Here is a 144,179-nt window from a genome sequence, read left to right as displayed (position 1 = left end):
TGATAGATTTACTTTACGCTTATTCAGATTTTTCCCTTTTGAATCGTACAGTGACTAAATGAGTAAGCCAAAAATGACGAGGCGATAACCAGTGTAGTGGCCTCTCTATTCTATGTAACAACAGCTATATCTTACCTGTCCAATCCCTCTACCCTACCCCCTGCAGTAGAGTAAATCAAGTTTCCTTTCCTTGCTTTCTGCCTAGCAAATACATTTGTTGGAAATATGTGGTGGTGGGTGAGGCCACAGCGTAAGGTGGGAGAAAGCACATGAGTTGATTTCAGGTTTGGAGTATGGGATACACAGTGACAAATGTGCCAAATAACAATCTATATAGCCCATTCCTTTACCTGTAGCACAGTCCATCCTTTTTTTTTATTGTCCTCATTTGCCTTAAACCCTCTGAAAAAAGAAAAACTCCAACCGCCTTTTCGTATCCTGCCTGAATAAGTTCAGGGATCTTATTATTTTTAATGGCGCCAACCAGGACACGTTTGACAGACGGAAGGAGAATCAGGGGGAAGAGGTGTTTACTCCACCTAGGTCTTTGCAAACCTGACGGACCATAATGATAAAACCTTTGAGACCCTTTTCGATGGTCCAAGGAGCATTGAATGTATAATCATAGGACCCGGGAAAAAAAAACCAGCCTCCCACTTCCACTGTCTCAATAGATCCCAAAATGCAAGCTTGTTCTTATTACAAGATCTAGCCATGTCCACCTTAGACACTTCATACAATGAGGTCAGCCATTCTGATGGGTTGGCGCAGCTGAGTCTACCCAGTACTTGCATATTTGTCTTCTGGCCATAAGAATTGCATAGAAAAGTAGAGATCTTGGAGGGCCCAAGATATTGTCATTAAGGCCGAAGATGATTAAGTGTAGACTAATGGTCAAGAGATTTTATGACATTATCTCAGAAGGGTCGTATGGAGGGACAGTCTTTAAACATATGTACATCAGATGCTTCTGGCAGACCACATTTGTTGCAAGCTTTCCCAGGCTGAAATCTCGCTAACTTGAGCGGGGAAAGATACGCTCTATGGGCCGTAAAGAGATGGTTACGCCTCAGCCAAGCAGGTTTAACTATTCTGTGCAGAATGTTAAATGAGTCCATCCAAATCAGATCACATTGTACATTCATCTGCTCTCCCCACAATTCATCGGCAAGTTTAAAATCGCCATCTGCTTCCTCCTCAATAGCCCAGTACCACACTGAGACCTCCTTTCTGCCTCCCGGTCTTGCCACTAACTGTTGTTCCAGGTTCCTGTCCTTCCCCAAAAATACATCCTGCCTAGCTTGTGACTGAGCCCAGACGTTCATCTGAATATACTTAAACTTAGAGAGACCGGGCCCCACTTTCTCCCGAAGATCTTCCCAGGAAAGTAAAGAAGCCCCTTCCATCAGGTCTCCCCACGTTAAAATCCCAGAGTCTCTCACCGGTGTAGTCAGGCTATCCTGAAAGCATGCAGGTGTACCTGGGGAGTCCCACAATGGTGCAAGTTTTGAAAAGTAACCAAGCCCCACTTTTCTTCTTATTACTGACCAGCTTCTAGCTATCGACTGAAGGACTTTTAATTTAACTTTTTTAAAGAATTTTTGGTCTCCAAACTTGAACATAAAACCTACTTCCGACAGGCCTGCTCCCCTTAACATGGCATGAAACATCTCTCCAGCAGCTGTGCTGGTGGACATTTTCAGCAGCATTCTTGAATGTGATAACTGGAATGCCCAAGAGTAGTATTGCAAATCGGGCATCGCCAGTCCACCTTTCTCCCTCTTCCGCCTAAGCTTTTTCCATGCCAGCCTGGTAGCTCTATATTTCCAAATAAAGGAGTTTAATTCTCTTTGGCATTTCTCCATTTGCTTCGTATCAAACGCTAATGGGATGAAATTAAAAAGGAGTGTTAGCTTAGGCAGGATTGACATTTTTTCTAGATTAATCCTCCCCAGGATGGATAAGGGGAGGTGCGCCCATTACTTCAACTGCTTTTGACACTCAATTTTTTCAATTTCAATAAACTTTATTCGGTTCATTAAAAATGGATCTATGACATAATATCGACAGACAGAATATCTACATACAAAAATATCGACACAAAAATATCGACATCAAAAATATCGGAGTTATATCTTCATAAAGGTAAGTACAAAAATATCAAACAAAGTAATATCGTAGTACAAAAATATAGAATTTAAAAATATCGTTTTTTTTAAATGTATTAATAATAATGTAAAAATTATTTAAAAATACATATAATTTTACAAATATTAAATAAAAACATTAAAACATATTAAAAAAACTTATAACTAATACATATACATTTAAAATTAATAAAAAACTCTACATATAAATTAATATATATACGTACTCCACATATTGCAACAGTAGGAAAAGCGTTGGATAGCGTAAGCGTAAAAATTACTATTCCCACTCCAGAGGGTGCAACAATAGGGAAAGTGTTGGATAGCATAGGGGTTTAAATTACTATTCCCACTCCAGAGGGTGCAACAGTAGGAAAAGCGTTGGAAAGCGTAGGGGTAAAAATTACTATTCCCACTCCAGAGGGTGCAACAGTAGGGAAAGCGTTGGATAGCGTAGGAGTAAAAATTACTATTCCCACTCCAGAGGGTGCAACAGTAGGAAAAGTGTTGGGTAGCGTAGGGGTTTAAATCAGTATTCCCACTGCAGAGGGTGCAACAGTAGGGAAAGCGTTGGGTAGCGTAGGGGTAAAAATTACTATTCCCACTCCAGAGGGTGCAACAGTAGGGAAAGCGTTGGTTGGCGTAGGGGTAAAAATTACTATTCCCACTCCAGAGGGTGCAACAGTAGGGAAAGCGTTGGATAGCGTAGGGGTAAAAATTACTATTCCCACTCCAGAGGGTGCAACAGTAGGGAAAGCGTTGGATAGCATAGGGGTAAAAATTACTATTCCCACTCCAGAGAGTGCAACAGTAGGGAAAGCGTTGGATTGCGTAGGGGTAAAAATTACTATTCCCACTCCAGAGGTGCAACAGTAGGGAAAGCGTTGGATAGCGTAGGGGTAAAAATTACTATTCCCACTCCAGAGGGTGCAACAGTAGGGAAAGCGTTGGATAGCATAGGGGTAAAAATTACTATTCCCACTTCAGAGAGTGCGACAGTAGGGAAAGCGTTGGATTGCGTAGAGGTAAAAATTACTATTCCCACTCCAGAGTGTGCAGCAGTAGGGAAAGCATTGGATAGCGTAGGGGTAAAAATTACTATTCCCACTCCAGAGGGTGCAACAGTAGGGAAAGCGTTGGATAGCGTAGGGGTAAACATTACTATTCCCACTCCAGAGGGTGCAACAGTAGGAAAAGCGTTGGATAGCGTAGGGGTGAAAATTACTATTCCCACTCCAAAGGGTGCAACAGTAGGGAAAGCGTTGGATAGCGTAGGGGTAAAAATTACTATTCTCACTCCAAAGGGTGCAACAGTAGGGAAAGCGTTGGATAGCGTAGGGGTAAAAATTACTATTCCCACTCCAGAGAGTGCAACAGTAGGGAAAGCGTTGGATAGCGTAGGGGTTTAAATTACTATTCCCACTCCAGAGGGTGCAACAGTAGGGAAAGCGTTGGATAGTGTAGGGGTTTAAATTACTATTCCCACTCCAGAGAGTGCAACAGTAGGGAAAGCGTTGGATAGCATAGGGGTTTAAATTACTATTCCCACTCTAGAGGTTGCAACAGTAGGGAAAGCGTTGGATATCGTAGGGGTTTAAATTACTATTCCCACTCCAGAGGGTGCAACAGTAGGGAAAGCGTTGGATAACATGGGGGTAAAAATTACTTCCCACACTAATCCCCCTTTAACACACAACACACTACACATACAAAAAAACCACAATTAATATAAATTTCAATTAATCAATTAATAACAATTAATATTACTAAATTGATGTAATTATAAATGAACTAATTAACACATATTAAGTACTAATTAATTAACAATAAATACCAATAAATAAATACAATCTCTTTAATTAATTACATTTAATTATATCACACCCTATCTCCCTATAAACACACAACCCACTACACATAAATAAATCACATCATTTAATCACCTAATAATTATTAATTACCAATTAATTATTAATTAACAATAACAAAAAATTGAATATATTAGCACATTAACTCTAATTAATTTAATTAAATAATTAATAATATTTAATTACCAATTCATTATTAATGAACAATAACAACAAATTAAATATATTAACACATTAACTCTAATTAATTTAATTTACTAATTATTATTATTTAATTACCAATTAATTAATTAACAATAACAAAAAATTAAATATATTAGCACTTAATTAATTTAATTAACTAATTAATAATATTTAATTACCAATTAATTATTAATTAACAATAACACAAAATTAAATATATTAAAACATTAACTCTAATTAATGTAATTAACTATTTAATATTAATTAATTACCAATTAATTATTAATTAAAAATATTTACAAAATTATATTAATTAATTCCCCTATAAACCCACAACCCGCTCTGATACTAAAACGCAAAATGTAAACAAAATTACTAATTTTCAAACATACATTACAAAACATATTTAACAAACATATAAACAACATAATAAAATACATAACACTAAAAATTTTTCGATATTAGTAAATTTCGATATTAGTAACATACATACCTTAAAAAACGATATTCTCTCTGTCGATATTTTGCACATCGATATTCTATACCATCGAAATTAAAACATTGATATTATTGTATATCGATATTTTAATTTCGATATTTTGTCTCACTACCATTAAAAATGACCATAAAAGCAAGTACACATTAACCATCAATAAAAATTCATTACAGTACAATTAGTGGTCAGAAAATCCACCGGTTAAAAAGAGATACAGTTAAAACATCATGCTTTGCCTTGCTTCAACAGATTTAAGAAGAAAAGTTGCAGTGAAAAAACAAACATCCAGCTCTTGCATTGAACTAATTAGCCTCATAGCAGCATCAGTAGTGAAAGTACATTATTTTAAAAATAATGGTTTTAAAAAAGCTATACGGAGATTCTTGTACAAATCACAGATCGGGAGAAAGTACAAGGTGCTTTGTTTGGTGCGGCCATCACACGGACAGGGGGAAACTGGGTAATCTTTTATACGTGGGAAAGCTACCAAGTGATGGGCAAGCTCGAATCTCAGCCTGGTGAGAACATATCTGTGGGAGGTTCTGGTTACCTGGCTCTCATAAGTTTGGAAACCTTCCGTATCTGAATAACGAAAGTAGAATTGGCAAGTTGATAAGTGTTAAATGGTGTTAGTTTTCCTTCTATTTCTATAAGACAGGAACAAGTTCTTAATTTCTAGTTTCGTCAATTCTAATGTAACAGTAGGATCATCCATGATATTAAAATTAAAAATGTCATTAAAACTTTGTACAATATATTTCAGCCAGGGAATCTTAGACCAGTTATCCAGTCGGAGACAGTCTTGAATAATTATTCTGTTAAAAGCTGTCTCCTCCTTACACCACATTAATCTCCAGGTCAGTAGTGGCCTAAGCGCTATTAGATCTGCCCGGTAGCTAATGCCAACTTCCCTGTAGATAAGTTCTGTTGATGCCGAGGGCGGTAAACTAAGTAAATTTTTTAGAAACATGTTTTCCCCGGTTTGTAGTTTATTATTACAACAGTGACCCCAAACCCCCGCACCGTATAGTGCAATGGAGGTACTTCTGGATAAATATATATGTAACATATCCCTAATTCGGCGGTCACCCAGCTTTGCTGCAAATCTAAAAACACCATGGGCACTTTTGGCCATTTTTGTCTGGACGTTCAACATTTCTTGTGACCATGTACCGTTCCCAGCAAACGTTATCCCTAAATAACAGAATTTATCCACAGTCTCGATTTTCTGTCCTTCTATAAAAAAAGGTTTAGGTTTTTTCCTGATTAGGCCACATACCATAGCATAAGTTTTACTCTTATTAATCACCATTTTCCTCCCTGTCATAAAATCAACAAATACATCAAGAAGACGCTGGAGGCCGAGTGGGGTTCTAGATAAAATCACGGCATCATCCGCATATAGCAGCACCGGTACATCTATGCCATCCGCCTGTGGTGCATCTGATTTAACTCGCTTAAGAACTGTGTCGACCTCGTTTATAAAAAGTGTAAATAATAAAGGGGCTAGGACACAGCCCTGTCGGATGCCACATCTTACCTTGAATTTGGGGGTACATTCTCCTCCATGACCAAACCGAACAGATGTTAACAGTCTTTCATAGAGCCTTGCCAAAAAGAAGATTATAGGCTTTGGGGCACCAAGACCTAGAAGGGTTGGCCATAGGATGGAATGGTCCACCAAATCGAAGGCACTACTGAGGTCAGCAAAGCACAGATAAAGTGACCCTCGCTTGGCCCAAGTATATTTTCCAATTAATAGGTCTAAATTAATGCATTGTTCGGGGGTACCTCGCCCTTTTCTAAAACCGTATTGCGATTCTGCTAAAACACGGTTATCCTCTGCCCATTCTTCTAATCTTACCAGCAAAATCCTACTCATTATTTTAATGGAGGAATCTAATAACGATATCGGGCGGTAATTTTTCGGGTCCGATTTCGCCCCCTTTTTATAAATTGGAATGATGGTTGATTCGTCCCATGTAGCGGGGGTTCCTTCCATAATAGCAGTATTGAATACAATATTCAGGAGAGGGCCCCATAGAGCGGGTAATGCTTTATATACGTCAATAGGAACCCCATCCGGGCCCGGGGCCTTTCCTCCCTTGCTGCTTTTGATACCTTGTTCCACTTCCTCCAAAGTTATATTTAGAGGTACTATTTGCCAGGTATCTAAATTGTTAGGATTGTTGCCAGTATCTGTTTTAAAAATACTCGAAAAGTGGGCAACCCATGTCTCACTATTCACATTTCATGACAGTTCAGGCATTACTTCATCTTTTAAAAAGGGGGAATTCACTGTGGTCCAGAATAATTGGCAGTCGGAAGTATCCGTGGCCTGGTTACGTTTATTCCAGTCCTCCTGTTGCAGTTCTCTCTTCCTCTGTTTAAGGAAATCTTTATAATCAAATCTTAGCTTCCTCACAAGCATCGTGTCCCTGGGCTTACTTGCCAATGCTTGTTTTAACAGGGTAGGTGAATGTGTACAGGCATGATTAAACCAGCCCTTGTTCGATATAAATTCCTTATTGTATGCTATGGTCAGAATAGAGTCATTATTGTTATTAATTTTGCAGAAATTCTTTAAAATCAATGCAGGAGAGCTATTAACATCCAGATTCTCAATTATCTCTGCATAGCTACCAGTAACTATATTTTCCATCGTTCTACCCGGGTTCACCTGTTTCCATTTGATTCTTACCGCATTAGGTCTACATGGTGCAATATGGTCAATTATTGCTGATGTTTTGACGGGCATGATTTCCCAGATGTCTACTTTAATTATAATACAGTTATGGTCACTAAGCAGGGATTCTTCTATCCACGGGGTGGTACACTTGGAAATATTGCTGGCTGATACCAAAACGTGGTCGATAGTGGTATTAGCATTTCTTCCCGTAAAAGTGGGGACAATATTCCCCAATCCGTCCCTCGCACACTGTATAATATCCAAATCGGGGTTAGCCATGAAAGTATTAAGGGTTTCACCATATGAATTATGGGGAAAGTGAGTACCATCATCTCCTGAATCATTTCTAACCCCACATACCCTAGTATTAGAAAGCGAGCAGGTGGCAATATTAAAATCCCCCACCCAAAATATATCAAACATAGCATCCTTGCCCACACTAAGCTTGGCAATTACATTTTCCAGTTCCAGGACAAATTTGGACCGAGAGTTGTCAAACAGATTGTTATAAAAACTGATTAGGAGAACATCACGATCATGTTTTTGATGCAACCAGAGTACCTGGGAGTGACAACCAATATTAATATGCCTTTTTACTGCCATACTCAAGGTTATTGACATTAAAATTAAAAGCCCCCCCCCTTGGCTCTTCCGGCCACTGGGCTAAGAGCCGGCAAGTCATATGAAACAAACCCTTTGAAACTAACAGATCCTATACACCAAGTCTCCTGTAGACAAATGATATGATGGGAATTAAGAAAATCCGACCATCCTAACATTTTTCTCTTTTGGACAGTCCAGCAATATTCCAGGTGGCTATTGAAACTCCTCTTTCTAGGTGAACTACTCCTATATCTATGAATTGGCCAATAGGATCGTCACGGGTCAGATTTTGCTCTTGGCCCGTCTGACTTACATCTGCTATATACACAATCCCACTAGCACTTGTATGTCCCACGGTGTCCTGATCCGCAGAATAGTTCTTTCCAGGATTCTCTCTACCCCTACTATCTGGTCTTTCCATTTTATGGCTATCCGGATTCAGTCAATCATTCTCCTCCAAGTTACTAAGGGATTGAAAACGATTATAAACAGGTAAATTAAAATTAAAATACGGCTGGGAGGATATTGTTCTATTAATTCTTTGGGATTCCTGATTTGGCCCTCTAGACACTCCTTGCCTAAGGTGGTTATAAAAGAAGGCAAGTGGTAGTAAGGAAATACCATGTTCATTAACTGGCACGGATATCACTCTATCCAGAGATATTCTTGCAAAATGCTGGTTTTTAAAATTAATGATGACACAGTCTCCCTTTATAGACTTTTTTTTAAAGGGGTCTATCCAATTGACTCTTCTCGTAGTGAGAATCTGATCTGCGTATTTCATTGGAAAACAGCAATTATGATTAAGCCAATGTATCGATTTATTCTTAAGTGAGGCATGTGACTCTGTATGTGTCAGGCTAAGTGGGGGGACATAATACTACTACATAGGGGGCACAATCGGGGGCAAATTAACAGCACTACAGCGCCCACCCGCTGTTACCCCTTTCTCTGCCCCGGTAGTGTCCTCAGGCATGTCTTTCATACTACCGGTATCACGGTTGGCGGGATCATGGGTCTGGGTACCCCCAACTAGGTGCTTGGTAGTAACACAGGGTACAGCATTGTCTCCCGTGGTTGTAACCTTAGTCGTATGGTCAATAGGAAGTCCCATGGTCTAGCTATTCCTGATTCACTTCCAGAACGAGGGCAATCACTACAATTATTAGTGGTTACTTTGGTTACTTTGAGTAACTCGTTCTGGATAGTCAAATCTCCCCTCATCCTAGTCACTTCTTCATAGATGATATCTATTTTGTCATATACGGGTTTAAGATATGCTTCGATCTTTCCTGTCAGCACATTAATAATCTGGGTTACCAAAGTATTGTTTTTGGACCCCATGCTGGCTGTTTGTTCACCTAGGGAAACAGTAGGGATAGGTTTCCTAGCTTTTCTTATCGCCCCCTGATTAGGCTGTGATTTCCTACATCCCGTCTTTTTCTCGGTGTTGGCACATCAGTAGTAGCCATCGAATTATGGGTATCTTTGGGCTCTGGTGTCTTGGTTTCTGGTTCAATGTCTACACGTTCTACAGTATCAGTATTATCTACGCAAATTACGTCACTAGACTCCACAGGGGGTCCGGTCAAACTAACTGGGTTGGGCAAACTGCTAGCGCCTAAGGAGATTCGGCACTCTGCCCTGTCAATTTCGACATTGATGGCGCTAACCGCCTTCACCAGAAACGATTCTATGGTTGGGCCCACGGATACGGGGTTATTTTTAGTACCTTTACGCCTTGACATATTTGAAGTAGCATGTAAGATACTTATATCAGTGACAATGGGGCAGACTCAAATTGCAACATATATCATAGAAATTAGGATATGAGCCTACACAACAAATCCTATAAACTCATATGCTCTCCCATTTGTAAGGTATAGATAAAAAGCAAGGAATTAGCATTTAACATTAAAATGAACCTATATATCTAGCACTCGTGACCAACGATCAAAGACTTATTGAAAGAGCAAGCCTGCTAAATTTCTGGAATTTTAAAAAGACTAAAACAAACGGCAGTTACAAACAGTTGCGGCTAGCAAACATATTCACATCAGTCCATGGGGAGAGTCCATTTACTTACTAAGTTTTCAGGATGTCCAGTGTTAATGATTTTGGGGCACGACTGCCAAATGGGGTGGCCCAGCCCAGCCTCATTCTGCCTCAGACGGCCCGCCCTTTGCCCGGGCTTAGCCCGCGCGCGTCCCGTGGTGCGGGAGTTCTGGCGGTCTTTTGTGTGCCACCGAGCGCGAAATGGGCGTTTGCGGCGTCCGGCCGCAAGGACTCCTGGGGGATGTAGTCTCCCCCCTCGGCGGCCGCGCACTGAGATCACGAGGGGCAGCGGCAGCGGGGGAGACCAGCGTCGATCATCCCCACATTCCCACAGCAACACCAGCGAGGGCCCACAGCAACAAGTAGCCCAGGTAAAGTTGTCCGGCCGCACTGTTCAGAGCACCCGCTCTGCCGAAGTTCTGGTGGTCTTTTGTGCGCCACCGGGCGCACAATGGGCGTTTACGGCGTCCGGCCGCAAGGACTCCTGGGGGATGTAGTCTCCCCCCTCGGCGGCCGCGCACTGAGATCACGAGGGGCAGCGGCAGCGGGGGAGACCAGCGTCGAGCATCCCCACGTTCCCACAGCAACACCAGCGAGGGCCCACAGCAACAAGTAGTCCAGGTAAAGTTGTCCGGCCGCACTGTTCAGAGCACCCGCTCTGCCAAAGTTCTGGCGGTCTTTTGTGCGCCACCGGGCGCGAAATGGGCGTTTGCGGCGTCCGGCCGCAAGGACTCCTGGGGGATGTAGTCTCCCCCCTCGGCGGCCGCGAACTGGGATCACGAAGGGCAGCGGCAGCGGGGGAGACCAGTGTCGAGCATCCCCACGTCCCCACAGAAACACCAGCGAGGGCCCACAGCAACAAGAAGCCCAGGTAAAGTTGTCCGCCCGCACTGTTCAGAGCATTAAAGACTCGGTCAAGATTGTATTCAGGGATTTTTCCGACTTCCTGTGTTTTTCTAATCCCTAAGTAACGCATGGTAGAGGCGGTGTGGAATTGTGTGTTATCTATATTCCATGTCATTACTTCGGTCTTATTGGCATCTATTTCATAGCCCGATATTTTGCACAAACTCTTCTGCACGTGTGATGACAGTAGAGAAGGCTGAGTCAAGGTCGAAGGTCGGCTGTTAATATGAGGATGTCATCTGCGTACAGGGCCACCCTCCTCTCCTACTCTCCAAATTTAAAAGAGACAATATTATGGTCTTCGCCAAGTATCTGTGCGATTGGTTCTATATACAGGTTAAAAAGGAGAGGGGAGAGCGGGCAGCCCTGTCGCATGCCCCTAGTGATCCTGAATGGCTCTGTCAGTGACCCATTGACGAGTAGTCTAGCTGTCGGGCCTTATACAGCAGTTCTATACCGCGGCAGAATCCTCTTCCTAGATTAAACTTCTTCATTACCTCGGACAGGTATGCCCAATTAACCCTGTCAAAGGCTTTAGTTGCATCCAGGGTTAGGACAGCCAATGGGAGAGTAAAAGTAGACGCAATATCTATTGCGCCTACCAGATCGTAAGTAAGGTCCGCTAATTGGCGCCCTTCAAAAAATGCCCTTTTGATCTAAATGAATGATGCTATCAGCAACTCCCCCCAGCCTATTTGACAGGATGGCCGCGAAGAGTTTATAATCGTTGTTGAGGAGTGAAATTGGGTGGTAGGAACCACAGTCGGTCGGAGCTTTAGCGGGTTTTAATATCAATACGACTGTGGCTTCACCCCATGAACTAGGGGAGTCTTCTCCCTTCAAGAGTATGTTGTTAAAAAGTTTTACCAAATCTGGGATGATAATCTCTTTAAGTGAGCGATATAACTACCCTGGAAGACCGTCTGGACCGGCCGCCTTCCCTCTTTTAGAATTGTGAATAACCTGTCTGACTTCCTCTTCTGTGATTTCCTGTTCCAAACCGAGTTTTTGCTCAGCCGTGATACTGGGTAAGGAAATCTTATCCAGCCATACTTTCCTCTTTTCAGAATCTTCAATAATATCTTCATTATATACGGCTTGGAAAAAATCGCGGAAAGCCTTCCCTATGTCTGGATTGGATGACCGGGGTAGTAGCTCGCCTTCTACCATGATCTGTTTTATATGATTTCGCACCTGGTCTGATTTCACTTTCCAGGCAAGTAACTTACCAGCGCTTTCGCCAAATTCAAAGTGAGAAATTTTACTTACTTCCCATCTGCGAGCGATTCTCTCCTGGAGAGTAGACTCCAGTTGTTTATTAAGGGAGTCCAATTTATCCAGGTCTACCGTCGGGTCTATTCCTGATTGAATGCTTAGTTTATGCTGTATTTTATTCATGGCTTCTTCTAAACCCATGATACCATTCCCAAATGTCCTTTTTCTATAAGAAGCTCTGTTAGTGATACAGCCTCTCCAATAAGCTTTCAAGGTGTCCCAGACAACAGAAATATTGGATGAATTTAGGTTCACCTCAAAAAAATGTTTAGTCTCAAGTAAGAGGAAGTTTATCTCCTCCTCCTCTAATAAGATAGTACGATCAAAAGACCAAGATCTACTCTGTTGTTGCTGTGTAAAAGTTAGACTAAAGGATATTGCAGAGTGGTCTGAAAGGTGGGATGGCAGGTATACAATATCTTTGACCAAGTCCTTGAGGGTATAACTGAACAAGGCATAATCAATTCTAGATTTGTGATTGTATTTCAGATTGTTAAACGACACCCCCAGTTGATCCCCTGCACGTTCCCTCCATATATCAGAGAGACGGATCTGCTTCATAATAGTCAGAAGCAAAAGCCGGGATTTAGAAGGAACTGCAGCTCTGGAATTCGGAGATTTATCTAGCTTAGGATTTAAAACGATGTTAAAATCTCCTACCCAAATTACGGGATCAGGGTAGTCAATGAGATGACCGCAAATGATGTCTAAGCAGGAGGGGTCGTCCTGGTTGGGACCATAATATCCCACCAAAGACAAGAGCGTATCCCCTAATTAAATCTTTAATATAAGCCATCTACCACTATGATCCTACCTACATTCCAATATTTGCACCTTGGCTTGTTTTTTAAATAAAAACATCACCCCTCTAATATTCGCCGATTGATCCGTACAGACAAAGGCATCAACCCATTTCTGATTTTTTAACAATTCTATTGTCTCCAATTTGAGAAGGTGGGTTGGCAACGACCTGCGCCGGAGAGTCTCTTAAGTATTGAAGTATTCTACTCTTCGTACGCAGGCCATGATGTCTCTTCCTTCACTACAACGAATGCCATCTCACAACCACTGCTTAGTTCTAAGCCTTTCTTGTCCCCAGCGAAGAGCTGAGCTCCCTGACTTTTGTCACCACAAAACTTTAGGGAAACGCAGTACTGATAGGGTATCAGCAAATTAGAATTTTTTGCCCTTAAACCCCCTGTGCCCCCCCGCCACCCTTTGGGAAACCCATCCCTTATTGCTTTGGCCTGGTGAATGGCCAGGTTTACGTCCTACTGCTACTCCCCCCCTTCCCTGCCCCCTAAATTGTGCAAACTTGTGCTAAATCAATACTAAATCTGTGATAGATCTAAACATAAAATTCCATTCCATCCCCAGCTTATCATTTTTTTTTCCAAACATTTTCCCCTCCTCATCCTTACCCTTTCTCTTTTTATTTATTTTAATTTTTAACCCCCTATTTTATTATGAAAGTATGTTTTTTTCTTATTTTCTTAACATTTTTTCATTACACTGAAAGTTTAATGATTTTTTTAATTATTTTTTTTTAAACTTATTTACAGTTCCACTAACCTTGCAATAATATCAGCACCATGCATACACAGGCAAACATGTTAAATGCACGAGAATGAACACAAAGAGTCAGGGGAGGAACAAGGCCCGAGACAAACGCAAATATCACTGCTCTAGATCAGGTTCATTCTTTCTCCCGGGATGCACTGCTTTTAGATTCCAATAATTTGTCCGCCTCATATGGGGATCAAATGTTATACATTTTAATGTTATACATAATCTTGAGAAAAGCAGGGAATCTCATTTGCACTGTGGCACTCAGTGACCTGAACTTATCTATTCTTTGGCCTAATTCCCACTGACGTTCTAAAGTCACTTTAGATAGATCCGAGCGAACCTCAAATGAAAAATCCGGACCCTTTAAAGATTTAGCCTTGAGGGCCAGATTCAAAATCTTCTCTTTCACCGCGCAGGTAAGGAAATTGATGAGGATCTTCCGAGGTTTGGCCCTACTGGGATTTAATCGAAACGGGTCTCTGTGGATCCTCTGAATATCTTTTTCCAAAAACCCCACCGACTCCTCGAGATCCAGAGAATCCTTGAGCAGTGCAACTATGTAGGTCTAAATGCCGCTCCCTTCCTTACCCTCCGGGATCTTCAAGAGGCGTAGGTTGTTTCTACGTGAATTATTTTCAAGTGTCTACAATCTCTCGAGCAAGGCGTCTCCATCTCTGCGCAGAGCTTGGATTTTCACCTCTGCAGACCATAGATTAGCCTTAAGGTCCTCAACTGAACCCTCCAAGGATTCAGTCCTTGTATTCAGTAAATCCACTATTTTCTCCAAAACATTGCATGCTGCTCTAATTTCAGACTGATTATCTGCAGACACTGCAAAACCTTGTTTAATATTATTTTTCAGAGAAACAAACAGAGCCTCTATCGAACTTCCAGCTAACCCTCTGCCCCACCTCTTCCAAAACCCTCCCATGAGCCAGGCCCTGAGGGTGGTGCGGTGACTAGAACGAGTGGTGTAGAATTTTCAGGGCTGATAATATTGCTTGTAGGCCCTAAGAATAGTACTAGGGGTGGCGTAAGAGGTTCAGGCATGATAGGTTCAGGCGTAATAGGGATGATAGGGATGTTGCTGGAGTTAGCCATAGTGCAAAGAATAGCAGGGGAACCATTAGACTCCATGGAGACTGATTTTTTAGCAGAGGTGGAAGTACTATGCATCCCAATGGACGTCTCTTGATTTATAATATTCAAAATCTGGTGTTGGACTCTGAAAAAGGAGCGTAGGGAGGAAGTGACCCTAACAGAGTTGTTTTTCGAGAGCACTTTAATGGGATCTTTACTCCTGACTTCCCTAATACTCCTCCCCTTCACTTGATAGTTCTGGAAGGCAGTGTCATGCCCTGCAAGAGTCTCTTCCTGCTGTTGGAGCCCTTTTATTACTACATCCGTTGTATCTTTGGAGGTACCCTGATCTACTTTTTCCTCCACCAAACAGCCTGCGAGAAGAGCTAATCACTTATCTTGGGTGCTCTTAGCTGGTTTCTCATTCCTCTTACACCCTCTCTTACTCGTAGTATTCGTGATGGAATTTAATTTAATGGGGTCAGCCTCTGTTACCTGTTCTGGGACAGTTATATGAGGTCCCTCCTGCAAACCGCGTCTCAACTCCAGGGCAGCTCCGGCCCAGCGGGGCAGGAGTGAAGGGCACGGGAGGCATAGAGATTGCTCCGCAGCTCCAGGACACATCCAACTAGCCTCTGATACACCGTTGGGAAAAGGAAGATAAAAAGGTTTCTTTTCCAATCTTTTAGCACATCTCAGGCAATTCTTAGCAGAGAGGAGGAGAGCGCTAGTCTAGGACGCGCGCTGCCGCTCAGCTAGCGGGTGCCATGTATCCCCATCTACCCTCGTAGCACAGTCCATCCTACTAATTTTCCCCTACATCTACTTACGGTAGACAAGATAATATTAATATCTGCATTTCATACATGAAGTGTTTGACGTGTTATCTTATTATTCATCAGCCACTTTGGAGTCAGGGTAGAATGGGAAATGCATTTGGAGAAGAGCGGGGCTATTGGAATAAAAAATATAATTGTCAACTACAGTCAACTACAGTTGCCCCAGATGTAGACAGTAGCAAACTACCCGACACGCTGGCTAGCAATGAACATGGTTTCATTATTTAAGCACAAACATAACTTGTACTCCGTATGGTGCATAATGCCGTACTCATTAATAAGTGTTAATTTATGTTTCTACTCAAAGTATATGTTTTTAGTTACTTGAAAATCATTTAGAAAAATAAATATTCAAATCACAGTTTTTTTTAATTGGGTGCTGGCATTTTGTTTTTTAATACTTTTCTGTCATACAGGCAGTACTTTTTTATACAATGCATGTGTGGGTAAAGCATGAAATTGGCCTTGTGACTCTTGTAATTATCATCACATTAAATTCCAATAGCCCTAGGGGATCAGCAATGTACTACTACTACTGTGCCTCCCAATAATTTAAAACAATTGTTTGCCGAACATTATTTACAATTTGTCGTTTTTGTTTTTCTCATTATAGCTGCCCCTGCTGGCTGGACCCCCACCCGGCAGGAGACAGCAGCTTGTTTACAGTAGCAGAGGCTGCGGTATATCTTGCAAGAGTATTCATGGCTAGACGTTGTGGACGAGGAGGAGGAGGAGGAGGAACTAAGCGCACCTCAGCCGGCCCTAGTGGAGCCATCCCCCCTCAGTCTCCAGCCTCCCAGCCATCCCATTGCCCCCACCAGCCAACTGCTGCTGCCCCCTACAACACCGACAACAGGCCATTGCTGAGCCACATCCTATAGCGGCTGGACACCATCGGGCCGGCTCACCATGATGGAGCAGAGGCTGGACCAACTTTGGACCTACATCCATTATGCCCATTTTTTAAATTCTTTGTTTTGGTGAGAGATACTTGATTTTTTCCGTGGACATTTTAGGTTTTGGGACTTAGGTCAGTTTTGTTTAGGCGGAGGGGTGGCCATGTTATTTGGGTGGAGAGGGTGGGTTTCTGTGTAGAAAAAATAAAGGTAAAATGATTTTATTTAATATAAATTTATATCGACAGCAGTGGTTCAGCTCTCAATTTCAAGATCAATTATATGCACATAATAAGTCTTCAGTCCATAGTACACAATTCGGGATGATAAATCATTGTCATCTCAATAAACAAATGTGAAAATTGTTTCTTCTTCCCAAAACTCTTTATTCATCATCTTTTTCTTTAAAAAAAACAGCAAACTTGCAGTAGCCAACGCGTTTCGCCCACCAGGGACTTCTTCAGGGCTACAAAATATATACAATAAAGACACTTATTACAATGTATTTACAAATATTGCAATATACAATAGAACATACGCTACATAATATATTGGCCAAAACCCTAAACTTTACTTGTTCTCTTTGTTACACATTTGTTTATTGGAAAGTCTATCTAAGAGTATGTATAAATAACATATACAAACTGTACACTTATTTAAACAGGGAAAGAGATAATCACACACATGATACATCTAACAGATTAATGGAGAGACTCTAGGCTCTTAAAATATCTACAATTGCATGGTAGCTGGCTGTCTCATTCTCAAAGTAGACATACACTAACATACCTAATAATACAAGTTGTTGTCTCACATATCCTCATTATATGAATCATGAAAGTGGATGTTGTTTTTAGAAATGTTCTGTAAAATGGTTACTGCAATCATGATGATGCTAGACATTAAACACATTAAATAGCAATATGACAAAACGTGATCTCAAGAGGAAAAAAGAGTAAGTGCATCACAACTTGTGCAAGATAAATAGCGCATCATTATGGTATAATACCATGTTCATTTTGGGAAGTAATTCCCCTTTAGATTTGTAGAAGGGTCGCACCTCTGGTTTGTTGCACCACTGTGAACTTTATTTCACTTTCTTTATTCTGTGTTGACTGTTGCAGGACTTGTGTACCTTCTCCTTTGCTAGATAATATTAATTTATGCCTGAAGTAGTTTGTTTTACATTGACTTTGCAATGGAGCCTTCAGCTAGTTTTATGCAGCCTGTTTATGTGCTTGTAGAAGAGAGTGTAGCACTTAGTTATAGAGTTATACTTCTCTACCTATCTTGACCATTAGGGGTAATGTTGCCATGATGACCTATATTGTGTACAACAACCTAGATAAACAATAGTAGCAATAAGTTGCTTACTTATCAAGTTAACTAGTTCAGTTTCATCCATTCTAGTTGCCTTAACTAAATATAGATAAAGCAATAAGAGGGCAAGGCATTGCAACTTCCTAATCGAGGTCCCACTTCAAGCTCCACCCAGGTGAGCTCCAACTGTAGGATTATTCTGAATGATTAACTATCCATCATAGCCAACTAAATGGAAATATAAAGACTGAGTTAGTGGGTTATATTTGATCAAATCTTTACAAATTATTGACACCTGAGTACTACATGATGACACAATGAGAATGACTGAAAGAAGACAAAGAGGACAAAAAAGATAACACTGAATACGAGGGCAACGAGAGACCCAAAAGTAAAGATAAAAATAAAAAAACTGACAAGAATGTTGAAAAGGAGAAAGACAAAGATAAAGTGACAATGATAAGGAAGGAGAAGACAAGCGAGTGAGCAAGTGAAGTATAATGATACCGAAGATAACGTTGATGATAAATTGGAGCTAATCGCCAAAAATGCTAAAAGGCTACAAACTATCAAAAATCTGAAGGCAGCTGCCAAAACAACTGGTCAATCTGTAGATTCTCAGCAGAGGATCTCTACCATATTTAGCCCGCTGCCCAAGTAAGGGTCGAACAACACCGCTAAAAACGGGAAACTACAACAGATAATAACGGATGAACAAAGGAGGCAAAATGGCCAAATAAATGGAACCAGCGTGAGCACATACACAAGCACAGAGCAACCCATCATCAAGATAAAAACAGCTTCAGACCCGGCTCAACAGAAACAGCTCCCGGGAAAAGAAAGTGCTTGCACAGCTAGAAGTGCAACTGACCAAAGTGAGTTAATTACTCCACACTCAAGGGACACTCAAGAATTCGACCATCTCTCTTCCATGGCCCAAACCTCCTCCATCTGGAAAATGCCACAATCAAAGAACGAAGAATCCTCTGAGGAATCAGACTCGGACATTTATGAAACCAGAGTATCAATCTCTAGCGAGACAGCTGGGACAAGTGACATAAGCGACGACCAAAAACCTGACGTAACAACTTTGGAGGTGTCTGACCATACAGGCATAACGGAATTAAGCGAACCAGGACAAGACACAACTCCAAAGAAAAGGGTGGAAAAAAAGAGGATAAAGCACAGAAACCAACATATGATGAAACCACTGATCCGGGGAGCAATACGGAGCAAGTAAAAGAAAGCACTAAGCATATACGGAAAAGCTCAACCCCAAAACCAACAGGAGAACTAGAACGCAATCAGCATACCGAAGAGATTACCGAAGGGGGAGCCAAAAATCCATATGGAGATAGTGGCAGCCCGGGAATGCCTACAGAACCATCACTGAGCGAAGTACTTAACTCCTTCAAGAATTTCCACACAGATGTGAAAACGGACAGCCAGAGGAACCACGCAGCTTTACAAAAATTGCAATGCGCTATCCTAAAAGTGGGCAACACCTGCTCAGAGATCGCAGACAGAATGGTCTCGGTTGAAACACGCACAGAAAACCTCGAGTCTGACGTTACGAATCTCCAAACTCAGGGAAAGGAGCAGGCGGGTATCATTAAAGACCTAATGTTAAAAGTTGAAGACCTAGAAAATAGAGGAAGAAGAAACAACCTGCGTATTCTCCGAATCCCAGAAGGCGCAGAGGGCAACGACCCAAAGGGCTTCATATCCAACCTCTTAAAATCTGCCCTCCCCGAACTTCAATCCTGGGAAATGGACAGAGAAATTCAATGCACTCATCGCTTCCCCTTAACGCTCCCCAAACACACTCAAAAGGCAAATCAATACCCAAGGGCTATATTGGTTCATTTCCGGAACTTTCTCTTACGAGAGGCTATCTATGACATTGCCAGACCGACAAACAAAAGAGAATACAAAGGATTCACATTTTTCGCACACCCAGATTTCGCCCATGCTACGGTGGAACGTAGGTGGTGAATGAGGCAACTCTCCACTCCATTCGAGCAAATCGGAGCGACTGTGTTTTCTGCAAAACCCAGCATGCCTAAGAGTATTCTACAAGGGATCAACCAAAAACTTCACAAGCGAAATCCAGGCGGACGCCTACCTAAAAGAACTATCAGAGACAGCAAAACGAAGCACAGGAAAACAGTAACAAATATCAAAATGTAACAGAGGGAATCATAGACCAAACGGACTATATCGCTAGACATTCAAAGGACTAAAGGGCTTACTCAGAAAAGGTGGCAGGGGGTGGGATGGGGAAATGATAATGTCCTATACTTTAAAAAAAAATGTTCATAACGAAAGGCTAAACAGAAAAGTATAGGGAAAAAACAAAAAGAGCTCATTTTCACATTTTACCCACCAGCTTCACCCTATCTACTTGACTTATATCTACTCTAGGTCAGGCCACCGAGCAAGCTGGGGCGCACTGACCACTCGGACACCCACAACTGGGTGCCTCATGACCCAGGATGCCTCAATTAATGGTGGGGGCAGGGGGGTAGGGGGTCCTCAGGGAGGGCTGGGGTGGGAGGGGAGGAGAGGAGAGGGAGAGGAGGGGGGTGGAGGGGGGATGGACAATCCGGCACACAGGAAATAAAATAGCACCAATCATAAGCAGGAGTAACACTTTAACCATGATACAACAGATACAGCACAAAGGTAAGGGGAATAACAAAAAACACTCATGGCTAAATTAAAAATGTTCTCCTTTAATATCTGTGGATTAAATGATCTTCAGAAAAGACAAAATGTCGCAATAGGTCTTAGGTCAACAGGGGCTAGCATCATCTGTCTTCAAGAGACTCATGTGGAAGGGTCGCAACACCATCTATTGCAAACACTAGGGTATAAATTGATCATAGCTACAACACAAGCAACTAAGACACGTGGGGTGGCTATCTTGGAAACACACAAAGGGCTCCAGTTTACTCGATCTGCAGCCGACAATTTCGGGAGATGGGGATAGCGGAATGTAATTACGGGCCTGGAAAGAAACTAACTATCTGCTCCATTTATGGATGCGTCACAGATGACCCAGATCTGCTAGAGTATGTCACTAATGATTTAACACACTGACCACTGCCAATAATAATGTGTGGGGATTTTAATTGAAACTTACCCTCAGATAGGTCCTCGGGCCCCAACTTTAAACACCAGGGCAGGAAACCCAAGGTCTTTAGAGCATTTCAAGCGCTGTGTAACACACAGGCGCTAACCGACTGTTGGCAATATAAGTACCCCCAAAAAGCAGGGTATACGTTCTTCTCTCATCCCCATTCGAAATGTGCCAGATTAGTCTACATATTGGCTTCCCATACCATTATAACTAAGTGTCATATAGAGAAGCTACCCAGGGTCCTATCAGACCACAATCCATTAATCTTAAATATTGATATCGACAAAATCCAACAAGATCAAAATAGCTGGACATATGAAAGGGCTTTATTATTAAATGAGAAATATTGTCAACTTATGGAGAAGTGGATACCAGAATTCCTGGAAGACAGTAGAAGTGGTATGGGACACACTCAAAGCCGGAATTAGGGCAAAATTCTCTATCAGAAATAATCAAGAAGCGAAACAAAAAAAAAACAGAATTACATGGGAAACTAGCAGAAGCAGAGGAAGGGCTTATTAGAACAGTTGAAGGGGGTCTAAATACAGAAATTGCATTACAAAAGGTGGCTATTGCAAGAAATAGAATAACGGAAATATTTGCGGAAAAAGCAATCGTTAAAGCCACAATGTATAAAGTGAAGGCATACGAATTAAGTGAGCAAATTGGGCATCATCTGGCTATTTGCACTAGGCAACAAAACACTGCAAACACAATTAAAGAGATCAAAGATCAAAATAATTTTCTTAGACAAGACCCAGAAGAGATCGGATCAGAATTCCAGATATATTACCAAAATCTATATAAAGAGACCAATAAGGATCAAGGACTAATCATGGAATACTTAAATCAAGTTACTATGGCCCAACTTCCACAAATAGACCAAGATAATCTAGAGGCAATACCCCAGTGCTGATGACATCGCGATCACCACGAGTAATCCCTGTGTAGCAACCAAAACTATGGAAGAAGAAGCTATGCGCGTTGGAGAAATTTCCGGGTACAAATTAAACTATGGCCCAACTTCCACAAATAGACCAAGATAATCTAGAGGCAATACCCCAGTGGATCGAAATTTTATTATCCATAAACAGTCTAGCCCCGGGGAAAGCAGCAGGAATAGATGGTATACCCGCTGAATTTTATGTCAAATTTCACAAATCGCTCAAAGGAATTTTAACGTATCTAATGACTCAAGTATTTCTAGGGGGGAAACCACCAAAATCATGGGCACGGGCCAAATTCGTGGTCTTCCCAAAGAAAAACAAGGACCCAATTGAACTAGGATCCTATCGCCCAATTACACTAATTACTGTGACTCTAAAATCTACTCTAAATTGTTAGCCACCCGATTAGCTCCAATAATTCACAATATCATATCAGCCCGTCAACACAGATTTGTCCCTCGTAGATCCACGACGGATCATGTACAAAGGGTAATTACACTCTTTGACGTGGCAGAAGTTGCAGGAGACCCTATGGCGCTTATACTTTTGGACGCCGACAAAGCGTTTGATAGGGTCTCCTGGCAATACCTATGGACAGCCATGTCAAAGAGTGGAATCGGCGATCAATTTATAAATGCCATCCGTAGTTTATACCACAACCAGAAGCAGTGATCACTATATATGGCGGAATATCGGGCAAGATTGAGGTGACTAGAGGGACGAGGCAGGGGTGTCCGTGCTCTCCCCTACTCTTTGCGATATCTATCGACCCATTTATTCGCAAATTGGAGACCAATCAGAGCATATTACCTATGAAAACTCCAAATGGAAACACCAAAACCCTGGCATACGCTGATGACATCGCGATCACCACGAGTAATCCCTGTGTAGCAACCAAAACTATGGAAGAAGAAGCTATGCGCGTTGGAGAAATTTCCGGGTACAAATTAAACCAAGGCAAAACCCAGATAATTATTAATAAAAACACAAACTACAGAGACGAAAGGATAGTTGGGAATGCTATATATCTGGGTGTTAATATCACCTCCAACCTAGATCAACTAGTAAAAATCAATATGGATCCACTTCTGAAAACAAACTACGGAAAATCTCAGTAAATTACATAATCTACACCTCACCCTAATATACAGATATAACGTCATCAAAATGATTCTTCTACCAACGTTATTATACTTTTTTAGAACCATCTGCCTAAACTTTGACCAGCAAATCTTCAAAGAAATAGATAACATATTTTCTCGATTTATTTAGGGATATAAAAGATCGCGCAGAGCCTACAGGCATTCCCCACTCCCCAGAGATAGAGGGGGCCTCGCTGTCCCAAACCTCAAGATCTATTGGTGGGCTACACTCTTGAAATATGGTAAGGCCTTACTGACACCAAATAGACATCCGATACAAGAAGGGGTAGTTCCAATTCCACAAGAACTCATCCTTGGATCGGAAACAGGTGAACATCTATGGCGATTGACCTATGACAATCACTTTAAAAAAGTTCGCTTTAAAACACTCGCAGGCATCTACAACGCATGGAAAAGCATACGTAAACTCCTTGGAAATGGAAGGTATTCCCACTACACGAGCCTATGTCAAAATAACCACCTACCAGGGATATTCTCGGACATATGTATGAAAAGATGGGCTAATATAGGGATCACCCAATGTGGCGCCCTCTTTTCACCAACAGGCTTTAAATCATTCGAAGAATTGAAGAATGAGTATGGGCTAGAACGTAGAGATTTTTTCAAATATTTGAAAATTAGAGACTTTTAATGAAAAGGGGGGGCAATGCAGAGTTCAGTAAAATCCAGACGACCGAGGCAGTTATCCGTAATAACACAGACAAAATAGGTCTTTTTTATTTATAACAACTTAGCTTCTTCACTGCCGGACGATATGGACAAACATATCCTCAAATGGCAAAATAAATTAGACAATAATGAGGATTCAGTCCAACTGGCACACCACCTATCACAAACACTACTAATGTACCCCAAGCTACAAGCACAATATTATAAAACCTTTTTTCAACTTTATTACACACCATACCAAATAGCTAAATGGAGTACAGGTAAAGGTACCCAGTGTCCAAGATGTGCATCACATGAAGCCGACATAGTACATATATTTGCCACATGCGACACACTAGGCCTCAATAGATGCGAAATCTCTAAATTCCTCTCCGGAGTCAGGAACACAACAATAGAAATATTAAATAATATGGAAATAATGTTAGGAATTGATGGAGATCTCAGGCCAAAGGAAATACAGGGACTCATTTTTATCTCCATGGCTGTTTTCAGAATATGTCTAGCATCTAGCTGGCTCAATCCAAATCCTCCAACCCTTCAACAGTGGCGGGTAAGACTCTTAGCTACATACAGCTTAGAAATAGCTATATATAGGAGGAAGGGGGCGAAGAGGAAAAATAAGGCCTCGAAATCTGGGGTCCCCTTATACAGTGGATGCAAAACATTGAATAGTAAAGTGTAAAGTGCAATATTTAATATTCTGAAACCAATGTGACTAAGGGGCCTATTAGGATGACGGATGGACCTCGCCAAGGTAAAGGATTTCCCTGCATAGCGCTTCGCACTTTGCGCTTTTACATCGCGCTGCATTTTAAAAGACTGACCTGTTTATTATTTGTTTGCTTTTTACTTTTTCATCCCCTGTTTTTAAGCTGGGGTTATCTTTCCCTCTTACTTGCACTGTAATTGTCGAGACCACCGCTGCTGTAGCGGGTCCGGGTCCCGGGGTGGTAAAATCATCGGCCGCCATCTTGGAGTGGTGTTTTGCCATCAGAGGGGCGGGGATTACGAGCGGACTAGCGCTCTGTGGGTAGCGGATGTTAGCCTACATAAGGCGACCGGTCCTAGGCTCTCCCTCGCCAAGGTAAAGGATTTCCCTGCATAGCGCTTCGCACTTCGCGCTTTTACATCGCGCTGCATTTTAAAAGACTGACCTGTTTATTATTTGTTTGCTTTTTACTTTTTCATCCCCTGTTTTTAAGCTGGGGTTATCTTTCCCTCTTACTTGCACTGTAATTGTCGAGACCACCGCTGCTGTAGCGGGTCCGGGTCCCGGGGTGGTAAAATCATCGGCCGCCATCTTGGAGTGGTGTTTTGCCATCAGAGGGGCGGGGATTATGAGCGGACTAGCGCTCTGTGGGTAGCGGATGTTAGCCTACATAAGGCGACCGGTCCTAGGCTCTCCCTCGCCAAGGTAAAGGATTTCCCTGCATAGCGCTTCGCACTTCGCGCTTTTACATCGCGCTGCATTTTAAAAGACTGACCTGTTTATTATTTGTTTGCTTTTTACTTTTTCATCCCCTGTTTTTAAGCTGGGGTTATCTTTCCCTCTTACTTGCACTGTAATTGTCGAGACCACCGCTGCTGTAGCGGGTCCGGGTCCCGGGTTGGTAAAATCATCGGCCGCCATCTTGGAGTGGTGTTTTGCCATCAGAGGGGCGGGGATTACGAGCGGACTAGCGCTCTGTGGGTAGCGGATGTTAGCCTACATAAGGCGACCGGTCCTAGGCTCACCCTCGCCAAGGTAAAGGATTTCCCTGCATAGCGCTTCGCACTTCGCGCTTTTACATCGCGCTGCATTTTAAAAGACTGACCTGTTTATTATTTGTTTGCTTTTTACTTTTTCATCCCCTGTTTTTAAGCTGGGGTTATCTTTCCCTCTTACTTGCACTGTAATTGTCGAGACCACCGCTGCTGTAGCGGGTCCGGGTCCCGGGGTGGTAAAATCATCGGCCGCCATCTTGGAGTGGTGTTTTGCCATCAGAGGGGCGGGGATTACGAGCGGACTAGCGCTCTGTGGGTAGCGGATGTTAGCCTACATAAAGCTCCCTTGTGAGCGCAGCGGGATCGCGCAGCGGGGGCGCCTCCACAGCGCCGGAGTCACGCCAGAGTCCAGCCCGTCTGCGCCCGTCAGCGTCCCGGAGGCGGACGGAGCTGGACGGTTTCAAGGGGCCGGTCTCGTGGTTTGTATTATTACGGCCTTTGTTGTTTTCAATCTTCTAAATATGCTGACTTATTCTTCAGCTGAGCTTCTCGCTCTACGTCTCCCTCGAGGAAAATGTTCTCATATTTTCCCTGGTGGTAGGAAACTAAGGAAAGGTTGTCCGTCATGTGCGTGGCGTTTCCCGCCTGTAATTGAAACCGGGCATGACAATACACCTGTCTCTTTTCAATGTCTCCTCCTTAACACCAGGTCTGTGAACCGCCACTCCATTAATATTTGGAATTTGTTGTATAATTCCAATATCACGTGTTTGTTTTTGACCGAGACCTGGTTGGGCGACTTTTCCGCACCAGACCTGGCAAATGCTATCCCCCCGAATTATATCATCTTTAGGAGGGATAGAACATCGGGCAGAGGTGGTGGAGTTGCTCTTATTGTGGAAAAGAGTATCCCCTGCTCTACCTTTCCGGTGGAGAATATGCAGGGATGTGAAGCCCTTGGTTTCACCTTACATCTCTCCCCTCTCCAGGCCTGTACTGGGATACTTGTATACAGAACCCCTGGATCAACAGGACCTTTCTTTGACGAACTGCAAGAAGCACTTGCAGTCCCTTGTCTTAGGTCTGATCACTGCATTCTTCTTGGAGATCTTAATGTCCATATGGACAATAGCTGCGACCCCGACGCTACAAAACTTTTCAATATCACGGCTCCGTTAGGGTTATCTCCCTTTGTGAAAGGTCCAACACACAATAAAGGTCATACCTTAGACCAGGTATTTTCAACGAGACCCATTTCTGTCGGTGCCATACAGCCAGTACTCTGGTCGGACCATTTTCTAATTTCCTTCTCTCTGCCTGTCACTGCCCTTGTTCGGGAGAGAGAAGTTGGGGCCACGCGGACTTCACGCCCGTTCCATCTGCTCTCCGGGGACATGCTATCTGAGGCTCTCATCTCCTTTCCTTGCCCCCTTCTGGGAAGTCTGGAGGAGAATCTTGTTCTCCTCCATAAATGGCTTTTAGCAAGATTTGAGACTTTAATCCCCAAAAAAAGATCTAAATTAGGAGAGCGCAGGGCGTCAGCCCCATGGTTCTCCCCTCAGTTGAGGACACAACGACAGGAGTGTAAAAGGGCTGAGAGGGCCTGGAGGCGGGCTTACGACCCAATTGAGAAATTGAAATTTCGGGCAGCAATTAAAGCCTATCATCATTCTATTTGGGACGAAAAAAAGGCCTATTTTGAGCATCGCATTGATGAGGCTGATAATGTCTGCAAAGAAATTTTCAAAGTGGTCCAGGATTTTATCTCTCCTGCTGTCTGTACACTCATACGGACGCCTGGATACAACAACTTGCCACCTTTTTTGTCAGTAAGATCACAGCCATCCAGGCCTCTCTCTCTAGTGCGCAATCGGATTTGAGCCATCTAACGCTACCATGCTCTGTGGAAGGTCACGGCCCTTTCCTCTCTGTATTCCCTCCCATGGATCTTAGTACATCTTTGGAGCTTTTGTCCGGCTTGAAATCCGGCTCTCCTCTAGATCCATGCCCGGCAAAATGCTTGGGGAAAGTGGCATCCGCCATTAACATCTTGGTGAATCCCCTGCTGAATACATCCTTGTCGACAGGGGAGGTGCCTCGGGCCTGGAAGCGGGCCATGATTCTACCACTGCTCAAAAAACCCACCTTGGACCCCCTTATACATGCCAATTACAGGCCAATCTCCCTTCTCCCTGCTCTGGCTAAAGTGGCCGAGCGTTATGTGCACAGGACAATTTCCAGTTTCATCGAAGGAAACGACCTGTTGCACACCTCGCAGTCCGGCTTCCGCGCTAATTTCAGCACGGAGTCGGCTCTGCTGGAGGTCACTGATGCCATCAGGGAAGTACTCGATTTGGGGGGAAAGGCCGTGTTAGTCATGCTTGACCTGTCGGCGGCTTTCGACACCGTTCCTCATGATGTCCTCCTTGTAAGACTCTGGGAGTGTGGCCTTCGCGGAACGGTGTGGAATTGGCTAAAATCATTTCTGGCCGACCGCCGACAAACGATCTGGGCGCCTCCTTTTTTCGCTGATATGGCTCCGCTAGAGGTGGGAGTCCCGCAGGGCTCCATTCTCAGCCCTATGCTGTTTAACATCTTTATGGCCCCTCTGGCGGAAGTCGCGGAATCTTTCGGCGCCCAGATCGTGTCCTATGCCGATGACACCCAACTCCTGTTCACATGTGATAGGGGTGGGTCATTTGATGGCATAAAGATCAGGGACTGCCTGGGTGCGGTGTTTGAGTGGTTCAGATGTCATGGCTTAAAATGCAACTCTGATAAGTCAGAGTTGCTCTTTTTCGGTTGCGCACCGGAACACGACTGGAAATCTTGGTGGCCACAGGATATGTTTCCCCCTGACAAGGTTGCTGTTAAGGCCAAGAACTTGGGAGTGATAGTAGATTGTGAGTTATCTTTTGGACCTCACATCCTGTCTCTTGTTGGGAAATGCTTTGGCATTCTTTGGATGTTGAGGAAATTTCTTCCTCTACTATCCCTCAACCACAGGAAAACAGTCGTTCAGGCACTGATCGGGTCGCGACTGGATTACGCAAACGCTCTTTTTTTGGGTCTACCGAAATATCTTATGACCCGTTTGCAAGTTGTCCAGAATTCGGCAGCCCGTTCTATCTTTGGACTCCCGAGGAGAGCTGGTGCCACTGTCTTATTGAACACCCTTCATTGGCTACCTATCTCCAAGAGAATCCTTTTTAAATGCCTGACTGTGGCCTTTAAGGCCTTACATGGCATTGGCCCCAAATATATTGGGAAACGTCTTTCCCGGTATGCGCCAAGCAGGACTCTTAGGTCATCTGGTCTGTCTCTGCTCACTGTCCCTGTAATTCGCCGTGCACGACTGGGAGGTCGATCTTTTCGCTACTTGACACCCAAGGCATGGAACGAATTACCACTGTTCCTGAGATCGGCTCCCTGTCTTCTTACTTTTAGAAAGGAGTTGAAAACATGGCTTTTCAGGAAATAGTCTTTTCATTTCTGCCCTTTTCTGTTGTGTGGTTGCCTTTTATGCATGTTATTCTTTGCCAAAGCGCCGGGATGCTCCTCTGGAGTCGCCGCGCGCTATAAAAGAAATAAAGTAACATAACATAACATAACATAACCTGCGTCCGTCCGCCATCCCCGAAGTGGAGGGACCGTCCGCAGGGGCAGCGGCGTGCAATTAGGATGTGACTGCCACCCTGGCGGTCACATCCCGTATCTTTAACCTTGCGGCGGGTGCTGCTTGAAGCAGCACCCGTCGCAAGGGTAAAAATGCATGTTTTACATTTACATGCACCAATCGGCAGGCACCGCGCGGCGCCTGCTGCTTTGTGCATGTAAATGCTGGGGGGTACCATCGGTACCCCCCAGGTGCACCCCCGACACCCTGGGGGCCCGCAACGGACCCCCAAACACCAAAGACCACATGCTTTTCCACGGCAGAAAAGCCGCCGTGGAAAAGCATGTGTCAATGCACATCCTAATTTGGCTGACGGTGTCTTGCAGACACCGCCACCAAATAGCCCTCCTCACCCCGCGGATCAGCGGCGGACGGACCGCAATCCCACCGCCATCCTAATCTGGCGGCGGGTGATGTCTGTGGCCGCGGCGGTGAATCCCCATCCTCCAGGCCGGCGGTGGCTTCCGCCGGCCCGAAGGATACGGATTCACCGCCATCCTAATCGCCCCCTATATTATGAGCCAATCTCTCGCTGATATCTGACTATGTTGTAATGAGATGTACTCCGGTTTCTTTTCCTCCTTTTCTCTTTTTTTCTTCTCTTTTTCTCTCTTTCAAATAACCTGTCAAATGTGACCGGAGGGGGGGGGGGGAACAAGGGGGCGGGAGGGTATCTTTTGAAAACTTCAATAAAGAATTAAAAAAAAAAAAGAGAATGACTGATAGTGCTAAAATACAAAAAAAGCTATGCTAGTAAGTTTGGGCTAATTAGGAGCTAGTAGTATTGTCTGTGAAATCCCTGATTTATAAAAAAATTGACTCAAAGTCTGGAGTGGACCACCTTAGGTTAGGCATTTATGGTTACACAACACAAGGCCTAAATGATGATTCTGACAATTGATGTTCTTCATTCTATATCAAAAATATGGACCACTTCTCTTTCTTTGATAAGTATATGGTGCCAGTGTGGGCTATTGCTTAGAAGATCCTGCAATAAGTTGGTGTTGCTTTCACAACATTCTCCCCACCAAGTTTGTGATCCATTAATGGTGAAAATTAAGCAACACCTCAATAAATCACACAGCCTGGGGAAGAGGGTTAGGGGTTTGATGAATGGATGGGAAGGGGGATTTGGGGAAAGGTTTGACAAACACAAACACTACTAAAGGACACAATTAATCTGGGCAATGAGCATCAGCACATCATTAGCCATCAAGCTGTTGTGAAAGGAAATAAAGGAATGAGTATGACAGAGTACAGAAAAATGCATTGCAAACAGTCAGTCTGTCCTAGAGACCCAAGTTATCAGATATCTAAATGTTGTGTATTCTAGGTTGGAGAGTGAACCCTCCCACCCAGTTCTCCACATATGATTGTTAAATGTAATATGTTACTGTTTTGCAAAATTAGGTGGAACATCTGAATTCTCCTCATGAATCTCCGGGAGGGTAGCAGGAATGTTGTTGAGCTCAGCTTTCACCTTTTGTTCATGCAGGAGAGTAGAAGAAGGCCTGAGGATTGTAAAAGACAAGCTGTATTTTAGAGTCAAGGAGAAGGACAGAAGGAAGGTAAGCTTCATGGGGAGTGTATCAAGAAGTCTCAGAGGCAGAGAAAAAAACAAGAGGGGGACTCTGAGTTTCACTTTTTCCACAAGTCAAACACACACACACACAAACAGTAGCATTTCACAAACGTACCTCTCTCTTTTCTCCATAGCTGAGTACTAGCCCTCAGACTGTTGGTTTACCTTTGAAATGAAGTTGATAACATCTCGCTTTTAGCAGCTCCCACCCCTGAGTTCTTCCATCCTCCTCCTGACTCCAGAACTCGGAGTAACTCTGTCCCAGACCATTCATCCACATGATCTGAGCAAGATAGACTTATTTTCGCGCTCACTTATTTTAAAACTTCCTTGCGCTGCTGGTCATCGCCTAGAGCTTCTAGAGCTCGTTTTTAATTGTCTCACTTGTCTTGTGTCGGCTCCGTAGGCCGGGGAACTATTTACAGGCTTACCTGCACTCAGCAACTGCTTCAACCCGTTCTTGGCGGGATAGAGTAGGTTTAACGGGTCCGTCCGCCATCTTGGGTAGGGGTGAGGTCTCTGAGCACTCCGGGCGCCATATTGATTAGGTCGAGGGACGCTGGAGGCGGACTTCCGCACCCGGTGGGCTTATTAAGCCACCTGGTGCAGTCTTTGGCCAGAACTTTCGCCTACGCGCTCCAGCGCTGTTGTCTGACTATTTTCGCGCTCACTTATTTTAAAACTTCCTTGCGCTGCTGGTCATCGCCAAGAGCTTCTAGAGCTCGTTTTTAATTGTCTCACTTGTCTTGTGTCGGCTCCGTAGGCCGGGGAACTATTTACAGGCTTACCTGCACTCAGCAACTGCTTCAACCCGTTCTTGGCGGGATAGAGTAAGTTTAGCGGGTCCGTCCGCCATCTTGGGTAGGGGTGAGGTCTCTGAGCACTCCGGGCGCCATATTGATTAGGTCGAGGGACGCTGGAGGCGGACTTCCGCTCGGTCCAATACCATAAAGGCATGAGGGACCAAGCGCGCAGCGGTTACGCGCAGCGGGCGCGCCGTAGGGGCGCCGGAGGTGCGCCAGAGGTAAGCCCGTTTGCGCCCGTTCACGCTTCGGAAGCGCTACGGGCTGTATCCTCTGATCCCCCACTGTCCCATCGTTTGGTGTACTCTCGGGCTGCTTTATTGGACTTAGGACCTGCTCTGGTGCCCCCCACTCGGAGGGCTAAGGCTCTCGGCCCATTACGATCTCTGTCTTGCGGACTCCTTAATGTCAGGTCGCTCTGCAAGCATTATACCGAGATTGCCTTCCTGATCGATTCCTCAGGACTGGACATCCTGTTCTTAACGGAAACGTGGACTCGGGAGGACTGTCTGGTCGAATTAGGACTGGCCTGCCCCCTAGGCTTTAAAATTATTCACACCCCACGCCCAAAGAACAGAGGTGGTGGAATCGGTATCATCTATAGAGAGTCGCTGGGCCTCTTCCAGCTTAAAATTAGTGAGGTTTCGGGCTTCGAGCTGATGGGATTTTCCATCAAAGACCGGGAAAGAACACAGTTCGCGGGGGTGCTATGTTATCGCCCGCCGGGCTCTGCCCCCTTTCTATCAGACTTTCTTGATCTAGTATATGATCTCTCGAACTCTCACGCTAAGCTGCTGGTTCTGGGGGATTTTAATCTTTGGCAGGGTGGACCTCTGGATGGGGCGTTTTCGACACTTTGTCAAACTCTTGGCAACATTCAGTTGCAGCAACTGGTTGATGCTGCGACACATAGAGGAGGGCACATCTTGGACCTGGTATTCGCTGACGCTCAAGCAGTAGCGGTAAACGATATCTTAAGCCAGTGCTGGACAGACCACGCACTGGTGGCCTTTTCCCTTGATTTAGGGACCCACCCTGCGGAAGCTGCGGGGGTAGGAGGCTCGAAACTGGGTAGACCCTGGTCTCGTCTCTCCAAGTCATCCTCACTACCTGCACTACTATCAGCTAACTTCTGTCTGAGCAACTCGGTGGAGGAAAGTTATCTTTCCTTATGTCAGTCTATCACCGAATCGTTGGATAGGCTGGCTCCTCTTCGTCAGTCTCGAGGGAGAGTGAACCGGGCTTGCCCCTGGTATACGGAAGAGCTGCGACTGCTTAAACTGGGTTGTAGACGTGCTGAGCGGGCGTGGAGGAAGCAGTATCTGCCATCGGCAAAGGCCTCGTTTAGGGCTGCTCTGCTGGGGTACAAGGCGCAGATCAAGTTGGCCAAGGCGGCCTTTTTGGAATCCATCTTGAATAAGGCGCCTAATAAATCGCAAGCCCTGTTCAAAATCGTCAGGGACTTGTCTCATCCAGCTTGTGTGGCCAACGCGGTCGTGGCGTCGCAAACCCTGTGCGATGCGCTGGCGGGTGCATTTGAGGAGAAGACTGCCAAGATTTTAGAGGGCTTAAAAAACCCTCTGCCAGCAGCCCTCGGTCTGGGAGCTCCGGTTAGCTCGATCAGTCGACCCCGGTCAGGCGGGTCTTGTCATGACCCGGGAGCTCCGATCGGGTCACCCAGTCGACCCCAGCCGAATGATGCAGGCCTTCTACAGGCTACGCTTGGAGTGGGAGCTCCGGGTGACTCCTCCAGTCGACCCCAGGTGGATACACCTGGTCCCACTCTGGGAGCTCCGGTCGGAACACCCAGTCGACCCCACTCGAGTGACCTTGGTCTTTGCTTGGGTGCTCCGGATATTTTATCCAGTCGACCCCAACTAAGACAGTTCCCCCGTCCCTCCTATGAGGAATTCTGTAATTTGGCACAAACGGTTGCTTCGGGCTCTCCGCTTGACCCATTACCTCCCAAATTTTGGAAGGTCTTCCATGCAGAACTCTTTCCGCCGTTGCACGCCATCTGCCTCCAGTCCTTGGAGTCGGCTTGGGTTCCTGATTGCTGGAAGTTAGCAGTGGTATCTCCACTGCTCAAGAAGCCAACGTTAGACCCTGCCTGTTTGTCCAACTACAGGCCTATCTCTTTGCTCCCATTTCCTATCAAGATCATGGAAAAATGGGTGACCCGCTCGCTCTCTGGTTTTCTTGAGAACATCGGTTGGTTTGACGAGGCACAGTTTGGCTTCCGCCCCGGGCATGGGACGGAGTCAGCACTGGTTACCGTATTGGACAACCTCCGGACGCGTGTCGACAGTGGATGGGCAGCCTTTTTAGTGCTGCTCGACATGTCGGCCGCGTTCGATACGGTCTGCCATCAAACCCTCATCAGAAGACTGGAGGAGTGCGGAGTCACAGGGAGCGCAAGAGATTGGTTGGTTTCTTATCTGGGTAGCCGGCAACAGCTGGTCTCGCTTCCTCCTTTCCGCTCTGAGCCACGGAAAGTGGGACAGGGGGTTCCACAGGGCTCGGCCATCAGCCCGATACTTTTCAACCTGTATCTTCGCCCCCTAGTCCAGCTTATTAAATCTTTTGGTGTCTCGGCTTTTAATTACGCTGATGACACCCAGCTGGTCTTTTCTCTGGAAGGTAATAACGCGGTCTCACTGGAAACTTTCCATCGCTGTATGGCAGCTACAGCGGATTGGCTTCGAGCCAATTCCCTCCAATTTAATAGCTCTAAGACGGAGGTGCTCCACTGCTCCAGTGATCGAATTCCGCGGGCTCTTCCAGAGAACTTCTGGCCCACTGCTTTCCCGGAACCAGTAGCGGCGGCGGAATCAGCCCGCAACTTGGGGGTTATTTTCGGCCCGAATCTACAGCTTGATCTGCATGTAAACAAAACTATCGCTACGTGCATGATGCTGTTACCCATGTTGCGTAAAGTTCTGCCCCTTCTCCCCGCCCAGGCCAGGCCAGAGGTAGTTCGCAGTACTATTTTAAGTCGCTTAGACTACTGCAATGCGCTGCTTCTGGAGGCCCCAAAAAATCTGGTGGGGAAGCTACAACGGGTGCAGAACATGGCTGCCAAGCTGGCTCTTTCGCGGGCTAGATCTAGCTCTTCCACTCTGGCCTTAAGAGATCTGCATTGGCTTCCGGTGCATCTGCGAGTGATGTATAAGGCCGCGTGTTTGGTGTTTAAGGCCGTACACCAACAGGGCCCAATACCACTTCGCGACATGTTTGCTTGGTATGCTGCCTCGCGGCCTCTCCGCTCATCCTCAGCCAGCTTGTTGGTGGTCCCGAGGTTCCAGAGAGTCAGGATGGGTGGCCGCTCATTCAGTGTTGCGGCGGCCCGACTCTGGAACTCCCTTCCTCTCTCTCTGAGAAGCCACAAGGACTACCTACCATTTAGGAAAGCGCTGAAAACGTATTTGTTCCCGAAAATTGTCTGAGCAGTGAGTTGTGTGCCTGCTGAAGTTCAAAGCGCCAGGATGCCCTCTGGGTGATAGGTTGCGCTTTATAAGTACACAAAATAAATAAATAAATAAATAGTGCACTGCTGTTGGAGAACAAGTAGAGAAACAGCACTGAAGTATTTTGTATACATTTTCGTTTACTTAAATTGACTGTCCTGGTCTCTGAAGAATCAGAAAAAGGAGAGGACCTTGCAATTAAATCTGGCTAGGTGTGAAAGGACCAATCACCTCCAGGGAAAAAAGTTGATTGCCCATCACTCAGGACTCAAACATTGCAAATCAATAATCATCTCAAGAAATTCCTAGTATTACAGTTAAACACAACTTCCCTCACTGTCAGCCTCTACATCAATCATCACTCACAGTCACTCGATAATCTGATCACTTATTGGTTCAATGGTTACCTGTTCCAATCCAGCCACAGTGGTAGGTACATTATCTTCCCTTCAATGCAAGCAACAGATTGGAATTTGGCATGTCTTGTAAATCAAACGATTGTCTGGAAGAGCCATCCTAGATGAAGGTAAAAACAGAAAGATCATAGGAGTGGACCGTACATGTTAATTCATTTTTGCTAAGTACGTTTGTGAAGGCCAATCCCCTCTAAAGAAAAAAATATCCCCCCATCACTTAGGCCCCCAAACATTGCAAATAAATAACCCCAGGCAACTTCCCACATTACAGTTCAATTCCCTTCTTCACTGTCTGCCACCACATGCCTCATCAATCATCATCATCACTCACACAATCAGTCACTAACTGTTGCAATAGCTGTAGTTACCTCTTCCAATCCAAGCATGATTAGTTTAGGTATTAGTTATTCATCTTTGATGCAGGCAACATATTGGAATTTGTTATTGGCAGACAGTCTAGTACACAATAAACAATCTTCTGGGGCAGATATTCTAGTGCGAAGTGATGCAAAAAGGTATAGGCTGTAGGCATGCAAGGGAGGCAGGCATTGTACCCAATAATATGAAGGAATTGTGGAGGCTTCTTCAATGCACACTGGTCCAACTGCAATCCGTCAATACATGTGACTAAAAGAATGGTGGGGAAGCGTAAATCTGACACAAAAATAATAAGAGATTTTCCCTGTCAATTGAAACCAATACGATACAGAGGTTATATCCAGTGCTTCTGTTGCTGTTGTTCTGGTTGATGGTGTTATTGGTTGCTGTGAGACCAGACTGCTCTCGCTGGAAGTTGAAGGCAGTACCCCAGAACTGCAGGATGGGACTGAATCAGTCAATCAATCAGGGGCTTATAGAGTGTGCTACTCACCCGTTAGGGTCTCAAGGTGCTAAAGGGGGGGCACCTCTGGATCAGTTGAAGAGCCTGGTCTTGAGGTCCTTCCTGAATGTTTGCAGGGTCGGGAACGTCTGATGTTCACAGGGAGCTTGTTCCAGGTCTTTGCTGCAATATAGGAGAAGGCTCTCCCGCCTGTTTTGTTTCTGCAGATGCAGGGGACTTTTGCCAGGGTGAGGTTGACGGAGCGGAGGTTCTTCTTGGGTACGTGGAAGAATAATCTCTTGTTGAGGTATTTGGGTCTAATGTCGTTGAGGAATTTTTAGGCGTGGGTGAGGAGTTTGAAAGTGACCCTCTTCTCGATGGGGAGTATGTGGAGGTCTTTTCGGTTTTGGGGCATGTGTTTGTGATGTGGTGCCCCAAGGACGAGTCTGGCCGTGGCGTTCTGGATGGTTTGGAGTTTGTATAGAAGATTTCTGTTGATTCTGGCATATAGGGCGTTGCCGTTGTCCCGCCTACTGGTTATGAGAGTGTGGGTGACAGTCCTCCTGTAGTCAGGGGGATCCGTTTGAACTTCTTACGGAGAATGCGCAAGGAGTTGAAACTAGTGGACACAATGTCGTTGATCTGGTCGTTGTTCTTGGGCACGTGGAAGGATAATCTCTTGTTGAGGTATTTGGGTCCAATGTTGTTGAGGGATTTGTAGGCATGGGTGAGGAGTTTTGAAGTGACCATCTTCTCGATGGGGAGCCAGTGGAGGTCTTGTAGGTTTTGGGTCATGTGTTTGTGATGCGGTGCCCCGAGGACGAGTCTGGCCGCGGCGTTCTGGATGGTTTGGAGTTCGTATAGAAGAGTTCTGTCGATTCTGGCATATAGAGCGTTTCCATAGGCCAGCCTACTGGTTATGAGAGCGTGGGTGATGGTCCTCCTGTAGTCAGGGGGATCCATTTGAAGGTCTTATGGAGGATGTGCAGGTAGTTGAAACTAGTGGACATGACGGCGTTGATCTGGCGGTTCATGGAGAAGGAGGAGTCGAGGATGATGCAGAGGTTACGTGCGGGCCACCAGGTGTTGTCCCAGGAGGAGGTGCAGGCTCCGGGGATGAGGACCTCGGTCTTCTCTGAGTTGAGCTTCAAGCAGCTATCTATCATCCAGGCTGCCACATTCTTCAATCCATCCTGGAAGCAGAGTCTGGTGCCATTGGGGTTCTTTGCGAGTGAGAGGATGAGCTGGGTGTCATATGCGTAGGATACAATGCTGAGCCCATGCCGTCTGAGAATGGAGGCGAGAGCGGCCATGTAGATGTTGAAGAGCGTGCTGAGTCATGATCCTTGGGGTACTCCGCAGTTGATGTCTGTGGGTTGGTAGAGGAAGGGCAGGAGTCTGAACTCAAAGTTCCAGTCATTCTTCTTCCAAGTCTTTGGCTTGTTCTACTATCCACCTCTTGTATTTTAAAACATCCCCTTCAGAAAAAGTAAAGAAAGTGGGCAGAATGTACTCTTTGAATGCGATGATATCATGTGGCAAACTTATATTACAAGCCAAGCAAAGGATTAAGGTCTCAACCAAGGCAGGCTCTTCTGTGTTTTCATTCACACCTGCTGGGCGAAGCTTTAAGGAACCTTCTTTATCTGGTCCTGTAGGAAAGGCAACAACAGGATAGCATGGCCCATCGTACTGCCCTCCTTGCTAACGTCCTGTGTGAAAACCTCAAAAAAGGAGTAGCGGGGCATGGCCAAGATGGCATCGAGGTAGGACGTGTTTGTCTCGGCTCCTGCCCGCCATCCGCCACTAACAGCATCTAAGAGCATTCCTGAGAGCTGGGGAGCGCTGAACTCGGCTGCGGAGGCTCACGCCGACCCCCTCTGTGACTGGTGGCTGGCTGTGGTTCCTGGTGGACGGGGAACTGCAGACGGGCCTAACGGGCCGGCCGACAGCATGGCAGAGGCCTACCATCAGCGGCGATCTGCCGCGGAGATCCTGTGTGGCGACTGCCGAGGCCGGCTTCCGATATCGCGGCCTCTGCCGGAAGAGCCCGCTGCAGCACTGGAGGATCAGAGGCCCGGGTCGGGGGACCTCGAGAGTGAGTAGAGAGGGGCGGAGGGACCCCCGCGGCCCTGAGGCAGCCGCGGCACCCGGAGTGCACCGGGAGACCCAGGAGGCGGCGCTGGACCTGTGGTAAAGTTGGAGGTGGGGGTGAGGCTTTTTTTCCAGACTGCCGCCGCCGGAGGAGCGATGACTGCTGCATCCTACCTGGGCCCGAGTCCGGCTATAGCGTCTGTGGGAGACATTGGGGGATGAGTGAGCTGCCCTATGCAATAAACCGGGTGAGACTGTTCCTGGGCCCGGCCTGGAGGTGCCATTTGTAGCACCCCGGTGCGGTGGGAGACGCTGGGATTAGCGTGACCCTTATGTGTGGGTAACGAAGCGGAGACAGGACATCCAGGCACCGTCTGGCTGTGACCCCAGCGCCCATCGCTCCGCGGGCACCGAACCGGGGGCAGCACATAGAACGCTCAACCTCACAGGATAATTGAGAGACAAGACGGGCATTTACCCCTGGAACGCAAGCCACCGAGTGCCCCGGGAGCGGCTGGGAGTTGTCGAGGGCGCCTAGATGCGCGACTGGATGCGGGTGGTTGCCCTCCATGGCAAAGGCCTACAGGCATGGACAGGTGGATGGTGACGCGGAACTGAGCTTGGGCTTGGTGGGACATTGGACTGGCCGCGGTGAGACTCCGGAGGTAGCTCGTGCCTGTGTGAGAGCCCTGAGAGAATGCAGCTGCAGGTTTTGAACCCTCTCACAGCAGGTTGTGGTAGTGGAAAACTCACCTCACCCCCGATCTTAGGGCGGGTGTCCTGGGCTGGTTCGGCCGCTCCCTGAGATCCCTCAGGACTATGTCCTCGGCCAGGACGAGGAAGCAGAAACCCTTGCAGGACATATTTGGGAAGGTCCAGTCTGTACCGGATTCCGCTGCGGCATCTCCCTTGATGGCGTCCACGCAGCCCCAATCGGACGCTGGAGCTGAGCCTATCACTAAGGCATTCCTGGAGTCACTCTTTAACACCCTTAAAGCTGACATACAAACAGTGAGGACGGACCTGATGGCTGAGATGCGGGAAATCCGCAGAGATGTAGCCGACATTGGGGAGTGTGTAGCAACAATAGAGGCTAAACACAACACTACCACAACGGAAGTAACCATGCGCCAACAGGAGGTCATATGCTCCAGGATCAGCAACTGGATCTTCAAACATATCTGAAGGATCTCGAGAACAGATCACGTTGTCATAACATCCGAATCCACAGAGTAAAGCTAGCCGAGGACACCATAGATCTCTTCGCCTTCACACAAGGCCTGTTCCACCATATCTTGGCGGCTGCACAGGACGCTGAAATAGTGTTGGACAGAGCACACAGGGTTGGCCCCCTACGAGCACCCAATGCCCCCCCGGCGGATATACTGGTGTGCGTACAAGACTTCAAAACTAAAGAAGCCATCCTGGCCAAAGCGAGAACCCTTCACCCTATCTCCTATCAAGGCCATTCTCCTGTATTGTACCAAGGCCTTGTCTAGGTCACCCTGCAACGCCGTAGGCAGTTTCGACCGGTGACGGACCATCTTCGGCAGCGCAACATCTCTTACTCCTGGGGACACCCATTCTGCCTCATCTTACGCTTAGATGGCAAGCTCCACCAGATGCACTCCCTCACAGAATCATGTCGGCTGTTGGGCCTGGCAATGCCTGAGAATGAGGACAGTGACCACTGCAGTAACAGCCCGGGACCCGAGATCGCTCCCTCGGGCTGGCAGCATCAAGGAAGGACAAGACGAGTCTGAAAGCCCAATAAAGCAGAAGTCATGAAGGGACAGCAGGAGGCCCTTGCCTCCGCAGCTGACGCCATGACCGGAGCACAGACCACCAACGAGTGAAGCTTGGAACATCATACGCCTTTGCTGTAACTCTCTGAACTCTGGTGGACGGCAGGAGGAGCCGAACCCCCACTCCATCACATTATGAGCCCAATTTGACGACCACCCGGCCCTTTCGGGTTGGCGAACTCTATCCCAGACAATGGGTTTTCTCTTTACCTTTGACTTCTCTGTTCCTGTTTGAGACACTGTTATTGGTGCAAATTTATTTTTTTGTTGGGTTTGGGTCCCCTCGTCCACCTCCCCTGGGTGCCTCTGATGCTCTACTACTATTCGGACCTCTGACTACTCTTCCCTTTTCCTCGCACTGCTGGATCAGACAATGCACAACACAACCAACACCTAATATCGCATGCAACACTGACCCCAGGTTTTTTATGGTGCACACTTCTCTCAAAGTTCTTATCCTTAACGTGCGTGGCCTGAATAACCCAATTAAATGCAGGGCCATACTACACTACATTGAGCATTCCGGGGCTGACATATGTTTACTCCAGGAGACGAATCTCCTTTCCAAAGATCACCATAGGTTGAGGGCTAAGGCATTTCCCATGCAACTGTTTTCCTCCAATGCTACAAAATCTGCAGGGGTGGCCATTCTGGTTTCCCAGACCTTCTCGGGGAGGGTTCTTCAGAAGCAAGCAGAGATAAGGGGTCACCTGCTGACATACCAATTTTCGCTAGGTAACATGACCTTTGTAGTGGGATCTGTCTATGCACCTAACGAAGGGCAAACAAAATTTCTTCTCACAGCTATACGGGAAATGACCGCTACAGTCGATAAGCACTTACTCCTTGGAGGGGACCTTAATGTAGTCTTTGATAATGAAATAGATCGCTCCTGCCAGAGGACAAACCAGGCCGGAATGTTCCCGCCCTCGAGCCGAGCACTACCCTGTGAGTTGGGACTATCCGCCCTCTGGCGCCACTCCCACCCCTGCACTCACAGCTATACCTTTTATTCAGGGGCACACAAAACCTATGCACGCCTCGACTATCTCCTGGGCTCCTCCTCTCTCCAGACATATGTGTCTAAGGTGGACATCCTGATGGCATCTCTGTCGGATCACTACCCGGTTTTGGTTAACTTTCAGGTTCCACACATACCTCGCCCTCTCAGACGTTGGCGTTTGCGCGACATGCTGCTTCAGCTACCTCAGGTTCTTGCCCAAATTCAGAAAGCTATCACGGACTTTCACTCACTTAAGGCTAACCCTGACACCTCAATAGCTAGACAGTGGGTAACCTTGAAGGCCGTGCTTCGGGGGGAATTCATTGCGATCTCCTCTGCCCTAAATCGGGATAGGGAACATAAGAGGACCGAACTCATCCAGAGGGTTTCAGGACTTGAGCAACTTCATCAGAGGACGGGGGCTTCCAGGGCATGGCGCCAACTTTGCACAGAAAGGAAACACCTTGCAACCCTAGATCAAGACAAAGCAGAATACGCATCACTCAGGTTGCAACACTTTTATTACATGGGCGGAGACAGGTGGAGCCGCCTCCTGGCCAACAAACTCTGTGAGACTAGGCAGCGACAAGGAGTTCAGGCCATACGCACCCCTGAAGGCAAGTCGGTAACAGATGACGCTACTATAGCCAAAGCCTTTAGAGATTTCTATGCAGATCTCTACACTGGGGACCCATTCAAACTTCAATACAGCGCAGAGTACATAGCTGAGTCAGGCATGCCCTCCCTCTCCCCAGCGCAGGCGGACTATCTAGACAGGGCGATACAGGTGGAGGAGGTCATATCAGCAATATCCCGCCTTAAAGTGGGTAAATCCCCTGACCCGATGGCTACACGGCAGCCTTCTTCGATGTCTTTTGCAGTCAGTTGGCCCCCACTCTGACGCGATTGTTTAACACTTTCGAGCTCACTGGGGCCATACCAGGGGAGATGCTGGAGGCAACAGTAGTCGTGATCCCGAAACCCGGAAAGGATGTGACGGCCTGTAGTGCATATAGACCCATTTCATTGCTCAATATAGATATTAAACTATACACTAGCATCTTAGCGACCCGCTTAGCGCCCTACATGATGCAATTGGTCGAACCTGACCAGGTTGGTTTCATTTCCCAACGTCAGACTAGCAATAATACTAAGCGCATACTACATCTCATAGAGAAAGGGTCCCGCACCCAGGGCGAATATGTGCTCCTGGCTATAGATGCCCAAAAGGCCTTTGATAGGGTGCACTGGCCCTACTTGGAGATGGTACTGATTGCGGCTGGCTTTGGAGAAAAACTCCGCACTCGCATTCTGAACTGCTACTGATCGCCAATGGTGAGAATCCGCGTCAACGGCCACACGTCCTCCCGGTTTGCGATTGGGAGGGGCACTAGACAGGGCTGCTCCCTGTCCCCCCTCACTTTTGCACTCTACATGGAAGCCCTTGTGCTCAAAATTCGCCACCACCCCCTAATAACAGGGATCAAATTTGGAGGGGATACCCACACCATTAGCCTATATGCTGATGATGTCTTATTGTCCTTATCGGACCCGATCACGTCTGTGCGGGCCCTCTTCGCTGAGCTACACAAGTTTGCCCAAGGGTCAGGCATTAAAATCAATCTGGATAAATCGGTGGCTCTTAGCCTCTCCCTCTCCCCAAATACCCTAGCCTTCCTCCAAGAAGAGCATCTGATGGATGCTCCACTGAAGCGATTCCGCTTCTAGGCATCCAGCTTGCTCCCACCTTTCAGGCCACCACCGATATCAACTACTCAACCCTACGCACGCGGATCAAAAAGGAGTTGCTTCGATGGAAACATTGCACAATATCTTGGTTGGGTAGGATAGCAGCTCTTAAAATGACCATACTCCGCCAAATTCTGTACATATTCCAGACACTTCCGCTGCGACCGCCACTGGGCTGGATTCAGCAGACGCAGACTGAGCTCTCGCGTTTCATATGGCACGGCCGCAAGCCACGTTTCCGCCACCAGGTCGCAATTCTCCCTCCGGGAAAAGGGGGGGGGGTGAGAGTACCTGACCTTCAGTTATACTTTCATGCTGCCCAACTCAGGTACCTGGTAGAATGGCAGCGGCTGGAATCAGAAAAGCACTGGCTGTTCCAGAACCAAGCAGTTGCAGGCAGATCACTGCAAGGGGTCCCCTTTCTCCACAAATCTCACTGACCAGCTAACTTGTACGCGTCATACATCACGAACACCATCATGGACTCCTGGGACGGCACCAGCACTCACACACAACTCACCACATTCCCATTGCCTCGCATGCCTTTGTTTGATAACTCGGAGTTTCATCCAGGTACAGAGGCCCAAGCCTTTCAAGCTTGGCGTTCCTCCCCTTGCAGGGCTCTTGGACATCTCTTTGACTTGGAGGGTATTATGCCATTTCCACAGCTCAGGGAATACTATGACCTCCCCAAGGTGGAGCGTCTGCCGTACCTTCAGGTCCGACACTGGGCACGGTAAAGAGTCATAATATCGAGTCTTTTATTTTGACTGGACAGAATATCGAGTAAAAAATATAGAATGGACATAATATCGACTAGACATAATATAGACAACAAAAATATCGACTAGAGAAAATTAATATCGAATAGAATGGACATAATATCGAATCAAAAATATGGAATGGACATAATATCGACTAGACATAATATAGCCAACAAAAATATTGAATTTAAGGTAAGTTAATAATAATTTTTATTTTTTGTGTAATATAAGTCTGTAGCGGGTTGTGGGTTTATAGGGGAATAGGGTGGGAAGTAATTTAATTATAATTAATTAAATATGTTAATTTATTTATTGATATTTATTTAGAATTAATTGTTAATTAATTATTAATTGGTAATTAATTAAAATATAATTGGTAATTAATTATAATTGATTAATTGATAAATATTTTAATTTCAGTAATTTATTTTCTGTAGCGGGTTGTGGGTTTATAGGGGAATAGGGTGGGAAGTAATTTAATTATAATTAATTAAATATGTTAATTTATTTATTGATATTTATTTAGAATTAATTGTTAAGTAATTATTAATTGGTAATTAATGAAAATATATTTGGTAATTAATTATAATTGATTAATTGATAAATATTTTAATTTAAGAAATTTATTTTCTGTAGCGGGTTGTGGGTTTATAGGGGAATAGGGTGGGAAGTAATTTAATTATAATTAATTAAATATGTCATTTAAATTATTGGTATTTATTTTGAATTAATTGTTAATTAATTTTTAATAGGTAATTAATTAAAATATAATTGGTAATTAAAATAAATTTATTAATTTTGAAATTGTTAAATAATTTATTGTTAATAGGTAATTAATTAGTATGAGTAGGCAATTTTTATAATTAAATAATTTTATTTTGTATTTATAAATAAATATTTAATATTTTTTATACACAAGTAAAATATTTTATTTATTTGTAATTGGTATTACTATTTATGTTATTTATATCTATTTGTGAAGTATTTACTTTCCCTATTATTGCACTCTCTGAAGTTGGAATAGTAATTTTAACCCCTACGCTATACAACACTTTCCCTACTGTTGCACCCACTGGAGTGGGTATGCAACGTTTACAACGCAACTTTTACTATGCACTACCATTACAACGAAACTTTTACAACGCAAAAACTTTTACAACACATACATTTACAAAGCATGTTTTTACAACGCAGATACCATTACAACGTAAGTATTGCTAAGTATATAATTATTTTTAAAATGTTATATGTTTGGGTTTTTGGGTAAAGGGGTATTTTTAGGGTTCAGGGTCAGTTTTCAGTTTTTGGGTAAAGGGGTATTTTTAGGGTTCAGGGTCAGTTTTCAGTTTTTGGGTAAAGGTATTTTTAGAGTTCATGGCAGTTTTCAGTTTTTGAATAAAGGGGTATTTTTAGGGTTCAGGGTCAGTTTTCAGTTTCTGGGGTAAAGGGGTATTTTTAGGGTTCAGGGTCAGTTTTCAGTTTTTGGGTAAAGGGGTATTTTTAGGGTTCTGGGTCAGTTTTCAGTTTTTGGGTAAAGGGGTATATTTAGGGTTCAGGGTCAGTTTTCAGTTTTTGGGTAAAGGCGTATTTTTAGGGTTCAGGGTCAGTTTTCAGTTTCTGGGGTAAAGGGGTATATTTAGGGTTCAGGGTCAGTTTTCAGTTTTTGGGTAAAGGGGTATTTTTAGGGTTCAGGGTCAGTTTTCAGTTTCTGGGGTAAAGGGGTATTTTTAGGGCTCAGGGTCAGTTTTCAGTTTTTGGGTAAAGGGGTATTTGTAGGGTTCAGGGTCAGTTTTCAGTTTTCGGGTAAAGGGGTATTTTTAGGGTTCAGGGTCAGTTTTCAGTTTTTGGGGTAAAGGGGTATATTTAGGGTTCATGGTCAGTTTTCAGTTTTTGGGTAAAGGGGTATTTTTAGGGTTCAGGGTCAGTTTTCAGTTTCTGGGGTAAAGGGGTATTTTTAGGGTTCAGGGTCAGTTTTCAGTTTTTGGGTAAAGGGGTATTTTTTGGGTTCAGGGTCAGTTTTCAGTTTTTGGGTAAAGGGGTATTTTTAGGGTTCAGGGTCAGTTTAGGGTTTTTGGGGTACAGGGGTACTTTGTAAAAATAAAGTAAAATTACATTTAAATTACATTAATTAAATACAATTAAATAAAATTAAATTATATTATAATATTTTAAATTAATTTATATTAAAAATAATATTATATACTTACAAATTCTTATGTTGTAATGGTATGCGTTGTAAAGGTATATGCGTTGTAAAATCTTGCGTTGTAAATGTATGAGTTGTAAAAGTTTTTGTGTTGTAAAAGTTTTGATGTAATGGTAGGTGTTGTAAAAGTATGCGTTGTAACGTCATACATCCCTGGAGTGGGAATAGTAATTTTAACCCCTACGCTATCCAGCGCTTTCCCTACTGTTGCACCCACTGGAGTGGGAATAGTAAATTTTACCTCTACGCTATCCAACACTTTTGCTAATGTTGAACTCACTATAGTTGTTACAATAAATTTTAACCATTTTCTATGCTACGCTAAAAATGTTATATATGTTTATTTAATAATATGTTTTTATATATATATATATATATATATATATATATATATATATATATATATATATATATGTATTATTTTTGGTGATATCATTTTTTTAATTATAGAAATTATTTATTAAAATTAAAATTTTAAAATAATTATATATATTACTATATTAGTTTTAACTTAATTTTAAGACATTTAAAAAAATCGATATTTTGACAGTCTATATTTTTGTAAGTCGATATTTTGGAGTCGATATTTTGGTACTTACCTGTTTGTAGATAGGGAGTCGAAATTTTGTCACTCGATATTTTTCACTCGATATTTGTGTATCTCGATATTTGTGACGTCGATATTATGTCAGTGATCCACTGGGCACTACACCCTCATGTTAGGCCACAAGCACAACGGTTGCTTTCGCCATATGAAAAGTGGCTGATTACCCGCACCTCTGACAAGAAGCTCATATCTGACATCTACCAGATGCTCCTCAGTCCCACTACATACTCCTTCAATGCAGGCCGCACCCGATGGGAGAGGTATCTAGGACGAACTCTTAGTCACAAGGAGTGGGAGGGCATCTACCACAGGGCAAGGCACTCTGCGTATTATATGGGCCTCACGGAGACCTTCACCAAGATAGTTACCTATTGGTACTATACGCCGGAGCTCATACACCGCTTTGACCCTCGCCACGGCGATTTATGCTGGAGGGGCTGTGGGGAGAGTGGCACGCTGGAACACATCCTCTGGAGTTGCATCCATATACAGCCATATTGGTCCCAGGTCCTGGATGACATAGATCTTCACTTAGATACTCAACTCCCTCGGTTTCCCTCCTACATGCTTTTAGGACTACCCAACCCACTTATGTACCCACTCAAGTCCCGCAGGGGACGTCTGATAGCGATTGCCATAGGAGCAGCTTTGCAGAACATCCTGATTGACTGGCGCACCTCTCAAATTCCCACGCTGTCTGGCTGGCTTCAACGGTTGTGGGTGGTGCTGGGAATGGAGAAACTGACACTCACATTGGCAGGGAGGGGGTCGGAATTCCCCAAGCTGTGGAGGCCCTTCTTAACTCTACTGGTTTCCGAGTTTCAGGAGATGACGTGCCCCAGGTACCTTCGTCTATTGCGTCTGCCAAACACACAGATCCCAAATGATGACGCTACGAAGACTCGCAAAAACTCCACTAAAGCAATGTGATGCACTCTCTTTCCTTTTTACCCTACCATTTTTTGTTTCCTGGTGGATGAAGGTTGGGTGGGGGGAGGGGAGACGGGTGGAGGGTTGTTTGGGACATCTTGTTTGTATTCCTTTCATTGAATGCTTTTGACCCGCTCCATGCTTATTGCCTCTGGTAATGACATTCATTGCGACCTAGTGGTCCCTTTTGCATTTGGACACGGGAGCCGAGAGTCTTGTTCTTTTTATGTCTAAACTCAATAAAAAGATTTAAACCCCCCAAAAAAAGGAGTAGCATCAGTGTCAGACATTAAACTAGACTCCATTTATCCTCATCCATGGTCACAGCTTTCCATGGTCACAGCTTTCCAATTTTCATCCCCTCCTCTTTCAATGACATAGTCATTGATCTGTTTGTCTTGCTCATACAGATATTGCACCACATAAAAAGTTGAGTTCCAATGTGTTGGCACCTCCTGTATCACAGCTTTAACTGGTGCTCTATTATTATGCTGAATAATCCGCAACTGCTTCCGGGCTTCAAAAAAATGGCTGAAATGAGTGCAGATTATTCTGCAGGTGGTCAGTATGTTGCTGACTATATCTTCTTTTTTGTGGAAGCCTTTCACCACCAGGTGGATGCAATGAGCATAACACAGGACCCTGAAATATCCTCCATCTGACATGGCCTTGACTATTTTACTGTCATTGTCCGTGGCAACAACTCCAATTCTGAGATATCTGGGTCTCAGCAATTCACATACCTTGCTGTTAAATTCCTCCAAGATGTTTACAGCTGTATGTGATTTCTCAATGGCGAACATGGCCACTGTTGCAAGAAGCTGAATGATCTTAAAACTTCCTTCAGGGCCAAGACCTGAAGATATCTTCTGCTTTACCCCCGCAAGAGAGATCCAGTTTGCAGTCACCTGACAAATGAATCCGAATCAGAGTGGCGTCCTGAACCTATAAGTGAGGATATGGGCCTGTAAATGCACATCTAGCTCACTGAAACCTCTAACAACATGTCTTACCTTTAACAACATAGAGGCATGTCCTATAGCGTTGCTGCAGCCTACCTTAGGAATGAGTTAGATGTAGCAGATGAACAAGTTAAGGCTTGGCAAGGGGTTTTGAATGCCAAGTTGGCCTAGCGGTAAAACCTCATGTACAAGCTCAAGCATACCAGGCCTCAGACATGTTTTAAGGAGTACTTCTCAGGATGAGTTACTTAGTAGTGTTAGTTGTTTAGTAGATATAGGAAAGAAATTGCCAGTCCCTATACAGGAGTGTTTTTCCAGATCTAAATTTGTTGGTATAGCAGTGCCTCTGTTTTTGACTCTACTGGTCTGTAAATATGCATGTAAGAGACAGCATGGATTGCTTTCTGGGTATGTTAGTTACTTCTGGTTTATTTAAGTGAGTTCAACCATTTGCAGCTTACAGGAAACAGGAGTGGTGGGGCGGGGGGCTTTGAAAAAAAATAAAAGTAAATAAAAAAAACTGTTACCTTTAAAACAGCTGCAGTCTCTCTGTTGCGTTGCCACTCTTCTTGAGGTGCAAACCAGGAAGCACCCAGGCTCCCCATAGGCAATCACAATGCTTTGATGCAGTTTTGTGATAGAGCCCCTATAGCCAATCACCACACTGCAATGCAGGGCTGTGATTGGCTTCCCATAGGCAACCACAATGCCAGCCTCTGTGTGCAACCCTCTCCATTAGTCTAGATTCATAGGAGTTGAGTTTGTTTGTGGAAATTAACATTTAAATGCTTCTGACACTATCTCGGGGTGATTAGTGGCCCTGTTTTTTTTATGTAGTCTTTTATGATGTCAATCAGAGTGACAGACTGTATGTGTAAGTGAGGATATGGGCCTGTAAGTGCATATGTAGCTCACAGGAATGTGTAACTACATGTGTTTGCTTCTAAGCACATAGACGCATGCCCTATGGCTTAGCTGCAGCCTACCTTAGGGATCAGTTATATGTAGTAGAGGAGTAGGTTCTGGCTTGGCGAGGAGTTTCAAATACCAAGTTGTCCTAGCAATAAAACTGCACGCACAATGTCAAGTGTACCAGCCCTGGCACATTTTTTAACCCCTTGGCCACTGCGGTAATTCCGCCGCGGCGCTAAGGGGGAGGGGGGGCGCGCGGTGCCGCCATGTTCGTGACGGAACCACTCCGTCACGAGCCGCGGTGGCGCTGTGCTTGTGACGGAATGGTTCCGTCATGGCCCCGCCCGCCTACTAGAACCCTCAGCGCAGTCGCGAAATCAGCACCGCGCCTGCGCGGCGGCCGGGCCGTGACGGAACCATTCCGTCACCAGCACAGCCCCACCGTGGCTCGTGACGGAATGGTTCCTTCACAAGCATGGAAGGGGTTAAATACTACATATCTAGTTGTATATTTACTTCTCTATGTTATACAATCACATGTACAATGTGGCTGCTGCTGTCTGAATTAAAAACCCTACCATAGCTATAGCACTAAACCAGAGCTTTACATTTACATTTAATATAACAATTGTGGATACAGTAAACATTTTTAAATGTAGCACATACAAATGTTCACTTAACCACAAAGAAAGTTTTTAGTCAAGTAATTCTCATGACATGACTCAGTACTTAACTGTATTTGCTAGTCTCTGATTCTTTGTCCGAACACCTTTATGTGAAACTCTTTAGATGTAATTTGCATTAAGTTTCTAAATGGTTGACTAGTTCCATAAGCACTTCACTTCATATTAAATAACTTACTTCATGCCCTTTTAAACTGTCATAGTATATGTAACTAATATTCAACGTTTAATACATTTAACTGACACTTATAATTTACTATTTTTAAATAGATATACATTATTAAAAACCCTGATATTGACATACCTGTAATTTCACTTCGTTGATCATCAAATGTTAACACATTTATACTTTAAGTTTGTTCTCATGGAAAATGATAAGTACCACTCTCTGTAAGAAAAAACTATTAATAGCAAATTTCCCCCCTCTTGTCCAGTGATATTGATATAGGTAGCAAATAAACGTTTTCCTACATATCCTACTTTTCCTATACCCCTTTTCATTGGCTATTTTTGTAACCCTTTATTTGTCCCCTTTTAAGAAGCCCAATCTGGTAGTACATGTGGGTGTATTCAAGACCCCGTCTTAGCCCCCAGAGCGGGCTTAGTGTAACTTCGCAATGGGATTGTGACTCCATACGGGAGTTTGTTAAAGCATTTACAGGTTAGAAATATGTTTTGTCGACTACATTCCAAATGTAATCACAGTACTAAATTAGAAAATGGATATGTTATAATATATGCTATCTCTCAACTCCTATGCTTTACTAACTCATACTACAGTATATTTGGAATCCTTCCCCCACATTGCTTTGAACCAATTGCTATATCAATCTCCTTTAAAACACTCAATTGTAACTAGTAAGTCAAAAGTTCACACACTTTCTAACCAGACCATACCAGCTTCAAGTTGAACTGTAGCAGCCGTGGTTGACTGCTTGGAAAAGTAAGCATATACACACTAGTGTATCTTGTGTACGATTTATCCACTAACAATCACAGATCTACGTACTTTACTAATTATAGAACTACCTAATTTTAGGTTTCAAAATATTTACACCACCCAATCAAATACATACTTTTCTAAAATTAGGTCCACACCTCCATTTTAATTGCATTTCATTACATCAACTGTCACATTTAGCTGCAGTCTTCTTCTGTGTGCTTCAGCTCCTTCCTACAAAATGGTTAGAGTGTGGATTCTGGGTCGCAACCATGTCTTCTGTGCCACAGAGTCTACTAGAAAGAGTGACATTGACAGAGCTTTGGATTACATAATGTATACATTACATGGATTGGCCAGAAGGGTTAAAGTGGCACCAATTGCTGCGTTTAGTTGAAAGCATTGTGGATTCTCAACCCCCTGACCTCATGTTTGTGCATTGTGACATACTAGAGTGGGTTTGGAAATAGCTATGAAGGAGAACTTTGGCCAATTAATGGCACTTTTCCGTCACACTGTTTGGTGTACTTTAACGTTTGCCAAAGACAGAAATGGAAATGGTCAGACAAATTCTGTTCACAAATAGGCAAAGCCCGTAAACATATTAATACAACTGTTTCTGCATTTCTTACAGAACACAACATGGGCTCCATCTACAACAACAACTTGCATTTTGACATGCGTGCAATCTATGTAAGTGATAGAGTTCACTTCACAGTTGAAGGCAACAGGGTGTTTCTCATAAACCCAAAACACTGCATCCGGTCTTATATATAGAAGTCATATACTCACAATGAACACAAAGCTGAGCCTCCCTACTGGGTCCACAAACCCAATGTGTGAATTAAATGCATGATAACGCATTTGAAATGTATAACTCTGATTTTGCATCTATACATATTATGAAAACTTTGCAAAATGCTTTAACACTATCCAAGTATTGTGCAAATGGGTGCATGAGTGCCTGAGTGGGTCTGAGATAGACTAAAAGCCTCTGAGTGGGTCTGTGAGTGGGTGCATGAGAATATGAGTGGTACTGCGAATGTGTGTGTGAGTGTCCAAGTGGCTGAAGTACTGGGTCCATGACTCTCTAAGTGACACATGAGGGGGTATATGACTCTGAGTGGGTGAGTGAGTGCTTCCATGAGTGACTCAGTAGATTTGTTAGTGGATGTATGAGTCTCAGAGTAGTTCTCATAATGGATGCATGAGTGTCTCAGTGGATCAGTGACTGGCTGCATGAGTGTCAGACTTGAACCCTGAGTAGCTATATGAGTGTATGAGTGGGTCCGAGTGTGGGTGCATTAGTGTCTAGTTGGGTGTCTGAATGGGTGCATCAGTGTCTGGGTAGATATGTGAGTGGGTGCACAAGACTTTCAGTGGGTCTGTGAGTAGTAGCTTGAGTCTCTGCGTGGGTCTGTCAGTAGATGCCTGAGTCTCTGAGTGGGTGCGTAATTCTCTGAATAAATCTATGAGTGGGTATGTCAGTTTTTGAGTGGGTCTATTGGTATGTGCATGAGTGTCTGAGTGGGTCTGTGAGTGAGTCCATGCGTCTCTCACTGGGTCTGTGACTGGGTGCATGAGCTTCTGAGTGGTTCTTTCAGTGGATGCATGAGACTCTGAGCAGATCTATGAGTGGGTGCTTAACTCTCTCAGTGGGTCTGTGATTGCATGCATGAATATCTACATGGGTCTGTGAGTGGGTGCATGAGTTTCTCATTGGGTATGTGAGTGGGTTTGTTAGTCTCTCAGTGGGTCTGTCAGTGGATGCATGAGTCTCTGATTGCATCTGTGAGTGGGTGCTTGAGTCTCTGAGTAGGTCTATAAGTGGATGCGTAAGTCTCTCAGTGGGTCTGTGAGTGTGTGCATGAGTATCTGAGTAGGTATGTGAATGGGTGCATGAGTCTTTGAGGAGGTATATGATTGGGTGCATATGTCTCTGAGTAGGTCTGTGTGTCTGTATATGAATGTCTGAATGGGTCTTTGAGTGGGTGCATGAGTTTCTGAGTGTGTCTGTGTAGGAAGGTGGCTCTCTAAATAGTGTATTGAAAAATGAAGTATACTGTGCAGAGAGTCCAGTAGTCCCCAATGGATTTACAGAGGCAAGAGTATATACTACTAACACTATATTTGTGGTATGTGGGCCAGCAGTTAGGCTTATCAGGGGTAATGCTAAGCATTTGCTGTACTGCAAGAAGCCAAAAAAATGAGACACACACTCAAGAATAAATATGAGACCAATTTCCAAAAACAATATCGATTTTTATATAATTTACAGACCAAGAACTTATTCTACAGTAAGTGTTTTTAAAATTATGAGTTTGTAGAGTTTGCAAAATCAATTAAAATGTGTGCGCATCTATGCACCTTTGAAATAAATGGGGAAAAAGACAAAATACGTATAAAATTGTACAGTCGACTTTCAAGGTTCAACTCCCGGATTTCAGTATTTAGCATGGCCATATTCAGTGTTCCACCAGCAGATTCTTGGGAGCAATCCAGATTCTACCGGGAGCAGGATGATGAGTGTGTTGGTAGCTGATGCACTACAGGAGAGGGGGCCACTTGAAAACACACTGCGCAAATGGACTTACAGGTACGTCGGAGGGGACCCATCTGAGAGAGAAGACTGCAAGGGCCTCAGGACCATTGGACCACAGCTGGATCATCATTACAGGGGCTGCTCGGGTGTGTGCTGAGCAGATAGTTCTGTTGGGCTGCGTTTATCAAGAGACCCTTGCAGTCAGGGGCAGGCAACTTGGTGAGTGAATTTTGGGACAGCGGGCCACTCACAACATTGGTCTCAGGGACTCAAAATCCCTTGATGGGTGCTTGCTTTCTAGGCAGTTGGAGTCCATATGGGGATGCTTCTTCGCGGTGGAGGTCGCAGGAGGTACCCCGGGTATTGGTGCCGCACTACTCTGGTAGACCTGGTGTCCTTCAACTTGGTAGGGAGACATATCAGACCATTCGGAGCTGGTGTACCACTTTTGGTCCAGGTGCTGCATTGAAGACGCTGAGGTACAGCAAGTCAGCAAGTCAAGAGTGTGCAGTAAGGTGCCTGCTGTTAGAGGGGAGCAAAGCCTCTGTACCAAGGGCAGTTCTTTGGCAGTTTTTCAAAGACTGGAGGTGCTGCAGGGTTCTTGGAGTTCTCACAGTGGCAAGGTGAGACAGCACACTACAATTGCAGAGACTTCAGGCAGCAGGCAAGGTTTGGTGCTAATGTCTCTGCAGCAGGCCTCACTTCTCGGGCAGCAGCTCTTCTAGGTCTGTTTCTTCTTCATGTCCATTAAATACAAAATTCAATGTACAGGGATGCCACCTAAATATTAAATTTAGGTGTGCTAATGGGGGAGACAGGCAGTAGCCAATGGCCTACAACCCTTTCTGGTGTCTATACCCCCTAAGTAAACACTTCCTGTGGAATGGGGCAATACCCACATCTTGAGATGGTGGATTTTTTAAAGTAGTGTCTACATTGCCTGCTACATCTTGGTGGGGCTGGCTGAATGTTGACCTTTCTACTCATCTAACAAATTTTCCTGCATGTCCTCCCGCAAAATGTGTAGCAAGAGAGGGAGTGGGCATCCCCCACTATCAGGGGAAGCCTGGGTTGCACTTCGAAGATGAAACCGCCTTAGAAGCTTTCCGCACTGGAAGATCAGTATGGCCTGGAGAAGCTGTGAAGCACTTCCACCGAAACCATCCTTTGTTTCGGATCCCTATGAGCACAGGCTCTCGCCCCATTACAACATGTCTGGTGGTAGGAGGCCTTCTATGACTAGTCTAAGACCACATCAGTGCTTAGCAGGTTTTAAGAGGACCCTCTAAAGGGTCTGTTTTTTGCATTTAATAATGAATCCAACACTGGCATAATTGAGGATTTATTCAGACAAGATATTTTGTACTAAACATCTTCGGGCACAGTGAAGCCTTGGTGGAGCTAGGAAACGTGTAATGGCAAATAACCAGCCCATGTACTCTTTATTGCTTCCCAGTGGACTTACAGCATCCAAAAAATGACTCAGATTTTGCAGGTTCATATCATGCAGATATGTCCACACATGAGTCATAGTGCACCCTGCTTTAAGGCTGTAAGGCCTGCTGTAGGTGTTATTTACCTATACCTCATTCAGTTTATTGGGGCATAGCACACAGGATTGTGTGCCATGTTGACTCTTCAATTTTCTCTGCACCAAGACAAGCAGCATGCAATGGCAGTTTGAATAGTATTTTTTTTAATAAACAGTCTTTAATAGCAAATTTATAAATACATTCCCAGCCCCCTGGATCTTGCCCCCACCCCTATTCCGAGCAGATTAAATCATCAACATATGGTGTGGTTACAGATACAGTTTGGATAGTCTTGATGGGTGGTCTCTGGGGTAGCATAATTGGTGCGGCAGTCCCAGATGACCCTCCTCAGTCCCAACGCCCTAGGTACCCTGGGTACCAGTAACTAGAGGCTTATAGGGGTTGCTGAAGTTGTACCAGTCCTGGTACAATTTTGGCAAAGAGATCTGGAACTGGGAACATGGTTAGCTGGGGCCTACTGCACTTTTGTAAATCACATCATGCATCGGGAACAAGGTGGGGGCTAACCATGTAAAAAGAGGCACTTTTCTTCGTGACTCCCCCCCAAATGAAAGAAGATTCGACTAACCTTTACTTTGAGAGTCTTCATCATCTGATTGGAAGAACATGGAAAGGCCAACTACATTGGCATGGTCAGTCCCAGGTCTATATTCCACTGTAATGTCCATTGCCTGTAGGGATATGCACCACCTTAACTGTTTGGGGGTTCTCATTTCATCTGCAAGAGTGAGTCATCAGAGAGGTATTTGGTCAGTTTGGACAAGGAAGTGAGAGCCAAACAGGTATGGTTTCAGTTTCTTCGGGGACCAATCCACAGCAAAGGCATCTCTTTCAATGGCACTCCAATGCTGTTTTCTGGGGAGAAACGTCCTGCTAATAAAAAAGCAACTGGTTGATCATGGCCATCATCATTGGTTTGGGATAGGACCACTACTCCCACATGTTCAGAGGCATCTGTCTGCCTTATGAACTGGTTGATATAATCTGGAGCTTTTAGAATGGGTGCTGAGCACATTACTTCCTTCACGGAGTCAAAAGCCTTTTGACAGCTCACTGTCCAGTTAACCTTTTTGGTAATTGTCTATGAGGTGCGTTCTGTGAGGGGGCCACAACAGACCCATATCCCTGCACAAACCTCTGGTAGTGCCAATTCAAGCAAATAACACCCTGATTTGAGTCTGGGTGGTTGGAGATTTCTAATCCAGAATCGTCTGGATTTTGGGTGGTAGGGGCTGAACCTGGCTTCCACCCACTAGGTAGCCTAATTTGCCTTGCCCTAGTTTCCTTAGCTGGTACTTTCTTGCCTTGATAGTGAGGCCTACAATCTTCAGAATCTTCAGTACCTTCCCAATGTCGATCAGGTGATCCTGTCAGGTGGAGCTAAAGAGAGCAATATCATCTAGTTATGCTGCACCAAAGGATTCCAATCCAGCCAGGGCTTTATTTACCACCAACCTCTGGAAGGTGGTAGAGGTATTCTTCAAACCAAATGACATCACAGTAAACTGGAAGTACCCATCCAGGGTTGAGAATGCTGACTTATCTTTTGCTCCAGGGTTAAATCCTATCTGCCATTATTCTTAAATGAAATCAAAAGTGCTTAGATATTTGACTGCCCCCAATCTGTCAATTAATTCCCCAGCCCTAGGAATTGGATGTGCATCCATTTTTGTGACTGCATTGAGGCCCCAATAGTTCAAACAAAACCTTGTTTCTTCTTTTCCACCCTGGGAATAAGGCATGGGGACTAAAACTACTGGGCTGGCCCATAGGCTCACTGAGGTTTCAGTGAGGGTTTGGGGAGAGGATGTGGCCTAATGGGCTAGGGCTGTCAATATCAAATCTGGGGAACCGGGTTTGAGTCTCTGCAATGATGCTCAGCATCCTGTGATCCTGGGCAAATCACATAATCTGCTTAATCTCCCCATGCCTAACAAAAATTGAATGTTTCCTTCTGTAACATTACTGGTGCTCATGTGAAGTGCTCAGGAACCGTTGGGTCAAGTTCGCTCTGTGTAAAACTGTGGTGGGGGAAATGACACCCAATTTCAGCTTCTTGCTTATTTCAGCCTTGATGCTCTCCTTGAAATGTTCAGACTGCCAGTAGATAATATTTTTGACAGTTAGGCTGTCATCAGTGTCCACATCATATGTACGTACACCAGTTAGTCAGACCAGTGATCAGGGAGAAAAGCTCAGCAAACCAATTCAGGTCTGCTGTTGGTCAGTGAGGGTGTCTGACAAGACCACTCTTTCAGCAGATCTTTAGGGTTGTGAGGAGGAGGTCAAGAAGAGGTTCACTCTCTGCTTCCTGATCCTCATTTGTTACCATGAGCATAGTCATGTCAGCCCTGTCATTATAGGGTTCAAGGTGTTTTACCCTCTTAGGGTTCCTACATGTGCCGAGATCAACCAAATAGGTCTTCTTTCAAGAATAGAGTAGGGCCCAGTCTATTTTTCCTGGAGGGTCATAGGTGCCACAGGCTCTAAAACCCACAACGTCTGCCCTGGTTGGAACGCCACCATGGCAGTATTTTTGTCATACTAGAGGTTCTGTAGCTCTTGGCAGGTCTCTTGGAACTTGTAAGCTTTTTCATGCACTCGGCAATCCTGGAATGAAGGTCAAGTACATAATCCCCAATATCCTGCTTAGGTTCTTTGAGAGGTCTCTCCCATCTTTCCTGTACAAAACAGAGTGGTCCCCTTATAGAGTCTCCAAACAGTAGTTCAAAGGGGGAAAACCCTACTTCTTTTTGTGGCACCTCTCTGTAAGCAAAAATCAGGCATGCTAGTTAAACATCTCATCTTCTGAGTTTTCAGGGAGTCCACTAATCATAACTATTAGGGTCTTGTTAAACCTGTCAACAAGCCCATTTGTTTGGGGTGGAATCGGGTAGTGAACCTATAGGTCACTCCACATGTGATTTAAATATGCATACACAAAGTTTCTACCACTGTCTGATACTACCTCCTGGGTAAGCCCTACCCTGGTAAAGATACCAATGTGGGCCTTCACCACTGCAGGGGTGGTGGTGGTCCTTAGTGGGATCGCCTCAGGATTGCTGGTGGCATGATCCACTACCGCTAGAATGACTCAGTTTCCTGATGCTGTTTGAGTGCCAAGGGGACCAGCAATGTAAATCCCAACCATCTCAAAGGGTACTCTAACCATAGGAAGTAGAATTAGGGGGAGCTTTAGCGTGCTACCTGTCTTGACACTGACTTTACAGATGGCACAGGAATAACACAAACTCAACATTCTGAGACGTTCTTGACCAGTAAAAGTGATTAACCAACCTATTCCAAATTTTGGTCTGGTCAAGATGCCCAGCTAGGGGAGTGTCATTGCCAATATTAGGAGAAACTCTCTAAACTGCTGAGGCACTATCAGTGTCCTAGTGGCACCAGGATTGAGGTCTTTGGCCTCAGTGTAAAGGAGATCTTACTCCCAATAGGTCCTGTGGGACCCACTGGCACTTCCTTTTTCCTGATGAGTGCAAAAGTTCTGGGGTGTAAGGTCCAAGCTCCTGGGGCTCATTTCCTTCTGGTGCTAACAAGTGTTCTCCCTGAGGAGAGAGAACCCGATCAGGTGTCTGAATAGAAGCTGGCTTCTCTGACTTCTTGCCCTTTCTCTTAGAAGGTTGGTTCATACTTTCAGGCTCCAAGACTTCTTTCTCATCCTGGGTTCTACACTGTGCTCTGGTTTTCACATACCCCCATTCGGGTATTCACAGCATTGCTGCATGGGTTTTCTTTTCTATCGCAGTCCATGCTAAGTACTTCAAATCATTGCCAAGCAGACACTGTACAGGGATCCACCCCTGCCTATGAGACTACAGTTGCCTCAGTGAGCACCTTGACATGGTCAGGGCTCACCAGTGATCCCATCTGGAGACTCACTATTACATGTACTACCTGTGCACTAGATGCATTATTTTTGGTTTTAAAGCTAGGGTCTCCAGTTTGGCGTCCAAGGGCCTTACAATCATGACACCAAGCCTTTTAGGAATTCTAGTTTTTACCCTGGTACCCACCCTTGGTCAGTGAAGAGTTTTTAGGACCACCCTCCTAATCAGGTTTTTGAGGGCCTGAAGATGACTCATTTTTGTTTGGTCACCATCTTTCCCTTGGGGGGGGGTTTGGCTTGTTTCTTATGGCCATCCCCACCAGTGGTAGTTTTAGATACCCTTGTTTTAACACATTGGTGAGATTTCTTCCCCATCTCTAGAGGAGAAAGTGGGCCTATGTCTTCCAGATGATGATCTAACTTCTCAATATAAAAATTGCTTACCAGATACTCTATCATGATATCATTGTGAAGCTATTCATAGTTAGGAACATTGTTACCAGATAGCCAACCACCTAGTTTGTTCACTAAAAAGTCTTCAAATTCCACCCAGGACTGATTCTGGGTTTTACTAGTATCCCTGAATTATATCCTGCATTCCTCAGTGGTGACTCCAAAGCCCTCAATCAGGGTACCGTTCATGAAGTCCGAGGACTCAGCATATTTCTCATTCTGTTTCAGGAGTCTATCTCTGCATGTATCTGAGTATAGTTTCCCACAGGAAAGAGATACAGTTCTTTCTGGATACTCTCTTGGCTATGCTTGAAAGCAGTGAACCAGTTAATGATGCCATCACCATCTGAGTACTGAGGGAAAATCCCTTTGGGGAGTTTTCAGTCAAAGGGATCTTCTCTCTCTCTAGTTACAACATTGCTGTCACCAGAGACTGGTCCCATGGCCATCTCTTTCCTTTGTCTTTCTATGTCCAGGACTTGAGCTTCTAAGTTAAATTTCCTGGCCAACTTTTCCAGCATGAGTTCCTCATGTGAGGGTTCCTGATTTGTTTCTAAGTGGAGAGACGTATCTAACTCCTCAAAAGGAATTTGATTTGTTGTCTTATAGTCTTTAGATTGAGCTCCTAGTTTGTATGGTCGCTCTCAAATTCTGTTAACGGCCCTCTAAGGTTTTCTCTGATAGCATGACAGCCAGTCTTGATACCATAAGCTTTGTAGAGGGTCCTGCACCTGGCATAGGACAGGTCCATGTAAGGGGTCAGGTCAAGCTATTGAGCCTTGTTATCGTTGTCACCTATTATTGCTTTTTTATGAAGCTTAAATAAAACATAAACATTTTCTTTCTCCTAACTACAGTAACATACTTTAAATCTTCTAACAACGTAGTTTCAAGGACTTAGCTAAGGCTCTAGCAGTTAATTTTAAAATTTACAAAAATAGACCAATCATAAAATGCAACAGGTGAAAGGCAATTGATTGGATTTAATTGTGTAGTAATTTGTTGGCAGAGTGGTATCAAATGGAAAGGTGTAGATCCCACCACTGCCACCAATGTAGGAAGCTAGCCCTCTATTTAATGTACTGAAATGAAGCACACTGGAAAAGAGTCCAGTATGTCTCCTATTGGTTTACAGAGGCAACAATAGATAATACTAACACTCTATTTATGAAAGACTGGCTGAGCTGTTAGGCTTATCAGAGGGTAGTGCTAAACATTTGTTGTACTCACAGAGGAAATACATGAGACACACTCTCAAGTATCAATCTGAGACCAATTTGCAAAAATATTAACAAAAGTATGTTTATTCACAAAAGTGTAAAAAATACGTAATAATGATAGTATAAAGCAGGAGAATCTCCTGACATGGTGTGTCAAAAAAGGTGTGATCGGGCTACCAATTTAAAAGGAAAGGTGTGACAATGTTATCACGCAAGTCAACGCATTCATATTACACAGTTCACTGAATAGCTGAAGATGTGTGACTATGTTACCCATGTCAACTTATTCCATATAACAAGTGAAGAGATATCACAACATATCAATATATATACAAGTGTAAGGAAACTATTGGTATATGTACAAGTCTAAAATGAGAAAAACACATAGTTATGTTATGAATAACATTGATAGTCCATACGGTCATTAATTCCGTGTGGCTTAAGAGAGTCCATTTGTCTTATCAATAATTCTCTCTTTGAAGAAGATGTTTGCTGTTGTCTCTGCCTTCCATCTTGTAGACTGTCTCTAGAATTAAAAATTTAAGTTGATTAATGTTATGGTGGTGTTCCTGAAAATGGACGGCAACTGTAGATTTAGGGTTCTTAATCCGGATGTTTGATTTATGTTCTTTGATTCTTGTTTTAATCTTACATTCAGTTTTCCCAGTGTAGACCTGTCTACAAGGGCGTTTTAAAAGATAAATCACGTTAGTGGTGTCACATGTTGCTGTTACTTGTAGTTTAATTTGGTATCCTTTTTGTGGGTGCGTGATGGTTAATCCTAGGATAATATTGAGGCAGTTACTACAATTGTGACATGGATGAAGTACCATAAAAATAACCTATAGGGCTATACCTACCAATAGCCCCAATCCCATTTACCAAATAATCAGTCAGTTGGCAGTGAAGAATGTTCAATCATTATTAAGCAAAATACTCTATAGAACAGCCTCTCCAACCCTCACCCATCAGGTGCGGGTAGAAGACTGCTGACTTACATTCAAACAGAAGGCTATATATTTTCAGTTCAACTCATAGAATCACTGTAAAAGGAAAAACACCAGTTGGCCCTCGAGCCCCAAGGAAGGACCATATATGGCACACATGATTAGTTCAAAGCTTTACTATTTATTACTGAGAAGGTCAGGAGGGGTGACTCCCTTTTGTCTTGGTGCCCGCGAGTGTAGGCACGGCGCCTCCAGGAATTTGATTATCGCACCCAAAGCCAGATGTGACCTTGAGTTCCCAAGACAGAGAGAAAACAGTTTACCTTCAGCTGCATTCAGTAACTTAAATGAACTGGGGCTTGACAATTACTGGAGAGTGACACATGATCACAGCTCGTGTCTGAGTCAGAAGGAAAAATGGTGCTGTATGGTTTTCGGCCTACTCTGTTAATACTAGAAACACAGAGGAAGAATAAACCTTTTCCTTACAGTTAGCACATATACGAGTTATATTATGTATATACCAAACAAAGAGGATATATAGATATATCATGTTAACATAATATATGTCCGATACTCCTCATGTAGGGGAAATTTGATTTTTATCCCTCAGAAAGGCCCTTTTAGCATGATGTTGCTAACTAAGGCAGCTCAATCTTCAAATATTCCCTCATGAATCTGCATTAAATCCTTAACCTCCTGCTGTACTAACTGGGCCCTTACTGCTGCTGGGGAGGGACCAGCCACAGAGGAAGTAAGTTAAGTTGTGTAATAAGAGCAACATGCAGGTCCACATTGTATGCAAAGGCAACAGGTGAATATGATACCGGCTACACCTGCCAGCACCATCCCAATTTTCCATCCCCAAGTAGATAACAGACCTCAGAACCAACAAGAGTGGGACCAGGTACCAGTCTCTGCATGTATTTCAGAAGGTAAATGATGTAACTTCTGAATGGCTAAATGAACAGAGGGGGTGGAGTCAGGGATATAAACACAACAGGAACTGCCGATCACACAGCATTCTCCTCCTCGATCTGCCAAGATAACATCTAAAACCATACGGTTTTGAAGCAAAATGAGTCTCGTCGCTTGTAGCTCTACAGTCAAATTAGTCAATATCCCTGCAGTGGTGTTATTTACCCTTTCAACTACTCTGGACAAACGGCGTACTTCTTTGCTGGTGATTATGGGCCCCCAAATAGGAAATACTCCTTTTACAATGTTGATAAAATGTTGTTCGGGAGTATCTGTCTGATCTATGTCAGTGGTAACTATCTCTCTTCTATTTCATATAAACAGCAAGCTCAGTTTATCTAAACGGTGACCCTTGTGATAGTTAGGAGGGGGCTATATAAACTGGGGGTATAGAAACGACATATAACACTGTCCAGCCCAACCTCGGGGAAGCCAAGTATAGGCATTTTCTCCACAGACAAGATATACATTAGGAGGGGTTAACAACGGAGGTCTGATGAAGGTATGTAACCGATAGGTGTAATTACATTGACTCTCTCCTACTGATATGTATCCTGCTCCCTGAACACAGAATGCAGAGGTGCTATTCAATAAAGGTACTGGAATGGCCCTATCATCTGTAACATTTCGTTCTAGAAAGTGGCGGAAGTATTGGGTGGAATTAAACTCAGCAAAATCCAAAATTTCATTCCTCAACCAAGTAATGTTTTCATGAGTGGTGTACATATTCATACATGAATTCGGATCTAATGATCCCTCTCCATTATTTCCATCAGGGTCAAATCCTTGGTGAACTTCAATATATGCTAAAATCATTTCATAGTCTTTTTCTGAAAATCTCTGAGTGTCTGCTGTATAATGCATATACATCATCGAAAGTAATTTAAACCATGCTTTGCAACTTCCCAAATACGACAAGGGTAAGGATATGAATAAATCGTACTTGTGCATAACAGAAGGCAGAAGGCCACAAACCCAACAATTCGTAGTATTGGTAGCGCTATGTGTTTGATGAAGCATTTCAACAAATAAATTTTTCGTATAAGTCTGACTGTGCCTTTCCGTATGCGGTGCCAAAGTGTAAAACACATGTTCCGGAGGTGGGGTAGTGGTTCCTAAAACAGTATGCATGGGATGGCAAAGTTCTAGATATATGAATACTCCTATTAATACGATTAGCAATGTCGCTATAATGACCACAAATGCAATTTCTACACGTTGAGTCCAACTAGAAAAGACAGGCATATTTACAGGAAAATACCGTGGCGCAAAAGGGCGTTCCTCTTCGGTAACAAAACGGGCAAAGATATACATGCTAGCTAAAAGTCCAAAAATAAACTCGGGCAATGCAGTCCAACCTGTCAGAGGGTACTTCTTTCCTGTGTCCGTTTAGAGCCTCACAGGCAGGCTCCTATTGTTCATCACAATCAAAACCAATCAATCTTCTCACATTGGAGTTATGTCCTGACACAACTCTTGAAGAAAACACAACCTGGGCCTGTTACACAAGAAATTCAGTCTTTCTTTCTGAACAGAGCAAGCAAATGTTCAAGGCTCTCAATGCGTTCAGTCCGGTGTCTCGCTCAGTACCCCAAAAGGGAATCTACCAGACATTCGTGGGACAGACAGGTCTGTATCCTATCACTTAAGTCTCTCCCTATCTCCTACCATCTTCACCTGGGGTACTGTGTTGTTTTCTGGGCAGCAGGTTGTATCGAGCATGGCCAGGCGCTTCCTGATCAGGGAACAAAACACAGGATGATGAATCTGTTACAGCAGGGGTACTGCAAGTCTCTCGTTCAACTACGGCGGCAACAGAATCTGGGGCAATCACTTGTGCAGATGGCAGAGCCCCTTCCGAGCCCGGTACCCCTTCTCCTTGCCCTTTTCCAATTTCCTGGGCATCCGAAAAGGGGACAAAGCGCGGGGCTTGTTCACTTTCCTGAGTCAGAACTCCTTCCTGGATTCACTGATCATAAGGAAGCGGTAGGGGTAGTTTCTTCACGTGCGATACATGAATCCAATGTGGCTTGCCGTTCACCTTCACCGCCGTCCGCGTGCCCAATAAGATCTGAAGTGGCTCAGACCAACGGGGATCCAGGCTGGATTTCCACTGATAGTTACGGACCAGAACCCACTGTCCTGGCTCCAAACGATGTCCGGGACCCTCCGGCAGGGGCTGCAAGACTGCTGAAACCTGTTGATGAATGGAACGAAGGTCTTTAGTCAAAGCATACAGATAGTCTGTCAGCATAGGATATTCAATATCACAAAATGCCCTGGGTCTCGGGATGCCCCAGACATTGGCAGGGCGCCCAAAAATTACCTCATAAGGAGACAAGCCGGAACGAGAATGTTGGTTAACCCGTATTGACATCAATGCCAATGGTAGGGCACCTGGCCACCTTAACCCAGTACTTTCTTGAATTTTTGCTAGTTCGAGTTTCAGTATTCCATTATACTTCTCGACCAACCCAGCAGACTGGGGTTGTCGAGCCGCAAGGGATTTCTGCCTAATCTGTAATCCATTGCAAATGTGACTGATAAGATCTGCATTAAAGTGCCCCCGAAATAACTCCAGATCACCCGAGGCAATCCTTAGCCTGGGAAGAATTCTTTTATCTTTGCTGTTGCCAGAGCAGTATTTTCTTTGGTCAGGTAGGCTTTCACCCATTTACTGAAAGGACATATTTCAAATTATTCATGTGCTCCAGTTGGATATAATCCATTTGGAGCACCTCAAAAGGCAAAGAAAGTGCAAAATTTCCACTCAAAACAGGTTCCCTGCACCCAGGATTATATCGTAAACAAACCATGCAATATTATACCAAATGAGCAGCGGTTCTTGGGATATTGGAATTATTTCACACAGGGTCTAATAATGCACAAATACCCTTTGCCCCGATATGTGCTGAACCATGTGCCATAGTCACTACGGCATTCACTAATGCATTGGGCAACAACCAGTGCTGTTTCTCTGTCAAGTCAATCCAGAAATCTTTCGCATCTAATTTCCCCACTTCCTTTTCCCAGCGAGCCAATTCTGCAGGGGTAGCTTCTTTCTGTATTTCCCTGACACTCTCCATAGTGTTGTCAAACATTTCTGTTTCCGTCACCCACCTAGCAGAAGTAGTCATGAACATTGAGGTCATTTTTGATTTTGCAGTTTCTTTAGCTACCTGCTAAGCAAAGGCATTACCCTCACCCACTGCATCCACCACTGTCTTATGTGCACTGCATTTAACTACTGCCACCATTTCTGGTAATGTCAACGCGATCAGTAATTGTAAAATCAAAGGGCCATGTTGTATTCGCTGTCAATGGGAAGTAAGAAAACCCCTTTCTGCCCACAGTCGGCCAAAACTATGAGCCACGCCGAAGGCGTATTAGCTGTCTGTGTAAATATTTACTCTCAATCCTTCACTTAACTCACAAGCCTCACACAACTCACAATCCTGGAGCAATGCCACTAACTCAGCTGCCTGAGGTGATTGATAGGATACTCGAGAAGCCTCAACTACAGTGTGAAGAGTAGTTATCGCATATGCAGCAGTTGTCGTGCCATCTGGTAATTTAAAACGAGAGCCATCGACATACAATTCCCATTGGGGGTCAGATGGAGGAATGTATGTGAGGTCTACCCGTCCCTTCGTCTCTTCCTCCGTCCAAAATATACAATCATGAACATCATTGTTCTTTTCGTCTGAAGGGAGGGGTAGTAACGTGGCAGGGTTTGGAGTGGCACATCGTTTAAGCATAATGTGGGGAGCAAACAAAGTCAATTCATAACCTGTAAGACGCGCACTCGTAAGGTGCTGGGTCTTCGTTTTGTTCAATAATGTATCCACAGTGTGCGGTACCATCACTGTGAGGTCAGTGTTCAGAACGAGCCCTTCCGACTGTCTAGTGGCGACTGCGACCGCAGCGACGTTATCCAACAAAGCCGAGAAATAAGCACAAGGTCTCTGCTTACCACCAAATCCTTGTGTCAACACAGAAAGCGAGCAACCGTCCACCTCGTGTACATAAACCACAAAAGGTTTCTGGTAATCAGGAGTACCAAGAACAGATGCAGAGCAAAGCGCATGTTTTAAAGAATCAAAAGCATTTTGACAATCATCGTTCCAGGGTAAAGGTTCATGCACTTCTTTAGTGGTTAAGTACAGGAGAGATTTAGTGAGAAGGGAAATGTTAGGGATCCATTGGCGACAGTAAGAAGTGATGCCGAGAAATGCACAAACATCACGTTGAGTGCGAGGCACAGACATGTGAGAAATGGTAGTCACACGCTCAGGGGTTAGTCTCCTCCCCTCTTTCGACAGTAGATGACCTAGGTAGGTCACCTTCTGTCGACAGTATTGGAATTTAGAAAGGGAGACTTTATTGCCATTAGCAGCCAAAGAGACAATAATTTAACGGTGGCTTCCTTACAACCTTCCTCAGTATCCGAGGCCACCAACAGATCGTCAACATATTGCAAAAGTACATAACCGAGGGGCAAGACCAAATCATTAAACAATGTTTTCAAAGCTTGACTATAGATACTAGGACTCTCTGTGTACCCCTGGGGAACACAACAAAATCTGAAGCTGCGACCAGATAAGGAGAAGCCGAAAATATGACGCCTATCGGGGTGGATCGGAATGCTGAAGAAAGCATTCTTCAAATCGATCACGGAAAAATCTTTTGCAGTGGGAGGAATCATAGTGAGAATAGTAGTGATGTCCTAAACCACTGGGTATTGGGGCACCACTAATTTATTAATCTCTCGCAAATCAATCACAAAACGATAAGTATCAACATGATCAGGGTCACTGCCAACCGGAGCCTTTTTCAAAATCTGCAAAATGGGGCTGTTGCATATATTAGCCGCCTCTCCTTCGCCACCCCCTTTTTGATCAAATCTTCTATAATGGAGAGCAAAGCTTTCTCACCGGCCAGAGAGATCTTTTACTGAGGTATGCGCGGTAGTCGAGCATTGTGCTTTAAGGTGATAGAAATGGGTGGAATCTTTAATAATCCTACTTCGGTGTCTCCGGTGGCCCACAGTGTCGCCGGGATACCAGCGAACTCAGGAGGGAGGGGTTTGTTTTTAGTTAAACACTGCAAAGTGTGTTTGCCTGGGGAATTGATAGTCAAATAGACACCATCAGGTGAACAATGAATTTTAGCATGTAATTTCTTTAACAAATCTAAGCCAAATAAGTTTTCACCACAGTGGGCGGTCAAGAGAAATGGAGAGTCTACCGTAACTGGACCAATCGTAAATGGAATGGGTTTGGAGATGGGGCTCACCACCGGAATTCCTGAGAATCCCACCAAAACATTATTTTGCCCCGACAGAGCAGCCCCTGGGACCAGTGAATGAGAAATAGAACTATTCATCGCACCCGTATCAACTAAGAATTTTTCAGATGTCCCCATCAAATGCGCCTTTACATAAGGACCTTGCTGATCAACGGGTACTGACACCTGGCCCCCACTCTGTCCTTGGCTGTCCTATGCATAATTATAACCTTCGGTTGCATCCATTACACAATTTTCAGTATAATACTGCCTACCTCTTGGATTATCGAAATAGTTCTTTTCTGATCTAACGTGCGCTGCCTCCTCTCATCCCATACCACATCGGCCTCTCCCTCTTACAGCCACATTCTGAGCCAGCAACAAAGGACACTGAATTCGCCAATGCCCTTTTTCCTTGCAATAGGCGCACTGGTTTATTCCTAGAGTAGCAGCAGGACCTCTTCCTCGTCCATTTCCCGCCCCCCTCGGGACGAACCCTCTACCGCCTCTGTCTACGCCTTGTCCTCGAACGACCTGTTGCATCAACACCCGTGTTTTAAGATCCTCTGCTTTCTTTTCCGTTTTATCCTTACTGTAATTCTCCCTATGTTCGTAATATTGAGCCATACTCAAGATTACCGAGGGCGTAGAAGTGGTCCAAGTACTCTCAGCGGCTTGTAGCCGCGCAGAGACTTCTGTTAACAAGTTGGTCACAAAACGATTAACAAATAATTGTATTCCACCTTCCACTGATAAATCCTGTCCAATAAAATCAATGAATACACCTTCAAATCTAGTGAAAAAGTCAGAGACACTTTCATCTTTCTTCTGTTTACATGCCGTCAATTTATCCCAATCCACCTTACGAGGCGGAATCAAGGAAAGCATGTAAGTAATAATACGGCCAGGTAAGGCCAACAGTTCGGGTTTTGGTTTATCACCAGGCTTTCGTTCCTTATCCCAATCTTTTATCTGATCCCATGTTCCGCCTAATTCTGCAGCATGATCCTGAACATGCACCTGACGTCATACATCAACAGGGACTAGCAACGCGAAAAATAGCTCTATATCAGCTGGGGTCATAACGGCTGAGGAAGTCGCTTCTGTAAGCTCCTTATAGTAAGCTGTAGGGTTTTTACGGGGGTCAGGTAGCTGTGATTTTAACGAAAGGACTTCACTCCTTTTCCAGGGAGTGTAGACCCACTGCGCCTGTACTCGCGCCTCTACACGAGGTCTAATCACTACGTCCTTATCATTTTTAAGTTCCGGTAACTCAGGGTGAAAAATAGGATGGACTTCCCGCATGGGTGCTGAGAGTCCCATGAGGTACATTTTTGGTGGATTCGTTCTCGATAACTTAACAAAACCTCAACATTTTTGTACACTTCCTCCGGTGTAAGATCCGACTTATGAGCCCTGCCCCGAATATCATACATCACTTGGGGGGCCATCCCTCCTGGAAAACAGTGTTTCCATAAAGTAATAAGGCCTGTAGCCACATGTTTCAAGGCATTTTGCTGCATAACGGGCTCAAAGTCTCGAAGCGTACTCCATATGTCAGCTATAGTATAAATGGGCTGTCGCATCCACTGAAATGGCTGATTTTCAATAATCTGTTTTTCCGTCAGTCCCACAGTCGAACGAGTAAACACATTTAGCGTGTCCAAAATTCCCAGGACACAAGCAGGAGTTGAAGCAACCAAGGATGGGGTCGTGCTGGCAGACTGGGAAGCCCACGCAAGAGAAGGGGGAGACGAGACAGCTGTGGACATACTAGAGGAAGGCAATGTAACAGACCATAAGGTAGCCGTCTCAGACACAGAGGGAGTTAAGGCAGATGACGTTACTGGAGAGGCAGGGGAAGAGGACACAACAGGGGCAGAGGCTAAAGGGACTTGTACTAGAGGGGAGGGAACAACAGGATATATACGTTGTGGGGCGTAAGGCGGAGGTGCATGAGTATCCAATAAATCCTCCATCTCATCTTCCGCTTTAGTCCTAGTCACATAACTTTTATCCATCTGTAATCCAAATTATCTGTCTGCACAATCGATTCCGTTTTCGGTCTGAGCTTTGTCATAAGCTATTTCTTTCTGCGTAATCGTCTGCCACATGTTTAAAGAATCAAACATCGCATGTTGTCTTTGTTTAGAAAACAATCGATCCTGCAAAAAATGTATCTTTTTCTCATCAAAAGACCCGGTTAAGGGCCATTGCAACTCCACATTGTCTTTAGTATATTTATGCCATAGTGTATTAAACAAAATGGGTGTAATACCATGATTAACATACATATCATAACTTGGACTGCCCTCTGGCGGGGCAGGTTGACTTTCATCCAAGCGCGTGCCCTTTCGGCGACAACAGCATCCAAAACATAATTTGCTAAAACACGGCATAATGATCGTTGACAGTTATACCTCATTCAAGAAACAGTCTTTCAAACATGGCCATGTTCAGACACTCCCAACATTTTCACCCATTCTCCGACTCAGACACACACACAGAGCAATATTCAAATGAATACATTTTCAAAGTGACATGTCTTAATTATATTTTACTTTCCAAACAAAAGAACAGAGCCTGTCGACTCCTGTTGATGGAGAATTAATCAATTTGGATTCCAGACCGACAATACCAAAAACAAGCAGTCCAAAGACTACCCAGAGACCGTCGGACAGGTATAACCACAGACTGTCCTGCAGACATCCTGGAGCATTCCTGGTTCACCCTTGGGACTATTCTGACTAAGCCTCCTGCCTTAGTGTTGGACTTGGGCCTTGTGGCAGGTTCACCCCTGAACTTTTTGCCTTGAAGTGTAGTGATTTCTGGTCTTTGCGCACTTGGACACTGTGGCGCAGTGTAAAGTGCGTGCGCTCCTTGAGTGCGTGGGTGAGATAGGCCTGCCCTCCCATAGGAATGCATGGGGAATGTATGTGTCCCAGGTAGTTCCTGATGCGTGGGGAGTGCAGGCTCGAGTTTGGTATGTGTGAACTCGTGGGAATGAATGCTGCGCAACGGTATGCCCGGCTTGTATGTGTCTAGTAGGGAAGGGCCACTTCTAGACATGGCTGTGTGTGTGCAGTGAGGGTACTGGAGCGTGATTGGCTGGAGCTGGCTCGCATGCCAGGCTCCAGGAAGTCTGGCTGGGTCTGCCCGGTGGTGAGTGGGAGATTAGCATGAGTGATGTGTGGGAGGAGTGTACCTGTGTCCTGAATGAGGCTGGGTTTTCCCCTGACAATGCTGGCTCCGCCCCCCTGTGGTGCGTCTAATGACCCAAGCCCTGCCAGTGAATAGAGAGGGTGGTTGAGGTAAACAGAGTACTCAAGAACCAGCTGCGACTGGTTCTGCCCCCACCCTGCACCTAAAGACAAAGGGAAAAGGTGTATAAAAAGAGGCTGTGACCTCTTGAAAAATGTTCTTGTTCCCAACTTGAATCTTGCCAGGGGCGTGCTGCTGCTTGGGCTCAGGGGAAGGCTTGCCTCCCTGAGCCCTGCCCAGCCCCTGGACTACTGATGCCCTGGAGGACTTTTCTCTGCTGTGCTTGTCCCTGGACTTGTGGGGCTTCTCTGCCCTGCCCAGCTCCTGGATGCCAGAGGGACTTTTGCTGGACCTTTGTTTGCCATAGCGCTTAGGAGCGCTGTATTTACCCTCCAAGCGCCTGAAAGTCCTTTCTTTCCCCTCCTAGCGCAAGGAGCGCTTTATTTGCCTTATAGCGCATGGGAGCGCTTTATTCTGCCTCTAGCGCTTGAAAGCGCTGTGTTGTTTCCCTAGCGCTCGGAGCGCTTTATTTTTACTTTTGCCCGTATTTTCGTCATGTTTTGATTTAGGGGTGCCACCCCGTTTGTCTGCCCCATTGGCGAGTGCCTACCTCGCTGCGACATTTGTTCTGCCTACCGAGGGTGCCACCCCTCATTTGCCGACCTGGAAATCACCGCCGCGGCCCCTCCATGGCCGAAACCGGAAGTCAGGCACCTTTTGGCCGGGACGGGGGCGGGGCCTACAACCCGACTGGAAGTCCCGCCCGCGGCCGCCGGCCGGAGAGTGAAGCAGCCCGAGTGATGGCCGCCCGGGGCTCCCATGACTGAGGGAGAGCCCCGGGGCAGCCAGCCAAGTACAGCACCTGTTTGGCGGGGCTCCCGTGGACAAGGGAGAGCCCCACAGTCGGCCGCCCGGCCGGAGAAGGAGCCCGGAGCCTTGAGGGCTCCAACCTGCCAAGTCCCGGTCCCGAGATGGGGGACCGGGTGAAGATGCCCCCCCTGTTGGCACCGGATGTTGCGTGGCGGGGCTCCCAGGAGTGAGGGGAGCCCCGGAGGCAGAGTCCCGCGCTGGCCCCGTGGGAAAGGCGCCCGGTGAGTGTTCTGGGGGCATTTCCTTGCTTCACGAGCCCACAGAGGCTCGAGTGCTGCAGAGGCCCGTGAGGCCCCCTGTGATATCGAGTCCCCCGAGAGGGACTCCGCCTACCCTTGCCCCGGCGAGCCTGCGAGGTTCGGTCCCCGCATTCTTTGATAGAGCCCAGAGAGGCTCGGGGGCCATGGTTGCTTTAGAGCCCAGAGAGGCTCCAGCGACGGTCGCATTTTTTTGTTGGGAAGCCCTAAGAGGGCTCCATAGGCATTTGTTCATTCTGAGTCCCCGGAGGGGGGACTCCAACGTTTTGGGCGCAGTGTTCCTGAGGGGCTAGATAGAGCCCCTGGCGATATTTGTTTCCAGCTGCCCAGCAAGTAGTGGGCAGCTGCAACATGTAGGTCTTTCTTTTCTAGGGACATGTACTGTGAACTGAGGAGTGAGGCGCACTCCTGGCCTTCCCCCAGCTGCGCAGCACTTAGTGCCAGCTGCAGCGTTTAGGCCCCCCTGTCCTGTCCCTCAGCTGCCCAGCAAGTAGTGGGCAGCTGCTACGTTTCGGTCTTGGCGCAGTGGCGCAACCTGGACCCTGGACTTTGATGTAAGTTCATGTTAATGTGATTTCTGCAAAGTGCTCTTTGCTGCACCTCTGAATGTGTTGTTGATGCATCATGTGCCTTGTTCCTTACACCGCTGAACGTGTGTTGATGCGTCATGTGTTCCTTACACCGCTGAATGTAGGTTCTGCATCATGTGTTTTGTCCCCAGGTCTATGCCCCTACTTGTATTGTGATACTGAGGTGGTTGTTCTTGCTAGTGCAGGTGGTGCTAGTAAGGTCCTGGTTCCCTGCGTGACCTGTTCCTAGGGTGGTTAGGATTGCGTAGGGGGTACTTACCAGTTACCAGTGGGTACTGGTTGTGTCCTTTATGTCCTATTTTGTGTTACAGTGATCTTCTGTTATAAGTGATCCCAAGGGCTTGATACTGAGCTTGCCCCCTGACCAGAGTCCCAGGACCAGTGGACTCTATGGTGCCTTCCCTGCCAAATTGCTGGGACTTGTCTGATCTCCCTGGGCCCCTGGGGCCTCGCTGAAGTGTGCCTTGCTCGTTCCCCTCGGCAGCTCGTGCCGGCCGCCCGTCCAAGCCTCGAGCAGCGCCGCTCTCCCCTGAGCCGTGCCGCTTCGCTGGGTCGCCCGCATCCTGCCTTCCCCTCCTCTTCTGAGCCACACACATTGGTCGCCCCAGAGAAACGCTTGTACCTTGCCGGCCGCCCGTCCAAGCCTCGAGCCGCGCCGCTCTCCCCTGAGCCGCGCCGCTTCGCTGGGCCGCCCGCTCATGTTTACTAAGGAGGTCACTCGCATTATCCCACGCAACCAGGATGGGAGGTACTGTCCGATAGGCTCTATGTTCTAAGTTCTAGGCCTACAAGTATTGTATTCTACGTTCAGAAAGTGCTATTCCTGACAGTGGTCCAGGTGGCCCTGTCTTGTAAATAATCCCTTGTAAATTCTGCCCGTGCCTCTGGCACATTGTAAAGTGTGTGTTTTATCTAATGTGTTTTGGTGTAATACAAAGGCTATTTTTATATAACCTTGTGTGGAGTTTCCTTTGTGGTGGGCCTTTGGGTGTTGTTGCTGGGGTGCGTGCGCAAGTACTTAACTTACATCGCCTCCAAGTTTAGCCTTGCTGCTCGCGCCACGTTACCTAGAGGGTGAGCAGGGGTTATCTTGGCGTGTAACTCCCTTGCCCTGACCTTGGGAATGGTGGTCTCTGACTGACTTTGGCGAGAGCCCTGGCCAGCCAGGGATCCCATTTCCAACACTTAGCATCACTTCAGATATGTCCCAGAGGCTACCCAGGTACAACCACAGGCCTTTCCGAGACCAGTCCGGCCGGGTGCGTACCACATGAACCACACCAAGGCGTTCGACCGGCTTCTCTATTATTCACAAAACAAGTCCGTGGAGCATCTACCCGTACAGCCACAATGCTGCCCCGTTAGATCCCCAAAATTCTCCGTGGTACACGGACCACCTAATCCAATACAGTTAACTGCTCCAAAGGCACTGTTCCATAAGACACCAAAAACAATCCACACACCTGGTGCACGCAGGTACAATTGCACGTTCTCCACTGCCAACTTCTGAAGACCATCGCGGTCAGTTCCTGGGTTACGCCCGTAGGACTCCAGCGAAGGGTCACTAGCAGCTGGGGCACCCTGATCGCGAGAGCGGAGTAAGTCGTCATTTCCCTGTCAGTCCACCCGCTCGACCAGAGCTCCCCTTTTCGTTTGTCCTTTTACCCGGATAAGGGAGGACAACCCTATCACGGAGTCCCACCAGAGTCGCCAATTGAAGTACCATAAAAATAACCTATAGGGCTATACCTACCAATAGCCCCAAACCCATTTACCAAATAATCAGTCAGTTGGCAGTGAAGAAGGTTCAATCATTTATTAAGCAAAATACTCCATAGAGGAGCCTCTCCAACCCTCACCCATCAGGTGTGCGGAGCAGACTGCTGGCTTACATTCAAACAGAAGGCTATATACTTTCAGTGCAACTCACAGAATCACTGTAAAAGGAAAAACACTAGTTAGCCCTCGAGCCCCAAGGAAGGACCATATATGGCACACATGATTATTTCAAAGTTTTACTATTTATTACTGAGAAGGTCAGGAGGGGTGACTCCATTTCGTCTTGGTGCCCGTAGTGTAGGCACGGCGCCTCCTGGAATGTGCTTATCTCTAAGCGTGGGCGTAAAATCTGTTTCCCGGGCGAATTTGCGGATTTTTGACAATTTCCCGGTCCTGCCAGTTTCTGGCATTACAGCCGTCTTCAGGCGGGCTTGCTTGACTCCAGTGGCAAAGTGAGCAAGGGACTCACGTCTGAGCATACCCTGCCAACTTAGGGCGAACAAAGAAAAATCAAAGGTGATGATGGACGGAGCTTGACAATACAAACACTCACCCCCAGTTAACTGATCTGGGTTTAATCCATCACCGTTCTTTAGCTCACTCCGCCACCCCAGTTCAGACAAGCCAGATGGTTCAGATGATCCGTCCATCACCACCCCCTTTTGTACCGCTTTGGCCGCCATAAGTGTGGCAGGGTATGCTCAGACGTGAGTCCCTTGCTCACTTTGCCACTGGAGTCAAGCAAGCCCGGCTGAAGACGGCTGTAATGCCACAAACCGGTCCTGGGAAGCTTGTTTCCGGTCCAGGGAAGACATGGCTTGGCAGTTCGTGCTGGACTGTTCCCATGAGGCACAGGGTCAGACTGATTTGCATATGGCCATGTCTGAACTGGGGTGGCGGAGTGAGCTAAAGATGGTGATAGATTAAACCCAGATCTTTTGACTGGGTGTGAGTGTTTGATTGGTTCAGATGCTCCGTCCTTCTCCACACCCTTTTGTACCGCTTTTGGTTGCCATAAGTGTGGCAGGGTATGCTCAGACGTGAGTCCCTTGCTCACTTTGCCACTGGATTCAAGCAAGCCGGGCTGAAGATGGCTGTAATGCCAGAAACCGGTCCTCGGAAGCTTGTTTCCGGTCCAGGCAAGGCATGGCTTGGCAGTTCGGGCTGGACTGTTCCCATGAGGCACAGGGTCAGACGGATTTTCATATAGCCATGTCTGAACTGGGGTGGCAGAGTGGGCTAAAGAACGGTGATGGATTAAACCCAGATCTTTTTACTGGGTGTGAGTGTTTGATTGGTTCAGATGCTCCTTCCATCACCACCCCCTTTTGTACCGCTTTTGGCCACCATAAGTGTGGCAGGGTATGCTCAGACTTGAGTCCCTTGCTCACTTTGCCACTGGAGTCAAGCAAGCCCAGCTGAAGACGGCCTGTAATGCCAGAAACCGGTCCTGGGAAGCTTGATTCCGGTCCAGGGAAGACATGGCTTGGCTTTTCCGGCTGGACTGTTCCCATGAGGCACAGGGTCAGACTGATTTGCATATGGCCATGTCTGAACTGGGGTGGCGGAGTGAGCTAAAGAACGGTGATGGATTAAACCCAGATCAGTTGACTGGGGGTGAGTGTTTGTATTGTCAACGCTCCGTCCATCATCACCTTTGGTTTTTCTTTGAACACGTAGATGCGGCGCGCAGCTGACATCCGGCGGGAGATTTGAACAGCTCGCTTTCCCGAAATTGCATAAATTGCAATTCTGCACAAGAAATCCACCGCAGGCAGGCAGCATAAATAACTCCTCAGATTGAGATTTGGCTGCACTTTTTTGTGGAAGGAGTCCATTTTGGGGGGTGGGGGAGGAAGAAAGTGCCCCAGAGTCTCCAACTTCCTGTGCCTGTCCAGCAGGCTCCTCCCAGTGCTTTGTCCATCTCCTGGTCACTTTTCATTTGGATCTGGAGCTGGAAGCATTACTTTTTGTGGCTGCTGCTGGATATTTGTATTTGAGGACTTTTTGGACTTCACTTTTGGATTTGAGATTTTACAAGTAAGTTGGTGTTGTTTGTTTGGGGCATTGCAGTTGCTGCAACTACAATTGTAAAACTTTTTCACAACTTAAAAAAAAAACAGTTTGTGGGTAGCCACAGTATCCAGTAGGCCCAAGGTTAGTCATGGGTGCATGATACAACTGTTTCTGTGAGTTTTGTTGAACTTAAATCTCATTTATGTCATTGAATTTTAGCTCACTATATGTGGATTTTTATTTTGTATTTTGGGGTGCCTGTAAAGCCACACTAGCCAGTAGGCCAAGTGGTAGTGAGTGGTGCATGGGCCAAGTCTTTCTGTCGGGTGTCTTGAATTTAAACATCATTGAGGGCCTGGATGGCATTGGATTGTGGTGATTTTTGTGTGTTTTTTTTACTTTTTGGGGTGGTGTTGGGGCCTGGCCATGTGGGTGGGGGCCATTTTGAGGCCTGGTACCAGCAGGGCCTGGCCATGTGGTGGGGGTCAAGGGGCCATTTTGAAGCAAGGCAGTGTGCTCAGGCCTGCACCCAGTTTGCCTTGCTTTCAACCATTATGCCCAGGGGTACTCAGTGGTCCATGGACCTAGTCTTTCTGTGGGGTGTCTTGAATTTAAACATCATTGAGGGCATGGATGGCATTGGATTGTGGTGTTTTTTGTGTGTTTTTTGACTTTTTGGGGTGGTGTTGGGGCCTGGCCATGTGGGTGGGGGTATTTTGAGGTCTGGTCCAGGCAGGGCCTGGCCATGTAGCTGGGGGTCAAGGGCCCATTTTGAAGCCAGGCAGTGTGCTCAGGCCGGCACCCAGATTGCCTTGCTTTCTTCCATTAGGCCCAGTGGTAGTGAGTGGTGCATGGGCCAAGTCTTTCTGTCGGTGTCTTGAATTTAAACATCATTGAGGGCATGTATGGCATTGGATTGTGGTGATTTTTGTGTGTTTTTTTTACTTTTTGGGGTGGTGTTGGGGCCTGGCCATGTGGGTGGGGTCCATTTTGAGGCCTGGTACCAGCAGGGCCTGGCCATGTGGTGGGGGTCAAGGGGCCATTTTGAAGCAAGGCAGTGTGCTCAGGCCTGCACCCAGTTTGCCTTGCTTTCAACCATTATGCCCAGGGGTACTCAGTGGTCCATGGACCTAGTCTTTATGTGGGGTGTCTGGAATTTAAACATCATTGAGGGCATGGATGGCATTGGATTGTGGTGTTTTTTGTGTGTTTTTCGACTTTTTGGGGTGGTGTTGGGGCCCGGCCATGTGGGTGGGGGCATTTTGAGGTCTGGTCCAGGCAGGGCCTGGCCATGTAGCTGGGGGTCAAGGGCCCATTTTGAAGCCAGGCAGTGTGCTCAGGCCGGCACCCAGATTGCCTTGCTTTCTTCCATTAGGCCCAGTGGTAGTGAGTGGTGCATGGGCCAAGTCTTTCTGTGGGGTGTCTTGAATTTAAACATCATTGAGGGCATGGATGGCATTGGATTGTGGTGATTTTTGTGTGTTTTTCGACTTTTTGGGGTGGTGTTGGGGCCTGGCCATGTGGGTGGGGGCTATTTTGAGGCCTGATCCAGGCAGGACTTGGCCATGTGGCTGAGGGACAAGGGGACATTTTGAAGCCAGGCAGTGTGCTCTGAGCCATAGGCCTGCACCCAGCCTGCCCTGCTTTCACCCATTATGCCCAGGGGTAGTGAGTGGTGCATGTAGCAAGACTTTGTGTGGGGCCTCTTGAATTTAAACATCATTGAGGGCATGGATGGCATTGGATTGTGGTGATTTTTGTGTTTTTTTTTTACTTTTTGGGGTGGTGTTGGGGCCTGGCCATGTGGGTGGGGGCCATTTTGAGGCCTGGTACCAGCAGGGCCTGGCCATGTGGTGGGGGTCAAGGGGCCATTTTGAAGCAAGGCAGTGTGCTCAGGCCTGCACCCAGTTTGCCTTGCTTTCAACCATTATGCCCAGGGGTACTCAGTGGTCCATGGACCTAGTCTTTCTGTGGGGTGTCTTGAATTTAAACATCATTGAGGGCATGTATGGCATTGGATTGTGGTGTTTTTTGTGTGTTTTTTGACTTTTTGGGGTGGTGTTGGGGCCTGGCCATGTGGGTGGGGGTATTTTGAGGTCTGGTCCAGGCAGGGCCTGGCCATGTAGCTGGGGGTCAAGGGCCCATTTTGAAGCCAGGCAGTGTGCTCAGGCCGGCACCCAGATTGCCTTGCTTTCTTCCATTAGGCCCAGTGGTAGTGAGTGGTGCATGGGCCAAGTCTTTCTGTCGGTGTCTTGAATTTAAACATCATTGAGGGCATGTATGGCATTGGATTGTGGTGATTTTTGTGTGTTTTTTTTACTTTTTGGGGTGGTGTTGGGGCCTGGCCATGTGGGTGGGGTCCATTTTGAGGCCTGGTACCAGCAGGGCCTGGCCATGTGGTGGGGGTCAAGGGGCCATTTTGAAGCAAGGCAGTGTGCTCAGGCCTGCACCCAGTTTGCCTTGCTTTCAACCATTATGCCCAGGGGTACTCAGTGGTCCATGGACCTAGTCTTTATGTGGGGTGTCTTGAATTTACACATCATTGAGGGCATGGATGGCATTGGATTGTGGTGTTTTTTGTGTGTTTTTCGACTTTTTGGGGTGGTGTTGGGGCCCGGCCATGTGGGTGGGGGCATTTTGAGGTCTGGTCCAGGCAGGGCCTGGCCATGTAGCTGGGGGTCAAGGGCCCATTTTGAAGCCAGGCAGTGTGCTCAGGCCGGCACCCAGATTGCCTTGCTTTCTTCCATTAGGCCCAGTGGTAGTGAGTGGTGCATGGGCCAAGTCTTTCTGTGGGGTGTCTTGAATTTAAACATCATTGAGGGCATGGATGGCATTGGATTGTGGTGATTTTTGTGTGTTTTTCGACTTTTTGGGGTGGTGTTGGGGCCTGGCCATGTGGGTGGGGGCTATTTTGAGGCCTGATCCAGGCAGGACTTGGCCATGTGCCTGAGGGACAAGGGGACATTTTGAAGCCAGGCAGTGTGCTCTGAGCCATAGGCCTGCACCCAGCCTGCCCTGCTTTCACCCATTATGCCCAGGGGTAGTGAGTGGTGCATGTAGCAAGACTTTGTGTGGGGCCTCTTGAATTTAAACATCATTGAGGGCATGGATGGCATTGGATTGTGGTGATTTTTTTGTGTTTTTCAACTTTCTGGGGTGTTGTTAGGGCCTGGCTATGTGGGTGGGGGCCATTTTGAGGCCTGGTCCAGGCAGGGCTTGGCCATGTGGCTGGGGGACAAGGGGCCATTTTGAAGCCAGGCAGTGTGCTCTGAGCCATAGGTCTGCACCCAGCCTGCCCTGCTTTCACCCATTATGCCCACGGGTAGTGAGTGGTGCATGTAGCAAGCCTTTGTGTGGGGCCTCTTGAATTTAAACATCATTGAGGGCATGGATGGCATTGGATTGTGGTGATTTTTGTGTGTTTCCAACTTTTTGGGGTGTTGTTGGGGCCTGGCTATGTGGGTGGGGGCCATTTTCAGGCCTGGTCCAGGAAGGGCCTGGCCATGTGGCTGGGGGTCAAGGGGCCATTTTGAAGCCAGGCAGTGTGCTCAGGCCTGCACCCAGTTTGCCTTGCTTTCTTCTATTAGGCCCAGGGGTACCATGATGCATGGACCTAGTCTTTCTGTGTGGTGTCTTGAATTTAAATATCATTGAGGGCATGGATGGCATTGGATTGTGGTGAGTTATGTGTGTTTTTTGACTTTTTGGGGTGGTGTTGGGGCCTGGCCATGTGGGTGGGGGGCATTTTGAGGCCTGGTCAAGGAAGGGCCTGGCCATGTGGCTGGGGGTCAAGGGACATTTTGAAGCCAGACAGTGTGCTCAGGCCTGCACCCAGTTTGCCTTGCTTTCTTCCATTAGGCCCAGGGGTACTCAGTGGTGCATGGACCTAGTCTTTCTGTGTGGTGTCTTGAATTTAAACATAATTGAGGGCATGGATGGCATTGGATTGTGGTGATTTTTGTGTGTTTTCCCACTTTTTGTGGTGTTTAACTGATGTTCCTCTGGCTTCCATTGCTTTTAGGTGCTCAAGAGAACCACCAGTGCCAGGAAGAAGTGCTGCAGCGGTGTGTGCAGCACAACGTCACGTCACGTGTGGCCACAGACAAGACAACTCTGCAACTCGTGCAACTGCGGCCTGCTGTTCTGACATCTGAAGAAGATGAGCCCAAAGAAAGGTGGCCGTAGCGCCTCAGCGAAAAAAGTTGCCAGGGCCACTGCCAGTAAGAAGGAGCAGAAGAAGCAAGTGGCTCCACCTACCAAGGAGACTGGTGTGCCCACTGACACCTTTTTTGGGAGAAAAAAACTACGCCTGCAGCAGCAGTGGTGTCCGCCGAGGACCAAGCTGGAAGCAGCACCTCCTCTTCATTGGGCTCAGTGCCACCACGCCAAGTTATGTCCAAGACCATGAGTGCTGCTGCGGCAGCCACTTTGGTTGTTCAATCACCATCGACCAGTGATGTTGGCTCATCACAAGAAAGTACCATCCAATCAACGCCGGGTGTAACTCAGCTGACGAGTGTTCAACAACCACAGCCGCAACGACAACCACAGGTGCAACTAGTACAAGCGCAAGTTCATGGGCAAGGAGAGGCGCAAGGAGAGGCGCAAGGAGAGGCGCAAGGAGAGGCGCAAGGAGAGGTGCATGGAGAGGTGCATGGAGAGGTGCAACTAGAGGTTCATGGAGCGGCACAACTGCCTACAACGGTTGGTCCTCCAGAAGTAGGGGCACATCAGGAAATTGATATTGAAGCGGAGGTATCATCCGAGGAAGCCACTCCTCCTGATGTTGATCCATTGTCTTCCAGATCCCCTGCAAGAAAAAGGTCAAGGAGGGCTACTACTACTACAAGTTCTTCTTCAAGCCCCCTTCATTCTGATGACATTGTTCCTGATTGGAACCCACAAATGCAGTCTGAGAGTGAGGCACGCCATGAGCCGACAAAGGTAGCTAAGCCTAAAAGGAAGGTTCCCGCAAGGCTTCGACTTGTGGGTGATGACGACAAACAAGAAGTGGTGTCTTCTGCTGCTGATGAACAGTCTGACGATGACCCAGTCATCACAGACGTCACTCCAGCCCTAGCTGGCAGGCAGAAGACAAACATTTTCACCCTATCCCGAATGGCTGCTTAGCCGGATGTGGGCGGCGTGGCAGTGGTACCACCACCAACGCAGTTATCTACAACATCAAAACGACCTACAGCTTCCATATTTTCTTGTCAGAAGGGCCGGCAGGGACCTCCATCCAGCTCGACCTCCATTACCTCAAGTAGTGGTGCTGTAAGTGAACAACAGAAACAAATTTAGCCACACCCATCCTCCACTTCATCTGGCATTGAAAATCAAAGTAGCACCTCCACCACCAGCAGACATCTCCAGTCCCCAGTTTGGGACTTCTTTACTGTTAGCCAAAAGGCGGAAAACATGGTCGTTTGTTCGATTTGTAAAGTATCAGTTAGTCGGGGTAAGCTTGGTACCAACTATGGTACCGGAGGCCAGAGAGGTCATCTCAAAAAACACGACCCTATCCAGTGGTATGGGCACCTAAGTAAGATCCAGGAAGTCCAAAGTAGAACTGATCCAAATGTATCCATTGACTTTGCATCTGATGCTGACGAGGGGCTGATTGTGCAGGGGGGAAGTCAAGAACCGAACAAAATTTTTTCTTGTACACCCAGTACCCCTGGCAGCAGCACTGCAGTGGTAGCGCCCACACCCTCTACCCCTCCAACATGTATGAGGCACACTAAGAATATGGGACAGACACCAATGCAAAAAACTAAATCAATGAGCCTAACTGGTGTGAAGTCTGCATCATCATCATCATCATCACGTAAAACGGTCCAGCCCACCATTAGCAGCATGTTTTGGTTGGATGCGCCATTTGAACGCAACCATCCAACGGTACGTCTGTATAACGCAAAGCTGGCTAAAATGCTAGCGCTGGTCCTTCTCCCTTTCTCTTTCGTGGAAGGGGTGGGTTTTCTTGAATTTGTGGCAACATTCTGCCCTAAATGGTAGGTTCCTAGCCGGTCCTATTTTGCCAGGGTTGCTGTTCCAGCACTACATCAAGATGTGCTGGAGGTGATTGGCGCAGCTATTCTGAAGAGTGCTGTTCACACTATCCACATGGCAACAGACATATGGACCAGTTGCCAAGCCCTTGATTAGATGTGCATCACTGCACACTGGGTCTCTTTTTCAGGGGTCACACAACAGTTCAAACAAGCAGGTGTTGAAACAGAGAAAGTTTTTCAAGCTACTCGCAAACATGCAACAGTAGGCATGTTTGCCATGAAGAAATCTCGCACTGCAGCTAACCTTTTGGAGGAGTGTAACAGGAAGGTCAAAGAATGGCTGCATCCAAGAAATTGCATAGTTGGTTATGTTTCCACGGATAATGGCAGTAATATAGTTAGGGCCATAAGTGATGGTGAATATTTCAGAGTGCAGTGTTTGGCGCACAATATTAACATCGTGGTGCAAGAATTCTTGAAAAAAGAAGACACAGTCATCAAATTACTGACCATCTGCCGAAGAATCTGCACACATTTCATCCATTCTTTTAAGGCCCGGAAGCAGCTGAGGAGCATTCAACATGAACGTAAACTGTCAGTCAAAGGACTAATCCAGGAGGTGGCAACACGTTGGAACTCAACCTTTTACATGCTTGAGCATCTGTCTGAGCAATGGGGGGTAATAAATGAGTATGTCTATCAACTGGGTTCTACTCAGAAAGACATGAGGCTAGAGTTGGAGGAATGGAAGCTAATTGCAAGCCTAACAGCATGCTTCGTCCTTTTGAGATCTTCACGCGTGAAGTCAGCAGGGAGGACTGTTCTTTGGGCAAAGCTATCCCATTGTTGGTCATGCTAGAGCACCAACTGAAGGACGTGTCTTCAACGTTCAGAGATCATGCTGATAAGGGAGAAGCATATGATTTGGCGGAGAAGTTATTAAGGCGCCTACTTCACAATGAAAGGCTTAAAAACATACATACAGAACAACATTACATTTGTGCCACTATTCTGGATCCACGGTACAAAAAAGGCAGTGGCCAGCAAAGCATTCATTCCTTTTGATGAAGCAGATGTTTCAAAGTACAAACATTGGCTCGCTGTGTCAGCAACTCGGTTCGAAAAAGAGCAGCAGAAATTTCAAGGAGACAGCACAAGTACAACTGAATCAGCAGGCCATCCGGCGTCAAGTTCCACATCTGAATCCTTGGCCGAAGGGAGTCACTTTCCCTCATAGCCGTTAACTACACCAGCAACCTTGTCATCATCCTCACCTGCACCAAGCCAAAACAATATATTGTCGGAAGCGGATTGGCTAACTCAGCAAGGGTATTCTCGGTCCACTGCTGCAAAGGCCACAGATTGTACGCAAAGTGGAGCAACCCTGGAGAACCTTGAGTCGGGGGTGCAGGCCTATCTGGATGACCCAACAGAGGTCTGTCTTAATGAGAACCCATTGGTGTATTGGTATAGGAAAAGGTCTGGATGGCGACTGATCACCAACCTGGCTCTAAATTATTTGTCTTGCCCACTCGCAAGTGTGTCTTCTGAACGTGTTTTCAGTGCTGCTGGTGCCATTTTAACTTTAAAAAGGACCCACCTCTTGCCCAAAAATTTGGCGAGGTTAACAATAATCAAGATGAATCAGCACTTCATACCACACCGATTACGAAATACGTGAATGCACGCAGGAAGAAGAGGACACCGACATAGGTGATGCAGACGGAAGTTCTTCTCTGTTACCTGACCTACTCCCGTCTGAATTCATAGACTTTGAGGACAAGCTCTACTTACGTGACACCGAGGCATGAAAATTACTTCCTTTTTTTCCGTCCTTATTCACTTTTATTCCTGTGTGTCTTTCTTTGTTTTGCAACTTTTACCACAACAAAACTCTAATCACCTAATCACAACAAGTCAATCAGCAGCACTGTCTTCATCTTATTTCCTTATTGATTTGAAGGTGCCACAGTCTGCATTCCCGAGGTTCACAAGTTCACAACTCAATCATGCTCCTCTATCCTCCTCCTCCAGACTCCCCCTATCAATTTCCCCCAAGGCAGATGGATGGATTATGGAGAATAAATAAACTTTGTCTTCGTAGACGAGTCCCCTCAAGTGGGACTGAAATTACTGACTGACTACATGCTTGCTGATTGTTGACAGACTTACTTATGAAATTGACAGGAGAGGCTGCCCTGTGGGCCCTCACTTTCTGAAGAAGATGCGGACAAAAAGTAGAACAGGTAATGAATAATGAGAAGATGGCATGCAGTGGACAGCAATGGCTGTCTGTCTCTGTTGAAACCAATTGCTGTTTGTTTTTTGTGTTTTTTGTGAACAGCGCAATTTGCCATGTTTTGAATATACCAGTATTGCAGGTTTTTGGGGATTTCTTTGGGGGTGTTTTAGATTTTCTGTGCTGGGTCGGGGGGTCTTGGAGCACTGCTGGGAAGGTCTAATTTTGATTGCAAGTTGTTTGAAGAAAATCCATGGTGGAAAAGGGGGGTTATGGCATAGCTGCAGAGTACGTTTGGACAGAATTGAAAGATGGCTGAAAATATTCTAAGTATGAGATTTTTCATTTTTGCTTTTTGCCTGTTTTGGGGGGTTCTGCTTTTTTGCGGGTGGGTTGGCGGGTCTTGGGGCATTGCAGGGAAGGTCTAATATCGGAATCAAGTGGTTTGGACTAAATCCATGGTGAAAAATGTTTTCCGTTTTTGCTCACTTGCCTGTTTTTGGGGGGCTGTTTTGGGGGGTTCCTGGTGTTTTTGGGGGGTTGGGGGTCTTTCAGCAATGCTGGGCATGCCTAATTTTAGTTGCAAGTGGTTTGAAGAAAATCCATGGTTGGAAAGGGGAGTTAGGGCCTAGCTGCAGAGCGCGCATGGAGTGATTTGGGAACTAGGCCTAAATTGTTCTAAGTCCCCGTTTTTGCATTTTTGCTTTTTGCCTGTTTGGGGGTCTTCTACTTTTTTGCGGGTGGGTTGGCGGGTCTTGGGGCATTTCTGGCAAGGTCTAATATCGGAATCAAGTGGTTTGGACCAAGTCCATGGTGTGTTTTTTTTCTTCCGTTTATTGCTCACTTGCCTGTATTTGGGGGGCTGTTTGGGGGGGCTCCTTGTGTTTGGGGGTGGGTTTTGGGGTCTGGGAGCATTGCTGGCACAGTCTAATTTTGATTGCATTTGTTTTAAGGAAATCCATGGTGGAAAAGGGAAGTTATGGCCTTGCTGCAGAGCGCGTTTGGACAGAATTGAAAGAAGGCCGAAAATATTCTAAGTATGAGATTTTCCATTTTTACTCTTTGCCTGTTTGGGGGTTTCTGCTTTTTTGTGGGTGGGTTGGCGGGTCTTGGGGCATTGCTGGGAAGGTCTAATATCGGAATCAAGTGGTTTGGACAACATCCATGGTGAAAATTTGTTTCCGTTTTTGCTCACTTGCATGTTTTTGGGGGGCTGTTTGGGGGGGTTCCTGGTGTTTGGGGGAGATTGGGGGGTCTTTGAACAATGCTGGGCATGCCTAATTTTGGTTGCAAGTGGTTTGAAGAAAATCCATGTTTGGAAAGGGGAGTTAGGGCCTAGCTGCAGAGCGCGCATGGAGTACTTTGGGAATTAGGCCGAAAATTTTCTAAGTATGAGATTTTCCATTTTTGCTTTTTGCCTGTTTGGGGGGGCTCTGCTTTTTTGCGGGTGGGTTGGCGGGGCTTGGGGCATTGCTAGGAAGGTCTAATATCTGAATCAAGTGGTTTGGACAAAATCCATGGTGAAATTCTTTTTCCGTTTTTGCTCACTTGCCTGTTTTTGGGGGGCTGTTTGGGGGGTTCCTGGTGTTTGGGGGGTTAGGGGGTCTTTCAGCAATGCTGGGCATACCTAATTTTGGTTGCAAGTGGTTTGCCTTCTCCCCTCTGGTGAGCTTTTTGGGAGCATCTATATGAAGAAAGAAAGACAAATAATGTAACCAATAATCTTTAACAATAACACAAAATAATTCAACAGAAAGTTGTCTCACAGTAATACTAGCAATTTGCAAGCACAGTATAACATTTTGGCATGTATCTTTCCGCCGTCTTTGTAGGCCTCTAACAGTGGGTGTTTCAGGAATTCTACTACCAGGCAGCACTTTGGACTCAATACATAGTCAGAGTGTACACCAGTATTTGTCTTTTTTTCTCTACTTTTGCGAAAGAAATTACTTGTACTTGAACTTGTGGTAGCCGGCATAATGCCAGCTCAGTCAGCTTGCACCCAAGAAAAAGAGACACAAGCCATGATGACGCAGACTTGCATGCATTACTTTAAGCAGTATATGCAGGTGGGGATAGCGAAGCTCTTACTTTTGTTTAGGGGTGGCACTGGCCATACTCGGTTACATAAAGGGCTACTGCTCAATGTAATTTATATTTCGCACTGCCCCCCCTGGGCCTTCAGTACTACAAAAGGAAAATGAAGATTATTCATTTCTGATCATGTCTCCAGCCGATCACATGATCTCTTTGCTTATATGATGCATGACTTTAGGTGCTTTATTCTGATACATTGAGTGAACAACAGCGATAGTCCACCCATGATTAACACAGCAGAAAGAAAATTATGAAAATAGGGAGTGAGTGTGGTAACCATAATTGCCGGAGGAAGGGACTTGACTTGATATAATTGTCAACTATACAATACATACACAATATATGCTGTGCTTGCAAAGTAAACTACTGTACTGATACTTTAGGCAAGGGAGAGTTTCAGAACAATCACAACTTGTAGTATTTGGATTTCCTCTGCTTTGCTACTCTGGCACGGACATGCTGTTCGAACAAAGTAACACTCTTCATGCACTGAGCGTCTGCTCTACATACACCTCTGCTATGTATGAGGAAGAAGATACCATCCAGGCTTCCAAAGCAAACGTCTATCATTCTTTTTAATGTCTCAACTGTAACAACTTTACTTTTTCTCAACAACCAAATAACACCCTTTTCATTTTATTTGGTAAACCACCGTCTTGACTTGCATTTGAGTTTCACCCAAATGATATATTGCAATGCACACCACACATGAATTTTCTGATTGACCCACACAGGCAGTCATTTTTTCTTTCTCTTCCAACCATCCTTGCTTCAAGCAGCCATGCATCTGATTCCTTCCTATCAGCCACCTCTGCCTGCATTCAAAAACACGTATCATTCTTTAGTCATAAATGATACGACTCGCTCGTCCTTCCATTGACCCTAAGTTCTTTCCCTTTTCGTTCATCGCATCCCTCAAGTTCATCTGATATGACTTGGCATCACGATAAAAGTTTCTCAGCTGATTTGAAGTCAAATAGAGGGGGCCATTGCTTACTCGAGAACTACCGCCGCTAATGCTTTGCTAAGTCAAGGGTGACTGTCTTCTCCGTGATAGGCTAAAAAAAAATGTCGTTCTAAATCAGTAACTGTTCTTAACAGTACAGTGTACTTGTAGTAGCGTACTTTCTACTGTACAGTACATCATACACTCCTTTGCGAGCCTATTCTAAAATGTCAATAAGTAAGGAGTATAATAATAACTTACCACCGTCCGCCGCTGCTGAGCCATCCCCCTCAGCTCCTCCTGGTGGCGCCGCCACTTGAGTGGACCCCTCCGCGCTGCTGACCCCGGCACAGGTGGTGGCAAGTGCTGCATCAGATGTTGTGACACCTAGAAAAAACATGTCATATTTTTAGATGCAATACACCTTCCACTACTTCGTCTCGTAATGGAAGAGAAAATGTTAAACAATTTTTAATTATTGGTAGTGAAAAGAAGTCACGGTTTTGGGGAGGGTGTTAACTTATATGCTTAGCCATTTCATGCAACTCTTTTTGGCACAACTGATGAATGCTTGCTCTTTAACGTGCAACATTTTTATAATTACAGACAGAACCAACTACTACTCATCACCACCAGGAGGACTTGAAGTTCCAAAAAGGTAAGGGCTCCCGAGTCTTGCACAGTTACTTCTGACTGAGGTATGTGGAAAGTCGAACTGCACCTATCATCAACAATGTCCTATTTCTCTTGTCCATACTTCTGTATGTGCAGAATAGTCCCTGAAACACTAGCGGTATGGTATGTGCTACTATCAAATCAAAAAGACAACTACTAGCTTATTCTTGGTGGACATTGACATTTTGTTGTTGGAAATTGTCAAAGCACTAACATTAAGAAGACTGGAATAGACAGCAAGGGCAACCCAGAGGACTGCACTGAGTGCCTCTAGAGCTATTGCTGGATCAGAGTTTTGTTTAACACCGTTTGCCGACTAGGCAAGCTTAGCTACCTACACAGACCGACTCAAAAATAATAGTAAATAGTAGTAGCACAGAGAGTGATGGTAGAGAGGCAGGATAAGAATGTAGAAACAGTGTACAATGAGATCAAAGACTATTTTGTAAAAAATAGAGTTAGGGAAGTATCATTATATTAACAACAGAACTACTTACTGGGGCCAGCAGAAGAGCCTGCAGTGGACCGTTCCTCCTGCCCACTCTGTTCCTCCGGAGTCTGGGGTGGTGCTGTCCTCTTGCCCCTGGGAGGTGCTGATGATCATGAAATAAACACAAACATGGATGACTGTTTTTTGGAAATATTTGATTTCTTTGACCACAATCCTAAATTATCTCGGGGAAACAAATTAGCAAGAATTGCACTACATGTATTGACCTATCTGATCTGGTCAACTAGGAGGATACTAGTACAGTATTCCTGGATTCGCAGACCATCTACTTGGAAAGTTATGTAAATCACTAACTAAACCAACAACAAAAAGGTTCTACTACGACTGCCAGCACTCAGCAGCACGCGACGTGACAGACACAGTCCGTCATCATGATTGCAGAGCACTAAAAAATGTCCTACTACTACTACTAATAACAAGTCATAATATACTCAACCTGAACCTATCAATCCATCACTATCTCTTCTTCTTAGTGGCAGCAGGAGTACAAAGGAAGGACTAGACTTGAGTCTCTAGTCTCTCTAGCATCACGCAGTTCTGTAAAGTACTACACTCATACATATTCAGGCCAAATGAGCACAAAGTTGCAAACAAGTAAGCATAGTAGCAACGCCACTGAGCAGGCGAGCACCTGCAATCACAGAAGCTATTTAAACATTAATTTACCTGCAATGTAATCAAATTGGCAGCATTCTTGCTCTTCGGGAAAAACATATGTTAGCAATATAACACAGAGCAGAAGAAAACAAAGTAGTTATTAAATAGCTACTCACCAAGGCCAGGGATCTCCACACCGAGCAGGTGGAGCAGGTCCTGCTCGCTGTCAAGGAGGTCCGACCACCGGTGCGTCGCTTGCTGGTAGGTGCGCCGGACCCCTGACTCCCTCCGCATGGCCCGGCACACATTTTCCCACAGCTGGCGACGCTCCCGGAGGCCATACCCTGCTGCGAGCCTGCCCCCTGCTGCCATGGTCTTGGGGAGGTGGCGCTGCACATTAAAGATCACTGCGGCCACCTCCACCGCGCTGAATGTCTCCCTGGCCATCACTTCCTCCCCTCGTAACCACCCACAAGGGAGCCGGGTACGGGGTGCGGGACCCTTCCCCTTCTCCTTCCCGGCTCCCTTTGCCATGGTCCTGTACCGCAGAAAGAAAAAAAAAGGTAAGAATAGGGAAAAAGTAAAGAAAAAAAAAGTTTAAAAAAGTAGCTTTAAAAGTAACGAAAAGTTGAAAAAAACACAAAATATAAATCTAGAAAAAAAGAGGGATAGATATGGAGTAGAAAAGATTAAAAAAAGTCCAAAGAAACAAAGGATTGCACAGATGAAAGGAGGATTAGAAAGCATGCACAGAACCATAGCAATGGATGAAAAACAACATGGCCACGCCCATTGAGGACCGCGTGGGTAAGTATGCGCGATATTTCCCCCGTGAGTATGCAAAAACACGCGCGAACCCGTAATAGCGCACCGCACACAACGCGACATTGCCAATAGCGCCCGGAAACGGAAATACGCAATGCGCACAAGATGGCCACGCCCATGAACGACCGCATGGGCAACCTCGCGGTCGGTGCACTGCAAGCGGTCCGCGAATAAGCAAAAAACCCCGCGAACACGCAAAAAAAATCCGCAAATTCGCACGAATTCACGAATTCACGAATTCTGCGGATCGCAAATTCGCTTTCGCACGATTTTGCGGACCGCGAATTCGCAAATTTCGCCCATACTTACTTATCTCACCCAAAGCCAGATGCGGCCTTGAGTTCCCAAGACAGAGAGAAAACTGTTCACCTTCAGCTGCTTTCAGTAACTCAAATGAACTGGGGCTTGACAACTACTGGAGAGTGACAGATGATCACAGCTTGTGTCTGAGTCAGAAGGAAAAATGGCGTCTGTATGGTTTTCGGCCTACTCTGTTAATACTAGAAACACAGGGGAAGAATAAACCTTTTCCTTCCAGTTAGCACATATATGAGTTATATTATGTATATACCAAACAAAGAGGATATATAGATACATCATGCTAACATAATATATGTCTGATACTCCTCATGTAGAGGAGATCTAATTTGTATCCCTCAATGGAAGGGTTCCTTTGAATATATTATTAACAATTTTCCTTTGGTTTTTCAACAGTTCACCCAAGTTTTTGCTTCTAGTATAAGCAAAATTGGGAAGTTCATTAAATAAGTTGTTAAAATACTGTTCTTGTGTTAAGATAGGCCAACGTTTTTTTATGATGTTCTTATATGTGTTACTCCCTGTTGAAAATTTAGACACCAAAACGTTATGGTTGCTTTCCTTGGGTTTAATCTTAATGAAGAGTTCTTCACATGTCTTTGATTGGCTGCGTTGGACGGCTTGGTCTAAAATCTCTTTTGGGTATCCTCTTTGTTTAAATCTAGTAGTCATTTCTTCTATTCATTGCGTTGCAGTATGTGGTTGTGATGTTATTCGTTTAATTCTTAACATTTGTGAGTAGGGTAAGTGATTTTTTTTAAAGATTCCTGGTGAAAGCTGCTGTGATGTAAGGTGTTGTTACGGTCCGTAGATTATCTGTATAAGTCTGTCTCCAGTGTACTACCCGTGTTGGTGATTTTCACGTCTAGATAGGTGATGCAATTCTTTTGTATCTCATATGAAAACTGTATGCGTTCATTAATAAGATTAAGGTCATCCAATGCTTGCATCAATGTGTCTTTTGATCCATTCCATATGATGAAGATGTCATCTATATAGCGTATGAATAGTTTACTGTGTGTCTTCCATGGGGCTTTTGATATTATATTCTCTTCTTCAAACCTTTCCGTAAACAAATTAGCATACACCGGTGCGGCGCAATTGCACATTGATGTTCTAGTCATTTGGAGAAACCAATCCTCTTTCCATTTAAAGTAGCTTTTGAATAGGGTAAATTGGAGTAGTTCCATAAGGAAGGACTGCATACCAGAGTTGATTTCGGAATGCAATAATGTGTATTTTATGGCTTCAATACCTAGGTTCTGCAGTATTGAAGTGTTAAATGTTTTGACATCTACTGTGCCTAGTAGGATAGACTCATCTGGGCTGATCTGGACTTGACTTAGTTTCGAGAGGAAATCCGTAGTGTCTTTGATATAGGTCCTCATTTTTGTGATGCTCAGCTGGAGGTATTCATCCAAGAATTTACCTATTGGCAGGTGAAGACTACCGCCTGTGGATACTATGGGCCTGAATGGCGGATGTTGCAAATCTTTGTGAATTTTAGGCACCATGTATATGAAGGGACTTCTTGGATTACTCTGTATTAGAAATTTCTTAGTCCTGTCATTGATAGTGCCATTATCATATGCTTTTTGAACAATAGTTTTGAGTAAGCTCAAAAAAGATTCAGTGGGGTTGGTTTCCAATCTAATGTAGATGGATTCATCCATAACATGTTTGAAAACTTCGTTTTCTTAATGTGTAGTATTGAGGACTACAATTTCTCCTCCTTTGTCAGCCTTTAGGCAAATTATGTTGGAATTGTTTGCCAGTTTTTTAAATATGCCAAACTCTTTTTGTGTCAGGTTCTTTAGTCTCTTCTTTTTGGCAAAGTTGATTTTGGTGAGATCCGATTTCACTAGGTCCTAAAATGTGTCTACTGATTTATGTCTGACTGGTGCCATATATGTACTATGTGGTTGTAAACCTAATAATTGATCTTGTTCAATAGTTTGTTGATGCATTGGAATCATAAATAAGGCTGACTGAATTTGGACACTCCTTCTTATTTAACTCATTTTCACACCTGTCCTTCCACCAAATGTGGAGCAGGACAGGGGGGTGGGCATCCCCACTACCTTGGGAAATCTGGGTTGTACTTCAAAGGCAGCACTGCCTTTAAAGCTTTCTACTCTTGAAGACAGTTCTAGCCTGGGAGAGGTGTAAAGCATGTCTGCCAAGGTTTTCAGGGGATCCTCCAAAGGGTCTCCTGTGTGCATTTATTAATAAGACAAGATGTTTAGCACTGAACATCTGAGGATACAGAGAAGCCATCTTGGAGCTAGTAAACTCGTAATGATAAGTATCTAGCCCATGTAATCTTTATGGCTTCCCTTACAAAAACCAAGAATGGCTCAGATATTGCAGGATCATATCTGCTCATGCTGATATGTCCACACATGGGATATAGTGCACCCTGCCCTAGCGCTGTAAGGTCTGCAGTGGGGATGACTTACCTATACCTCATGCAGTTTAGGTGGGCATCACACATAGGGCTGCATGCTATGTCAACTCTTCAGTTTACTCTCCACCAAGACACCCAGCCTGCAATGGCAGTTTGCATGGTCTTTGTGAGGGGTCCCTAGGGTAGCACAATCTGTGCTGCAGTCTTAGAGGACCCTCTTCTGCACCCAAGCCCTAGGTACCAGGGGTACCATTTACTACCGGCTTACATTGGACACTGAAGTAGTGTCAACCATGGTCCAAATTTACGAAAAATTTCTCTGTTAGATTTAGGGGTCTCTAGTTGGCACAGGTAGGTACTTGTAACAAATAGGGATCCTTGCCTCTAGTCAGGATAAGGGGGTTACACTCCTAAAATAACCCCTGTTCAAGCCCTTGGTAGCTTGGCACGAGCAGGCAGGCTTATCTCAGAAGCAGTGTGTAAAGCATTTGTGACCACATACAGTAACCCAGTGACAACACTTTAGATGGACACCACACAAGGTTTTTATATCAAAAATAAGTATACTTTATATAGATTTACCACAAGACCATAAACAACAAAAATACACAATACTTTTACTTTAAGATGGCAGATTTAGCTTAGTTTAGCTTAGTTCTTACGATGCAACACACTGCGTCAATGCACCTTAGGTTGCGTTGCGCTTCCACGACAAGCAATGTCGCAGCGAAGGAAATGCGGCAAAGTTCAAGTACAAAGAAATAAAGACATGAAGATCTTTCAGATGTGGCTCGCTTCTCCGGGGATGCAAGAAGTTCTCAGTTTGATGCATGGACTGTAGCGGCAACACCCTTGTTCAGAAGTGCGACGGCAGCAGCAGCGATGGCGACACGCTTCTTCCTCGATGAGTCGCGCTTCCAGCTCCTTGCGACACGCAGTCCCTCAGAAGGCCCAAAACAGCAGCAGGCACTTCCACAAGAACTCCAGGGAGCCAGGGGTTGAAGTCTGTTGTCCCTAAGACATCAGCAGGAGGCGAGCTCTTTTCCAAGCCCTTGGAAATCCTTCACAAGTTGTAAGCAAAGTACACAAAGTTCCTTTCTCCTTCTTTTGGCAGTAAGGCAACCACAGCAGGCCAATCACCAAAGCAGTACTTCAGCTTAGGAATAGTTACTCCTCAGTTTCTTCAGGTTCCTCTCCTCAGTAAAGGTTTCTTCTTGTAGTCCAAAAGTGATCTAATTTCTTGGGACCAGGGTCCCAATATTTATATCCCAAAATCCATTGTCATCTGAGGGCAGAGGGGCCTTTGCCTAGTCCAAACCAGTTCTGCAGCAGTCTGTTTACATGACTCCTTCTTTCCTTTTACAGTGCAGGGCAGAAACATCAGACGCCCAACAGGAGGTGGAGCCAGCATTGTGGAGGGAAAGCACAGCCCTGGAGCACTTTGTTGACATGATTCCTTGTCTCCTTTCACAGTGCAGGGCAGAGACATCAAACGCACCACAGGGGATGGAGCCAGCACTGTGGGGGACAGGCACAGTCCTATTCAGGTCTCAGATACAACTCCTCCCTCCCTACTAGATGCAGATCTCTCTATTCACCGCTGGGCGGACTCATCCTGTCTCCTGGAATCCCCCAGCCCTGTCACACAAATTCCAGACAAGGAATACACAACCTAGCAGAGGCAGGCTTTGGATAGTTAGACAAGAAAATACCTGCTTTCTAAAAGTGGTATTTTCAAACACAGAATGTTAAAACCAACTTCACTAAAAGATGTATTTTATCATTCTGAGTTCGGGCATACTAATATCAAATTTCTAGTGTTCCCTGAGTCAGTTAGGATTATAAAATGAAACTATTTAACTGCCCATTCTGGCCGAAAGAGAGCAGGTAGCCTTGCAATAGTGAAAAATGAAAATGGCTGTAATTCACGATTAGGACATGCCACACACAGCAGGGCTTGTTCTATCTGATACTTACAATACACCCTGCCCTTGGGTCTACCAGAGGGGTGTCTGATATGAAGAAAAGGGAAGGTTTAGGGACTGGCAAGTGGGTGTACTTGCCCAGTCAGCATGACAGTACCAGACTGCACACACGCTCTGCAATGGCAGACCTTAGACACACTTTTACAGGCTGCCTCTGTGGGTGGCACAGCCAGTGATGTAAGCCCACCAGAAGCATTTGGATTTACAAGCCCTGGGCACACTCAGTGCACTGTATTAGGGTCTGTCAAGTAAACTAAACAAGGCAAGAATGGAATCACTAATCCATACATTAATTTACAATAAGGAGAGCATATGCACTTTAGCACTGATCAGCAGTGGTTAAGTGACAGAGTCATAAAACTAACAGAAACAGGTCAGGCAAAATGGAGGAGGAAGGCAAAAAGTTCAAGGATGACCCTGCAAAAAGGGCCAAGTCCAACATTCTCCCACTGGGAAGTTGGTTAGCAGGGACTCAGTGCATTTGCATTCATAATCACTTCACACATCAGGCAGAAAGTGGGGGCTAAACATGCCAAAATATGCAATTTACTACAGTGGGTGTGTTGGTGGCTGTATGGGTGAGGGAGTGCCTGTATGAGCAGCTGTATGGGTGGGTGAGTGGATGTGTATGAGACTGTATGGGTGAGTGAGTGGGCAACTGACTCTATGAGTGAGTGACTAGCTGAATGGGTGAGTGAATATTTGTTTGAGTGCATATTTAGTTAAGTGAGTTGCTGTATTGTAAAGTAAGTGTCTGTGTGAATGGATGTCTTGTGAGTGAGCAGATTTGTGAGTGCTTTTATGGATGTGTGAACGGGTATGGAAATGTTTGTGTGGGTGAGTGAGTGTATGGGTGAGTGAGTGGCTGTGTTAAGAGGCTATATGGGTGAATGAGTAGGTGTGAGTGGCTGTATAGGTGAACCTATGGGTGTGTGAGTGGCTATATGAGTGAGTGTGTGGCATTGTGAGTGGTTGTATGAGTAAGTGACTGGCTGTATGAGTGGCTCTATGAGTGAGTGAGTAAATGTATATGTGGTTGTGTAAGTGAGTGTGTGGGTGTGCAAGTGGCTCTATGAATGAATGAGTGGTTGTTTCAGAACTTGTCTGGGTCTATGAATGGTTATATTAGTGGTTTTGAGGGTCTGTGAGTGAGTCTATGAGGGGTTGTACAGGAGTATGAGCACGTGTGTGAGTGCTTCTGTGGATGAGGTCATCAGTAATATCATCACTGATATCATTGAGATATCATCAGTGATGTCACTGACCATGTCATTAGTGATGTAATGATGTAATATGTGATGTCCATGTTTACATTCATGACAATTAACAATAAATGTCATTATTAACAATGCATTTCGGGCTGCCTTTGCCCTTTGTTAGGGGATAGCTTTCTGACAGAAGAAATCAGGGCGAAGATAAGAAATACATTCCTGAGGCACTGTGGGGTCTGTCATTGTGTGAAACCTGTTCAATTGCAAGCATGAGTGTTGGTGTTGTAGTGTAGTTTCTATAGTCCCAATAGGCTCTGCGCATTGGAATAATATCTTCAGTAGTGTAGACGTAGGACTGAGGTTAACTAGGTCTCTACTGACGATATTAGACTTAAGTTTTTTGCCAGCTAGCTCAGAGTTCACTAGAAACGTTCTCGAATAAGCGAGGAGGAGTTTAACCTCCCTGGATAGACAAGAAGGGATTTAGTTTCTGACAACCATAAAACATGACAACTTTGCTCTCCCTGAATAAGAGTGTATCTCTAGAGTCGTGTGAAAACAAAAGACAGCTATTTCACTCAGTCAAAGGTGCGTACTTAGTTTCACCAGATTGCAGAGAAAAAGAGAGACGGGCGTTTTCAATAAAAGGTGTTATTTATTGAGCAGTCTCTTTCCTCATACAAGAGAAATTAATTGCTACAATTGCAATACTTATAGTTAAGTAAAGTGCATACAGTAAAAGCAGGATTATGAAATAATACTGTAAAAGCATTGATATGGTTTCTTAGCCATATGATACTTTAAAATGGATAAAATAGATACATACATATATACATTGACTAATCATACTCAACTGGTGCTTCTAACTACGCCTACCCCGGTGTACCTGACCTAAGCCTAATACGTGGGAGGGAGTAAGTAAGTAGCAGTTTAAGTTAAGTTTGTTTTGCCAAGAATCTGGCTCAAGAATTCTCTGTAAGGGTTTAGTCAGTTCAGTACCTGGGTATTAGAAGGCAGGAGGGCTGGTATCTCTCTCTCAGGACTCGGTATCCCAGTCACCCGCAAGGGTAAGCTGGAAACGCCGGAGGCTGGATTTCTCGGCAAGAGAAAAGACAGCGTCTTTCTCAGCACGTCAAAAGGGAGGGGCAGCGTCCGTGGGCTCTCGCATCAGCTGGGCTCTTCGGAAGTAGGTAGCTGCACTGCTCCAGGATTACCACTGTGTGTTTGCTTAAGGCAATGTTGGTATATTTATACCTGAAAGGTGCCGGGTTTGACGTAAGGCTGGACATAAGACGTCAATAAAGATGTCACTAACAACTGGTCGTTCTTACAGTGCTTTACAGGAGTTCTCGGACGAAATCAAAACAAAGCAGCGGGGATTTCCCAGGTTGCTGGAGGCTTGGATTTGTTTAAGAACTCGGTGTGCTTTCTAGGGGGCTGGAGGAATAGGCTTGCTTAATGTGACAGCATGCGCTATGACTGAATTATGAAAAGGGTTTCTATACCGTTGTATGGATATTATTGATTTATAACCGGACAAGGGCAAAGAATAGGAATATCGATTCAGGTACCTAGATAAACACACTACACCCACTCCACGAATTCATGTCCATAATTACTAAACTAAGCAATAGTAAACATATCTAACGGTGCATGTGTTTACCGATCCACCCCAAAATACATTATTTTGCACCTGAAATGGCATATGCGAAATACACGAAAAATGAGTATAGGTACTGTACGCTTTCAAGCAATGTAATCATTCATTAAAAGGATGCACCTATATATCCGCATGAATGATTTGCGAAAATTACACATGAAATGGCTCTTAATACAGAAAAGAAAAGTGCGAGACCATTTCATCACATATAAATACAGTTATTTGTAAATATGCTAGAGGCTGAGGTAATATATTGTCTCTAGAGTTCCTAAAAATCGAAGCTCCGTTCTCTAAGAATAGTCCTACTTTAAGCAGAGGATGAGTGCCTGAAAAAAAGGTAAATATTTTGGAATCGGGGAAAAAATAATTTCGTTTTTTCAAGGGAAGAAGTCAAAACAGTTTCAAATATTTTCAGAAGCTTTTGTTTTTAAAGCTGAAGGCCAAATTCAGAGTTCAGGGAACGCTGAGTGCTCGATTTGCTTAAAAGTTTATTCTTTTTGTTCAGGGTAGAACATCATTTCAGACAGATTTTCAAAAAAGTAGTTTACCGCTTCAGGTGAAAGTTCGACCAAGTTGGAAAATGCCGCAACTGTGCAGTCGTGAGAATGATTGCTATCATCGATGACAGGATCAGCAGTGCTCAAGGAAGGTAGTACCTGGTTGATGCTGCTCTCATCTTGCACTTCACTACCCTTCAATCGCAGTGGTGAAGTCTCAACGAATGCCGTCATCAGGATGGGTAACCGCTGGGGACAACACGATGCATGAGCCTTTACTGGGCTTAGCAAAGTATCTGTATCCAATGGTACTTCTGATTGTAGTGTAAGACAGACGTCTAACACGCATTCTTCTCCGCACAGCATACATCTTAACACAGGTAAGATACAGTTCTGCCAGATGGGTCTGAACGAAAGAAACCAGGTCATATTCAGATCTTTTAGCCGGGCTAATCCAAGGACTTTAGTTATGCGGTCCCGATAGCGTATAGCTAGGATCGTTTCTTCCATTGTTGCTGGAGTCTTGTCTGTGACATGGCTTGCCATAACGAAGCAGGAGTATCAAAAATAAAATGCCTGCTACGAGTCCCAACAGGAGTGGAAGGCCGCCAAAGAGTGAATGGACAAAATTAGGAAAGATGCCCAGGACTGCTTTGAAAGGTGTCAACAGTCCCGAAAAAATTGTCTTAAATACACTCGCGATACCATTCGTATCAGAAATGTTTAAGATTTCGTTTAGCATTTCTGCGAAGTGTAGGGGGCAATTTGTTGATAAAAGGTTATGTATCTCTGCCGTTGTCCTTGCAACTTGGAGATCATACGTTTCTTTTGATGACGTCAAGTGCACTGGCGTCTGTAGAAGAACAGACTTCATTCTGCTTAAAGTATCAATTCGAATAGAAGAGGTTTTCAAACTGGGCCAAATTTTTCCCTCCCTGTCTGGAGTGTCGTTCGGATACAATACTTGCATACAGCAAGTGACCCTGGACGTTACGCTTACCAGATAAGCTTTTCCTGGCACCAAGCCACAACATCTATGGTCCACTATTAGAACGTAGCTCCCGTTCGAAAGCCGTCTAAAGAATGGCTCTATTCGAGTAGCAGGTGTGCCAAGCTGGTGACATGAAAGGTTATTTGAAGTCCCCTCACAGGCCCCATGTAGATTTATACCCTGACACAGAAGTGTACCACTTAGTGATTTTTCACAATTATCACCACTAAGAAATACATTCTGTCCTTTTTCACTATAACATGTGTGTGTGTAAGGTAATTTCCATGATGACTTGATGTATCCTTTACCCAACCTTTCATACTGGCCTGCCTGTATATACTTTTGGCAGTATTGAAATTGGAAAGTCGTTATCGGAATAGTTATTATCCCGTGTATTATCCATTCAATGACAGGTCGTTCTGACATTGTCAATGGTAATCTCTCAAGTTTTTCAATGCTCAGAATTGTATATTCTGCTCCTTTTTGTGCCAAGCTGATTTGTATATCAGTAAGGTTAAAGATAGCGAATAGTGACGTTGTGTTGATTAAACGCCAAGGCACGTAGCCTGAACGCAGGTATTGTAACGTCGAGCCAAGCTGTACAATAGAACGCAATTGGGACTGACCATGTTGTAACATTAGCATGTCCTGCTCTATTATATCAATTGCAGATGATACAATACTGTCCAGTGAATATATTCTGGAAGACAGAGTCATTAAGCCATTGTCCACAACAGAAAGTGATTTTTCCAAATTAATACGGTCAATTTCCCGTATTTTCTCTGCTGTTTTAATTTGAGTTTCTTTCCAAACTTCGTTATAAGCTGCATATATAGAGGCCGCTATGAAACATTTTTGACGCCGTTTGCGTGGTCCCATAATGAAATCACGCAAGTCAGCACCTTCTTTAAGTAAAGTTAAGTGTTGCTTAATTTCTGCCAGTGTGGATGTCTGTAGCCATTCGAGGCAGAGTTTTCCTACACTGTATGTTGTTACTATCCCTGGATGTTGTCGCTGGGAGTATCTAGGGTCTGGCCTGGTCAATTTGAACCCCAGTATTTTGTTCAGGAATCTATCTTGACAGTTATTTGTGTCTGTGGGCCAGATCAACCATTTCTTCCAATCAGGATGTGTTCTGTTTTGGTTTAAAATATGGGATACGTCTATCTCAACATCTGTAGTACTATTACTGTCAGATTTTGGCTTTGGAATAGACGGTTTGTTTAATTCTTTAATTTTGGCTAGGCCAAGACAGGTTGTTTGTTGAATTGTGTCATTCAAAAATATAATTTGTTCTGGGATCATGCAGGCTCTGAATATGATTCTATACCTTAGACTTGCCAGTCTCTGGTACCCCAGATCGTTTTTGTTTCAATGTTATTTTTCCAAAAATCAAAACCAAATGTATTCATTTTTTCAAAAAATGATTCTGAATAGATTAATTTTGTATTTGTTAGCATGGTTTTCATTCCTGTCTTATTTAACAGTTTGAAATAAAATGTTTCTGCGTCACTTGTGTTAAACCCTGAGAAGTATGGGAATTTCTCATAGAATGTTTTTGAACTACCCTTTGGTGGAGTTGCACAATGTTCCCATTGATTATAATTTAAAACATTTCTAGGTTGAGCAGATGTATGCAAATAATGGTTACCATAGTGGTTGTAGCAGTACATCTGATCATAATTCGATGAACCTTGTAAATAATCATGTTCTGTACATTTTGCTGACATAACTAAGTCTGACATCATATCATTAATACTTTCAAAATCCCAATCATCAGAGAATGTACTCGGTTTTACAAAGTCACTTAATGAAACCTTAAATTGATGAGGATACTTCAAGAGCTCGACCGGGCCATATATATTGTAATCTGTTTTGTCCCATGCTACCCCACCGGGTAATAGATTGGCTGTGAAGTTTACTGATGAAAGTTCTCTTTTCTCGATGTGTGAAGACTTGTGTGGCTTTAGGACCAGGTTGATATTCTGGCTTGCAGTGTCCATTGTAACGTATTTTCCCTCAATGAAGTGTCCCAAGCATAGCACCATATGAGCCAAAGCAGGAGGAAAAGTACACCTAGCACCACCCAAAATTCAATCCATGGGGAAATCAGATAGGTCTCTTGTAGTTGATGAAAGAGTTCTTTAGTTTTGTCTTTAAGAGTTTTTGTTTTTGTTGGCTGTTCCTCGGGTTCGCTCGGATCCTCAGAAAAGTCATCGAAGTTGATGCAGTAGCCTGATGCAGTTCTGTCAATTATTGGAATTGCTTCTGGATTTTTCCTTGTTTTATCAGCATAGTCTGTGGCTACATCGTTGTAGACAGGTGTTTCTTGACGAATTGTTGTAATTTGGGTTTCAAGAGGCATAAGTTCCATGGCTTTGTTGCATAGTCCTTGTTGATTCACTGTAGGTTTATCAAATGTGATTAGTCTCTCAGTTTGAACCTCTTGATTTGTAGTAAACTTTGGTGTTCTGCTATTTCTTGGGAGTCCACTTGGCCTACTACTTATTATTGGCCACATGATTGTGGTTTAACCAGGTCGATGGATACAACTCGGTTCTCCTTTTTACCAGCAAGGGGCGGTAGTACAACTGATCTTGTTCCGTTGACAGCTAAGACAGGTACTGCTTTTCTGTAAGAAGGCCCAAATTCCTTCTTCACCGCGATTTTCTCTCTGACCAGATCCCCAATCTTTGGAATCCAGACAGGCCTTGCTGGGACAGGTGGTTTCTCTTCAGTGGCTGTTGGCTGTTGTTTCACCTTTATGTTGCTCAGGTCTTTTCTTGTTTCATTTAAGTCCTGTAAAATAGCCAAACGATCTTTGATATCAAAGCATTTTCTTTCTACCACTGAAGTTTGACTATCGTTATCCTGGATATGCATTCTAGTCCCGAACAATAGTTCGTACGGACTGAAACCTTTTAGAGAATTTCTTGGCAGATTGTTAAGACTACGTTGGACACTTATTAAATGTTTGACCCACCCAACCCCCGAACCAAATACCTTAGCCGTTATAGATTGCTTTATGTCTCGGTTTTTTCTTTCCACCATCCCATTTCCCTCAGGAAGAAAGTGATAAGATTCCCGCAATGCAATGCCCATGCTGGTCATGTCCTCCTCATAAGCTCAAGAGCTAAAAGCAGGACCCTGGTCAGAATGTAGCATGCCAATTGCGTCTATGCCGCTATAGACTCGCAAATCTTTTATAACAGTTCAGACGTCAGCCGAGAGCTGGGGTCTACATTTTAAGTGAAGCTAGTCTTAAATAATATACATTGGGACGCATGTTTCCTGTTTAATCATGCGTATGGATCGCCTTATGCTTTCTATTAGGTGTTCTGGCACTATGTCGGCCGGTTCGCCACTGCGATCTCTGTTGCAGTTTTCACAATTTTTTGCAAATTTGTGATTATCCATGCTCATTCCCGGCCACCAGTATTCTGATTGTAATTCTGTCAGAGACTCCTTGATCTTCTGATGCCTTAGTCCTAATCCCATATTTGCTTCTTGTATTAAGAAGCCTCTCCTGTTCGTGTTTGGAATTACCCTATCCCCCACTCCAGGGATTCGAGCAAAAGGAACGGAGTTTGCATCGATTATGTATGTATAATTGAGTGGATAGTTGACGGGTAGCGCTGCACAGTCGCCTTTTGATGACGTTTTTACCGCCAGCATCGTTTCCCCGTCTATGTATTTTCCTGAACGCTTCTTTGTAGCTATGGAAGCCGGCTTAGTTGCTTCCGCTGTGGCTGTCTCAGCCAATGAATTCCCTGAAACGTGAACGCCATCACGCTGATGACTCAGTGTATGTATCACGTGAGTCTTTTGTAGTTCCTTTTGTAAAAGAACTACTTTTTCCCAAAGCAATTTTTGCTTTATTGTGGCACCTGTGTCATCTTTGTAACCGTTTTCAACCCATTTCTGCAAGTTTTCGTTGTATGATTTGACGCAGGAATGCGACTCGCACACTATCAGTGTCGGGAATTCGCGATCGGCAATGTCGAGTGCCATTTTTAAAGATATTAATTCAGTTTGTTGACCTGAATTGTTTTTTACAGATTGTGACATTGTTACCAGTGGCATCAATTTACGTCCGCGCCACCGGCATTTGACAACACCGCATGTAGCGTTGTAGGCTTGTTTTCCCCAAACTAAGGGTTCTGCATAACTGTTTGTGTATATTACGCAGGCGTAAAGTTGTATGGGCAGAATGTCGCTAGGCAGAGGATATTCTCTTTCATATTCTAGATTGTTTAATTTTTTCATTTCCGGGTCAAAATAGTATTTCACTTTGTCTGTAGCAAGAGAATTCTCCCATTGTATCCATTTTGGATTTAATGCCACAGTAGGTAAATTACATGGGCTTGTTAATGCCTCAAAGGCTGATTCTGCTGTTCTAACAGTAATCAGTCTGCCATCAGCTTGGTCTCTTTCTTTTGCTACAGCTGTTTGAACCGCATGTATAATGTTTTCCTTAATGCTGAATGTTTTTTCAGCTTCTGTGTACAAATGTGATTTGTATGCTATTGGTACCGTTTCCCCCTCATTAGAGGTTAGGTATGTGAATCCGCATCTTCCTGGGATGACCCGGATCACAAGGTTGCGTGTGTTATCGCGTGTTTGCAATTTTGTTTTAGTAAACATGTCTGTTTGCAATGATCTCAAAATTTCTGTGTGTTTTTGAGTCCAATTGATTGTTTTAAAATCTGGTTTTATTAGTTCATAGAAAGGTTTAAGCCTCTCTGCATAATTTAGAATGTAAGTTCTTCCGAAATTCAGGAAACCTAGAATTGATTGTAAGTTTTTCAGCGTTCTTAGTGCTTGGATTACCGCACATTTCTCTAAGAAATTGTCTGCCAGGCTTTTGCCTTCACTTGATAATTCATATCCTAAAAACAGGACAGTTAGATGGGCAATTCGTGACTTTTTAAAGTTGAATTTGTAACCCTCTGCTGCGAACCCAAGTATTATGGTGTTCACTCTTTTCAAGTGAGTATCCAAGTCATCATCTGTTAGATAGATGTCATCGACATAAGATAATGCCTCATCATCATACATTTGTAGTAACTCTGTTACTCTTGCTGAGAATAATCCTGGGCTGTTCTTGAACCCCTGTGGGAGTCGACAGAATTTTTTTACTGCGAGCCCATTATTGAGAAAGCGGTCAAATACCTGCTTTCAGGTGCTATATTTTGACAAAAGAATCCATTAGAGATGTCTAATGTTGTTTTGTATTTTTTGCGCAAGATGTTATTCATTAGTGCTGCACTATGTGAGTTTTGTACTGCAAAAGTTTTGCAACATGAGTTTAGGTGTCTGTAGTCCAAAACTAGACGATATGAATCGTCTGGCTTGGAGACAGGAAACAAAGGATTGTTCATTTGAGAGGTGCATGTTTCAATCACCCCCTGGTATTCAAGTTTATCTAAGATCTCCCTAACCTGTTTCTTAGCTTCTTGCTTAATTGGGTACTGCCTTTGTGCAGTTGGTTGACTTTTTAACTGGATTTTATGAGGAGGAGAGTCCTCATCCCATCCAACATGGTTTTTATATAATGCAGGAGCTTGGGCTACTGCCCACTTTCTTGCAAGTGTATTTTTTTTATGAATTGGAATGTGATTTGAGAAGGCAGGCATAATCATTTCTTCGCCATGAGGGCACTCCCTGACAAACTCCGGTGGCCAGTTTTTTTCAGCTAAAAGGATGTCATAGCCTTTTGAGAGGTTATCCCAAAATAAACCCCTTATTTTCCTAGTCTTATCTCCCTCTATACGTAATGTTATTTCGTATATTTTATGAGGTTTGCTAACTCTGGTATCTGCAGTTTCCACCTGAATGTATTCATTCGTGTCCACTGTCTCCAGATGATTCATCAGGATCTTGCGAGCTATGCTCACTTCTGCTGCGCTGTCTAGCATTGTCTGAGCCCACTCTCCATTTTTCAGCTGTGTCCTCAGGATCCTCGGCATGTTTGACTATGTTAATGCTGGCTACCTTCTTTTTCGGAAATTGTAATTTTTTACTTTGATGAGCAGGTTCCTTGTCTTTGGACTTGACGTGCTCTTCCCTGTGTTCTGACCGTCCTCTTCTTTCCGATTTCTGCGAGGAAGTCTGAAAAGATCGAGAGGGACGTGTATCAATATCTTGATATCTATCAGGTTTTTTCAAATTATCCCTATTTCTAAGGTTGTATCTTTTCTCAGAGGGTTCCCTCTGGGGAGACTTGTGTCCTTGGTCCGGAGATCTTTCTCTCCGCCGAGGAGACTTTCCTCTGGACTGGAATCTTTTTTCTTTGGGAGTGGATTGTTTATTTCCATCCCAGCTCTTTTTTGGAGTGTTTAGATTATTTTTTAATAAATATCTTTTCAGGATTTTCAGTTAGTTGGGGTTGACTTGTACTGGTTTCCCACCCAAACTATCTCTTCCTAGTTCTTCATAGGATTTTTCTATGATTCTGGCAAGTTCAAATGGTTGTTCTGCTATATCTGTTTCTTTCAATTTCTGGCGGATCCCCACAGATGCTGCTTCTCCTTTTATGTTAGATAATAATAAAGCTGAGACCTGCTTGAAGTCTTTCAGTAATTTCATACCCAGAGTTAAAGCAGGTTCTGGACCGTATTCGTTTTGAATCTGTCTTAGCACATCTGGTATTACCGCCATGGATGGAACACCATGTGTTTTTGTGTAAATGGAAGCAAAGACTGTGCCCCAAGTGTCACAGTCCTCCACATGTGGTGCGATCCCCATTGGAAGACAGATAGTCAGAATTCTGTGTTTCTCAGTAGGGGTAGTATCCGGAAATACTGCCTCAATTTGAGTGATTTTTTGTGCTAACCAGAATGGAATTCGTTCCCGTTTTATGGGTACTTTACCCAGACATGATTGTATGTTCTGTGGTGTAATTTTGTTAGTATTCCCCTGATGAGGGGTCAGCTGTGGAATGTTAATAGCTGGTTGGACTGTTGAAGTCCACATTACATATTGGACTAATTGTCTATGTATTTTAATCAGTTGTTTTAGCTGTGCTAAAAGTTCTGGTACTGACATTTTTTCAATGTCGGGATGTGGTGTGTAGCTGGCTAGAACCGGCCATGTTGCTCCTGGTCTACCTAGTGGACCGAGCCTGGTGATGTGATTATTATGTTTTAGGGCGCCTTTAAACCAGAGCAGGTGCTCTTGGTATTTTAATGGGGTTTCCACCTCCTCGAAAGGAGTGTAGTTATCCGGTGGTTCCTCTATTTTGTAATAGTGGAATTCATGTGTGACAGCGTTTGCTGCTGGAAAGTTTATCCATGAATAGAATACCTCTGTCTGCCGATATTCATGTGCCTCAATTACGAATATGACTGTACCACCTCTCGATGTTAGTCCATTTTCTATAAGTTTAAGAGTTATAGTTTTTCTTATGTTGACCGGGATGAGTATTGCATCCGGGTCTTGCTGTAGGAGACTTGTGTCTTCCTCTAGGAGTTGAGCTGCTATTCTAGCTGTCTCCCTTTCTCCTTCACCGTCTGACATTTTACTGACAGGAAGGTTTTTTGTTGCAGATTAAGTTTTTCAAGAAAACAAAGATTAGGTGCACAATATTTTGGAACACTGTATCCTTCAACATTGAATAAACCAAAAACTATACATAGAAATCTCTTTCTACTAAGTTCCGGTGGATTTTAACCTTTGACCCACTCCAGACGTCTTTGGAGTATTTACGGGAGAAAGGGTCTGTGTGAAAAAGCACGACTGAGTTACTCTAACGTCTTGCGTTAGATTTATCGCCTTACCAAACGTTGGGCGCCATGTAGTGTAGTTCCTATAGTCCCAATAGGCTCTGCGCATTGGAATAATATCTTCAGTAGTGTAGACGTAGGACTGAGGTTAACTAGGTCTCTACTGACGATATTAGACTTAAGTTTTTTGCCAGCAAGCTCAGAGTTCACTAGAAACTTTTTCGAATAAGCGAGGAGGAGTTTAACCTCCCTGGATAGACAAGAAGGGATTTAGTTTCTGACAACCATAAAACATGACAACTTTGCTCTCCCTGAATAAGAGTGTATCTCTAGAGTCGTGTGAAAACAAAAGACAGCTATTTCACTCAGTCAAAGGTGCGTACTTAGTTTCACCAGATTGCAGAGAAAAAGAGAGACGGGCGTTTTCAATAAAAGGTGTTATTTATTGAGCAGTCTCTTTCCTCATAAAAGAGAAATGAATTGCTACAATTGCAATGCTTATAGTTAAGTAAAGTGCATACAGTAAAAGCAGGATTATGAAATAATACTGTAAAAGCATTGATATGGTTTCTTAGCCATATGATACTTTAAAATGTATAAAATAGATACATACATATATACATTGACAAATCGTACTCAACTGGTCTTTCTAACTACGCCTACCCCGGTGTACCTGACCTAAGTCTAATACGTGGGAGGGAGTAAGTAAGTAGCAGTTTAAGTTAAGTTTGTTTTGCCAAGAATCTGACTCAAGAATTCTCTGTAAGGGTTTAGTCAGTTCAGTACCTGGGTATTAGAAGGCAGGAGGGCTGGTATCTCTCTCTCAGGACTCGGTATCCCAGTCACCCGCAAGGGTAAGCTGGAAACGCCGGAGGCTGGATTTCTTGGCAAGAGAAAAGACAGCGTCCTTCTCAGCGCGTCAAAAGGGAGGGGCAGCGTCCGTGGGCTCTCGCATCAGCTGGGCTCTTCGGAAGTAGATAGCTGCACTGCTCCAGGATTACCACCGTGTGTTTGCTTAAGGCAATGTTGGTATATTTATACCTGAAAGGTGCCGGGTTTGACGTAAGGCTGGACATAAGACGTCAATAAAGATGTCACTAAGAACTGGTCGTTCTTACAGTGCTTTACAGGAGTTCTCGGATGAAATCAAAACAAAGCAGCGGGGATTTCCCAGGTTGCTGGAGGCTTGGATTTGTTTAAGAACTCTGTGTGCTTCCTAGGGGGCTGGAGGAATAGGTTTGCTTAATGTGACAGCATGCGCTATGACTGAATTATGAAAAGGGTTTCTATGCCATTGTATGGATATTATTGATTTATAACCGGACAAGGGCAAAGAATAGGAATATCGATTCAGGTACCTAGATAAACACACTACAGTGTGTTGATATGGAAAATTGTCAATCGTTGTAAGTAAAGTGTAACTATGGACCCAATGTTATCAGTGATGGAAGAAAGCATTCCATTTATGCATGAAGGAACTATAACCCATATCTGTTGCTTACAAAAAGGTGCTCCATTTTTTAATGCAGTGGCATACTCTGTTGTTAAACGTAGTGGTGTGCTTAAGTAATTATTGGTCTTTTATTCAACATACTCCCAAGTAGTACAACACATATTCACACCAACGTGTGCCTGTAATTTCTGTCACGTACATCTATGTATAAAATCATGTTCGATACTTAAATGACATAGCATGCACTGTTGTTAAACGTAGTGGCATGCCTAAGTGGGTATTGGTCTCTGGTTCAATATGCTCCCGACTGATACCGCGGTTATTCACACTTACGTGTGCCATTAATTACTGTCACTTAAATCTGTGTCTATAATCATGTGAGTTGATCAATATACGTGGCCTAATTTCGACTAGGGCTTGATTCACTCTCAAACTGACTTGTGTTCACCAAACTACATCCTGCTTCTCTAAGGGGCTAGTGAGCGTGTTCATTTTGAAAGCATGCATAAACAGCTATGAAAGACATGTGTGTACGTGTGATATGGACCCACCATGTTGCAAATGTGAATCTCAAACAATTAACCATACTTCGAAGTAGTGATAAGGTAGCATTGCACAAAACTGTGAATTCTCATTATTGTAAAAGCGTGTACACATCATAAACACCAAGCATTAAACGTGTGTATATTTAAAGGAAACAACTGTATTTGATGCAATAATGTAATCCATGTGGCACCAAGGTACGCAGTTTTTTGACCCAATAGGTCTCACATTGTAAAAGTAGTTTCCGGTTGGTTAACTCTGAGATCCACAGTCTCTAGTATCATATGGCGTAGTTGACTATGATTCTGTTTCATAAAGTGTGTGGCTAACATTGATTTGGTGTTCTTAGTTCTTATATTATATATCAAATCTTTATTTTGGCCACTGGCCATCAAAGATGTACAATAAAACATACACTAATCACTGTAAAATCATCATACACAATCAGTCAATACATACTTGTTCAATGAAAAACCTTAAAATTGAGTACTAATAAAATTACATTTATAGAACTATGGACCTTTACATTAGGAGGGAGCTTGGGTCTTCAGAATACGGGTGCGAGTGTGCCACACATTGATGAGAAATGTTGTTATTGCAAACACAGTTAAGGTTGAAATGTCCGTTTTTAAAATTCTGTACATTGCGAGGTACTCCCTGCAACCCAGATTTCTGATCAAAGGTAGGAGCCAATACTTCCTCGCTGTTTTATATACTGGGCAAAACATAACCATATGTAAATCGGTTTCATCCGCACCTGCACAGGCCGGGCACTGTTTTGTCGAAGGGGGTGCTGACCAGGAGCTGGTAAAAGATCGTAAGGGAAGTGTACCATATCTGATAGAAACATGCTAGCAATATTTAAATAATATCTTAAACAAAACTGCAACGTATGGGGACAATAGGATGTAATCGATAATCAGAATACCACTTAGTAATGGCTGTTTCTGTATCCCGATCACGTGACCGCATTTAAGGCGCTCTCGATGACGATATACATTCGACCGCAGAGTGGTAAAACACTTCCTTAAACACCACTGAGTAATGGCCGCCAGGGTTTCGATCATGTGATCAACCCTGTGGCGCCAAAACACCGTATATATAAAATCGGTAGAACGAAAACATTCTAGGCTACCGGAGCAGCACGAGGGCGTGTTTGTTTGGAACGATACAGACCCGACGGGAGAGGAACAAAAGTAAGTACAGCGTAGTTGGCAATCGGGCAAATGAGATAATTGAAAAGAGAACATTTAAAAAGATAAGTAAGCGCTGAGAACTTTTTTATCTGACGAGCTTGTATTGTCGTCCATTCCAGATTACTTAAATTTACATCTCCCCGAGACCAAATATTGAAGGGCGCGGTGAAGACTTAGGTCGCGCTAACCATCCGTCGTTAGAAGACGCTTTGCGGGAGGATTTAAAATCACCCACAAACAAGGTTAGTAATAAAGTCGACAAAACCTGCAATAAATCTAAAATTCCGTGTAATGCCAAACATTAGTGAGACAGGGTCTTTGTGTTTTGTTCTTGGGCTTCTGCAGATATACATCGATTTCAAAACAAAGGAACACAACAACCCCTCGCATTTGTAATTACTGAAAGAGTCGCTACATGATTTAAGGGTCAGGCGTTTTTGGATGTAAGGTCAGTACTAATGTTGACAAAACCTGTAAAAAAACTAAAAATATCTGTTAATGCTAAGCATTAGTAAGACAGGTTCCTTTTGTTGTTTTTTCTTGGGCTTCTGCAGATAAACATCGGTTTTAAAATAAATGAACACAACAATCCTTCGCATTTATAACTAGTGGAAGAGTCAATACCTGGTATAATTGGTAAGCACTTTGTATGCAATTACTTGAAAATTCCTTTACTAATCTGTAGTATCTCAGATAAGTGACAATAGTTGTTTTCACTCTGATACAGGAAGCTCCATAAAAATAAGCCCTGAAGTCTGTGCCTGAAGTTGGATAGTAGTCCATTGATAAAATTGAAGGTATACTACTCACTAAAACCGCGTCTGTTTTTTGCTTAAAGTGACAATACTCTCAACCTGTTATGTGAAAATAACTGTGTATATACGAGATAGTCTCCATCCAAGGAGTCTCCTCTGAAAAAAGCACACAGTTATATAAAATTTGAAGTCACCCTTAGTGGTATAAAGTGCTGTCACAATTGATGAGGTTATGGTTTTGTGTCTATGATGAGAGCTCTAGCGGTGCAGGTGCATTGCTTGTTTCAGGTTCAACTACATGAGAGATAAAATAACTAAAGAATAATATATGTAAATGAATAGTTCTTTTTTGTTGTACATAGGGCAACGCAATTGATTCAATTGATGCAAAAATGACATGAATTATGAAGAATAAGTGAAACAAATGTATGTCATTTATCGTTACAGATACCCAACCATGCAGGGTCTATAAAATATCGTTTGTGAATACATGAGTATTCTGCAAGAAAGGTCCTGAGGAAGGCGGTCCTATACTGCCGAAATGCGTCGACCTTGCGTATCAATTCGCACTTCTATCTGCGATCCCTCAGACGCAGAATAAAGAATGAATGCAGTATGTATGACAAGAATGGGGTGTATGTATTTGTGAGAATGTCCAATTTTTCATATATTGTTTTCTCTGCATGGAATGGCTTTTTATTGATTGTATTGTAGTATTATGTGTTTTATATAATGTGTTTTTGGAAATATATAAAGTGATATGACAAACTGATAAATGAGAAATTTTTGTACTAAGAAATATAACTAAAGTGAAAAAAATAATAAAACTATAAATTCAAAAAAATGTTTATGTCTGCCCATATGTATTAAAATATAAAAGTTAAAGCTTTGGAGGTGTATCACTAGAATTATAGAGGTCAAGGGGGAATATTTTTTGAAAGTGTACCATATCTCCATTGGAGGAACAGCTTCCTGGCCAGCACGGGGGAAATATCATCAAGGACCCTCTCCAGCCTGTATGAGTCTTTACTTTGCACAAATGCCGAGGTAAGTGACCCTTCACCCTGGCTATCCAGGGCCATGACTAATTTTTGTTCATGGTAAGCAGCGGCAAGAGCTCTCTTAGAGATGTTTAGTGACGCATCGGCGGGATTAGACCAGAGGTCTGGGAACCCTAGGGTCATACAGGATTTGTGGATATATTTTATCCAGGGGATCGATAGTGCTTTCGGGTGGGATAAAAGCTCCATCAATTCTGCCCTGTAGGTAAGAAGTTCTTCACGACTCCATAGCCTTCGCCAAAAGGCTATTGGTCTCAACCCTAATTCGTCCACTATTGGTCGTAGACCCAGATCCAGCCTCAGGGGGAGGAGGGGGGTGCTAGGCGGAAGAGCGACTATCTGCCTGATAAAATTTTTCTCGGTTGTTGCCAAGCTGCGGCAGGGTATGTGTCCCCACAATTCCGCACCATACATAGTAGCACCCCTCGCCTGTGCCTTGTAAATCTGGATGAGTGGCCCCAACGGACGGTATGTGGAGCCGTTCATCATCCTGGTAATACCCCCTGTGGTCTGTACCAGTTTAAGATTAGCCCTATTCTGGTGTGGTCCCCAAGTCATAGATTCATTGAGAGTTACGCCAAGATATTCAAAGGTGGAGACTGTCTCAAGCCGTGAGGCTCCCAATAACGGATTCGGCCGCAGTTTTTGCCTTGGGTTCAGCACCATAAACTTAGTTTTGGTTGCGTTGATTTCTAAACCCCTGTCGGTACAGAAGGACACGAATGAGTCTAGGACCCTCTGTATCCCCATAGGAGTTTTGGACAGCAGCAGGGTGTCATCCGCAAACATGATTGCAGGCACCCTGCTGCCGTTCAGTTTGGGGGCGTCAGTGTTTTCAATGGCATTTAAATGGGCGATTACCCCGTTGACAAAGAGGCAAAACAGGGTTGGTGCCAGCACACAACCCTGCCTAACCCCTTGGTCAACGGGGAATCTGTCCGTTAATGTCCCGGACCTCCCACACCTAACTCGAGCATAGTTGTTTTGGTGTAGTCTCTGTAGGATTATCAGGATGTCCGGTGGGACGCCCATCTCACCCAAAACACTCCATAGTTTCCCTCTCGGCACTAGGTCGAAGGCGGCACGGAGATCCACAAAAATAGTGTATAAGCTGCCGCCCTCGAATATTGCCGCCCTCCAGTAAATAATGTTTAATCTAAAAACCTGGTCCACTGTGGAGACTCCCTTTCTAAAGCCCGCCTGATACGGATAAGAACCCCAATCTCTTCTGCCCAGTCCTGGAGGCGGTTCAGCAGTACCCTCCCAAACAACTTCTGTGGCACATCAATCAGACTAATTGGTCTGTAGTTGGCTGGAAGAAGAGGCGAGCCCTTTTTGAATATAGGGACCACCTCCGCCCCCAACCAAGTGCTGGGGATGTCCATCCCACTGAGAACTCCGTTAAAAAGAGTAACCAAGTAGGGGGCCCAAATATTGGGCTCCTGCTTGAACAGATCCCCGGGTAGGCCGTCCAATCCTGGCGCCTTTCCCGAAGTAAGTCCTGCAATTGCAGACTTAACCTCGTCCAGTCTTATTAGATCCCCCTCATAGTCAGGCCAGGCAGCTCTGAAGTCATTGGTAGGTTCTCCCGGCTCGGCGCTATAAAGGGATTGAAAATGCGCCTGCCAGGCTGCTGGTGCTATGTTTGGCTGGATTGCAGAATGGAGATTCCCCGACCCCCCGTTTACGAGTCTCCAAAACATCCGATGGTCCTTTGTGGCTAAGGACTTATTAAGCTCCTCCCATTGGTTCTCCTCCCATTCTTTTTTAGCGTGGGCAATTCGTTTTTTATATGCCCATCTCCTATCTTTTAACTGCTCTCCACCTAGACCCTCCTTAATGGATCTAAGGAGTTCCCCCTTTGCCCTTCTGCAGGCTATATTGTACCATGAGGATTTTTGTGGCTGGCTCCTCCTTGGATTGTTTACATCATTAAAGAGGATGGGGGCAGTGACCTTTATGAGACCCTCGTGAGCCTGATACAATTTAGCCTGTGAATCTTTGTTGGCCACCCCGGTGGCTAGATCTCCCACGATTTCTAAAGAGGGAATCAATCCTGCATAGAGCCTGGGAAGTTTCCCTTCCCTCGCTACCAGTTGTTCCCACCTGATTCTTCTGCGGTTGTTTTCCAGCAGAAGTTCAGGTTTGGTCCCCTCCCCAGACATTATACATGTTTGGTGGCCGGGATGGGTGAGATCTAGTTCAAGGGCATTGTGATCACTATCCAGTCTTTCCCTTACCCTGAAGTCCCGAATAGCTGGCCAGTTCGCTACCTGTACCAGGACATAATCCAGCCGAGATTCTCTTCCCACTCTGTTGTATGTGGTTCTGCTTGGTATGTCAGATCTAATACGCCCATTACAGGCTCTAATTCCAAACTTCAGGGCAAGAGCTGTGATCTGGAGTGCAACAGGAGTCCATGCCTTTGGGGGGGGAGCTTCTACCGGGTCCACTGACCACCTGGCCTCTTCTTCTGTCGGAAAGCCCTCTAAAAGGCCTGGTAGCGGCTCAAAGTGGGAGTTTAAATCCCCTCCCACTACATAAGGTAGATCTCCCGGCATTTTGGACAGATACTCCGAAAGTTCGCCAATAGTAGGTGATTCCCTAGCAATTCCAGCTGGCCTAGCATAGATGTTTATTAATGCGAGTTTCGCTTCGTTTGGCCATGTCAATAGGACCACTAGGATATCATCGGAGGGGATTGGTATCCTTGTGGCCTCACAGCCTAGATGGGACGCCACCCAGGTTACGAGCCCACCAGAAGGGTGTCCTTTGCCCTTCCATCTGGCCGGAATGTAAAATGAGTGGTAACCTTGGTGCACATGTTCTACCCTTGCCCAAGTTTCCTGGAACATACAGACGTCCCCGGTCTCAATGTAAATTCCCCAGTCTTGGTCAGCCAACTTATTTGCTAGTCCGGCTACATTCCACGAGATTAATCTCAGATGTTCTGTAACGGGAATTGCCGGGATGAGAGGGCTAGAAGGGGAATTTACACCAGTTATTATTTCGGGGGCGGTTTCAATAGAAAATCCAGGTATCTCAGGAGTGTCACAAGTGCCATTGTCCACAATAATAGGATTGGTAGGGAGCAGTCAATCCACCCCATCAAGCCCACTCAGGCAGTTGAAACGATTAAAATGGCAATAAGGTGTTTCAGGTGGCTGGTAATTTGTACGTCGAACATGTTCTTTGTGTCTTGACCTGTGATCCACCCTTGTCCAATTGCCTTGCGGCGGTTCGTAGTGCATACGGATGGGTGGAAAGAAGAAAGACACTGGTAGGGTCTGTATGGTAGAGTCCAGTGATCTATTTGACCCTGCACAGATGTGTAAAACGGTTCCAGGGTCCCTGAAGGTCACCATTATACAGTCCCCTATTATTGATTTCCTGGTGTTCCCCACCCATGGCACCCTTCTGACCATTATAATCTCATTATTAAAATGTGACGGCAGGGGCCTGTTCCAATTCAGCCATTTAATGACTTTTTTCTTAAGAGATTGGAAGTCTTCGTTTTCGCCCCTTTGCAGAGTGGGTGCTATTAGGCTGTTAGCCTCTGGTGGCAGATCCGGTCTCCGTGTTCTTTGGGTGGGGTAGCGTGGGGGAGGAGAGAAATCTCTAGGAATTGAAGGGAACTCCGGATTTATGGCTGACCCAATAGGTCTCACATTGTAAAAGTAGTTTCCGGTGAAGGTTTTCAGCGTCCAAGGGGTGAGAGACAGCAAGCTGGGTTCAGGCAAAAAGAAAAGAAATGACTCCGGTTGGTTAACTCTGAGATCCACAGTCTCTAGTATCATATGGCGTAGTTGACTATAATTCTGTTTCATAAAGTGTGTGGCTAACATTGATTTGGTGTTCTTAGTTCTTATATTACTCTGCCGTTCATTCAGACTAAGTTTCATCTTGCATTCTGTTTTGCCCACATAGACCAAACCTCATGGGCACATTAGCAGATATACTACATTTTTCAAAGTGCAGCTAGCTGTTGTCTATATTCTGATCTTTGTACCTTTCAATGGGTGAGTGATGTAATTCCCTTTTATGATGCTCTTGCAGTTGTTGCATTTCAAACAGGGAACAGTACATTTGTATGTCAACTTGTCCTTAGACGTTTATGTATCTTCTTTTAAGAGCCCCGTGATGTTCTTACTGCGGTCATAAGCAAACAAAGTTCATGAAATATTCCTTTTAAATCGGACACCGTTTGTAACATTTGCTAATATTTAAGAACAATTTTCCATTGAATTTAGCTGTCGCTTTCTGTAAAACTTAATGGTTGGTAACAAGTCAGGTTAGATTATCAGAGTACCGCTCTATTTAATACTTCAGAAGGATAGCCTCTGTTCTTGAATCTTTCTATCATGTCGAGCACCTTAACTTCCAATTTGACTGAGTTAGAAATTATCCTTTATACTCTTTACAGTTGTGAGTATTGAAGAACGTGCTTTGATTGAATTTTGATGGAAGCTTTGAAATGTAATACGTTAGTTCGATCAGTTTCCTTACTGTGTTTGATGACCTCCAATCTCTGATTTTCAATAGCAACAGATACGTCCAAGAAGCTGGTGTGTTTATTGTTAATCTCGTAAATAGACCCGAAGTGATCATTGCTGTTATTCAATGCTTCAATTGATTACTTTGTTTCTGGTACCATTCCACAAAAGGAAGATACCATTGATGTATCTTAAAAAAGGTGATGAGCTTGCTTTTACATGAGTCATTAGACAGAATGTGATCCAATTTGAATTTATGCATGAAGAGATTAGCATAGCTCTTAGCTGCACAATTATCCATGGAAGTTCCTGTGAGTTGTATAAAGAACTCCTGGTTCCAACAGAAGTAACTGTGGTACAGTGTAAAGTGTAAAAGTTACAACAAGAACACCTTTATATCTTCCTTCATGCTAGATTAAAAAATGTTGAGCAGCTTCCATACCTAATTCATGGAGAATTGAAGTGCACAAAGCAATGAAATACATGGAATACATGTGGATGTTCTGATTCCAAATTATTTCTAATGCAGAGATTTTTTTTGTAGGATATCTGTGGGGTCTCTGCTGTAGGATGTCATTTGACATACCAGTGGTTGTAGATGGCGATCTAAATATTTGCCACAATTGGTTTCAAGGTGGGTTTCATCAGATCATTATGAATTTTGGGTTACATGTAAATGTTCAGACTTTTGGGGTATTCTTCTATCAAGTAACGCTTGTCCATTTCTGTAATGGTTCCCTTGGTAACAGCCATGTCTATGATCAATTTCAAGACATTCATGAATTCTCCTGTGGGGTTAGTGTCCAATTTCAGGTAAAAATATGCATCAAGATCATGTGGTTGTAGAAAAAGGAATCCATTATAACCAATGCCCCTCCTTTCTCCGCCTTCTGACACATTTTTGCCCTTTCCTTTGTTGTCAAATTTTGTCAATGTTTGATGAGTGTTTTTTGTTTTAAACAGGTCCTATATTTCTTTTTTGACTATGGTCTCAAAGGAATCAAGTATTTTGTGGCTGGCCAGGGCCATGTAAGAAATTTAAGGGTTCCTTCCTCTTTTGACTGTTGGTAGCCCACTATGTTTGCAAAGAAATTCCTCAACTGAAGAGTTCTCATGAATTTGAAAAAACTCCCTTCTGCTTCTAGAAAGTTTGAATGGTATCTGGAGACAAAAGATGTCCCTTTTTGGAGGGTGTTGATTTCAATTTCCCTCAATGAATAAGAGGATATGTTGAGTATAAAGTTCTTACCATTTATGATTTGTGACTCCTGGTTATTCTCTTGGGTGTTAATAGATCTGAGTTTGTTGCCGACCTTTCCCTTTGTGGTTTGTCGTTTGCTAGGTGGCTTGTCCCTAAAAATAGAACTCCAGATGTTGTTTGTGTTGGTTGCATTGGCGCCGATTCTGCCTGTTGTCTATTAGATTGACCCGTAAAGCAGGGTCTAGTTTCACCATATAGTGCCCCAGACCCATTCTGTCCACAACTGTAGCTTAGGAGTCTCATTTGTCTCAGCCAGGCCACAGAAAGGGTTGTGGTAAAATTGTCCACATTGCGTTGAGCCTCAACAGAGGCAGTAGGCCTCATGCCCTCATGTATACTCAGATCTATCTCTCCTATGACCTCTTTGTGTACATCTTTCTGCACATCAAGATGTAGCAATAACAGGATACATCTGTCATTTAGAAGAACAACATTGGCTAAGAGTAGGAATGGGGGCCAACTGGGACTTTCCACAGGTTTAGGAATTACAAGTGGTCTCTAACCTTTTGTAATCTTGTGCTTTCTTATAAAATTTCCGAGAAGTGATGCAAATTGTTTTCAATAAATGTACAAATTTTGGTATAATTGACGATCAAACATCTGTCATAACTGGGATTTGTGGTCAAGCAGTTCCTCATTAAAATAATTTAAAAGAGCTGCCCTCAGCCCATTCAACGGACCACCTCGCACAATTGAACCCATGGGTCATGACATGTGTGTGTTCCCCCTTAGACATCTTATCTAGCATCTTTGGCTGAGGTTATAATGCTTATTGTATTTTGAAATTCATTTCCCCCCTCACTCTCTCTCTCTCTCTCTCTCTCTCTCTCTCTCACACTCTCTCACTTTACTTTGCATTGCAATGATTTCAGAACTTACTAGATTACATGTTTTTGACTAGAGATATGTCTGTTTTTATAGTTTGATTTTTTTTAAGTTTAAAAAATTACAGTTTATTGAGGTAAAAGAATTAAAAAAGAAAAAGAGAAAATGCATCAAAAGATATAAATACAATATGAAATGAAAACGCATGGAAACACATGAATTTGTGTCTACATCATCAATAAAAGCAGTCATTAATACAAAGTTATGAAATATGTCGGGTTATTTGTTAAAGATATAACAACATATTACTAATACATTTAATAAATGTATTCAACCAATGCTGGAAGCAGAAAATGGAAGGTAAAGGAGGTTTACAAACTTCTTGTGCAGAGTTGGTACACGTATGTGAAATCTTAGCATGTCAATCAAGAAAATTGGTAACAGGTGACCATAATTGTAAATGTTTTACAGCAAGAGATGCAGGGTACACATAAGCTGTATCTAATCTATGGTTGTGACAGACTGCATACCATCAAGCCTGGAAGGACAAGTCAAATAGGGATTTCCAATGTTTAGTAATCTGCTGAAAAGCTACCCCCAAGAGTAAGTTTAAGATTTGCATGTTTACATGGGAGTGAGACCAATCATCCGAAAGAGAACCTAAAAATAATTTGAAAATGAATGGGTTATTGGAGAATTAAAAATTGAGGTAATTTGTCTCCAGACACATGTCCAAAAGTCATGTACAGAAGGGCACGTAAAAAGCATATGTTTTAAATCAGCATTTATAAAGGAACATGACCAATACGTATTGGATATATCAGTGTTCATTTTATAAAGAAGTGTAGGAAAAAAGAGTAATCTATTGTAAATTAAGAAAGTGTTTGTGTAGCGTTAGCTGCTCTAGAGGATTTTCGTATTTTGAGGCAAATTTTGTTCCATAAAGGGATGGGCCAGGTTACACCCAAATCACATTCCCAGTCCAGTTCCACATTAGTTTTGTCTTTAGGAGAATGTGATTTGTGCAAACAAGCATATATATTAGATGCTTTAGGGCAGGTACTGAGAAAATCACAGGAAATACTGGTAGAAGAGCTGGACAAAACAGAAGTGGGGGCAGTTTGATCAAAGATTAGGTTTAATGCTTTGCAGAATAACTGATATTTAGTACTAAATGAGGGAGGGAAATCAAAAATAGCTTTAGCCTGAGGAAAGGATAGGATTACATCATTCTGAATTAGATGGTTAACCCAAATAAGATCCTTCTGTCTCCAAGATTTCCGGTATATAGGTTTGCCGTTAATCAGTATGGGTTTATTATGCCAAATGGTGGACTGTTAGAATTAATCTTTATCAGTGGAATTATCTGACACGTAAGAACCTAATAATTTGTTAGTGAATTTAACTATGGAATTAGAAAGTTTCTGGGTATTTCGCATGAATGATAAATATTCTTGAAGAGAGAAGGGGGCGAGGTATGAGTGTTCCAGAAGAACCCATAAAGGAGAGAAAGATGAACAGCCAACTAGCCAGTGAGATGATTGATGTAAAAGGTAGGAAAGTCAGGGAAATTAACACCACCTTCTGGCTTAGGACGAATACATTTTGATAGTGACATACAAACCTTCATTTATTCCAAAGAAAAGCTGAAAGCAAAGAATTAAAACATTTTTTAAAACTGTTGGGTTATAGTAATTGGGAGATTAAAAATGGTAAAATGAACGATCGGGGGTTACATTATTTATGTTGTGTCTAATCTCATCCACCAAGAAAATATAAAGGGTGCCATTTGTCTATCAGGGAAGTTATCTTTGAAGAACATGTATTAAGGTTAATGAAGATTAATGATTAGATTGATGTGGAAATGTACATACCTAAATATTTAATGTTTTGTGAGTTCCATTTAAAATTGGCTGCTTGGAAGTCATCTTTGAAACTAAATTTAGTCAAGGGTAACATTTCACATTTATCACTGTTGAGTTTATAGCCAGAGCCTTTGTCTGTTGAAAAAAGTTAGGAAGTGAAGATTGAGGTTGTGAGAGGAATAACAAAATGTCATCTGCATAAGCTGCTAATTTAATATGAGTTTCCCCAGAAGTAAACCCAACAATAGCTGAATTTTGGATAAGAAAGGCTCTAAGGCTAAATTGAATAAAAAGGGGGATAAGGGACAACCTTGTCTAACACCTCTTCCTAAGGTAAAATAGGAAGATGTTAGGCCGTTTGCAAAGATTGAAGCCTTAGGAGAAGAATAAAGAAGAGATATGAGACTGATAATTTTAGATCCAAAACCAAACCATTTAAGAGTGGAAAAATAAAAGGCCAAGAAACTCTATCAAATGCTTTTTCTGCATCTAGTGTAATAGCTGCTAAAGATTCAGAGACGTGAGATGATTTAGAAAGAATGTAAAAAAATAAGCATGTCTTATCAGTTAGGTAACAGCCTTTTACAAAATCAGACTGTTCCCTACCCAAAAGATCAGGGAGGAATGATTCTAATCTTATGGCTAGGTATTTGTGAAAAACTTTATAATCGATGTTCACTAATGAAATTGGTCTGTAGTGCTTACAAAAGGGTGTGCAGTATCCTCTTTGGATATAAGGCAAATTAGGGCCTCCAAAAAGGAGCCAGAGGAATTCCCTGCTTGTGAAAAGGAGATCAGTAATTTGTGTAATTTAGGAAGGAGCAGCTTGGACAAATGCAAGAAAAATTCAACCGTAAAACCGTTGGGACTTAGGGCTTTATCTTTTTTGAGCATGAGTAATGCAATATGCAATTCTTTCAAAGAGATATCCAATTCCATAGCGTTAAAGTGTCAAAAGTCTTGTCAATGGAAGAGAGATAGTTTAAAATGGAGTCATCTGTAGGTGAACAGTCAGGGGTGTATAATGATTCATAAAAACTATAAAATTCCTGCAAAATCTCAGAGTCTTTATATTTGGGTGAGTGGTGATCATCAAGTATCGACTCGAAGTTGAATTTATGTTTTTTAACTTTAAGATAATTTGCCAACAATTTTCCAGACTTATTCTGGCCACCATAGAATTTTGCACTGGGTTTGAGTAAATACACAGACGCATTATTAGTGGATTCCATGTTGAATTTAAGTTTAGTAGCTATAAGCTTGGCTAAACATTCTTCTGACTTGGTAGCTTAATAAGAATGTTTCAATTTCTTTATCACTGAGAAAAGATCTGTGGCTGTCTTGCGGGCATTGTGACGTTTTTTGGAGGCATAATTAATGATAAAATCACGAGATGTAGCCTTAAAGGCATCCCATATTGTGTGGAAAGGGGGCGTGTCTGATTCATTAAAATGGAAATATTCCTCCAAAAACACAGTGAAAGAGGAGGTAAGCACAGGATCAAGTAATAGTGAGTTATTAAATCTCCAACGTCTAGGGGTAGAAGATATATGAAGTATGTCTAATGATATCAAAATGGAGGCATGATCAGAAATCAGTGTAGAACCAATTTTCCGCAGAATGGATGGATTGAGTGATATCATGAGAAATGGAAATATGATCAATACGTGATTGTGTCTTATGAACTGAGAAAAAGTAAGTGTATTCCCTCAGGGTAGGATTACATAACCGCCATGCGTCTATCAAGTGTCTATATTGAAAGGATGGTAGAATTGATTTATGCGCTTTAGATGGTATGAGGGAAGTAACAGAGTATCGATCTTTGAAGGGGCCTATAATCTGATTACAATCTCCAGCTAAAATGAAGTTATCATGGGAGTATAGTAGCAGCGTTAGTTCAAGTTGAGACCAAAAGAGGGAGTCAATTGAAGTTGGAGCATAAATATTAAGTAAAGATAGTGAAACCTTCCCCATCAATAAATCTGTAAATAGCCAGCATCCCGTATCATCATTCTCTTGGGAGACAAGTTAATCATGAAGAGATTTGTGACAGAAGGTAAAAACACCATTAAGTTTACCATCCCCTGGGGAAAAAAATACATTACCAACCCAGTCTCTTTTCAACTTCAAGGATTCAGATTCTGTGAGGTGCGACTCTTCAATCATTGCTATATCAGCTTTCAATTTAGACAAATGCGTTAAGACATGTTGTCTTTTAATCTGTGAGTTCATAGCTCGGATATTCCAGGTAACAATATTCAGTGACATAAATGAATAATTGAAAGAACCATTTGAACAAGACAAGATAAAATATTAAATTGATATAAAGAAGAGCACAATATCATGCAAAGGAGTAAAAATGTAACATGAAGAAAAAAAGGAGAAAAAAGGGAAATGTCAAAAATGGCAAATTCAAGAAGTAGCAAGTAATAAAGAAACATATCAAGTGAAGAGGAGGAGAGGATAGAATAAGAGGAAGGGTAACAGAAGATAAGAGAGATAGAAAAATATAAAAGAAAAAACACATACCTACAAAAAAGTCCCAAAATTAGGGTGAGGGGGTAAAACCACATGGAAGAACGGTGCACCGAGATCTCACGAAGGGGGGCACAAGGGCGACTGGATGTTATATAGTACAACAGGATAAACATATAACGGGGAAGCCAATAGAAAAAATAGAGGTATGGTTAAACTATGGATTAATAACAGGAGAGTCACAGTATAATCAGGGCAACATGAAGCGAACGTAACTGGAAAAAAGGAGAACACATTATTGGAAGATGTGAAAATAGAGATAACAGCATCCATAAAGTAAAGCAATATAATGAGACAAAGTGAGAAGTTGAGGCGCCAGAGGTATCCATATTTTCAGCTCTACACACATTAAGAAAACTTTTCAGCTGAACAGGGTCTTCATCGGAGGTTGTTTTGTTTCTGTATGTGACCTTAAAAAGACAGGGATGGAAAAGGCCATATCTAGCACCAAGGGCACAAAGATCTGCCCTCATATTAAGAAACTCTCTGCGATGGTCTGCAGTACTCTTAGCACAGTCTTGTTACAAAAACATCATATGACCTAGCCATGAAAGATGTGGTGACTTTCTGGAAGCTGATTGAACTTTAAGAAGATCCGTATATTCCAAAAACTACAGAATAACGCCTCTTGGATGGTTAGAACTAGAACTGTTTACATATTGACGCCCCAATCTATGTGCATGTTGAATGTTTAAAATAGTGTCTGTAGGTAGGTATAACATTTTAGGTAGAAAGGATTTGAAGAAAGTAAGAGGGTCTGCACCCTCTGTGTTCTCTGGCAAGCCATGAATTTTCAGGTTATTTCTTCGATTTCTATTTTCTAAATCCTCAACGTGCTTCTGTAAGGAGGTTACTTGTGATTGAAGAACATGAACGTTACTCTCAGTCGCATTGGAAGAAGAAACACTCTGCTCCACTGCGACCAGTCTCTCTTCTAGTTGTGACCATCGTCAGAAACTGAAGTTTGGAGTTTGTCTCCTCCATAAAGGGCTTTAAGGCATGTATTTCCTTCGATAACAAATCTAGCGAGGCAGGAGGAGGTGACTTTGCCGGGAAAGGAAGGTCCTTTTTAAGGCGTTTAGGATTGGCTTTGGCAGAATTTTCCAAAGTGGGTACCAATGAGGGCGTAGGTGAAGGTTCATCTACCTTTGATTGAGAAGCTGAGGCAGACTCCATTGCAGTAAGCTGTATGATTTTTTTTATGAATATGCGTGTAATAGATGAGGTAGAGGAATTATGCCTCCGTAGTCTCCCCATAAACTATGCAAGGAGATTGTTAAAATAAATGCAAATTATTGAATTGCAGTAAGAGTAGCAGGAGCGCCAAAAAATAGTGAGCAATAAAAAATAAGAAAAGCAAAAATGCAAAGTACAATCAAATAACAGTCAGCGTATTAGAGAACAAGTCCTTTGTAATAGGAGGAAAACTCTCTGTTGTTGATAAAATAAAAAGAAAGATACTGCTTGATATTAAAAGTAGGTGTCAGTCCACAGAAAGGTTATCAATAAGGAAAACATAATGAGGCAACTAGGGCGCTCAACTTCAGCACTTCAACAATGATAATTGTAGCAACTGCACTCCTGAAGGAGAGAGTGACAGTTGTTTTAAATAAAAAAGCGGTTCATACTTGCAGCGTTCATGTGGTTAATGTCAGCAAGCTCCTTCAAAGAAGGTTGAAGTGGGCTATGGAATGCTGAAGGGAGCCCACAATATCTCAAGATGCCAAGTGGTGGGGGAGAATAGATGCACCATTTCAGCACTGCGAGGCGGGTGAATTCCGTGGCTGCATCATAAAATGGTGACCGGGTCTGAGGTGGCAGTAGCGGCGCAGAAATACCTGAAGTGGGTTGTTGCTAGTGTGCCGTTTGCACTGCCAGATAGTCGTTGGGCGGTTCATGGACTGAAAACTGTACTTCAAGAAGACAGCGGGTCGCGAGACCCGTGAAAAACAGTCTCTACTTGCGCCTTTGCTCCTGAGCTCATGGAGCAACCGCCATCTTCCGTGGGAATCCAACCACGCCCCCGTTTTGATTGTTTTGGAATAAACTATGCCACTCTGACTCGGTTCCTGCAACTCACATGTGTGTTTCCTAATTTTAGATAGCGTATCCCTGCTCAAATTAAGGTGGTATAACACCACCCTAAAATCACCCTCAAACAGCTGGCACCCAGGTGGGATGTGCATAGCCTTTCCAGCCTGCAAGGAGACTGAACTTTCCCTATGGCAGTGGATGAAGATTGCCCCTTGGTGCCTCTTCCTGACTGAACAGCCACACACACATGGGTATGTCAAAGATCCTTTATTTTTTCTCTTTGACTTGTCAAGATGTGATGTTTGGCTGTGGTTGGTTGAGCACTTGAGGTGTGACACTGCCCAAACCGCAGTTCCTTGCTAACTGCTGTCTTGCCATGGCAAGCAACCCTTCAAATACAACACCTGTGAGCAGGCACTGAGCCGGGATAGCCACAATTTATTGTTAGATTTTCACATTTTGCATTGTGCCAAAAAATCAAATGAGGTTCCCCGGCTGACCCTATATCACCTGCCCACTTTCGCCAGTTCCACTCATTGATCTCCCCTGTGAGTTTAGAATTGGCCAATTTGTCTCTGAGTTCAACTTCTGTACCTAGGGCGTGGAAGCATGTCAAAGTCATCCCTTTGATAAAAAAAACCATCTCTGGATCCGGAAGAACCGCGATAATTATCGCCCTATTTCCCAGCTGCCTTTTTTGGCTAAACTGGTGGAAGCACATGTGAATTCCGTTCTATCTAAATTCATTGAGCAGTACGATATTTTTGATCCTTCACAGCATAGCTTTCAACCACGGCATAGTACCAAGTCGGCGCTACTGGCATTATCGGAATCCATTCGTAGTAGGTTGGACGTGGGCGACTCGGCGGCCTTGGTCCTGTTGGACCTAAGTGCCGCTTTTGATACGGTGTCCCATGAGATTCTTCTTGAACTCCTTCTGGAAGTTGGGATTAGGGATGGGGCCTTGGACTGGATCCGGTCTTTCTTAGAGGAACGGTCCTTCCAGGTCTCAGTACCACCCTTCCATTCCCAAGATTTTGCCCTGAACCAGGGGGTACCACAGGGCTCCATCTTAAGCCCACTTTTGTTCAATCTTTTTGTGTGACCCCTATCAGAGGTGGCAAAAGGCATGGGGTTGTCCCTGGTGTCGTAGGCCAATGACACCTAATTGGTAATTGTCTTTTTTTTAAATTGCTATGCCAATTTGGACAAGTTCAAGGAGGATCTCCTGGCCATCTCCAACTGGATGGTGGCAAACTGTTTACAGTTAAATGCCAGTAAATCTGAGATCCTACTGTTCGGCAAGAATCAGGAGCTATAGTCCGAGCAGTGCTGGCCGGTCTGCCTCAAAACCGCGCCTCTACCTAAGGAGGCTGTGAAGAACTTGGGCATATGGTTTGATAATGGGCTGATGTTCAAGAAACAAACAAAAGCTGTTGCTGCCGTCTGCTTCGGGCTTTTGCGAGGACTGAGACCCCTGCTTGGTTTTTCCCCTCCCAAAGTTTGCCAGACTATTGTTCAGGCATCCATTCTTTCCAGGTTAGACTACAGCAACTTTATATCTGGGCGCTAATAAAGCCAGCATTAAGCGTCTGCAGAGGGTTCAGAATGCGGTGGCGCGGCTTTTGGTGGCACTACCTAGATAATGCTCGGTGGTGCATGTGCTCCCCAAACTTCACTGGCTGCCCGTCGAAAAGCGCATTCAGTTTAAGGCGCTGTGCATTTCACACAAGATCCTGACGTACCAGGCCCCATCAGGACTATCTCGTTTGTTGATGCCCATGTGCCTGGGTGTTCGCTGAGATCTGCCGACCTTGCGCTTGTTTGCGCACCTCGATCCTGGAGAGCGAGGGCCGGGGCTGCTCTTTTTGCTTTTTGGCGGCAAAACTTTGGAACTCGCTTCCTAACCTCCTGGTGTTTCGTAAGGCCAGAAAGACCTGGCTTTTCCCTATGTCTGAGGTTTAATCTCTAGGTTGGTCTCTCATGATCTTGTCTCTGGTTTCTGGTTGCGCTGGGACGCCTCGTTGCTGAGGCAGCCATGCGCATTACAAATCCATAAATAAAGAAATAAAATAAAATAAAAGTTTTTTTTTATATTGTGTCTTTTCCTATTACGACAGATAGAGGAGAGTGCGTCTGGCACCTCCTGAGATTTTTAAACAGTTCAGGGTGAGAGTCCCTAGAGTTTTTAGCACGGTTCAGGGAGAGAGCCCCTGGAGGAGAGCACGGCGCATCTTGCACCTCCCAGCTCTTGCTGGTTCTGAAAGGGTAAGAACTCCTAACAGTATTCATCATTCTTGAAGTCCTTGGTTATTCCCTATTCCCCTCCCCGCACTCTGAGGTCCACCCATCTTCAGCTTCTAGTCACCCCCCGGTTTAAATTTATCAAATTAGGCGGTCGTAGCTTTTCTCATCTGGCTCCCAAATTATGGAATTCTTTTCCACTCTCACTCAAGATCTCATATCCCCTCTTATCATTTAGGAAATCTTTAAAAACCCTGCTTTTTTCACACTCCCAATAAAATCTCTCTTGTACAGTCTGTGTCCTATCAGCGCCAGGAAACTCATGGTGACAGTGCGCTCAACAAATATCCATTTACATAACATAACATCATTCCACTTCTGGTGGCTGACCTATAGACAAAAATATATACGCTTTGTAAAATATCCTCGCATTATCAAAAATGTTTCTAACAGCGTCGCTAAAGAAAGTGAAGTACTTCACTTTCAAAAGTAGCTTCCTTTTGTGGCTTACTGTTCTCCCTGGGCGAATTAAAAATAAACACTCTTATTTATTTAAACATTTCTTACTTCAAACGAATACATTGTCTCTGTCTCTGTTCAGGCAAAAGTGGGCCATATTGCCTTTTTAATTAATTGTAAAGAAATAGTCGACTTGTTTGAAAATTGTTGCATACTTACATTGGTAGCTCGTGGGTTTTCTGCCTCCATATCTTCCACTGACTCTGTGATGGGTTTTTCTTCTAAGAACGGTGCCTTGTGCAATGGTTCTAATTGTGTTTCATTTTGTAGCAAGAAAAAATAGAGGTGCATACAATTGTGTATGTACATGTCATGTGCATATTGACCTGCTCAATTCTCTTCACTATATGTGTCTCCAGTTAAATTCCCTGTAAGCATGAGCACACAATGCCACCCCCTGTCCCCTGCCCATGACTTGTTGTAATAATATAAGCGTTTAAAAAGTACATTATTACATTTAGCTTAAAACACTGGCTTAATGTTCCTGTTAATAAATGCCTTGAAATTGAATAAAGCAGTCTTACGCATGGTAGGAGGTATTTAGCACAGAAGCAGTGGGCTAGCTCTCATATTACATTTCTGGTGAGCACTAGGAAGGCTCACGCGCATAGTGAATAACAACAACCACGATATAACAAGAGATCCTCCACTCACTCCAAAGTAGACCAGTTGCCATATTTAACAGCAGAACAGACACAATACCTCTAATTACTGTACATCAAGGTGACATTCTGTCAATGGCCCTAATACGCTCCATTAGGAATAAAAAATATGTATTATATAATGCTCAGTAAGCATACTGCCTTACACTACAAACACCGAATAAAATAGTTACACTTGGAATTCTGACTTTTATGTCATTCCCTTCACTGATAATTTGGCAGGCTGGACAGTAGGTCTTGCACCACAATGACTCCATGGCCACAAGATGGGTCCTTCAATCCACACAATATGGCAACAGCAGAAGACTGCATCCAACATGGGGAGGGAGATGAAGACTGGGAATAAGGTTACATGAGGGCAAGTTTAAAAATGTGTCAAAATATGCACATGAATTTGACCTCACATGACCGGCAATAACAAATAACACAGTGACTCATCAAATGCCCCTACTGTTCGAAAGCCGAGATGCTGTCCCTCAGTGTGTCCCATGGTCCCAAAGGGACAAAGACAATTTGAAAGAACAACTACCACCGCTAACAGAAGGTGCTAGTAAATAGAAAGCAGTCTTAGAACAATGTACAGCCGGTATCACATTAGCGGTAGGTGACATTAAAAGCTTGCTCACTTCCCTGATTGGAAAGGAAGTGGAAGAAATACTAAAATCAGGAATAAAAGGAACAACGCTAACTGAAGCACAATATGACTGTACTCCATTAAACAAACTGCGCAACAACATATGGAAGTACCCTGATATGGATTAGCTGGCAACACTCAAGGTGTTGCACCCCACATGCAGTCACAGCACCAAGCAATTTTGCCCCTAATAATTTACTCCTACTTGCCTCCAATTCAACAACAGCCCAGCAGTAAAGGGTGCCACCCGTCCAGGCAGTAGCAGTAGCACAAATGTAAGCACCAATCTAGGAATTACAGCCACAGAGCACACACAGTTAGCTAATACAAAAGTGATTTTGAAAACGTGGCTCATGAATAAGGAAGTTAGGGACACTGGATTAAGAGCAACGTAAATATCGGAGCAATTGGTGCACATTAGATGGAGGAGGAGTTTGCGAAATAAGTCTGTCCTTCTCTCCCGATTTCGAGTGCTTGGAGCGCAGGAGACAACAGGGGAGACAAAATGATGGAATGGAATGCACACTAACCACACCCAAATGTTGTCCTGGATAAATTGATACTTGTATAGCGCACTACTCACCCGCAAGGGTCTCAAGGCGCTTGTACGAATACCGCTGTGGAACCCATCCTGGCTTTCCCTGTGAGGTATCCACTCCTGGGCACCCCCAAGGTGGAGGCCAGGCATCCTTAGCGTTGTGGGGGCCGTTGTGGAGATTAAGCAAGCTATTGCCCAGAGTTGCAGAGTGGGACTCCATGATTGGAATAGGCACCGAGGCGAGAATTATCAGGTCCGTGGAATTTTGAGCCCAACACCCGCCGAGGCGGGGAATTGAACCCTGGTCCTGGGCTAGACCTCTGCATCAGGGTCTGCCGCTCTAACCATTGAGCCACACTTCTCCAACACATAACATTTCATGGCCCGAGAGATTCAATGACACCTATCCCCTATCAACAAGTATACGCTTCAAATTATAGGTCCAATATATTATTTTAGGCCCTTAGGAGCGAATGAGTAGAAAATACGATGCATTACACAACATGCATGACACATAATGCACCACAGTTGGGTTTGTGGTGGCCTGTGTTTGACTTCATGGTCGCAGTAATAGTTTTAAAGGATGAATTGGTAGAGCCTGATTCTCTTCCCCACCGTGGCAGACATACCTGAATTGAACTAAGAGTTAAGCTAGAAAAGCAGGAACAAGAGAAATAAACTGCCTAAGATCACAAAATTTGGTAAATTAGGGAAGCCGAGATTAAATACAGGGTTTCAGGTTTCACGTTATGCAGATTAGTCACTGGGTATGTATATCTATATCTATATCTATATGTATCTGATGTGACTGATGACATCTCAAATGACATCACTGATGACATCATCCTTGTGATAGAGTGGCAGACCTCCTCTCACCCTAATATAACCTTTGATACACACACTCTAAAATACAAACTACCAAAACAATGTACACATCAATACCAGTTACAACATACCCATTCATTAATTCCAAGATCTACATACACATCCGCTCATTCACCAAAAGTCCTATACAGTCACATATACATGCACTCACTCATCATATGTACTCACACACCTATACATACACTTACACACTGCCACTCATCCATAGAGTCAAACACACCCATAGTCACACATGCAAAGAAAGTATCAAACATCCATTTACTTGCGTACACTATTATACACACACCACCACACTTCCTTCTACAGAAACCAACACATACTCTCTTAACCCCTTCTCTGCGGCGGCTATTCCGCCGCAGCGCTAAGGGGGAGGCGGGGCCGCGCGGCGGTCCCGTGCTCGTGACGGAACCGCTCCGTCACGGCCCGCAGGCGAGCTGTGCTTATGACGGAACGGTTCCGTCACGCCCCGCCCGCTCTTCAGAACGTCAGCGCAGGCGCAGAATTCGAGCTGCGCAGGCGCGGCGAGCGGGCCGTGACGGAACCGTTCCGTCACCAGCACAGCCCACCCGAGGTTCGTGACGGAACGGTTCCGTCACGAGCATGGGAGGGGTTAAACAATCACTTATAGAAACACATACTCATTTATACAGGTACTTTTTCAATCTCTCACTCTCACATATACTCACTTCATACACCAATACTCACATATACTAGTTTAAAACATATGTAGTTACTCATAAAGACACTACTGAGACAGTCATTCACTCACCAACACACCCATAAACACACTCATCTACCCATACAGTCCTGCACACATGCTGTCTTCAACACATACAAACAGTGACTCACTCATTCATGCATCTATGCACAAAGTAATACACCCAACGAACCACACAGACACTCAGACACTCATACTGATACTCAAAAAACCAACTAATAACCCATATAGACACTCATGTAGCTACTCACCAACCCATGCTGCCACTTATACACAAAGTGAGAGACTGATACAGATATTTACACATTTGAAGACTACTCTCTAACCCATGCATTCACTGACCTTTGTCCCTGCTTGCAGGGCCGGTCGCTCCACGCACCGCGCGGCTCCCCCCGTGAGTGCCAGGCCCCCAGACCCCCCCGCTGCTGCCTCGCTGCCTCGCGCCTGGATTGCTGAGCGCCTGGATTGCTGAGCGCCTGGACTGTTGTGTTAGTAACTTGTGCCAGTCTTTTTCGTTTTGTATCTGTTTTTGCCCCTGTTTTTGCCAGTCTCTTATTTTATTAGTTGTACCCCTGCTTTTTGTTGCCCCCGTGTACCCGTGATTGTATTTTCCCGCTGCTTCTCCCCCTCCCCGCTCCCCGCCGCTGCTCCCCTGCAGCCCGCCCCCTTTTCTTTGTGTATCCCACCCATTGGCCACCCCGCTCCCGCCTCCCAGCTGCTCCTCCCTCCCAATTCGCCATTTATGGAGGTCGCCGCACGGTGGTGAGCTGTGACCTTTGTCCCTGCTTGCAGGGCCGGTCGCTCCACGCACCACGCGGCTCCCCCCCTGTGAGTGCCAGGCCCCCTGACCCCCCCCACTGCTGCCTCGCGCCTGGATTGCTGAGTGCCTGGATTGCTGAGCGCCTGGACTGTTGTGTTAGTAACTTGTGCCAGTCTTTTTCGTTCTGTATCTGTTTTTGCCCCTGTTTTTATATAATAGAAGGGGGTTCCCCAGGGGGATTTTTGGATGTCGGCAGGAAAGTAAGGGGAATAAGTAACAACAAAATAGAAAACAGCAACCCCGCCAAATTAGATATAAAGGGTCCCAATAGGGATCCACAGAATTATATATGGGGTGACATCAACATACCATCTGAGCCATAGACATTTTACTAATTTTTTAAAAACATAATCCCTTTATTGCTTTTTTTGTAATTTTTTCAAGTTCATTATTTTTATGAAACACATTCCATATACATACATTTGCTGGCAGTGTGTTAAACAATACTTATTTGTTCTACGAGTGATAAACCTGGACTAGCGCACCTGCTCAACACAACATCACCAGACGTCACCTTCCTCACAGAAACCTGGATGAACACCTCCTCAGCACCCGACATCGCCATAGCCATCCCGGACGGATACAAGATCACCCGCAAGGACCGCGTCAACCAGACTGGAGGAGGCATCGCCATCGTACACAAGAATACCATCCGCATCTCGACCAACTCCTATGACACCTTCACCGCCGCCGAACATCTCCACTTCCAGATACACACCCACCCCAAGACGACCCTCAGAGGCACCCTCATCTACAGACCCCCGGTACCACGCACACAATTCAGCGAAGACATCGCAGACTTCATCAGCCCGCACGCCCTTGCCTCCTCTGACTACATCCTCCTAGGGGACCTCAACTTCCACATGGAGAACATCAAGGACAGCAACACCACCACCCTGCTGGACAACCTCGCCAACCTCGGACTCAAGCAACTGGTGAACACCCCCACCCACTACGCCGGCCACACGCTTGACCCCATTTTCTCCTCCAGCAAGCACATCTCCTTCAGCCACTCCACCAGACTCCATTGGACTGACCACAGCTGCGTCCACTTCAGCTTCAAAAGAACCACGACCCACCACCACCCGCAACAGGTCCCTCGCCGGAGCTGGAGCAAGATCACCGCCGAGCAGCTCACCACCTCCCTCAGCCAGAACCCCCCCGCCAGCACAACGGACCCCAACGAAGCAGCCAGCAACCTCACACAGTGGCTGACCGCCTGCGCCGACGACCTCGCACCACTAATGAACCCTCCCAGCAGGCCCGGCAGCAAGAAAACCCCCTAGTTCACCGACGAACTCAAGGACTCCAAGAAGAACTGCCGCACCCTCGAGAAAGCCTAGCACCACGACCAGACCACAGACAACATGACCGCCCTCAAGCATGCCACCCGCAAGCACCACCAGCTGACCACACCACCAAGAACACAGCATTCAAAGAACGACTGGACAACAACGCCCACGACAGCAAGGAACTCTTCAGCATCGTCAAAGAGCTCTCCAACCCCAGCGCCGGAAACAACGACATCACTCCTTCGCAAGACCTCTGCAACTCTCTCGCCTCGTTCTTCCACTGCAAGATCGCCGACATACACAACAGCTTCGGCGCACCAACCACGCACCCAACCACCGAACCAACGCCCCCCACCACCACCCTCTGCAACTGGACCCCGGTCAGCACCGAAGACACCACCCGCACGATGAACACCATCCACTCCGGATCACCAACAGACCACTGCCCCCACCACGTCTTCAACAAGGCCGACGCCATCATCGCACCCCAACTCCGGGACATCATCAACACCTCCTTCCACACCGCCACCTTCCCGGAGAGCTGGAAGCACGCCGAGCTCAGCGCCCTCCTGAAGAAACCCACAGCAGACCCCACCGACCTCAAGAACTTCCGGCCCATCTCGCTCCTCCTTTTTCCTGCCAAAGTCATCGAGAAGACCATCAACAGACAGCTCGCCGCCTTCCTCGAGACAAATGGATCCCTCGACCCCTCGCAGTCCGGTTTCCGAGCCAACCACAGCACCGAGACCGCCCTGATCGCAGCCACCGATGACATCGGATCCCTGCTCGACAACGGGGAAACGGCGGCCCTCATCCTCCTGGACCTCTCCGCAGCGTTCGACACTGTCTGCCACCGCACCCTAGTACAGCGCCTCAGCAACATCGGAATCCAAGAAAAGGCACTGGAGTGGATCATCTTGTTCCTCGCCGGAAGAACCCAGAGAGTCCACCTCCCCCTGTTCAGATCCGAGGCCACCGAAGTCATCTGCGGCGTACCACAAGGATCATCACTCAGCCCAACCCTCTTCAACGTCTACATGAGCCCCCTCACAGCCAACACAACCTCAACATCATCTCCTACGCCGATGATACCCAGCTGATCCTATCCTTTACCAACGACCCCGCCACCTCCAGGACCAGCCTACACGAAGGGATGCAAGACGTCGCAGAGTGGATGAAGAACAGCCGCCTGAAACTGAACTCAGACAAGATGGAAGTCCTCATCCTGGGATCATCGCCCTCCGCCTGGGATGACTCCTGGTGGCCCCCTGCCCTGGGCCCCACTCCCAAGCCAACGGACCACGCATGCAACCTGGGCGTCATCCTGGACTCCTCCCTCTCAATGGCCAGACAAGTCAACGCCGTCTCCTCATCGTGCTTCAACACCCTGCGCATGCTCCGTAAGATCTTCAGATGGATCCCCACCGAGACCAGGAGGACTGTCACCCAGGCACTCGTCACCAGCCGACTGGACTACGGGAACACCCTCTACGCTGGAACCACAGCCAAACTTCAGAAAAGACTCCAACGCATCCAGAACGCCTCCGCACGACTCGTCCTCGATATACCCCGACACAGCCAAATCTCCGGCCACCTAAGAGACCTGCACTGGCTCCCTGTCAGCAAGAGGATCACGTTCAGGCTCCTCACCCACGCACACAAGGCTCTCCACGACCTGGGCCCCAAGTACCTCAACCACCGCCTGACCTTCTACACGCCCACCTGCCAGCTATGATTGACCAGCTGCGCCCTAGCCACCGTACCACGCATCCGCAGAGCCACCGCCGGAGGAAGATCCTTCTCCTACCTGGCAGCCAAGACCTGGAACTCCCTCCCCATCCACCTTCGGCTGGCCCAGGACCATCTCTTCTTCAGGAAGCAACTCAAGACCTGGCTGTTCGAGCAGTTACAGACCCCTCTCCCCCAGCGCCTTGAGACCCTTCCGGGTGAGTAGCGCGCTATAAAAATGCTATGATTGATTGATTGATAAGATATACTTAATCTGTCAGTTATACAATCAGTTTCACATAAACAAAATCATCCATTTAGACACTTATATACCCACTTATTCTTTCATTGACCTCGAAATATACATATATAAAACATATTTAATTTTCACAAAAACACGCATGTACTGGATGATGTCATGAGTGATGTAACTGAGCATGTCATGAGTGATGTAATATGTGACATCATCAGCAGTGCATTGCGGGGGCGCATGTTATAGTTAGCTGAACTAACTATAACGGGGGAATTTCTATGGTTTTGTACAAGTGAAATGTCCAACTAACTATAACGCCCCTGAAACCTATGTTTTTTTTTGTGAATTTCCAAGGTTTTTTAAATGCTAATTTCTAACTATAACGTGCCTGAAACCTATGGTTTTTTAAGTGAATTTTAAAGGTTTTTTAAATGCTAGTATCTAACAGAGCCTACAGAGGTAGGACATGTGAAGAAAGAAGAAAAAACGCACAGAAAGAAGCAAAAGAAATGCAGAAAGAAGCAACAGAAGTCCACAAAGACGAAGAAAAGTGCAGGAAAAAGCAAGACACGTGCAGAAAGAACCAAAAGAGGAGCAGAAAGAGGCCTTGTTGCAAAATCATCCTGTGCCCACAACTTTTTCTGACGGGTACTTGTGGTAACTGACTCTGACTAACCAGGCCTGGAGCCAGTGCTATGCTAAAAGACACTTAGAATACAGTGAAAACACCTACATACACTAGGGAACACTATGCATTGGGATACCCCTTTGATTATCATGACCTCCTCTGTAAGCCCCTAGTACATATTAGGGCAGGGGGATTAAAACTACCTCTATGTCAGAGGAGCAGAAATATGCCACCTAAAATCTATGAGTCGCACTTGCAGAGTGGTGGAGAAATGGTGCTGGGCGTCCAACCAACGCTCAGGAACTCCACTGCGTAGGACGTACAGGAGGTACCAGGAGGGATTTTTGGCCCCCAAACTCCCTCATAACTAAATTGGATTTCATCCCCCATCCCCCATCCCGTAGTCTGCCACGAGGCGTGTCTGCAGAGTGGTAGAGAAAGGGGGCCATGGCCTCTGAAGACGTCTTAGCAAACCCACAGTGTGAGACTTACTGGAGGTAACAGGAGTGGTAGTTGGCCCCCAAGGACATCCTTGGGGGTCAACTTCCCAAACTATTACCTCCAGTCAGTCCCACACAGCAGCATTGGTAAGTACTCGTACCAGCCCATGCCCACTTTGGGCATGGGCTGGTACGAACGCTCTCCCTGGCACGCTTTTGGATGGGTATTTGAGTCCCCTTCACTGCTGGGGGTCCTTTAGGGGCCAACTATCCTACCTTTTACCTCCAGTAAGTCCCACGCAGTGGGATTGGTGATAGGTAGACAAAGGCCATGTCCCATTGATATTGCGGGGGAGGGACATAGCCACCCCCACAGCCCCGGGGACCTCCACCCCCGGGCTTTTTTAAAAATAAATAAATATCCTGTATGGGGGGTTCAAGCCCCCCCAAACGCCCCGGGGACCGCTACCTCCCCGGGGCACTAAAGATGCAATTTGGGGGTCCGTGACGGACCCCCAGCTTCAGGGACCTCCACCTCTCGGGGCTTTGTAAGTGGTGGGAGGGGGGCCAAACGGCCCCCCTTCTGGAGCCTTGTTGTAGCCCTGGGGACCGCCACCCCCCAGCGCCGGTTCCTGCAGTGCCCCGGGATGCCTACCCCTGGGACACTGCTGTTCGCAATGACAGCCCCACCATTAAAATAAAAAAAAACAATAGGGGGTGAGGTCCCCGGGGGCCTTAAGTGGCCTGAGGAGGTGGGCTACGCAGCCACCCTCTATAAAAATATTTTTTTAAATTGGCCATGCCCCAGGGGATGGGGTCCCTGAGGCCCGGAATTGGCCACGGCAGGGGGGCCACTTTGTCCCCTTCCCGTAAATAAAATGTTTGCATTTAAATTTGGGGGTCAGGCCCTGGGGGATGGGGTCCCCAGGGCCCCATAAAAGTAAAAGGAAAAAAAAGACACACATTTGTCCCTAGGCCAGCCCCCTCACAAAAACACTCTGTAAACGCGCACTGTGGCGCGTTTTAAATTCTGGAATTAATCCCCATCCAATACTGGGGGTCCCTGGGGGCCCCTGGGGGCCAACTAGCCCACCAGGTACCTCCAGTAAGCACCACAGAGCTGCATTGCAGAGAGGTGGTCCAGGCCACGCCCCTTTTTACACTTCTCTGCAACACAGCCTTATGCCGCTTACTGGAAGTACCTGGTGGGCTAGTTGGACCCCAGGGACCCTCAGGATTCAAGGGAACTTAATGCCCCAACTTAAAATGCGCCACAGGGCGCATTTGCACAGTGGTGAAGGTAGGGGTCGGGCCATGTGGCGCATTTTAGGTTGGGGAATTAATTCCTCTTCAATCCTGGGGTCCCTTGGGGGTCAACTAGCCCACCAGGTACCTCCCGTAAGTGCCACCGAGCTGCATTGCAGAGTGTTGTAAAAAGGGGCATGGCCTCTGAACACCTCTCTGCAACGCAGCTCCCTGGCTCATACTGGAGGTACCTGGTGGGCTAGTTGGCCCCCCAGGGTACCTCAGCATTGAAGAGGAATTAATTCCCCAACTTAAAACGCGCCACAGGGCGTGTTTGCAGACATGTCACCTCAGGCCCCGCCCCCTTCCTTCACCATTGTGCAAACGCGCACTGTGGTGCATTTTAAGTTGAGGAATTAATTCCTCTTCAATCTTGAGGGTCCCTGGGGGTCAACTAGCCCACCAGGTACCTCCAGTATGCGCCAGGGAGCTGCGTGTACTCACCTGTTATCAGGAGAGACCTCAGTGCTGCATCTTTGAGCCCAGTACTTATCCTGAAAAGTAATTTTAACCATACTTCCCAGTAACTTGAATTTCCTTCCATAGGATATCATTGCCTGCTTTTTGCAGGCAATGATTCTAAGTGTCGATTTTGAAACTTACAAATATTCCTCTAACATAAGCTGAACTACGAATTCTGATTTACTCACCTGTTATCAGGAGGGACCTCAGTGCTGCATCTTGGAGCCCAGAACTGATCCTGAAAAGTAATTCAAACCGTAATTACCAGTAACTTGAAATTCCTTCCATAGGCTAACATTGACTGGTTTCACTTGGAAATTCTATTAAAGTGTGGAGTTTTGGAACTTTAAAATATTCACCTAAAATCATCCGAACAATGAATTCCAATGTACTCACCTGTTATCAGGAGAGACCTCAGTGCTGCATCTTTGAGCCCAGTACTGATCCTGAAAAGTAATTCAACCGTACTTACCAGTTACTTGAATTTCCTTCTGTAGGCTAACGTTTGACTGGTTTCACTTGGAAATCCTATTAAAGTGTGGACTTTTGGAACTTTAAAATATTCACCTAAAATCATCCGAACAACGAATTCCGATTAACTCACCTGTTATCAGGAGAGAACCCAGTGCTGCATCTTTTAGCCCAGCACTGACCATGAAAAGTAATTCTAACCGTACTTACCAGTAACTTGTATTTCCTTCCATAGGAATCCATTGTCTGGTTTTCACCAGAAAAGTTTCTAAGTTTTGATTTTGACAAACTACAAATTTTCCTTAAAAATCGTCTGTATGACTTAAACACATTCTTTCAACTGTTTACAGGAGATGCACCAGTGCTGGATCCAAGATCCACCACTGAGTAAGAAAAAGTAACAATAACACTACTTACCTGCTAAGTGAATTTCCTCCCATAGGATAACATTGGTGATTCTATGTGAAAAAGTTTCAAGTGCCCCACCTGCAATGTCATCTCATTTGAGATGTCATCAGTGATGTCATCAGTGATGTCACTGACCATGTCATGAATGATGTAATATGTGACACCATCAGCGGTGCATTGCGGGGGCACAAGTTATAGTTAGCACAACTAACTATAATAGAGGAATTTCTATGGTTTTGTAAGAGTGAAATGTCCAGCTAAATATAACACTCATGAAACCTATGGTTTTTTCAGTGAATTTCAAAGGTTTTTTAAATGCTAATTTCTAACTAAAACGTCTCTGAAATCGATGGTTTTTTCAATGAATTTCAAAGGTTTTTTAAATGCTAATTTTTAAGTGCAATAGTAGTTATACCTATTTTTTTGTACTGAATTTCTACAGTTTTTTAACTGTTTATTTATACATATTTTATTTATTAGACAACATTATATATTTTTCTGAAAATTGTAAAAAAAACACAATTAAAACTGAAATATTTTTAAATATTTTTTTTTGTATTTCAATAGATGTATATAATTTTCCTTTAAAAATTTTTGGGGGAGTTGTGCACCCAAAGCGTACCTACCGCAGCGGGTCTGCGTATTCTAGCTGCCATTTTGGAAAAGTCGTGAAGGATCCGCGTATGGTGAGCCACGAGTGTGTTTTTTTTTTCAGTTACGTCATATACGTACAATGTGTGCGACCCGTATGCGACCGGTCCGCGACTATTGCTCCCGCGCATTCATGACACATGTGTATTACGGTACACGATGCTTGCGTCTTGGTGTGCCCTACGTGACGTATTATACGTACTGGGGCGCGCTGGGTGCGTGACTCCCCTGACATTTTTTATGTTCTAAAGTGATATGTACGTGTCTTTAATGTACATACTAGGGCAAAAGATTATCTAAGGTATTCATAAAAATAATATATTTCTACTTGTAATAAACGTATATTATTTCTGAATATTTTTTTGTGAAGTCGTGTCGGGTGCGCGCTTCGTGAGCGCACGGTGCGCGGATCCCATGTGACTTCAATAAATAAGATTTACTTGGTTCATAACATTTCCCACTGCAACTATTGAAGGACCCCACCCATTCTAATTATTCTGTTTGGAGCAATTGATGAGAGACATCTCATTTTCTTCCAGGGCTGGTTTTGGAATTTTTGGGGTGTTTTTAAAAAATTGCATTGGAGAAATGGCATCTGGTTCGCAAGCTCCTTATTATCCTTCAGATGATGATATCTTGGAGGAAGATCCACCGAAGCAGAGGCCTGAATTAGTGGTATGGAAAATTTTCACCTTTCCTGCCGGAGAAAAAAAGGTCAACGCAGGAAAAGTCACATGCTTGCTGTGTGACAGGGTACAGTATGGTGAATTTATAGGGGCAGATCTATGAGAAAGTGTTGCAGCGTGACACTGCCAGCCCTTTAGCTTCACCGCGCTGCGGCACTTCTGAAGCAGAGGGATGTGACATATTTACGTGAAGATGTCACAATTCTGTGCTCCCTGTGCACTATCACACAAACTGCAGCCATGCACTGATGCAGGTACCCTTGCACCATGCTGCAAGGATATCTGCGTCTTAGGGAGATTGTTTTTGTGCAGGAAGGGACTACTTCTTGCACCAATACAATCACTAAAGGCGTTTTCCTCCTTCAATGTGTGCTATAGAATGCAGCATGCATTGAAAGAGGAAAAAACAAGGAGAAATGAAAACATTTTTCCTTGTTGTGGCTCGCTACACCACCTCTAGGGTGGCGCACCATTCACATGTATCTACAGATTTACACTTTCTTGTAAGTCTTGAGATGTGTTATTCCATGGGTGTTGTGGGAGAACAGACACAGCAACACCCATGGAACGCCTCTTCAACGCAAAGTGCTGCGTTTGAATGGGTCGTATTTGCAAGGAGAGGAAAAGCCACGCAGGGTGGCTTTTCCTCTCCTTGTAAATATGGAGGAGTCCCCAGCGCCATCACTACGTTACAAAAAGTGATGTGCTGGTGGCGCAGGGGGCTTGTAAATATGCCCCATAAGTGCTTAGGTATTGGCAAAGTGATACAATAAGAACATAGTGCTGGATGGCTTACTGACGAACTGCATGAGGCTACTTCAGTATTTAGTGGAGTGTATCAATAGTATCTATCTGCTTAGAGGTTTGTAGGGATTGTGCACAGAATATTGTACGTATACTTGTGTTGGTGACTAGGTCATTTTATAAGAACATCACTAGTTACTAGAATGATGACAGTGCTGCAAACAGAGTGCTCAGTTAATTTATAACTTCTTAGTAAGTATGGTCCGAAAATCTGTTCCGCTCGGGGAGTTTGCGGATTTTCGGCAATTTTGCGATCTGTGAATCTCGCGAAATTGCCGAAAAATCCGCAAATCGGCTCGCGGGAGGATTCTTTTTTTTTTCACATACATTTATTTACCCAACAAGGTAGCAATTACTGATTAGCCAGTAGAAAGTACTCCAGTTGAGTAGAGGTATGGCACAACACGGTGGCATCTTCGTGGATAAATATGCAGGCAGGATTTATTCTGGCACGATGTTCCTGTCACAAAAATTAAACCTCAAGAGGAAGCACTTACAGATACAAATAAAGCAGGTGCCAGAGTTGAAGCTCAAATTCAGTAACGCATTATAATCAGCCCAAAAAACTAGTGAGCACGGTCGAGGCTATGCAGGTGTGCTTTCTCCCTAGATCTACCGTCTACAATTAGCTGTAATCCTTGATGGAGGTCTTTGCATCAGCGAGTTTCTCAAGCGCAATCCGCATGTTCTTCCTGTGACAAGGAGGCTGCTTTCTCATCATATGCTGCTCTGATTGGCCTCTGACCCTTTATAAACAAGAGACATATGAACTCGCATAGAAGCCCCACCCATTTGGCCCCGCACCACACATCCTAGGGTATGCAACATCTTCCCGCCCTTCCTCCACTGTGATGGACAGCTCACTCGAGGGACCTCGGCACCTATCGGCGCGGTGGCAAAGGTACAGAGTCCTTGATGGAGGTCTTTGCATCCACGAGTTTCTCGAGCGCAATCCCCGTGTTCTTCCTGTGACCAGGAGGCTGCTTTCTCCTCATCTGCTGCTCTGATCGGCCTCTGACCCTTTATAAACAAGAGGCATGTGAACTCGCATAGAAGCCCTGCCCGTTTCGTCCCGCACCACACACACTAGGGTATGCAACATCTTCCCGCCCTTTCCCCCACTGTGATGGACAGCTTACTCAAGGGACCTCGCGCCTATCGGCGCGGTGGCAAAGGTAAAGACACACGTGGTCACTGGAGACAACTCTTCTGGCCCTTTACGCAGCTGTAGTGTAGGAAAAGCACTATACATTTACCCAATTTGTGCAAATCCACGAGTTCGCAAATTTTTTCGCAAACTCGCGTATTTTTTTCCAATTTCGCGGACATACTTACTTCTTAGGTATTGTCTCAATGCCTGAGTCATTCTGCAAGTGCATCGACAGTGACAGGGTTCCTAGAGTGCTAGTAGTTGACAGCAAGATACGTTTTTAAGCACTTATGTCTTAGGAGAGTGATTCAGTAAGGACATGCTTCTGTCAGGATGATCGTAGGATTGGACACAGACTCACGGTGTGATTCCAGACAAGCATGACTATTACCTGGACTTTTGCAGGACTGACTCAGTAGTCTGCAAGGGTTTAAGGAACCGCATACATTGTGCACATTTACTGTAACACTGCTTGTCTTAATGCCTGATTCATTCTGCAAGTGCATAGAAAGTGAATAGGTTCCTAGAGTGCTATTAATTGACAGCAGGATAAGTTTATAAGCGCTTATGTTTCATCAGAGTGATTAAATAAGGACATGATTCTGTCAGGATGATTGTAGGAGTGGACACAGACTCACAGTGTGATTCCAGACAAACGTGACTATTACCTGGATTTTTGCCGGACTGACTCAGTAGTCTGCAAGCGGTCAAAGGACAGCATACATTGTGCACATTTGACTTACCATTGCTTGTCTCAATGTCTGAGTCATTCTGTAAGTGCATAGACAGTGACTGGGTTCCTAGAGTGCTAGTAGTTGACAGCAGGATAAGTTTGTTAGCGCTTAAGTTTCAGCAGAGTGATTAGATAAGGTCATGCTTCAGTCAGGATGATTGTAGGAGTGGACACAGACTCACAGTGTGATTCGAGACAAGCATGACTATTACCTGGACTTTTGCAGGACAGACTCAGTAGTCTGCAAGGCTTTGAGGGACCACATACAATGTGCACATTTGACTGGAACACTGTTTGTCTCAATGCCTGATTGATTCTGCAAGTACATAGATAGTGAATAGGTTACTAGAGTGCTAGTAGTTGACAACAGGATAAGTTTATAAGGACATATGTTTCAGCAGAGTGATTCGATAAGGACATACTTCTGTCAAGTTGATTGTAGAAGTGGACACAGACTCACATTGTGATTCCAGACAAGCATGGCTATTAGCTGGACTTTGGCAGGACTGACTCAGTAGTCTGCAGGGGTTAAGGAACCAAATATATTGTGCACATTTGACTGGAACACTATTTGTCTCAATGTCCAAGTCATTCTGCAAGTGCATAGGCAGGTCATAGGTTCCTAGAGTGCTAGTATTTGACAGCAGGATAAGGTTACCAGGACTTATGTTTCAGCAGAGGGATTAGATAAGGACATGCTTCTGTCAGGATGATTGTAGGAGTGGACAGAGCTGCTTTCTAGCCATCGAAAAGGTCAGCAGAGCTGCTTTAGAGCCAGAGAACCACGTCAGCAGAGCCGTTGTAGAGCCAGAGACCCAGGTCAGCAGAGCTGCTGTAGAGCCAGTGAACCAGGTCAGCAGA

General features: G+C 44.7%; 1 long non-coding RNA gene across 1 annotated transcript; it reads left to right on the top strand.

The window, feature by feature from the left end:
- Positions 1-30,765: 30,765 nt before the first annotated feature.
- LOC144761698 (uncharacterized) lies at positions 30,766-112,043 on the top strand. The gene is made up of 3 exons (XR_013595855.1): positions 30,766-30,795; positions 51,605-51,663; positions 110,578-112,043. It is a non-coding gene; the product is annotated as an uncharacterized LOC144761698 (long non-coding RNA).
- Positions 112,044-144,179: the final 32,136 nt, after the last annotated feature.

The sequence above is a fragment of the Lissotriton helveticus genome, chromosome 6 (assembly GCF_964261635.1).
Source record: "Lissotriton helveticus chromosome 6, aLisHel1.1, whole genome shotgun sequence".
Taxonomy (NCBI): domain Eukaryota; kingdom Metazoa; phylum Chordata; class Amphibia; order Caudata; family Salamandridae; genus Lissotriton; species Lissotriton helveticus.
Note: the sequence above shows the minus strand (reverse complement) of the source record. Positions and strands in the feature narration are given on the sequence as shown.